Raw genomic sequence first — 112,996 nt, 5'->3', positions numbered from 1 at the left:
CACAGCGAAGATTTGAAGTCGATCGGACTAAATCCCTAGGAGGAGTTTGTTAAAGTACGCGTGTAAATCGGCAAAAATTAATTTAATCCAAAATGGCAGACTTCCTGTTGGGTGTTGGGCAATGGCTCCAAGAGGCTTTTTTGTACATCTACCACAGAAATTTCGTACACATAGGTGAAACTTTGTCCGGGGGCTGCTCTGTAGGGGGCGCTAGTGAGCCATTTTGCCACGCCCATGCGCGAAACCCATAGAATACAAATTTTTTCACCGCGACTGAATTATGCTTGGTGAGTTTTCAAGCATGTTTTGGCCCCCAAAGTTGAGGTTACTTTGCAGGGGAAAAAATCCCTTCAGTTCAATTTGTTAACTTACTGATGGCCAAGCATGACAAGGAAGGAAGTCACAAGTAGAATTATGCAAAAATGAAATGATATTAATAAAAGATGATGGAATTAACAAGAGGGAGAAGAACAGGAAGACTGAACACATTTGAGATATGTATCAGTGAGTTTGTATGGATATCGGAGTTTTTACAAAAGTACTTAAGTAATTAAGTCAAAAGAACATGTGAACTGTTGTTCTTTGCAGGTCTGGGTCATGACAATGCCTGGATCGGACTGAATGACCGTACAGTGGAGGAAGACTTTCAGTGGACTGACAGCAACGATCTGGTCAGTGATCAGTTTTGAATTGTGCCGCTGACTCCAGTTTTAAAGCCCCTAAAAAACTTCAAATCTTCAGTTCTAAGCTTTAGTAACAATGCTAAAGCTTCCAGCTAACATTGAAAAACATTCTAAGCTACTGATTAAAAGTTTCACACTGAAAAACTCAGATAATCTGTGTTGGTCTGGTTTGATCAGATTTGATATAGAGCGGCCTTTCAACATCAGCAGACAACCCCACAACTGGCATCAGATTTGGATTAAAATGCTGCTAAATTCTGATTGATGGGCATAAATACGTGACTTCAGATGAGCCCCGCCCACTTCAAATAGTGAGAAGAGTAAAATACAATTAAAGAACTCCATTGTGAAATAGCCAAAACCTTTGTATCTTTGGCAGAAAATGTTACATTCATATTGCTCTTAGTAAGAAACTGAATGAGAAAATTTTAAAGTTGCTAATTTTTAAAAATCATTTTAATTAAAAATGTGTCTCCCGTGTGTGTGTGTGTGTGTGTGCGTGCGTGTGTGTGTGTGCGTGCGTGCGTGCGCAAAATCTCATGTGGAATGTTACAAATGGCATCTTTCTGAAAGCAACAGTGTTCATCTTTTGGAGAGAAGATTGGAGATTCGGTTACAAATGAAGGCAAATGCAGCTCAACTCTGTTGTTTGCTGTTTTGCAGGTATATGAGAACTGGAGGGAGAGCCAGCCAGATAACTTCTTTGCAGGAGGTGAGGACTGTGTGGTGACCATTGCCCATGAGGATGGCAAGTGGAACGACGTGCCCTGCAACTACAACCTGCCCTACATCTGCAAAAAAGGCACAGGTACTGTCATGCTGCTGGACTGAATGGAACCAAAAGAAGTGTGAACAAACGATGACCTGCTGTCCCTCCCTGTTTGACACGCTCAACAAATCAAAGCTTAATAAAATCACGACGAGCGGTTTTTGCTTTCTTCATACAATTTGGTTGCTTGTGTGTTATCGCTGACCAGCTGGCCACCTGTTAGTCATCAATGCTCATCATCAGTCCTCGTGCCCTTTATGTAGAACAAAGCGTCAGTAGTTAGTCAGACTTCAATAGCTGTTTCACATCACTTTCTCTACAATAAAGGTCACAGCTACAGCAGATGCTCGGAAAAATTGCAGACAAACACAAACTTAAGTGAAGATTGTGATTCAGTCTCAATCCTGTATTGATTTTTGAGAGCAATATCAATCTCAGTCTTCCTCTTATTGCCATCTCTCTCTCCTCGGGGATCACTTACACTTGTCCAGAAAGCAGAACTGCAGTTATTGCCAATTACTGCCTTGTTCACAAATATGATCTGAAATTCCTCTGATCCTTCTCCGAACACTCACCCACACCTTCCCTCTGTGGCCTGACTCAGACGACCTGAATGTGAACTCAGTAGTGAGATCTTGTGGGATGCAACGAAAACTAAAGAAGGGGGGTGGGGGATGGGTGGCTGGTGGTCAGGAGGAGTTAGAAAAGGATGGAGAAGGATGGAGGAGGACAGGGAGAAAAGGGATTAAGTAGTTTGAGAGTGTTTGTTTGTCTGGCTGTGGTCTCATGACTCTGTGGTTTGGCTGTGCTCCCTGTCTGCGCAAATACCCATTACCTCCTTCTGGCCTCACAGCTCTTCTCAACACTGCCATCTAGAGGCAAAATACACATGCTATGTTGTGCCTTGAACATTTAATTTAGTGAAACAGTATGTATCTGTTTTGCTGTATTAGTATTTGTGCTTAACAAATAGTAAGTGGAAAGTGAGACTTTACTATACTATACTAGGTCATCATGGGAGGTCCTACATGATGTACTGTTGGTAGAACTTGGACTATGGCACCATATACGACTGTGATTTTAGATACTGGATTTATACCAACCTTTATCAGTATGTTTTATATGGTTTGATTTAATTTTTTTCCGGCAGTATTGTGCGGGACCCCGCCTGCAGTGGAGAACGCCCATTTGATAGGTCGGCGGAGGTCACACTATGACATCCACGCAGTTGTACGCTACCAGTGCTCTGAAGGCTTCTTCCAGCGTCACATCCCCACCGCTCGCTGCCGAGCCGATGGCACCTGGGAGAGACCCAGGATCATCTGCACAAAGTGTGAGTGTTCAGTCTATTTTTATACCTGCGTCATGTGTCCTGTATGTAAAGGAAAAAAGCTTTCCTCTTTTTTTACCAACTGATTTGAGGTTAAAGGAAAATTCATATATTTACACTTCATTTGAATTATTTAACTAACAGTATTGTTTATTGATGAAATTATTTTTTGTAATCAATTTCTGACTCATCTGATAACCTTTTACTGCCTTGGAGGCTCCATAATTATGTTCCTGACCTGTCCTCTGCCAGACTGTGTTGTAAATAATGATTTGTTTTTAGTTGGCTTTCCTGGTTACATATAGCCTAATGGCCTCTTTTTCTGCTCTTTGTGTCTTTTGATGCTCACATCCAGAGTGCAGCAGTGAAATACATTAATTTCTTTTAATCAATGAAATTATAATCAACTCAAAGAAAGGAGTGCAAACTAATAGCCCACCGGTGGCCTAGGAGTTAGGGCACCAATCACGAGCCGCAGCGTAGCTGGCTAGAGTGTCATCTTTCTATCAAGTAGAGTTTGCAAATAATTCCTCAACACCAATACACTGGCTCACATTATGTTATTGTAGATATGTTAGTGTTTATGTCGGCTGGTTATCAACAAAAAATTAAACAGAAATATGATTATTGAAGATATGTTTAAGGTAATTTAGAAAACAGCTTGTCACTACAAACAAATTTAATGGATTCTTATCAAACATGTTTTTATTCACGTGTTTATGTAAAAAAAAAAAAAGAGTATCGGATTGGATGAGTATTGGAATTCAAGACTCTTTCATGTCAGCATCATCCTCAAATCCCAGTTTCAGTTGAGCTGTAGCACAACCTTGTGGTCTCTTAAAATACTAAATTAACAGAATGAATATGTCAAAATGATATGCAAACAAAGAACCAGATGACATTTGTGATGTGCAGTACATGATCTACTGCAATATATGTACAACATCAAACCCTTTTTCCCCCCTCCACTTTTAGCCCGGCGATCACACCGGTACCGACGCCACCACCACAATCAGCACCATGAGCGCCGCAGCCACAGGAGGCACGGAGGAGATGGACATAAGGCCAGAGAGGACACACACAGCTACTACTGAACCAAATAATACCATATCTGCAATGCCTAGGTGCTAACCATGGCCCATAAAGACAGACAGTAGTTCACATCACTCCCATTTCCATTTCCTGCTTCTAACCATGCTCTGTTTAGCTTTATTCCTCCTGATTAATTAGGTTTTCTTACAGTTTATCTCCATAAACCCCTGTCCCTGAGTTAGGATGTTTTGATGCTTCTCTTTGTTTTCACCCTGCTTCCTTTAACCGAGGTCCCTGCGAACACTAACTATAACACTAACTCACTGTTATTACACTAACTCCCTCTCTAAGATCTCTGTACACTAAATCCTCCTCCTGTCTATGAACTCAAACAGCAGTGTGCGAGTGTGTGTGAGCGTATGCATGTAAGAGAAAAACTTGAAAAGTGCTGAGTCACTTTGTGAAGGTTTGCTTGTTCTACATGATAAATGACCCATCCTAGTATTCTGTTTACAAAGCACAGATGTAATTGATGCAAGATAGCATTCAGTCCCTGGTAACCCTGAGCTTTTTGTATGTGTACTGTAGCTGTTACTTTTTCCATAGAGCACCTGACTAGCGTTGTCTATTTTATTCTACTGACATGCCTTTTTCTAATATTTGCTGTGTTTTGGTGTTATGTTACTATTTATTATAAATCACTTGCTAGTGAATGTGCTTTCTTTTCTTACTTATACTTCAGAGAGCCGATGTAACATAATTTTTCTATACCAGTATAAGTCCAATACTTAACAATAAACAAAATTAATCATTAGAATACCCCTAATCTCTGTATTGTAAATATTGTGGTGTTTGTTATTGGCTGATCCTTGATCAATAGCTGGACCTTGTCCAATGAAATAGATGCCCCCATAAGCCCTCTCAGCTAATGATTATTTCCCATTGACATAGATAGTGTGGATGGGATTACATACAATACTTTCTCAAGATAACTACTTGATTGTATCTGAATTGCTAAATACTTTAAATCTTTGCACGGCTATATTTACATTTACATGATGGGTAGAATGTCACTATTTTTTGTCCTTTGGTCCCTTTGATATTTGATCAGTCATCAGTTTTTTTGGTGTTCTTATGACTTTTTGTCCTGCTGTTGTATTCCATTCTTAATAAAGTAAAAAAAAACAACAACTACATTTCTGTTTGTTTTTTTATTCAAACCAATGAACCATCAAGTGGTTTTCAGCTTCAATCATGTACTTTTTTATTAGCCACATTGAAGGTAACTGTTAGTCTGTCAGTTGATCAAACACTTTGGTCCACACTGAAGTACATTATTTCAACAATTGGATGGATTGCCATGACATTTTTAAAGAGACATTTATGCTGGATAAAGCCGACTGACTTTTACTCCTACGCCTCCATGAGGTTGAGATTTGTGTTTTGAGTGAAATGTTTCAACAGTTATTACATGGATTGCTATTAAATTAGCAAATGTTAGCATAACATGCTAGTGAGCATTGTAAACATCGCCTGCTAAACATCAGCATGGCAACATTGTCATTGTGAACATGTAAGTATTTAGCTCAAAGCACCACTGTGTCTAAGCATGGCAGTAAAGTTTTTTTTTTTTTTTTTTACTAGTGTAGAGATCCTATAATCCATTACTTTTTGACAGGAAAGTGCTGTTGTGCTGAGAGATAGTTTCCGCCATGTCACCTTGGTACCCCAGCAGATGAAAGTCTTTGTTTTTGGCTTAACCTTTCTGAGCTTTGCCACTCACTTTACATTGCACGGCACAGTGAGCATTAGTTTCATCCTGTTTGGTTCACAAGGTAATTTTTACACATCTCTGTTGTGTCTGTGAGTATTTAAAAAAAAAGAGAAGTCATAAATGAATGTGCTTGCCAGAACAGTGTAAAATAAATAACAAATCAATTAAGTCCAACACTCAACAATAATGAATTTTCTTGAGATGAATTACAGTATGGTCTTAATTTGATACCAAAGTTTGATCAGAAAAATTAAGATAAATCTTAAAAGCAGTTGACTTAAGTTGTGCATAGTATATCATAACTACTGACCACTGAACATGTAGTCTCTGCAGTGCCAGGCATATATTCTAAAATTACTTTTTCACATTTCAAAACACTGCATCTAAAACACTTAACTTGAAAACTTACTGTGTGTAACTGAAATGTGAACTGCGTTCCACGTTCACACCCCCTCTCACATAAAATATTAAATTAATGATCTATGCATCATATACAGTCCTGGACAATATTGATTCATGTGAAAACTACACTTTATTTAAAAAATAACATACCCAGGAGAAAAAACTGTTTGGGCCATGGACAGCTGGCCGACGTGTCATGTGATCATTTGTGTGGCTGTTGTGGCTGACAGCTCACCTAAATCCAGGGTTCAGCTCTTATCAATTTGACAGGAGAGTTCACCGCACACAAGGCACAATGACATCACCAACTGGAGGCAGTATTGACATCTGAAGAGATCGTTCCGTTAAACCAGCAAACTGCTCCATTTGCAGATAACTTCAGAATCCAACATTAGATTCATGATCAACTTTGGTTTTCTTATTTAAGTGCACATGCACATCAACCAATAGAGATAATGCCAAAACAGAAAAGGTTGATGCAAATGTAATTTAATCAAATGCTATTACAACTGGTCGGCTCAAATCATCTTAATCCCATTTTTTATACAAAAACAAGCCCGATTCAGTTGATTTGTTTATTGTACAAAATAAAGAGGAAGATGAAACATGGAAAACCACACTGAGATGCAGTCACAACTATTTTGGTACTCAATTAATTTATCAAGGAAATACACCAAATATTCTCTGATTTAAGCTTCTACAGTGTGAGGATTTGACGCTTTTCTTTGTTATATAATTGCAGATTGAATATCTTTGGATTTTTAACAGTTGGTCAGATGTCACCTTGGGCTTTAGGAAATGCTGGAAATTTTTCATTATTTTTTGATATTTGTAGAACCAAATGATTAATCAGTTAATCAGAAAATAGTCATTAGTTGAGGCCCCAGTGACAACAAGTAGGATCAAAAATATGTTACATAAAGGCACCAGGTGGACTTTTTCTGGTTAACTGAGTAATAATATCTGCGAGTGTCTCCTTTATCAGCAACTCTTTGTTATTCAGCAGCATTATTTACTGAATCCTATGAACACTTCTTATATTCACATTTATTTTAAACCTTGAAAGCTGTGATAGTTTTTACTGACAATTTTGGATCAGTAAAAATTAACTTCAAGCTCAAGTGGTGAGGATTTCTGCATAGAAAGATGTATAATGATGACTGTCACTCTCCAGTATTGTGTTGCCGACCTGTATGATCCAGGTTAGTCTTAGTTTGGGAAGATACCAAATGGGTATCTGCATGAGTCACCTGAAAGCCGTACAAACTGATCACAGTCCTCACCTCAATGAACAGCCTTCTTATCAGGGTCCAATAGTTCATGCAGGGAGTGCTGCTGCGCGAGGTGACTGATTTTGAACAGTTGAGTCTGACAGCAGCATTTTTACATTTCCTCTCGGTTTTAGGTTGAAATATTTTGTGTTTAATGAAGTTTGTGCGGCAACGAGAGTCCCCAGAAAACATTAGCCTTGTCACAGCATGAAGTATTCCTCGACAGTCAATAGCTGGTGTGTGGTCTAGTTTTTCTTCTTCTCATTGTTGGCCTGTCCCTTGGGAACAGGTTTCATAAAATAAGCGGGGTTGGTGTGGCAGCGCAGGGCCAACAGAGCCGGTGCAGCAGCGAGCAGCACATTGAGGGTGATAACAGGCCACCACTTGTCTGCTGGGACTCGGTACGTGAAGGGAGTGCGGGAGTGCAGAGATGCTCCGAGATGGCACCACTGGGTCTGAGAGAACAGCAGGAAGAAGTCAACTTTAATACTGTATTTTGCTTTTTCAGGGAATTTTAATAACACCAAAGACATAATAACCATAGTTACCTGAGCCATGGCCCCAACCAAGAAGATGGTCCAGTCCAACATCCAGCTGCATCCAGGTGTTTTCAGGCCATAGATGAAGACAGTGAGCAGGGGCAGAGTATAGAACAAATACACCAGCATCTGTAGTAATGGTGCACAGAAGGATCAGCTATGATTTTCGACAAGAACACACAGTATATTTGATTCAATCCAGTGTCTTTCTCCAGACTGACCATAACCCTGGGAAAGCCAACTGGGTCTTTGAGGTAGGGCTCGTACTGGTAGATGTAGGTGAAGCAGGCGTCTAGAGGACAGTCCAGCACTACCTAGAGCAGAGCAGGACTAGTGAGTTATAGTTTCCATACTATACATGTGACCTCACGTCTCAGTGAGTTCATTTAGAAGCAGTAATGCCGAACAGATGCAGAAAAGCTTCCACGTCGTTATACTTACAAAGCCTCTGAAAACAGAGAAGGCCATTGCTCCGAGTAACACAAGTGACAGAAGCAGGTCAATAGGTCGAGACAGCAGACTTTTCTTTTGCTCCACTGAGATCTAGTCAACACAGAACAAATCTCAGAAAATGTACTGTATATTTAATCACTTCAAATGCTCATTTAGGCCTGGTGTCTGTGTATAAAAAAATATATGCAACATTTCAGCAAGTGAGGAAACAGCTTCACAAAATGCTGTTTTTTTTCATCCTTTTCTTAAATTTTTGCTTTTACTTTGCTCTACAGATACACAGAATATCATAAATGTCTTCACTGCTGAAACTGACTTTGTCTGCTGTGATGACTGGCATCTCTCTGGGTCTGCTGAAGAGCAGGGACGCCGCCCAGAAAGGCACCAAAAAGAAGGGGATGTTCCTCCAGAATGCTGGTTGGATGTTAGACCCATATTTACCTGCGCAAATGAGAACATCATCAATAGGAGACATGCACAAACAACAAACACCGATGTGATGAATAAAAACTCTCAGTATGCAGCTCTTACCAATGAACACTCCCGGGATGAGGACGATCTGATGGGCGATTGAGGAGCCAGCCCACAGCAGCCCCAGGCTGCGATACGGCTTCCTGCGTGGACAGAAAATCAACAGGTTTCATTTGAGGACTCAAAGAAGACTTTGCAGATGGGTGATGGTGACGCCACAGCTTACCCCTTGAACATGCGGTGGATGATAGTGAGGAAGAGGAGGAAGTGAACGACCCCTTCCCAGTAAGACATCATCACAGCATAGGCGGTACTTAGATGAGGCTCACCCTGAAGATACAGCATGGCATGATGAATTTAAACTTTTACTTTGGACTTATAAACTTCTGAAATATATAGGAAGTAGTTTAGAGTGGGAAACGGTTTAGCTCTGTGTAGCTTCTCTTACCATCTTTAGGTAGAAGCCTATGAAGCCAGAGATGAACCCATCCTGCTCTAAAGCATTCGTCAGGCCCACCATGCAGGCGAATGAAAACTCTGCAAATACTGGGCAGACACAAAGAGGCACAATGAAAAAAACAACACTCTACCCCGTCTTCACTGACAGATGTTTGAAGGTGTGTGTTTTTATGGTTGTACCATAGAATAAGGGGTCCACTTTCTGCTTGTTTCCCACAGTGAAGACGAGGAGAAGAAGAACCAATCCCAGGATGACCATTCCCATTCCCAGGATAGGAAGAGGTCTGAGGAGTAACAGTTACAGGGAGAGTTCATACATTAGTTAATGTGCAAGTCTACACCCCAGCCAATATTTTAACTTGAAATGAAACACTGACTCAATTCAATCATGGACAGCAAATTAAATCAGCAAAGCAACTGTTTTGATAATTGACTAACATTTAAGTATTTTTTTTCTAGCAAAGATGCTAAACATGATTTGGTTCCAGCCTCTCAGTTGTGAGGATTTGCTGGTTTTATGCATCTTTTATGCATCTTTTGTGATAAAGAGTATCTTTGACTGTTGGCCAGACAAAACAAGCAATTTGTGGAGGTCACCTTGTGCTTTAGAAACATTAATAGATATTTTCTGACATTTTATAAATCAAAGACTACTCGATTAATTTAGATTGATAATTGATGATAATAATATTTGTCCTTGTAACCATAAAAGGAGAAAGGAGGTTAGAATCAAAGGCTTTTGATTGTCAACAACCCTAGAAACCATTCATTTAACTCCTGTTGGTTCCTCCATTTTGTTTTCAGAAAAATGATGCAGCACTCTTTCATTAGACTCAAAATTGTCCACACTCATCTACTCCCTTAAAAGCGTCTCCCCACTCTCAGTTAGATTTCAAATTCAACAACTCATTGACTTAATGAATAGAAAGGTTTTCTTTGGTGTAATTCAAAAGCTCAGGTTTGCTTAGGAGTATGCCAACACTGGTCAAGATTTGTACACAGCTATCAAAGTCACGTGATCTAATGAAGTAAAGAATTTATAATTAAATCATAAAAGTGCATCTCTAAGGATCAATTGCACAGATCTTAGGAGCAACAAGGAACACTGATGAATTTGAATGATTTGTTTTATATTTATTGTACACTTAAGGTAAAACATGAATTTACTAGTCTCCATTTTACTTTTTACGAGTTAATAAAATTTTCCCTAAATCCACTTATTTCCATATTTAAGGCTTAAGTTTTGTGTGTCGGCTTTAAGCACCTCGACAGCAACTTTAAACAAGGTTACCTCATGATAAACACGCCCTAGCCAAACCTCCTTTTATATCAGTGCCTTTACTGTGCGGTGCCTCCACAGCGCGAAGATGAGAGTGTAATTATCCAAAGAGCCAGTGCATGCACACTTACTGCTGAAGCAAAGGGATGTTGTTCATGGTGTACAAAACTCCAGGAGCCAAGAGAGAAATAAGAAACACGCAGACTTCCACCGGCAGCCTCATTGTTGAAAACTTCTTGTTTGACCGCTTTTAGAAAAGAAATGTCCAGATAGAAATAATCCCTGTTAAACACGCGTGGTTGCGAAGTGAGGCATGTTAGAAGCCAGTGTCCTCTCCGCTGACGCCGAGGGAAGGAGATCATTAAAAGGAGTGTCACCCGTTGCCTTTTGATCTGTGATAAAAACAAGGCCGCTGCTCCAATACGTGTAGCCTACTATCTGGTAGCCTAGGTCTCAAAGTTCACCTCAGGGGTCTAATGAGTGAAAATTTAAAGGGAGACAGATGCAAAGTTCAGATTCAGACTGCTGAATCACGCGTAATGCGTAAAATACGAACGTGTTTTATTGAAGTATGTGCTATATTTGGCTGCAGTTATTTTGTTACGCAATTAGCCTACAAGTGAATTCTGCAATGCGTTTCTACATGCTACTAGGAAACCATTTCGGTTACAGTCTATGGGTCATTCGCCATTCAGCGAACACGTGTACAGCCTGCCATCTAGTGGAGAGTCGGGGTTAGTTTTCTCACGTTTCCTTGATGACTTTTCCCAGACACTTAATTACACTTTTGTGGTTTTGCTTTCTAATTTCAACCAATTTATGGCTTTTAGGTACACGAGATGATTATGTAATGACAGAAGTAAAAAAAAAAAGTGTTGTCAGGCCTCCTGTAGCTCCTGGGGTTTGATTAAGGAGCCATCTGTCCTGTTTGATTTAAGATTAAGAACTCCTCCATCTGATGTCTTCAGTCTTGATTAGATTCTGGATTATATCTGAGACGGAACATGAAGTTCACAACAAAGATTATGTGTTTTTCTTTCCCAGTCAGGGGGGTTGTTTAACAATAATCATACAATAATTACATTTCTTAAAAAATTTCTTTACAAAATACTGACTCATAACACTCTTTTTTTCTGCATACTGTAAATAAATGTGAATTATGCACATTGCATGGGTGAACAACGTTTGTAAAGCCTACATCTAAATCAACTTTATCTTCTGTAACAAAGCGGCTGAAGAGGATTATGCTACTGTTGCCACAGAAACTTAGTGACCAGTGGAAAGAGAGAGTGTGTGAGTGGGGGGTGTCCATGAAGAGGGTAGAAGCAGACGGAGAGGCGATTCAATCAGACGTACAGACAACCCTTCGCCCCCACACAGCAGACGGGTTTTATTGAGGTGACACAGATTCCTAAAGAGTCCAACAAGTCTGCCACCATGCTGCACCCTTTAATCATCGGCATTGTGACCGCAAACACCTCTCTGACCGTATTCTATTGGATTTTCATCCTGGGCGATGCCTACTTCAGGTGGCTGGACGAGCCAGAAGACAAACCCCAGAAGGTGGTCACCGCAGCCTGAGGGAGACACAGTCAATATGGACTGACTGAATGACTGTGTGTCATTCCTTTTTGCTTAGATCTAGTCAGAAACAGCGGTTCATCTGGTAGTGCTTTCTGTTGAGTCTGCTTTTGCATTCAATCTGCTTTTTGTATTGCATGGAGAAGATTTGGAAACCCCTTTTGGTTAACTTACCTTTTTTTTTACTTAACTGAATTGATCCTGCAAGTGAATGAGGAGGGAGTCATTCTTACAGGTAATGCCATTTGTGTTATTTATCTAAAACAGGAAAATGTGTTTAATTTTACTTTTTATTATCTGTTTTGTCTTCTAGTAGTATTTGTGGCTTACAGTGTGAATTAGTTGTTCAAACCGCACTACACTTCAATGTCAACATGCGCTTCAGGTGATGCTTAATTAACTCTATCTTCTGTTTTGCCATCTGCTGACTCAGCCAAAAGGTGTTGCTGATGACAGTGGCATGTGTCGACCAAATCCTGTCAAGGATTACCTTGAACACCTTGATAATGACACAGACAGCCTTACTCCCCAGACGACCTCTCCTAAGACACATTCAGAGACCTCACACTGCGCTTTCGTTATATCACTTCTTCAGTTTTTTGTTCTTTTTTACTTCTTTACATCTTCTACTGCACAACATGACACACGTCTTCTACTACGGCCTGCACCCGGTCTCTTGGTTCATTCTCTTGGCAAATATTGCCGTTACCGTCTATGAATGGCAGTTTCTCATTACTCAGTATATCAAACTATCCAAGACAAAAAAAGAAGATGAAGCAACTCCCTAAAGAAGCAATCTACATCTACAATGTTCCAGCAAGAAGACCTGGGAGGATGAAAACTTATTTTTGGATCACTCTATACCTGCCCACTTGTAGAGAAAAATCATTGATGGTGGGGTGTTTTCATTGTTGTTGTTTTGTGTTTTTTGTTTTTTTGTGTTTTTTGTTTTTTTTGCTCTCACTACAGTAAGCAATTTGTTTGCATGATCTTAACTTTCTGCCTTGTCTTTGTGGTTATTTCCAGAGCCGACTGAGCACTGCACGCACCCATTTGGAAGTCCTTTCATTCACAAGTCACAGAAAAGAGCTGAGGAGTTTCAAGTCTTGATTACAAGGTAAGGAGTATTCCTTACGCCCTAAAACCCTGCGGTAACATCTAACAAATTCCTTACTTCATCAACATTTGTTGCTTTTCATCTGTTAAATTTTGTCATGAGTCTCTCATAAGTCACATTTCATGATACAGTTTTCCTACCCACAGGTATTTTTAGTGGCCAATTCAACCAGGAAAATTTCATTTTGATTGCATTTTGAAATATCAGTGGGATTATGTGACATGTGTGAAGAAGTGGACCTGCTGTGCTCAAAATTGATTTGAAGCATGGAATATTCATAAAGTGATGTCAGTTTAAACCCAAGTGAAAGTGGGGTTTACTGTAATATTTGCTTCTCATACACACACACACACACTCACACACACACACACACACACTCACACACACACACACACATACATACATATATATATATGCAACAGGACCATAAGCCTCTTTGGCGTATTACTGTCCACCTCTCCTCGCTTATATCTTTAATCCCAACAGATGGAACGCTGATATTGCTTTGTGACAGACTCAATCCTATTAACTCTGTCTGTCCTACATTCACCTCTCCTCCGTCTCACGCTCCTCGCTCCCCTGGATATTTGACCGAGGACCCCTCTCCAAAAGACTAGAAGGAGGAATGCTGGGATTTAAGTCTAGACAAAAGATTAGGAGACTTGGCACACTTATGGCATCACATTTTTGTTGTCTGGTGAACTACATTTTTGAAGCACTACTTTGTGACAGAGAGCTGTCACTCATAAAAGACCGCATTCTTATTTTTGAACCATCTTGACATTTCCACCTGTCATCAATCCTGCTATTCTTCCAAGCTTTAGAAAATATGAAAATGCTCAGTTACTCTTCTTCCTTGGCTCTGATGCACCCATATCACCTGTTTCCCAAGTTTTCAGAGTGCCATGACGGAGCTCGGATGACCCAAGGAAACAGCCCTGAAGCGTCATCACATTCTTTGAGCAGGCTATACCCTTGTCAAAACCATGAACCAACAGCCAGTTGGGTCTCTGCTTTTGAACCTCACACAGCTGGTGTTTGAGCACCGAGAGCTCCTCCAGCTGTCCAGAAGGAAGGAGGAGGAGGCCTATTTCGTGGACTACGTACCGCCGGCTAGAGATGCGATAACTCTGCCGCGCAATGTAGTCTATGTCCTAGTTGGGGTGGTGTTGGTTATAGTTGCCACTTATGCCATAGTGGGACATCTGATTAAAGATCTGATGCATGACCTGGCAGGTAACCCCTGACTGGTGTCCTCTCCCTCCTGTCACTCTTTCCACTCTCATGTCCATGTTTGCCGTGTCTTTGAGTCCTTTTCTCTCCCTGAGTTATTGGTCCAAGGCCGTATCAGTGTTTTGTCTTCTCCCTTTTTCCCCTTATGGGTGACCATGTTGCTTGATGACCCTCCTTCACGTTCACCCTGATGTTTGTGAGCAGAGGTCAACGTTTTTCAACAGCTTCCTTGTTCTACCATTAAGGTTAATGCCTGATGATTCAAATTTGACTAAATGACTGCTGCTGAAAGGTTTAAAGGTGTGCTCTGCAGATTTTCTGTTTTTCTTCCACGAATATCCAGACATTTAGTCCCAAAAACACTAGATCCTACAGTTCACATAATGCAACTCAATAGTATCTCTAATGAGATGACAAGTAAACTGAACTTCATGTGTAAAATCGGTAGAGTACCCCTTTGAAACACACAGGTTTTATTTCATTTCATTCTCACATTTTTTGTTCTCTCCTCACAGACTGGATTCTTGGGCCCAAACCAGTGGAAGATGATTCAGAGGAAGGGAGAACAGAAATAGAAGAAGAGCGGCGACAGAGCGTTTCCAGTAAGCTGATGGAGAAAGACAAGCTGGAGATAGAGAAGGAAAAGGCTGGGCCGCTGCCTGGTTTCAACCGGGAAAGCGGAGGCTGCCGCCGTCCATCCACCCCTCCCCCACTGAAAAGCGCCATCGCTTCATCATACCCTGGAGAAAAAAGAACATCTATTCATAGTGTGACATTCGCCTGCCCCATGACCCCTTATGCCACTTCACTTTGATTTTTGCAACATTGCTTTTTTTTTTACAGCAGTGGTTCAGATTAGTTTTTGTCCTCTATGTCATTTCAGTGCAGTGATCAGTGTTGTCGCTTTGCTGTAGTGATGCATAAGCTAAGGCAATTTTGTTTTATTTACAACACACTTGTAGTTTGTAGTGATTTTGCTAAGAAACAAATGCTTACTTTGGTTGCTTATTAAAATTGTATATAAACGTGGTCCATATTGTCACTCATTCAAAATACATTGCACTACATTATTGTTTGCTGCCCAAACAATTTCTCATGCTAAAAACATAAATGATGTACAATGTGAACAAAGATATTAATGTGGGCCGTCAAAAATTACATCCTATTTTAATAGCTGACATTTATATCTGAAAGTATACAACTTTAAAACACGTTTCAATGAAAATGTCAGATTTGCCAAGAAAGTTTTGTAAAACTGCATATAAGTTGCCATTTCTGTACATTTTCCTCACTGACCAGGCAAACTGTCATACTGTTAACATGCTGTAATTAACCCACTATGTGACACATGTTGCTGAAATGTATCGCTGAAGAAAAAAATCATGTCATTTTCCCTGTTCCCTGTTCTTGTGTTGGACTAAGCTTCTCTCCAGTAAACAAATGGATAATACAAGAGTTGTTGTTATGTCTTGTCTCTGTTAATCCATCTTACCTTCTTATAATACCTGGTTGTATAAGGGGCACTGACCTTATTTGTGAGGACCAAAGATTATTAGCCATATTAAGTACAGTTTGATATGCAAGTAGAAGAACATTATGACAGATTAAGACAGACCGATACCTACATTATTGATCTGCATGATTTTCTGTATGTGTCAGGTAAAAACTCTCTGCCTAATTAGGAAACTGCTCGCAGCATCATTCCTCTGACCTTGAGTACCTCAAGCCGCTGCAGCTAATCTAGTTTCCATCTGCGTAGCTCCAGCAGACAGATCAAGAGTTTGTACAGGGAAACAAAATGAAGAATTTGTCCGGGTGACAGATGAATAGGCCTAGCTGTACTTTTTAGGTAAGTCTTACTTGCTCTGTGTAGTGTTTAACCTGGAGTGTAAAGACACCAAGTGAATTGGAGGATCATTGCCTGCTTCCTTGCTTGTTGAAAGTATAATGTATGTTCATTGTCTTAAATTATGTGAAGCAATGAGGTTAATTCTGTAGAAATACTGTAGACACATCTTTGATTTTAAAGTTGGAGAATGTAGTATTTCCTCCTGATCTTGTTGTGACTTGCATCGAAAGACCTGTGAGATGAAACTTTTGTGCTGGCTTCTTTACAGCGATGATACCGAGGTATTAAGTGGATTCCCTAGCTGACAGCAGTTTTGAAGACGCCCAGACAGCAATGGACGCGCTGGGGGAGAGCTTAAACGTTCGTTACAAGGAAGAAGATGGGACGGTCCTCTTTGAGAACTATGTGCCCCCCTCTCGGGATGCTGTCCACCTGCCTACCTATGTTTTCTACCTGCTCATAGCCATCACTGTCGTGCTGGGTGTTCTTTATGCCATCATTGGTCACCTCATCAAAGACCTCATCCATGACTTTGCAGGTTTGTTGCTGTACAGTACTCCTTAAGCCAGAAGATACTAAAAGTGTTCTGTGTTTTATACAAAAACACATTTCCACTCTCTTTTGGATTTCCAGACTTGCTGTGTGGGGAGCAGCCTGAGGAAGTGGTGGTGAACTATTGTGAGGCCAAGGATAAGTTCATGGCAGATTGGTGTCCAGAAACCTCCCCTGAACTACAGGCAATGGCCCTTGCTGAAGAGGAAAAGATGGTCGACAGGGACTTCATAAAAGCCCCTGCCATCTGGATCATCTCTTCAGAACCTCGGGGGAGCAAGACAGGACCCCGTGTGGTCTTTGGGAAGAGGACATAGATGCTCGGAGAATGAGGGAAAAGATGACATCATATTAGAGACTTAGTTGATGCAGACCTGATGTGTCTGGTGTGATTGTATGCATACTGAGATCGCTGAGAAGTAAAGCGAATGGCTGTAATTAAACATTACTCTGTAAGGCTGAAAATGTGTTGTGATTTTGTAGATAAAGCGGTTATCGCTTGCTGGAAGTGCTAAATGCTTGAGCGCACAGTGGTCTTATGAGGACATCTAGTGGTTATTGTGGTCACTGCAGCTGATTTTCATAAATAGACAGGGACCACATTACACACAGGAATGTCAGCAGAAATTGGTGGTCAGAGATAAAAAACAAAACAAAGCAAAATAATAATCCTTAAATCATCTCATCAATGATAAAGATTGCTTAAATATTGCTTAAAAGTTTCTTTTTCTGTGAATGACTGATCTTTATGTTTCCTCTGTAGCGCATCTATGACAGATCAATCTGTCAGGTGTATCTTATAACTTTTTTGTCACATATACAATACAGTCACAGTACAACGTATGCAAAATTTGTTCTCTGCATTTAACCAATCTTTATTAGGAGCCGTGGGCAGCGACAATGCAGCTCCTGGGGACCAATACCAGATCTAAACCAGTGCCTTGGCCAAGGGAAATTGGAGCAAACAGAAGAAACCCTCGCAAACATGGGGAGAAGATACAAACTCCACAAGTATCCCCTAATCCAAACCTAGCCAGGAAACAAACGGTGGACCTTCTAGCAGTGATGCAAAGGGCTAACCACAGAGCCACTGTTCTGCAGATTGATGTTAGATAAAGTTGCAGAATGGCCTAATTTTAATAAACACAAGTGGGAAAATTCTAAATTTTTAATGTTTCAATTCCATTTATATCTTATATGTGGAGCTCTATTCACTCACAAGCCAGATCTTAGTCTACAAAACTAGAAATATATATACAAAACAAATGTCAACACTAGGATGTTTAAAATTGATTGATCATATTGGAAATTGTGGGGGGATGTAATCTCTAGGGAGAAATATATATTTTTGGATGCACAAAATAACAACCCAACTTACTGTTGCATGGAAATGAATGATTTTCATAATAATCATAATCTGAAAGTATGTCAAAATGACAAAAAAAAGTTGTATGAGTATGTAAACAGAGTCAACGTTTGTTAAAATGACTATATACACAAATTACGTTTGTAAAAATGACAATATACGCAAATTGTATAAATAAACTATAGTACATGAACAGAAAAACACAATTTACACCACCTTTATGCCACACAAATGTGTACATCTGTCATCTTGGGTTACAAAGTCAATAGTTGACTAGACTATGTGCCTATTGCCACTGTGTAGTATTCGAATCATAAGCAAAAGTAGCAATTTCATCAAAGTTTCACTTAAAGTACACAAGTATCAGCAAGAAAATGTATTCATAATGCCGGTGTTATACTGTTATATTATTGGATCATTAAATTGATGTATTAATATGTAAGTGTTACTTTAATGTTGTTTGTCAAAGTGGAGCTAATTTGAAGTACTTGGTAGTTTTATCTGTAAAAATGGATCATATTTTGTTTGTAACATCTTAATTTGAAAAGTAATTACTACTAACTCTTAAATAAATGTGGTGGAGTGAAAAGTACAGAAGTAGCTACAAGAAGTACCTCAAAATGGTATTTCCTTCCTTCTCCCCTGATCTGGCAAAATCTAACATCATTTCCCAATTACACCTGTGTGTACCTACATATAGACACAAACAGAAAGTCAGCAGTTTGTCCTATCTTTAATTATAGCACTTTTAGTAAAATTTTAGACTTTTGGACTAAAAGGCAACCACAGCCCCAGAAGAGGGTGCCAATGTAAGAATGTCCCCTTAATCTACTTGCCAGCACACCTGATACTGTCAAGGAAGCACAGGAACCTTTTCAAGCTGATATGAATGTGATGGTTTTAGAAGTGACAACCAACTAGGCCAGTAAATAACAGTTTACAGTAAACAACAGTAAAGACGTAAAATAGAATTATTCTTCAACCTTCATGCTCATGTGTGTTGCCAGAGGCTCAGCTAAGCTCTGCTCCTCCACAGCTGTTTCTGTTGGTAAGGGAAAGTTACACATTGATTCTGTTGCTTCTAACAAGATCACCAAAGCTGTGTCCCTCTTCACATCATCTTGCTGTTACTGACTGCTAAAGCAAACAATGACATAATCTCATTAACTTTGTCCCCCTAATCTCCCTTCTCTTCCAGAGCAGGACCCCGAGTCAATGTCATATCTTTAAATAGATGAAGTAATCAGAAGCCTCTGTTATAGCCTCTGTCTCTTATAAATAACAGCTAAGAGCGGTTTTAAAGGCCTATGTGATAGCCTAACTGATGTTTGGTCTCAGTAAAATGTGCCCTGAAAATATGGTTGGGTTCTTTTATTTTGAAAAGATAAACTGTCTTTAGGTAAATCATGGGTAGAGCATTTGTTTGAAGGTTGTATATATCAATTTTAGAGATGAAGGCAAGTGTAACATTTTTAATGTTTCAACTAGAGGCACAATGAAAATTGTTAAAATGATTTAAATGTTTCTGTTTGCAGTTAGACTAAATGTTAATGCTTTAATGTCATTGATTGGCCTATCCATGTATTTACTGTGTACTTCTACTTATGATAAGTAAAATTTTGTGTACTGCTTTACTTGGGGTATCTCCATTTCCCATTTTCTGCTACTTTATATTGCACTTCATTTCTAATGAAAATATTGCATTGTATTGTTGGAACTAAAGATAGTTTTCTGATAATACTTACCTACTTCTACTTACGTAAAATATCAAATTAGCCTACTTCTTCCACCACTGGTGTTTACTATTTATTATTTGCTTATATCTGAATATTGTATGAAGCTACTGGTAATTTGCATTTTGATAAACTCCCATGATGCACCCCCAGAAAATGGACATGAAGGGCACTATAATAAGACACTCAGTGTATGTGCTATAGAGCAGTAGCCTACTACATGATAAGTGTGTACTATCCTGTCTCAGTGAAAACTGGAATAGTATACTACATTTTGCATTGACAACATGGCTGTGGTGCTTTTATTTTGGAGAAAAAAAAAAAGATCTATCTTTAGTTAAACCAGTGAGTACAGATCATTATTTTGAATGATGTAACCTCAGAAAGCGATTTGAAACAGCATCTTCTACCTCAGCTGGTGGTGGGCTGCTTGAACAGCAGGGGCTCCACTCTGAGGGATGGGGGCTCTGTAACGTCCTTGCTTTCATTTCACAGGGCGCGCATCCTCACACACCCCCTCCAATCCAAACCCGAGCAGTGTGCGGTGCGTCAACCTCGTACATTAACATGTTCCTGTGTGGCTGTATTTTCTCCTAAAAATGAACAATGGACGGGTGAGGCTGGCTGGCATGGATGCCCATTGACTAAAGGAAAAGCCTATATGGATTGGAGCTCATCGTCACCGGAGCAAATCTGGGGAGAGTCTGAGAGGTGAGGCAGCATTTAGCCGATTGTGTGCGCTGAGGGACACCGCAGCGGAAGACTATAGCGCTCAGTGGGTATTTTAACTAAACATGACCCGGCCATATTGATCATGGTTTGGGCAAATTAAACCCTCCTATCGGTTACAATGTCGTTAATTTCAATCTTATGTCATAAAGCAGTCGTACACCCTCCGGTGTAATAAGGCCTTTTCCCCAGACAAGACGTGTCTGTATCACAGTAGAAATCTGCATGCTTCATGGATCAGTGGATAAAGGTAGCTTATTGAGGCCAGTGGCGATAAACATTTTGACTTTGATCTCTCATATTGCACTAGATGTCTGTATTTCCCCCCAAATACATTTATAAAGATTTTCTGATGATATGGATATGGTTTCAGGATGCAAATTTTGACCTACTTTGCACAAATTGCCTTATAGTAGCAACTATTTTAAGGGAACGCTTGTGCGTTTGGGCAATAGGGCCCAGGAGACACTTTGTGTGACAGGCTCAGAAGTAAAAGATACAATTCCTTCACACACTCATGTGCTGAAAGAAAAAAAAGACTGAAAGCATGACTTTAAATATTCCTAAACGTTTTGACAGTCACTCATCACAACCCACATTATGTATTAAACTGTTACTTAATGGCACTCCCCTACAGTTGAAATTCTCCATGCAGTGTGTCATATTGTATGTAGGTTACTGCATCATCAGATCCCTCCCACATAACCAGAAATGGACCATTCCACTGTTATTTGCCCAGTCCACAAGAAAACAGCAGTGCACTGATTTTGCCCACCACAAAGATGCAGCATGTGAACTATTTATCCACCTGGTGAACTTTTAAACCCCTGGCACACACCAACTGTATTCACATTTTCTGTAAAGCCAGCACCTGTCAAGAGAATTTACGAGGCAGAGACTGCAAAGGGGGCCTAATGCAGCTTGTCAGGAAGAGAAAGTCAAATTAGTGCTTAGTAATGCTACTGTTATGTGTCTGTGAATCACTGAATGTGTGTACATGTGCTCAAACCATTTTTTATCACAAGATTAAAAGAAGGAATTATTCCAGATTGCAACTGTCTGTAAGCACCCCCAATTCTGGTTAGACAGCAGATAGGCCTGAGAGGCTCTTTTAAACTCAGTGGCTCATCTTATCCCTCCAAGTATCTCCTTTCCCCTGCTGGGACTTCCTGATGACCCCCAATTCCCTGTAGAGGTGCAAATGAGATCATGCTGCTATAGTGAAAAGATTTAAGTGGCTTTTTCATTTCTAGAGGAGCTTCATGCTATTCAGGAATACAAAGATTATTTTGTTTGATAGTTATTATTTCAGCAACCAGGACAGCCAGTAGGTGATTTTTAATGTTCACATCCAGTAGAAGAATATGCCTACGCAAAATATGTAATTAGCACAATAGCAGTTCTATTAAATTTAAATTACTATCGCAATTATAATATCACAAATTTGGCTAGGCCTATATGATATCCTACTGTCCTAATATAATGTTGCCAAATGCAGGTTTGGGTGGATGTGTGTCTCTCTTACTCTCCCTCTTATAAAGGAGCACAACAGCAGACAAAGGGAAAGAGAAAGTGCGTTAGCAGAATTAAACAGAATAAACAGAGATGTTTCCTGTTCACACTTATTTGTTAAATAAAGCAGTTCTCTGTGCTGCAAATTGAGTGTTTATTTTACAATATAATGTAACAATTATACATTATTTCAGAGTTTAGTAAATGCCCCTAAAATCAGTTCAGTGGGCAAACAAATAAAAAAAAACCTCATTCTCGTACTCAAGCCTACAGGTCCTCTTTCTGTCAATAAGGTGAACAACAGATCATATGTTTGTTTTCATTCTCAGTTTATATGAATTTCTTTCTAAACACAAATGTAGTGTTTTAAACAGGAACAGTGTGATTCTGTTCATGAACAGACAAAAGTTCAATTAGATTTATTAAATATGTCTAGTATGACATATAATACAAGCTAATTTTTTCTCAGTAAGTAACCATAACAATATTTATTCATTAAACAATGTTATTTCTTAAGCCCACTTCAATCAATATTACTTCTTAAGCTCATTTCATACAAGGTGGGTTGAGTGGGGAATTATTTTCTTTCTTGCAATTATTGTATTTAGGGTTTCCCCTCATTGGACCGGTTAACAGGGTGTTTTACGTTTTATGTCGTCTTAAGACATTGAAATTTGACATGTTAACAGGGTGTTTTATGTTGTCAGACGAGCACCCCCTGCTCCCAGGTGGAAAAACTTACTCCAAATTCGCTTCTTTTTCTCTACTAACCAGCCAAAAAACTGTTTTTATTCAAATTCAAGGGTGTAGAATTTAGTAGGGATGGTAGAAACATGTTCCTACCAGTATCCAGCAAAACAGTTAACGCTGTTACAACCACTGTTGTCTATAAGCGTCTAGTCAATGTATTTGGTAGACAAACAGTTAACAGCTCTTGTTCTCTACTAGAGTCTCATGTGTTTCTAAGTTTTGAAAAATTATGTACTCCCCCCTCATAAGCCAACAGTGGTTTAGTGCACTACCTTATTGACCATTTTCAGACCCTCTGCAGCTTTATTTCTAAAAATCTCCCACTTTGAGATGTTTTTATTGTCCTCACCAACAGAGTCATGAAATAGCCACCCTTGTTGCTATAGGTTTTTGATTTCACAGATTTATTTGTCACTCACTCTTGCGTGTTATGTGCACTGTGTTACACCATGCTGACAATGCTGTTTTTTTTTTTGTTTCTCTGGACAGCGCTGTGAAAGAGGAGACTTCATCCAAGATCACAGGTCACATGACAGGTACAAAGCTCATTTAAAAAAACTATTTGGCTTGTGTAAAAATATAAACTGCTCATATGGCTTGATAATGATTGTTTTTTTCTCCTTAGATTTGTGTAGCGATGAAACAGACAACTCTCCTCCTCTTCAGCTTCACACTCTCAAGGAGTTTGAACAGGTGAGAGATTATATTTTGAATTATCAACAAGCCTGATGTGAGTGCCACTTCCTTATCCTTCAGCATAATACTGTAGTGAGTAGTGATATTCCCATCGATAATATGATCTGCGGTGACATCTTGTGGCTCCATTTCTTCCTACAAGAAGTAATGAGCTGTGGTGCAGTAAACAGTAGATGAGATCACTCACTGTTTAGAAAATCCATGCTCATATCCAAACTCTCTGGAATATATGATTTTAAACTACTGTACAGAAACGGAGAACATCTGCAGCTGATGATATCAGATGGAAAATACCCTGAACCCTCCTGGTGGTGAAAGTCTGCCTCAGGCTACAGGATGGTCCACTTTAAGATTTCTCATCAGTCTCTGCTGCAGTGTTATTGGGCATTGTACAGGTTGCATTTTATAAAAAGACTAGGCCTATGTTAAATATCCCTTTCAGCAGAGTGTTGAACAATACTGACCCAAATTCAAACCAATATATGACAGTAATCATTCATCCTGCTTTTTAACAAGGCACAGATTCTCCACAAACACACACACATACCAGATCAGAAGTTAAGACAAGCACTACAACTTTCACTGAAAACTCTCCATCAGTGATCTTCCTTTAATGTTATTCTGGAGGTGCTGCTGAGCCTTGGTAAAACGGGAGGTGTCACCAACTAGTCACGAAAGCTGAAGTTCCTTTCTGAAAGGCGGCACCCTACTCCAAGCTGGAGTCACTTACATGGCTGCCAGCTCTTGGATGTGTCACTTTTGCACTGAAATAAACACATTCCAGCACACACGCTACACACATATTTACACACATTCGCTCCTATGTATTTGTTTTGAAGAAAAGTGAATGTGTATGAGTTGTGTCGTGTGTGGAGTTGTTTAAAAACACACTATGTAAATCATGTCAGTTATGTTTGTGTGATGTCAGTTAACTTTTTTAGCCTGGCGCCTGTGCTATCTTCCCACAGAATTATTTAGCAGCAGCGTGTAATGTGACACTTTAACGGGGACACTCACTGAATGCATAAAGAACTAGTAATGACGTAACTGCACGAGTTGGTAACATGTCTCCGTCACTTCATTATTGATGCTCTTTGCACCAGACTTTTGTCATGAAACTTGATTTCTGCCGAGGTTGTTGCTTTTATTATGAAATCATAAAGACTTAGTGGAAGCCTGTCTGCCTTTCTGTTTTTTTTGTCCTGTTCACTGTCTCAAGGAACATGAGGGATTCACTGCTTCACTGTGTGAGATTCAGGACACCTCCCTATTAATAGCACTGTGGCTCCCGGCTCTCAGGTCTCCTGTTTCATCCAACTTCTTTCCACTTACCTATCTGTCTTCCCAGCCCCTCTGCCTTCCCATACTGGTTCACCTTTGCCAGGGGAGTTTCTGAATTTTAGCTTAATTGTAGGCTAACTATTGTAGGCATATGATAAATTCCGGGTCAGCCGTGGGACTGGGTAGATAGAAACCTTCACTTTCTTATATATTGACTAATTCCCTTTATTAACAAGAGTAACAGCAGACAAAGAAGTGCAAATGCTTAAAAACTACATTAGCTGGGTTTTGGCCAATATGGGTCACAAAAACTCCAAAACAAGCTGTCAGCACTAACATGTTTTTTATACAGTCTATAGTTATCACCCATTAAGTTGTTATGGCAAACACACTAGCTAGCAGTTTGACATCCAGCAGGCACAACTGTATTATCAATTATTTGGACTCCTGTTTCTTGCTACTAAAAGACTGTAAGTCCAATATTTTCTCTCCTTTTAGCTTTGTTTCATCTCCACCAACTTCTGAGAAAAATATCTTGGCATTTAGCTCACTAACGTTAACTTTCTCCAATAGCTAAATTTAAGTTAGCTAGTTAGCAACTTTGTCTGTCTGTCATGGTGCTGGGCAGGTAGCATGTCTGAAATTAATGAATTGCCTGCTACTGCTAGAATTTAGTGAGGCCAATGAGACTGAACCACACAGTAAATAACCTTACTTTACCAATTAGCCTAACTAAAAGAGACAAAAACTTGAAAACTGCTTAGTTGTATGATAATTCTCTGCTGTTTGTCATTAGATTTTGTCATTTAACTCGGTGTTAACATTCATTTAAAAAACATTAAGTCATGTAAGTAGACTGTAATATTAATAATCCATCCATCGTCAACCGCTTATCCTGCGTACAGGGTCGCGGGGGGCTGGAGCCAATTCCCGCTGACAAAAGGTGGGGCACACCCTGGACAGGTCACCAGTCCATTGCAGGGCCACACATAGACAATTTTGGAGACACCAATTAACCTAGCCTGCATGTCTTTGGATGGTGGGAGGAAGCCGAAGCACCCGGAGAGAACATGCAAACTCCACACAGAAAGGCCGGGGTAACCGGGGTTTGAACCCCCAACCTTCTTGCTGTGAGTTGACAGTGCTAACCACTGCACCACCCTGTAACATTAATAATTTAATTTTAAATGACTCTAATGCTGTGGGTCTGACTGAGGCCTTTCTCCTAAACCTTATCCCCTTTATTCGAAGGCATTGTCACTACTCTCAGCCAGACATGCAACATATTGTGATTTTATGGAGGGACAAGGCTGAGTTCAGAGGGTTGAAGCAGCAAGAATGTGCATTTATTAAAAGAAAAGAGACAGCGGTTTGCCTCTTAGTGAAAACTTGTGTGTATAAGTTGCTTACCCTGAGTGTGTTCAAAGAAATACAGGTGCAAAATACCAAAATAATATTGAGATTTTCATGTCCCTGGAGACTTGATAAAGGTGAGTAATTGCTGTGATTATATAACATGCAGTCTAGTGTGGAAAGAGTTTCAGCTGTTCTCTCAATGGGGATCAACCTCCACACTCAAAAATATATTCAAAATGGATAGAAGTGGCTAGACTGGAGAAATGACATTTAGCAAGCAGACAAAATGAACAGAAAGGCACTCACATATAATCCCCTACCTTTCTCTTCATGTCCCTGTTTGTTACCGCTGATGTTTTGCAGAGGGGTGAGATTTCCCCTCATATCACAACTGCCTGTTACCCGCCCCCCACAAACACACTCACACACCCCCTCTCCCTCCTCCCCTCTTCTCACCCTGCACCCATCTCCCCTGGCAGTCTGGGATTCCAGGGATGTCTCCTCCAGTAAAATAAGCTCCTGCCCCGTCCTCCTAGCACACCAGAACACACCATGGAGCTGACATGGCTACATCTCTGACCACCCAGGCTGCAGAGTCGCTCACGGCACTGCAAACATCCTTATAGACTCTGAGTGTGTGTGTGTGTGTGTGTGTGTGTGTGTGTGAATGTGTTAGTTTTAGTGTGTGTGCTTTTGTAGATAGCCTGATGGCCTGTTAGAGTCAAGGATGCCACTTTGTAAATAATTTGTTTATTTTGACATCATGCTCTTTTGGAGAAGGAGCTAGCATGTCTAACGGTTACCAGACTCTAACACAAGGACATGCCTTCACAGTCCTTTAAAGTGGACTCCGTATTACCCCATGATACGGAAATGTTGAAGACGACTTTTCATTTTTGACCTATAACGGACATGTCAAGCAGTGTTGGTGCTCTTTGACGGTCATGTCTAACGGTTACCGTACTTTGTCACAGCACCTGAATGACCTGAAGAAGGAAAACTTCAGCCTCAAGCTCCGCATCTACTTCCTGGAGGAGAGGATACAGCAGAAGTATGAGGAGAGCAGTGAAGATGTCTACCGTACGGTGAGTGGGGCATCTCCCATTGATCATGAGAAAATGAATGATGACGAATGATGAATGCTGGATGGGATTATAAGTGGTGTGGCTCTTCAGGAGCCAAGTGTTGTTTCACTAATAACAAAATTATCCATAAAAATTTTTTTTCTTGTTGTTGAGGGATTTAGCACTGAGTTGGTAACATAGTTCATTTGGGCCTTAATCAATCGTAATTGGCGGTTGTTATCCTGAAGAGCTGCTTTACTGAGCCACTTCCACTGTTTGTTGACCCAGCTGTCGTGCTGATCTTGTTGAGGTGATGTGACCTGCTATGTGTTTGTTTTACCAAGTGCCTGTTTTTAGATATGGCTACACATTAACTAGCTCTTTGCTCAGGAAATTTGATGCAGTTTGTGTGTAACTAGCTGATGTGTGTCCTGCAGGACCATTGTTTTGCTGTTCATTGTTTTCTCCTTCTGGGATTTGTGAAGATTTTATACCCTTAAGTTAGACAGTGTAGCCTACATTTTGTCTTACCCCTCAGCCAGAGACACTAAACTAGGTGACATTACAACTCCGGATATACAGAGACTCATTTGCCATGCACATGTGGGCCTGTTATGGAATCTTACCAACAGGCCCTTGATAAGAAGTTTTTTAAGAGTTTGTCACGACTGGATGGACTGGCAACCTGTCCAGGGTGTACCCCGCCTTTCGCCCGATGTCAGCTGGGATTGGCTCCAGCCCCCCTGTATGCAGAATAAGTGGTTGACGATGGATGGTCATGACAGCGTGTGTGTGTGTGTGTGTGAGCCATTAGCAGGACTGGGAATTGAACCGTATTACTTTTTTTTGGGTACAGACCGAAATGTGTCTGTAGCACCAAGTATCAAAAAGTAGTGAAGGTTGACATGAAGTCCGTCAGATTGGTATTCTTGTTTACTTTTACTGAAACTTTACTTAGGAGATTGTGTAACAGGCATGACATGTCCGATCCACATTTAATGCAGCTTCTTTGTCAATGCCAGTTATGTGTTTTCATTATCAGGTGCATTCATTCAGATCCAAGATTATTATCATTAAGGAAAAAAAGAAAACTAGGTGTGAAAAAGCATTTTCATTAACTGAAAAAAAATAATATATAAAAACCAGGCTTTACAAAAAACAATAACTAACTGAAACTGTATTGTCTGTTTTCAAAACTAACTAAAATAAACTTAAATTATAGAGCAAACGTTAGTTTTGTCTTTGTCTTTGTTTTGTCATTTATTTCATAGGGCCTACATTAGCTTAGTATTTTGGCTGGATGTGATCTATCTTCCAATTTCTTAGCTGTGCCAGTTTTAGTCCTAAGAGAATACATTTTTTAGGATTGTATGATGTTGTTGTTTTGACTTTTTCCTGACCTTTTTGAATCTTGCCCCTGACAAATACCCCATATTACAAAAAAGACTAAAACTAACACCGAAACTTAGACAAACTAAACTAAAACTAAGAATTTTCACAAAAAAATAACTAAACTAAACTAGTAAATCCACTTTAAAAACTAATTCAAACTAAACTGAACTTGAAAACAAAGTCAAAACTAAAAAACTAATTTAAAAAAGTACCTTAGCAGCCTCTGGCCTCATTTTATCTTATTTAACCATTTAAAAAAGTGAGGTATGGATTTGTATTTGGAACAAAGAGATCATTGGTATTGGATCAGTACTTGGCAACAGTATTAGAAGAGAAAAGGTTGATTTCATGCTGATTGTATTTCATCTACGTAAAGTTATTGTATGGCTGCTTGTGCAGCTTCAAATGTATTTTTGTGATCCGACAGATGTCAGATTTTATTATAATAAATATACTAACAAAGTTTTTGTCTGGGGCGAAACCAGTGCCGTGACCCTGTGCTCTTATTCTTTGCTGCACTAGCTATGACAGGCCAAGGCAATGAAAATGTTGGCTTTGATTGTTGAGATCTCCCAGAAGTTTGATCGTTTCAGGCAGACAGTTGACATCTATGAGACCACAACAATACAACCCATTGCTTTATCACAGGTGCAAAATAACGTTTTGAATATTTCCCTCACGGTTTGAGTAGAGAACGTTATCTGACTGAATATTGAGTGCTGAGGTCACAAGTAGTCGCTGAGTATTGAAAAAAGTATTGTTTTGTTATTGGCAATGAAACTCATTGATACGATGTTCTAGTTAAGCGTTGTTGTTGCTGTTCTGCCTGGCTTTAGAGAATTTGTGCTGAATAATTAATGAATCAATCTATTGACAGACAACAATTGTGAATATTTATTATTTGTCATTTATCAGGCAAAAATGCCAAAATCATCTTAACGTCTTCTTTCAGCCATCATTATCTCATTCGCTCTTTTCAAATGTGAGGATTTGCTGCTTATCTCTGCTTTTTATCTTTATTAATTACATAACGTTTTGGACTTTTCCAGAAAATCACGGAATATGACGATGTCACTTCACCCCTGGAAATTTGTTACCATTTAACATTTTTCACAATTTTATCAATTTAACAATTGACGATTAATATAAGATACAGTAGAAAAATGGATAATGAAAATGTGTGTCATGTCCATGCATGTGTTTGTATCTGTAGGCTTTTACACTGTGTGTGCGTAAATCTGCGTCCCTCTGTGTGTGTGCGTGTAAAGTGTGCACATTCAATAAGGTGGCCCAGTTCAGCTGTAGTTAAACACGAGCCAGCCGGCATTTAAAACTTGTCTCTTTATTACTTTCTTCATTCTAAATCCCTTCTGATCACCAACAACTCTTTGATATAAGAAAAACTAAATGGCTGTTTGATCCAGCTGTACAAGACCTGAGTGTCCTGCCACTAATTACTGAATACCGGCAGTGATTGAGTAAACTGATCCCACGGCGTACAGGCATTCAACTGGATTTTAATCCCTGTGCATCACAATCTCTCACTCTGTGTGGATAAAGTTTAATCGGTCTCATCACTTTTTTATTGGAGACTAAATCTTTGTTCCCTAGTTACCTGACCTGACCTGAGCTTCTTCTTGCTCTTTTGGTTGAGTATCATGACAGGCAGTGTTCCTGATCCCTCTCCAAAGTATTTCAGTGTAATACAGTACAGACTAGGTGTGTTGGTCCCGGGTACATAGTGATCTCTGTCAGGGCTCAAGAGACTCTATTTATAGAGTAGGCTTGATTACACTGATTTATTTATCACATGTAGTCATATTAATGTCCATATGACACGACTCATACATAATAACCCGCCTGTATTTTTCTCTTCACCATATGGGTTGTTACATTGGTGTATATTTTTTAACGCATTTAGTTTCAGTCATGTTATGTTCATGAATACATATAGACATAATATATATATATGTAGTAATTAAATATAAACTGAAACGATTAGTAAATTAGACAATCCCCAGTTCCAGCCAGGTTCCAGATTATAAATTGATAAGATTTTCTGCTTATCTTCATTTTATGGGATAGTAAACTAAATATTTTTGGGTTCTGGACATACATACTGATGAAACAAACAATTTTGTAGCTGTCATCATGGTCTTTAAGGAATCTGATTGTGAAAATGGTGTTTTTTGTTTGCATTTTATTAATTAGTTAATAAATAAAATAATCTGCAGAATTCTCAAATAATGAAAATAATCTTTAGTTACATATTTAGCAGCTTGCATTGAACAACATTTTTAACTGTTTCCACTCATGTAGTCTAAATGAAGTGATGCCAATAGAGCATGGAAATAGTTGTATGTAAATAGTATGGAATATGGCAAAATGAGCAGCGTAGATGAATTTAGAGTAAATGATAATACCTGTCGGTAGGTGATCAGTCACAGTGTTGCAGGTGTGTTGGGTTTATGACACTCCTGTCAGTGTCCCTCCTCTTTCACAGCCTGGTTATTAGGGGCTCTGTTGCTGAGGGCTGACGGGCCATGAGGGCCAGAATAGCAGGTGCACTGTGTCTATATATAGAGCAGTTTTCAAGATGGGAAAATGACTCTCTTACTGTAAGTTGTTGACACACAGGAATACACGTTCCTCTTACTTGTGTGTTTCATTATTTATTATTAGAGCATTTAGGTGAATCATTTATCATCCAGTTGCTGCTGCATTACTTCACTGTAAAGTACAGTTGAGTTCTCAAGAGATTAATTGGTTTTAATAAGATTAATTATCAATAGCTTTGTATCTGTGTCCTAAAAGAGCCTGAAAAAAGTGTAAATAAAAATATAAATTCAACACCGTAGAACATTTTAAACATTGATACAGAATCAGGTTATTAATAAAGTATCTTCCTTTTCAGCTTTAATGAACACAACCTCATGTCCCATTTTTTCTTATTACACAACAACTTTGATTAACGATTAACTATGTTCATAAGAAGCAACGTATTTTTTTTTCCATTCCATGAGCAGTGGAAATATGAGCAAGTAATATTAAATTGCCTTTCTGAAGCCTCCAGATAACTTGATAGCCAAATTGAATATTGTGTCACTGTGGTGACTGATAAGTCGATTAACAGATAAGGTGAATCACAGAAACTTAAAGAAGGTTAAGTGTGTAAGTTTCAGTGACATCTAGCACGTAAGATAGCTACAATGGCCGACACAGGACAAAAGAGATTAGCGAGTCAAGAAATGAGGTTTCTTTAGATAGATATATTAAGAAATTCTATTTTACTTAATTATTCAGTAAAACAAAATGATTTTGTGAATACTATTGTTAATTGTTCATCAATAACAAGAATATCAATAAATGAAGTGCTACATGATGTGGCATACTCCTGTAATACATTATTTTACTGTACTGTTATCGTGCATTTTGTTACATCTTGGGAGGGTTGGCTCATCTGCACTAACATACCAAAGAAAACATCTAAAAAACATCTCTCACATCTAGTGAAAGTATGACCACTGACAGATAACAGGAAAATGTAAGCCTCACTGTTTAAAGGCTAAAGTGTTTTCCACCAGGGCAGTAAAATGTGAAGTTTAGCCGGCCGATCGGAACTTCCAGCTGCTTATTTCCAATAATAATCAGCTGATTGTCTCAAAAAGGTAACCAACACATTTATCACACTGTTAAAAATTACAATCCAAATAAATATTTTTTCTAGGGAAGTAAAAGTTTAGCTGGCTTGTCTGAGCTTCCAGTTGTAGCGTTCCGGTTTTATTGTAAATTAATGAACTGATTGTTTCACGAAGGTAACCAACATATTTATGTCCAGCCAAAGCCTTGAGAATAACTAACATTACATGACATTACAATCCAACCACATAGTGTTTCTACCAGGGCAGTCAAATGTGAAGTTTAGCTGTCTGATAGGAGCTTCTATGCTGTAAGTTACATTACCGTTTTATTGCCAATTAATCAGCTGATTGTCTCACAAATGTAAGCGGCACATTTTTGTCAACAGCAAAGCCAAAACACACACTGAAGAATAATGTTAATGAAATTACAATCCAACTATCTATTTCACAACACTGAGAGGGGAAACACATCACATCACTAAAGTTGCTCTAAATTAATTACCTGTCCAGGAGAAAACAAGGCAACTTCAGCCCTGCTTTGAAAACATTTGTCCTGCATCAGCTCTTTCAATCAGGGAAAATCCACAACGATTATATCCTTTATTTCTGCAGTCATCTGTCTGCATCTGTCCCGACATGTCTGGCTTCATCATGCTATCGCTTCTTTGATGACAAAAATAATAGGTGTAGTCCTTCATTTATCCAAATTTCACTTGGACCTTTAACAATTTAGATTTTGTGCCTTGTTTATGTAGTCTATCAATCAATAGCACCACAGATTTGCTACTTTATATATACAACATCTTGGGCTCTGGGAAATGTGATGGGCACATATTTCACTATGTATATTTTATATTCTAAGTGATCACTTGTTTAATCGAAAAAAATTAACTAACCTGTTGAAAGAAGAACTTAGATTATATCATTATTATTTTACATGTCATTTGTGCAGAATGAATGTGTGCATGTGTAGTTACCAGCAGTATGCGTGTGTTGAGCCCTCATGGTGCCATTCAGGAATATATTTAGGATTAGCTTTCAGGCTGCAAGCGTTGGTGCACGTGTGGCCCGGCTCTTTGTGAGTGTTTGGAACACAAAGCTCTCTGGTAAGGACAGTGGAAGGTCAACAGTCTTGGACACTGCATGAAGAGGCACTAAAATATTTCATTTTAAGGAAGAGTAAGGAAGAGGGAAGAGAGGAGAGACAAGAGAGAGACACAGGGACAGAGAAGCAGCTAAACCAAGATGATGGATGAGAGAAAGTGGACAATCTGCTGAGATGAACATGAGCTGTAGTGATAAAGGTGATGAAACCAGTGAGATTAGCATTCCAGCATTAGTCCAGCAGACAGACAGACAGACAGATAAACTGTTCTGTCTCTCTTCTCTAAGGTCAGAATGGAAAGAATGAGCCCCTCCATTACCACTGTTTAAGTCCTCTGTGCCCTTGCCCAATGTAAGAGCCTTGATTGGCCCTAAAATGTCCCCTGTGGACCCCAGCAGGTAAACAAACGGTGGAGAATTCCCCAGCTCTAAATATACCAGCCATGACAGCACAGTCAAATGTTCCGCACTGATGTTATACAACACCCATTCAATCAGCAGACACAGAGTGTTTCGCGTGTGATGATGAGAAGAAGGAAACTGAACAGGGAACAAGACAGAAAGGCCAGAAACCCACTGAACATATAAGCAATGAAATACTTTTAAAAACCATCAGAGTCTGTCAACGTTTTTGATATAGAATCTTTATTAGATATTTTTATTACCTGATTTACATACAATATGATCCTAAAATTAGTGGTCAACCAATATTTTATTTATGATTTATTTAACAGGTCAGCCAATGGCTGATATATAAGGCTGATATCAAAACAAAGAAAAGTCATGTATAATCCTGTTATTCAATGCAGATATACAATCAAATATAGATGTTATCTTAGTCAGTAACCTGTTATTTTAGATGGAATTTTTATTTATTAATGAAGTAGAAAAATACATGTGGTTATGCTTTAGATTTCAGAACGTGACTGACTGGAGAGCTGGGTACAGTTTGTCAAGTGACGTCATTCAACTGCATTATTCTCTACAGCAGTGGTTCTCAAATTTTTTCTGTCAGGCGCCCTTTAGAAACCATAAAAAGTTCAAGCTAAAGTGGATTTAATTTTTATCAATCATTAACAACATGGGCGATGGAAATAAAATAAACAAAGATTCAGGTTAGGAAAACAGCCTTGCTAGCATCAGAACCCTTTTCTTTTGTTCATGCCATCACATGAATCACATTTATTCAATTTAGGTCCGCTCAACATCCATTCCCCCCATACGCTAACATCATTCCACAGCAGCGACACTGACAAGACTGCCTGCAGATCCATGGATATTTTTTGTTTATTGACCTTGTGTGTGCAGGCATTGGCCAATGCCAATTATATCAAAATGCCAGATAACCGATTAAACAGTCTATCACTACCTGAAATAGATTCAGTAGTCCCTTGTCTCTGCAATAAGTGATGAATTTTGCTTTTCATCACATATTTGTAAGGCAAGATATCCCAATTTGTTTTAAACTTTTTATCCCATCATAATGAAACTTTTCATGATTTAAAAGGTCATAAACTTCATAATAGTTAACACTTTAGTATTAGGACTTGATTCATTAAGTTATTTCAATTGCAAAAATAGGCCTGTTTCACAGCAGACATTTTGACTTGCCATAACAGGAAAAGCAAAGGTGAAACAAATTTCATTAACAATGGCTCACTTCCATCAAGTCGTGCCAATGAGCTGGCATGTGCAATACCAGGACCCTTTAATGTTATCAATTTCACCTGTGCTTTTCCAGCTCTGACAAGCCAAAATATCCATCCATCGTCAACCACTTATCCTGCATACAGGGTCCAATCCCAGCTGACATTGGGCGAAAGGCAGGGTACACCCTGGACAGGTCACCAGTCCATCTCAGGGCCACACATAGACAGACAACCACTCACACCTAAGGACAATTTGGGAGACACCAATTAACCTAGCCTGCATGTCTTTGGAGGGTGGGAGGAAGCTAGAGCACCCAGAGAAACAGTCTGCAGAGAACATGCAGAAAGGCCGGGGAAACTGGGGTTTGAACCCACAACCTTCTTGCTGTGAGGCGACAGCGCTAACCACTATACAAACGCACCACCTGTGGAAAATGTCTATATTTATTAAATATTTTCATTAGAGGCTGTACAAACACAGGTGTTTTCAGTTATTCTGGTAATACTCCTCACACAGGTTGAAGTTGTTGGCTCACACAGTCTTATGGAGATCTAATCAGCCAATTAAGTGACAACACCTGTGTGGGTGAACCGCAGGTGTGTAGCAGCTTTAATAGTCACACATTTTCTGTTGCCTAGACAATTAACAACTGTAATGTAACTACTGGACATCCCATCCTTGTCAACTGTTTCAGTCGTGTTGGTAATTTACAGAAATTTAAATTGCTATCCTTTTTATCATATAGAAGACCCTATGAAAATGAAATTGTACAAGACATAAAAAACTTTGTATAAATTATCAACTTTTTGTGATTGTCTGTTTGGACAACTAAATAAAAATGCCTTATTTACAGATAAAATATTCCATTTCAAAAGTGACCTGTTTTGCCAATATTAGCACTTTTTAACAGGTCCCCTATAACAGGCCCATTATTAATTGTCCACTGATTCTGCAGTATAGTTACAAATGGTTAGTTATCTGTTGCAGGATTTTTTTGCTGATGGTGGAGGAGGTGACGTGTGATGATGATGATGTAAACTGACAGATGACCGATTTACCTTTCTGCTTTCATCTGTTGCAGAACATCGAGCTGAAGGTGGAAGTAGAGAGCTTGAAGCAGGAGCTCCATGAGAAACAGCAGCTTCTGGACAAAGCCCTGTGAGTCTGCAAAATATGAATCATAATTATTTTTTAATGTGTAATTCAAACCCTTAGCTTAAATAAAAGTTGTTTTTTAAAGTTTGTTAGTGTGAATATTGGTGTCAAAATAGTCTCTGTCTGTAATTATATAGATATATCACACCAATATTTTACTTGCTGAAAAGTCAAAAGCAATGTCTACCTTTTTAAGTGTTCACACTGTTCAAAGGTCCCTTCTGCTCTTTAACATCAGTAAAGAATCGCAGAGTAGACAGGTAGTTATTGACTGCCTGGCTTTATTAAAGTACCTCTCATTAACAGCACGTGTAAAATTATAAGATCACAAATACTTTGATTAATACATAGTGTGTACCAGAGGGCAGATGTATCCATCTATGGTTGCTGGCTGGCAAGGATTAAGTGTGTTCCTACTAAAGCTTAGTTTCAATCCCTTCTTAACTGTGGTAACACCTCATATCTCTTAACAGCTCATATGTCACGCAGCAGCATGATAGCAAGTATCCACCCTGCTGAAGTGCCCCTGGGCAAAACAACGTGCTCCTGACATTTTTGCAGAGGAGAGCAAATGAAAGCAGATTTTCGGAGCTTCACAAAAAAAGCTTCAAAATGGTGAAGATATTACTGCAAGTTGGGGGTTTCAATAGTCATGTGAGAGAAACACAGTTGGTGTTGCCTTTGTGGCATTTGAAGAGTTGTCTCGGGTGATTTGATAGAGATTGTGTATAGTTTAAGACAGGGTAAACCAGTTAATGGTATTTGTTTCCCTGTTTGATACTGTTGATTCAGGTTTCTTCCTCTACTTGCTGGGCTTTTCCTGCTCCAGAATTTAACTTGTAAACGGCTGCAGCAGTTTAATAGATTGCATGGGTAATGTAGGCAAGTGTGGAGCTCTTACTGGGTTGTTAATATGATTGGCTCACACTTCCTAACAGTTGCGTGAAGTGAAACTGCTGAAACAGACAGAGATGCTGCTTAAAGGTCTTTGACCTTTAATAGTTCATCATTGGCCAGCTGTTGGCCCTCTTGGAAAGGATAAATTGGCTCTTATTACTGTTGTCTATTTTTATTGCTGCTCTGTGCCAGCAGAGATGATTTTGACAGGTTATTGTTGTACCACTTTGATTCTGCTATCCTCCTGGTCAACAGTTAGGCTGCATTGTCATTTCTGCAGTACATATTCTTCTAGTTGTTGCTACAGAATTGCATAACAGCAATGGTTAATGGCAAATGTTAATCTAACTACCAGTGCTCTAGAACATAAAAGTGACCATTTCTGTTGGACTGTAAATCAACAAAGGGGGTTCTTTGCTGTACTTGCATATTCTGTGGTTTGGACAGCTCAGTCCCTGGAGCTGTTGACACACAAACAACACACAAATCATCATAACCCTCCATGTAACAACAATACATGCAAAATACTAACAAACAACTAATGATCACATTTTAAACCACAGAACAGCAAACCAACACTTGTTCTTGCCTGCATTTGTCACATTTTTAATCATAGTCTTATTGGACAGTGTTAATTACAGTGGGCAGACCAAAATTACTGAATTGTCTTTCTGACATTCTTGCAGAAGGGCTGGCGCTTAGGATGAAGTTCTTTTCCACTAAACATAAAGGATCTTTGTACACGAGACAGACATTTGCATTACTCAGACTGGTTCAAAATATCCCAGTTACTTGAGCTGTTGCATGTGGCGGACAGAGTTAAAAATGTATGTAGAGAGGGTCCAGAACAGCATTCACGGCGACAGAGTGGCGTGTGCCATTCTAGGAGCAGTTATTCTGGCTGAGCGTTGTTGACTGACCAAGTGATAAAGACAGATGCTTGCACAGTTGGAGTACGAAGGAATGGAGCAAAATACTTACGTCATGAAGACACATAATGTGTTTGTCGGAGAAAGCAAAGAAACAGGATGTGTGGGAGAAAATTTCAGATTAGAGAAGTGTAAAATGTTCATGTTTCTTGCACATATAAAGCTTGTATGAAATTAGTGTGATTCTACAAACTCATCTAGCAGTAAACCTTTTACCTCTAAAACATAAGCCTCTGGTTGAGCTCCAGGTTACCTGCCATAGGAAAAAACAAATTGCATCCACTACATCAAACTTTTTACCACTTTCATACTGTATCAACATCATTTCTGCAAGAATATATGTTAGCAATAACCATGACAATAAAAGTCTACAGCATAGGCGGGGCAGCATACTTATCTCTGCTATAATTGGATGGGTGTTGGGTATCCCATGAGTACAGTAGCAGACAGGAAAGTGATGACATCATATTTTGGCTCTCACTGATGTCTCCATTATGTTGTAATGCTGACCCCTCTGACTATATTTGCGCGTGTGCATAAACTGACATGGCTGATTCAGTGTGATACATGACTGATGTGGTAATGAACTCGGCGTTTTTCCCAGCACAACAGCGGAGAGCTTAACCAATCACAATGAGGCAGAGCTGCAGAGACGGTGTCAGGAGAGACAGCAGGAAATCGACCACATGCAGCAAGTGCTTGAGACCAAGATTCAGCTCCTGCAGGAGGTCCGTCCACTCACACCTTCAGCTAGTTGAAACTGACGCGCAGGTGCCTCAGATTTACGAATCAAAACTGTTTCTATATGTGTGTATTTCCAGGAGGCCCAGCTAGCACGCAGCGAGGCTGAGCGGATGGCCTCACTGGCTGGATCGCACTCCCACGCCTCCCTCCTCTCCCTAGACACCCCCATGGAGGACATCCCAGAAGACGAGAGGCCTCTGAGCATCCTGTCCACTTCCAACACCAACAAAGACAGGTACACAACATAAGAAATCTCCTCGACCACCACCAGTACCAAACAAACCAAATCCACCACCCTGACTAACTTATAATATCTCTGTCTGTGTTCAGGTTAATAGAAGAGCTGGCTAAAGAGCTTCGCTCCAAGGAGGCCCTCATCACCGAGCTGAGTGGGGAGAAGACGACTCTCACACTCAGGGTGGGAGAGCTGGAGGGACAGGTTCAGGAGCTGTCTTCATCTCTGCTGCAGAAGGACAAGGATGTGGAGGTATATACACGTTTGTTCCCATTTTAAATGACATCTTACATCTAAACTCTTACCTAAGTCTTAGCAAATGGATGCCCAAACTTTGCCACATTCTTTCTCTAACAAGAGTGTTGGAACCATTCAGCAAATGCGTTTGCATCAGCTAGTTATTCCTTGTAATATTGCTGCATTCCTCTACTGGTCAGACCTCTCTTCTGGAAAGAGGTTTCCGAAGCAGCATATGTGACATTCCTAAACCTAATTTTAACAGCCATTCATGAAGGTCACAAGGCACAAACTAGTACTTAAACAAACACACAGTGTAGGTCGACATGTATGCATGATGTCATCCAAAGAAAACAATAATTTGATATTTCTGTTAAGGTCCATCTGTTCACTTTCCTGTGTCTGTGTTTTTTACTCCCATCATAAATCTTGAAATTGTATTTAATTTTTTTTATTAGTACATACAGTAGGGTTATAGTCTGTCTTCTTTATTATAGTATTATCAGGAGGAACTTGGTCAAGAGAGGCTGCGCATCGAGGAGGAGATGCAGGTATGTGGAACTCCGTATTTTTATGTATGTAAGAAGACTAAGGCATAGTTAACAAATTTGGTTCAATAGCCTTCACATGTTATTATAGAGTTCTCCACTAAGTGTCAGAACAGCATCACGTTTCTCTTTGTATAATGTCAGACAGACCTTAATGGTCCTTAATGGAGAAGGGACAGGTAGCATTTTCACATGAGCTGAAAACTGTAGATAAAACATGACACATATTAGATCATTTGAAGAATACTAGTTGATTTACAGAGCATACCTACAGTATTTAAAATAGAGGAAGATTTTGCAATATAACCATTCACTGTTATGGAAGAGGTTGTTGTACAGAACTAAAAAACTGTATCAAAGTTTTGACCCATTTTTTTCTCATTTTGCCACTGAAAAAAGCAGAATGTTGTGTGCAGAAATCATCATCATAGAATCAATACAACTGCTTACTTGATGTAATACAAGAACAGAAGCACCATTGTGCTGTAGCTGAAGGAACTAACTGTTGCCAATGTCAGGGCAAAATGTAAGTAAACACCCAGTGAAACATCCTGTGGTGAGCTCAAGCTTTGTGCAGTCTGACCCCGGATGTTTCATGAGTTGTCGATAGTGGCTTATTCCAGGCTGATTGGCCAACGATACAAATATGTGTTGATGAACTCTCCTCTAAAGCGAACAGAGGCAAGGAACACAACAAAAAGAAAGCACTTATTCCTTTAATGCTGCAATGGATAGATTATCATGTGAGGCTTCCAGTGAAAGTACACACCATCTTACAGGGTTAATCTCATCACACAAAGTGCCAGAATGTCATTACATTTACAGGCTTTAGCTGCACTGACATCCCCAAGGACACATTTCTCTCCTGATATATAATTAAACCACAAATGCCGGGAGTGCGGCATTACCTTGATGACAGCTCCCTCTACCCAGGAGAATCTTTACCATTTGAAGTTCAATTTGTAGTCCTACAAATGAATAATGAAAACTATAGTTAGCTTTATTATTCATCTTGTTTTGTCTTGTGGTGCTGTGCAGTGTTACTTCTTGTTATTTGACTGTAGCCTGAATGCGTCACAATATTTGTTGCAAACATATTTAGTTGTTTGGAGACTTTCCCATGCACATCTTTGTTTTCAAGGCGCATGTGCAGGTGTTTTAACTTTTAAATCACTTGTGGATGAAGAATGCAAATGTAGTCTGCTCAGATTTCACACTGTATGCCTGTGTGTATAAAAGTGTGTAAGCTGAGAAGTATGTTCAATGATGGATAACTACACTTTATGTGCAAAACATTTAGTCACTAACAGAACAGTGGACTGGGATCTTAGTGTGACAAGTATAACTTACATATAGTGCAATTTTTGCAGGTAAGAAACACTATTGCGGGTAAAATATGGCTAAACCAGAAATGGTTTGCCATATTATTTAGTTTTAAATGACACAGCTGCATTTGCATCTGCTCACAGACATCAAAAGAGATCATGTGAAGGCCAGTATAACTGCAGTCTTGTTTGTATTTGTTTGTGTGTGTGTGTGTGCGTGTGTATACATTCCCTTGAGGTGCCTTCTTTCATATGTGCTTGTGTGCAATGCAGGCATCTCGCTGGTTAGCAGTTTGGTGGGTCTGGTTCCAGCCGGGTGGTCGTTAGGTCAGGTTGACCTTTGAGTGCTCAGCGACCCCAGCGCTGATATCAAGTTGTGTTGTTTCAGACAGACAACCGCCAAAAGAGCTCTTAATTAATTCCCCAGACACCACAGCCATTTAGATCAAATCTATGTTGGGAGAGAGAGGTGGAGGCAGGAAAGAAATATGATCCAAAACCTCTTCACACAATTATTTGCAGGGTTTCCTTTTCAAGAATAATTTGTAATCTGTAAACAACTACATTGTTTATGTGTTTTGACATTGGTTTGTCTTTGTGAATATTACATTCACAAAAATTGCTGATCAAAAAGAAGAAATACCATATGTCCAGACTCATTTTTCAGCTGCATCCCACATGTGTTGTTGGTTGTCTGCGGCCTCCTTAAGGCAAATTCTAATAAATAATAAATATCTGATTAGTTGAAAATGACTCTCAAATGATTATTAACCCTCAAATAATCAGACATCAAGGACCTTGATGCATGGACCATAATGCAGACACGAGGATAAACAGGATATGCTCTCTGTCCTGAAGCAATAGAATTGCTTTAAGGATGAAAGTATACCGACGGTCGACAGTGGATTTTAAGCTGCATATCTGCTTGAAAGTCACAGTGTGACAGCATGACCATCTGTTTGTGTGCCCTCGGGAAAACAAAAATTGTAGTCACTGCGGAGATTAACTTGCATAGTCAAATGCATGAGAACAGCCTGGTTGTTTGAACATCACAGTAAAATCATTGTTGAAATATCTGCACCACAGCAACAGGGAATACAATTAATACTATCCTTGAGGCAATAGCATGTTTTGACACAGGGTACACTGGTCTAATGAGGGCGCGATTAAAGGACCAAAACCACCACACCAGTATGATTACACTACAGTATTTAATATGTTCAGTAATATGATAGCAAGTCAACTCACTGATCAACAACTATGATTATCAAAACAACAATGCGCCAGTATGATAGTGACCTCTATTCAAAGTTTATCTATGTAACCTTAGGCAAACTTGCACTGCATGCAGCCATCTTCTACAGCTGTACATATGTGTTGTCTTGGTAACTGGTTTTATTGCTCACTGATCCTCATCCTTCTATCTTTCTCACTGCAGAGCCTCTCACCTGATAAAGTACTAATAATGGTGACCTGGCCTGGATACATTATTAGATATTGAATAAAACATTAAAATGATTAATCTCAGTGGTCTGTTATGTAGTTTAGAACTATACATAGTAGTCTAATGAACTTACATGCAACATCCCCTGTATAATCTTTGATTTTATTATGGCAGAAATACAAATTAGGCAATGTTTTATACTAACAAATGATACAGTTATACTCACAAACATTCAAAGGACAGTTTAAAGTAAAATACTGCAAAGTCGAAACACCCTTAGGCATTGTGTGTGTGTGTGTGTGTGTGTGTGTGTGTGTGTGTGTTTGATACACAGAGAGAGACTGTAGCAGAATTTGTACTGAAGATCTGATATATGACACCATTTGATCTTCTTTATAATAGAATGGGATATTAGAAAAAATAGAATATCGTCACAGATAGTAGGCTACTTCTGTAAAGTGCATATAGTGTACTAACATGTAAACAAAATAATCTTATATTGTAATATAAGATATATGGTCATAAGAAAGATTATAACCTACATATACTTGCATTGTAAACCTTACGTTTACCATGCTGTGGCAATACTGTCATGCCAAAAAAATAAAATGGAATAGAATCTGTCTCGCTGTCAATTTTGTGCGATTTTACAGACCGTCACTAATGTTGCATGCTACTGAGCATTTCACCTGTTTAGTCAGGCGAACAGAGCTTAGTAAACCGGCCAGGAGGAAGTAACAGACTCCCAGGGGAAGACGACTCTGTCTCTTTACCAATAAACCCAAAATAAAGCTGATATTCTCTGTGTTTACATAATTTTCTTGTGTTTTATAGTAAAAACTGTCGTTTTGAATCGGAATCATGGTGGATGTTAAACCGTGAGCCTCCCTGTAAGACTGCACCGTGCTTCTCCACCCCCTGATGTATTCTATAATGGTGCGCTCCGCCGCTGCAGGTCTGATTCAGGCAGCCAAATCATTATCAGCCCGGAGGATCTCCGACCGCACGAAGAACGTACACCGGTGAGCGCGTGTCTGTCTCTGGCTGTCGGCGAAGGCTCTGAAATGAACCACGAGTCCCTTCTTCGGACACAGACACCGGGGAGATACTCAGAGGACAGTCCCGGGACGCCTGTCACGGCTCTGTGTCCGTGGAAAGGGTAGCCAATTATTACCGACCCCCGGATATGAAATAGCCTACCTGACGGCGCGTGGTGCGGCTCTTCTGTCCGTGACAGCCGATGGTGCAGAGGCGCTGTTGGGAAATGCTAAACAGCGGCTTGATGACAGCGCGAGGACGACATACAGATAAAGACTACATCTGATTGATGATATATTAACATGACTTTGCTGGGAGTCTGTGGGAGTGTGCGCCATATTCCCGATGCACCTGCACCTCCAGCAAATGAATGTTGATCCTTGGCTGATGGATCGGCTGTCTTTTAATAATGCTTAATAATTATCTATTAATCTATTTTTACCTCGTGGGTAAAGAACCACACCTGCAACCATTCTCTACAAGTATGGGCTTCTCCTTGTGATCTATTTTATTTTGAAGCCATTTAGTTTAATGCCACTGATGTCATGAAGCTGTCCACTATTGCAGATGAAAAAGGCCTTTATGTGCTCTGAAGGCATGTGTTTACTCTGATGCAGCTTGCAGCTTTGTGTTTACATGGGCTCATGTTCACCATCAATGATTCAGGTGTCCTCGTGTTAGAGTAAATAGAATATTCTGCCACTCCTTCATAATTGCAAACCTGTGGAATGCTTGATCTCAAGATGAAGGAGACGTGTCGTATCTGTGGACGGGAGCTCTGCGGTAACCAGCGCCGATGGATCTTCCACCCCACCGCCAAGCTCAACCTGCAGGTGCTGCTGTCTCACGCTCTCGGGCGAGAGCTGGCCCGGGATGGCAGAGGAGAGTTTGCCTGCTCCAAGTGCACCTTCATGCTGGACCGCATGTACCGCTTCGACACAGTGATCGCCCGTGTGGAGGCCCTGTCCATCGAAAGGTTGCAGCGGCTCCTGCAGGAGAAACATCGGCTGAGGCAGTGCATCGGTGGGCTCTACCGGAAGACTAATTCAGAGGAGGGTGCTGTAACATTAACTGAAGGTGATGAAAGACCAGGAGATGGGATGGTGGACATTTCAGGTCTCACTCACGCAAAGTACTGTGCCCTCCTTCAAGACGACCTGGTCTACTCTTTGTATGAATCCTGGGCCGACGACAGCCTGTACTGTCACCACCAGGGTCCAGGGTCAGAGGTTACAATTGCAGGCTCACATCGTTGTGTTCCCAGCACTCCCAGGAGGTGCCGGGGTTGTTCGTACTGGCGGGTGGCGGATTCTGACTATGAAGCTGTCTGTAAGGTGCCCAGGAAACTGGCACGGAGTATTTCCTGTGGTCCATCAACAAGATATTCAGCCAGTGGTATTGCAGGGAGTGTGACTGGAGGAGTAGGAGGTGGTGGAGAAGGAGCAGGAGAAAGACAAAATGTGGAGGACACAGAAGAAGCCCCCTCCTCTCTAACTCTGGTCCCTGGTTCTCAGGAGCCCTCGAAGACATCAGACAGCGATCGCACCCTGGCTGGACGAGCTAGCTCCAGCCCCTCTATAGCGTCCTTAGAGACAACCGAGGACTATATTCAGCCTGGAGCCATAACAGATGGGCCACTGAGCTCCCCCAGGGAACCAATAGATGACCGGATATCTGACTCCCTCTCTGAGGAGCACATGGGAGCCCCACATGGCCAAGCCTCACCTAGACCCAGCCTCTCTCTGTCCCTCTGTTTGCTGCAGAGCTATACTGTCTACCGGCCAGTCCAAAGCGCTAAGGGGAGCAAGCTGCCAGTGCTGCTCCGACGGAGCTCCAGTAATGGAGGTACGAGGCTGGGTTTCCCTTATCCTGCTCTGGGAATGTCTTTTGGAACTCCAGATGGAGAAAGAGACAACCACATGCCAACACCTGAGCTGGAGACCCCTCTGATCAGGCTGGATGCCAGAGTTGATCAGGATCTGAACCTGGCTGCCATGGAAGATTTAATGGAAGATTTGTACAAAGAGTATCCTCCACCACCTCCCCACCAGGTATAAAACGATGAGAGAGATGAATTCAAGGATCTGACTGTTGCAGGATGATGACACTGAGCTGAGCACTGAATTTTGCCTATGCTCTGCAAATGTACAGTATCTGCTGCCCTGGGTGAACCAACCCAACAGGCTTTGATGTTTGACTGACAAACAGTGCAGCCTATCCACAAATCAATTATTCTCACCACTTTTTTAGCGTAATTAGCCTCATAATCTAGCTGTCAGTCACTTAAATCCTTCTTCTCCAGCAAGCTTTTACCCAGGAGGATGTGAGCTGTTGGGCCGTTGTGCTTTTTCGTGTGCGTGCGTGCTTGGTTGTCTATGTTACATGAGCAATCATGTGTGGGTAGTCTGTGACACACATGTCCTAATGTGTGTGACCATGTGCATGTACAAAGATGTTATTAGCCATGTCAATAAAACAGAGAGCAGCATATACAAGCATCTTTGACAATTTAGTGAGTGTAAATATCTAAAGATTTATGTAATAATTGCTTATATAATTGAATGGTTTTGAATTCAATTTAATTAAGAAGCTGAGGATCTACAGTGACTTCCGTCATAGCCGCTAAATGCTAAGTATGAACACAGCCTGCAGATAAATTAGAGTCTCACAGTTTCCCCTTATAACTTAGTGTGTTGTAGCACAGGGTTTCTGCTCAAGTATGCAAGGACAAGTGTGAATCTGTATTTTTGTTTACGCACAATATAGAAAATCAGTCTTCTTCAAGATAATAGCGATAATAAGATAATGAGCCTCTGCAACAGTTTAGGGTGTGTGTTTGTCTCTGAATTAGATGCTCTTCCTTAATAAGATGATCTTCAAGCCGGGGCTGCTGACTTAAGTAGGTTATATGTGGGGAGTGACTCCACTCCTGGCCTATTTTCACCAGAGCCCTTGAGGCAAAGTGATCTACGCAATGTCAGACCACACTGTCATCTCAACAGTGGTTGGCTAGTACAATAAGCCTATTTTAATGATATGTTAACTTAATCATTTCTATTAAAAAAATACAGTAAAAATCTAAATGTATTTAATTGAATCTCAGCTACATTATACCTCAAACTAATCTTGGTGCATGAATGTAGAAGTGACATCCTTCCTCTAGTAAGCGAATGTTGGAAGCATTCACACACTGTTTATGTAAAGATAATAGTGGCACATTCTGAGCACGCTCACTCATGCAAACTCATGCATACACTCTCAAACCACGAGGCTCTGTCGCCGTCATAGCTTTTTACAAAGCATGCACATGAGTGAGCACAGTTTCTAAAAGTTGCACCAATATTACACAATCCACTGTGAAAGTTCTGCAGCCTCTGTATTTTTCATGAATTTGAAACAAACAAAACATCTTCCTCACAAATAATTCAGCTGCAGGAGTTGATTAGAAGAGTAAGCAAGTTAACATAAGTAGTCAGTGTTTTTTTAAATAACTCAAACTCTTGACGTCTTACTTTATTCTCTTCATCACAGAGCCTTGTTGAGGAACAGCAGAGTCAACTGAACCAGTATGAGTGTGCGGCTGGTCAGTGTGTCAACGAGCTGCAGAAGGCCCAGCTCCAGGTCCAGTCCCTGCAGGCCAAGATCCACGAGAGTGAAGCCAACAATATGGTATGGCACATTTAGAACGCCTCATTGAGGTTGGATATGTTTGATAAATCCATGTCTGAGGACTGATGAGTGATACTGATCTCCATCTGTAGAAGCTGCAGGAGAAGCTGAATGAGATGGGGTGTGAGCTGCGTTCAATCCGTCAGGCTGCTCAGAGTCAGGAAAGAACCATTCAGGGTCTCACAGAGACCATCACCACCAAAGACAGTGAGGTTAGTGTCTTCGTAGTAGATGAATAGATGTCAACCAGTGCGAGATGATTCCTGTATTTGAGAAGGTGCTCATACCCAAGATTTATTGTGCTTAAAGGCCCAGGAGCTGTACCAGCTGATTGAAGGGCAGAACACCACACTGTGTAAGCTGAGAGAAATAGCCCACCGCAACCAGCTTGATCAACGCAAGGTGAGACCTGGTGCACATATAGCGGTGCAAACCCTCATCCAGGATCATTCCTTATTGATGGTGAAAAATCTTGTCTCTGGGGCTGATGGCATGCTGAACTTGGTCTATGGTTGTTCTTTCTCCAGGCTCCAGAGGGGGTCAGCGAGTCCGTGACACTCGCCCAGCTGCAGGGCGAGCTGGTGGGTGTGCAGAGCTCCCTGTTCTCCCTTGGTCTGGAGCTTGAGGCCAGCCAGAGGAGTCTGAGACAGAGCCAGAGGCAAGGAGATGACCTGGTGAGATTCAAGGACAGACTCAACTCTGATCTACAGGAGGTACTGCAGCACAGGGAGGTTACTGAAAAACACAACCAGGTTAGTGTGTTTGTGAACGCGTGAGCAGACCAAGCATTTGAAAGAAGTCTTGAAGTGATGCCGCATTTGTAACCTATTGCGTCCGTGCTGCAGGACCTGCGGTGTGCCCTTAAGAAAACTCGCTCCGAGCTTCAGACTAAAGAAGCTGCTCTGAAGGAGAGCGAAGCAGAGAGACACAATGTGGTGCAGGAAAAAGACAGAACCATTGCACAGCTCCAGTGTTCTCTGCAGGACAAAGAGCGACAGTTACAGGTAACACACACAATCACGCACACTTTCAATTCATACAGTATGTAGTCATGTAGATACACACAATTCTAATCTGGTCTAAAAATCATTATATCTGTAGGAGTACTCGGAGATGTTGGAGTCAGCAGGAAGCTCCAAACCTAGAGATGCCCTGCTGGAGAAACTAAAAGAGCGTATCAAAGATAGAGACAGAGCTCTGGAGGTAAAACACACACACACACACACACACACACACACACACACACACACACACAGACACCAGGGACAAAAATGAATGACAGCTTGGCAGAAATAGCGAGAGGATCCCAAAATGCTTTTGATACTAAGGACTACCCTTCTCAACTAGTGTTATATACCAGGGGTCGGCAAAAAAATCTGGCATCAGGCCAAAATCTTTTTCAACCCGTTACATTGTGGTCCAGAACAAAGTAAATTTATCATTGCATAGGCTACTCGTGTGCACTATTCGCTCAGTCGGTACAGTGCGGGACTCCCGTTAGGAAGGTTGTAAGATCGATTCAGGGGAATCCAATCACACATTTACTGACTGATTTTTCAGAGGTGTGTCAAGCAAGCCAGAGTCTCTTTTGAATGTCCTTCAGAAATCTTCAAAGTAAAAGCTCTCAAACTCTACATAAAGCATTGCTGCAAAAAAAATTTCTTGCGCTTTTATTTTGGAGGCACAATCACTTTAGAAGAAGTCAATGTGTGAATAACTGTAGCTGTTATGACTGAGATCTATTTCAGCACCAGCCAGTATCAATTTATTTATTTATTTATTTTTTCTGCTATCAAAGCAATCTGGCGCCTGTTGTCAACCACTGCCATATACTGTGGGGCATGCAGCAGTTTTTCCTGTACGCTCAGTGCAGGGGAAATGGAGTGGCTTTTCATCAGAGCTTAGTATGCATCTCACAGCAGTCGAAAGTGCCAGTGGTAGGCAGTATGATAAAACTCCTGCTTAACTAGTCAGCATAAAATTTCAAAACAAGTTTATTAAGAAAGCTGGGGAGGAAAAAGACCATTACTATCTTATTTTAATTCCTGTCGCAACCATACAGCAGAGAGAAAGAAGTGCCTAGTTGCCATTATGAACTGAAGTTTGGTTTTATGATAAACTTTAGCATAAAAAAGGTCTAAATTGTCCTAAAAAAATTAGTTCGTATGAAACAGGATGTTTGAATACTACACATCTCCTCATTTTTGCTGAGCAGTGTATAGGACATGATGAATATCAGCGTGAGGATGAATATCACAGTCAAGGATACCTTGAATGTGATTTATTTTCGTCTCCCCCTCTGCTGTCTGCAGCGCTCCATCGATGACAAGTTCCGCTGTGTGGAGGAGCGCGAAGACCAGGTGAGGAGGCTGCAGCTGGCGGTCAGGGAGAAGGAACGAGACCTGGAGAGACTCCGCTGCATCCTGTCGAACAACGAGGAGACCATCACGGTATGTGTAAATGTACATTAGGGTAAAAAGGAGTTGGTTGCAGGCTATCCTTGTAAAAGTAGCTTTTTACAATCAAAACATTGGCCTCCCAGGTAGCTTTTGATAAAAAAAAAATTAATATGCATTTCTTTTATTCCTCCATAATGTATTACAGTGTTTAAACATTTTCAAACAAGCTAGACACACCCTGATTTGGGTGGCAGTTGGCAGAGTTTGTGTATCTTCGTGAACATTTCAGACATATATGAGGTATTATATTTTTCTTTTTGTGTGGTTACACCTCTGAATGTGATCAGCAGAGTCTGGACACCTTGGTGCGTGGTAAAGAGCTGGAGCTAGAGCAGGCGGCAGAGGCCTACAGGAACCTCCAGTGGCTGAAGCAGCAGAGCGAAGAGAAGGAGAGAAACACGCTAAGAGAGAGAGACATCATCATCAGCCAGCTTCAGGCAGCTCTACAGGCACGTAGCCAGGAAACGCAGGTAACAAACACACACACAAACATTCATTTATGTCTTTTGTTGTTGTGACTTCTAATTGACTGCTGGGTAATTTTCAAAGCTTCGGAAAACCAGCCCATGTAGACAAACCTGTGCTACTTGTTTTCCCTTTCACAAATACAACTGGTGTGCTGACATAGTCTTTTCTCTGTGTGTGCGTGTGTGTGTGCGTGCGTGCGGGCGTATACAGGATCTGACAGCTGCCCTCGTTGCCAGAGTTCAGGCTGGTCCCACCGAGGTTGTAGAGGAGTTGAAGGCTCGGCTCGTGCTGAAAGAAAGGCTCTTCCAGGAATTGCTGTCAGACCGTAGCCGCCAGTCTAATGAACACCAAGCACAGGTCCAGGACATGCTGAACACTCTCAGCTCCAAAGACCAGTATCTGCAGGTAGGCCATATACGATAAAGGTTATGGAAATGCAACTTGATTTCCAGATTGTGCACAACATAAAGATGCTTAAAAAGCCTTTAACCTCTTCACTCTTTGTCTCTCAGGACTACTCTTACAGGCTCTCCCTTGTGATCAGTGAGCAGACCAGCCAGCTGCAGGAGCTGCGCAGACAGCTGTCATTAAGAGAGCAGGAGCTGTGCGAGCTGAAACGGGACAAGGAGAGAGAGATGGGAGGAGAGACGGAGCGTCTGCGGAGTCTGCTCACAGAGAAAGAGGACTTTATCAAGGTGCCTGTTTGTGCACTTGCTTTGGCTTTCTCCCTTGCTGTATGTCCTGTACGCCTGGTCTTCACAGTATGCTTTATTCATTAGGAACTGATGCAGGCGCAGGAGGAGGAGGCAATGCAGCCATCCTCTAAAGACAGTGAAGCAGAGATGAGGGCTCTCCAGGAGGAGTTGCAGCTGGTACTGAAGAAAGAGAGAGAGGCTCAGGTATCTGTCTGGACCCTGTGATGATGTAGAAACAATCCTTGTTTATTTTTACAACTTTAGTAACAGAGTTTATAAACCTACAGATTTTACAGTGTGCTTCATGTTTGTGTCCTCTCCCTGCAGAAGGAGCTCTCTGCTCTACGCTTGTCTTTGGCTCACCAGCAGACCACGCAAGTGGACACTAAGGACAGTGCTGATCATAAAGTAGGATTTTGCTTCATTCTTAGCCAATTAGACAGTATTTGGCTGTTTGTACTGCTAAATAATTATGTATTTATTATGTACTGGCTTCCTCCTCAAACCTGCCTGCTGCTCTGATCTAGTGTGTACTGGAGCACCTTGTGTCAGAGTATAACAAGCTGAACGATGCCCTGAGAGTGGAGAAGAGATTATACCAAAATCTCAAGCACGTTCACACCAAGAGTGACAGGTAAGCAAGCTGCACCAAGGTCTTGTGACAGGCCAGTGTCCTGTGAATAAAATTTTCTTCTTTTGTTTTAAAAACACCTTTTCCTTTTCTTCAGCTCAGAGAAGATCCAGGCCCTTCACACTGAGCTAGACTCGGTTCAGGCACTCCGCAGACAGCTGGAGGAGGTCCTGGGCAGGACCCGTAACATGGCCCTGGTGCTGGAAAGGGCAGCTAAAAGGCAGCCTGTGTTTGGAGGTGGGGATGGGCAGGGTCCAGCCACCAGGGCTGCTGGGGGCACTGTCACTAACGCTCGGTGATGTTCTGTCTGACCACAGCGCTGTTGAGTGACACTGGCACTCTTTATGTGAGATGGAGCTGTCTGTAGCCACTGATGGTCAGTTTTATGAAAAAGATGGGGCCCCAAAGTGAATATTCTAAATCTCTGCTAAAATCAAGTTCTGACTGTCAGCCTTCAGGCAGCTTCATCCAGATAGCACAAGCACTACTCACAGTAGCAAAAGCCTGTTCAGATTAACCTCAACCTCTGAAGTGGAACCCAGAGTCTTATTTATTAATATATTTTGTGTGGTTGAATATGTTTTTATATTGTTTTTGAAAACTGCCTGCGTATTGCTTTGCTGTGCGATTGTTCTGTATTGCCATTTCTGTGTACTGTCTCTCACCGGTGTCACTTTTCCAGCCTTACCACAGTGAAGTTACGTCTTGTGGAGAAACTCCAACTCATGCCTTACAGTGAAACGTCTCACCATCCATCATTTTTTTACATCATCTGTTTGTGAACAGGATGTGCACACTTAACAAGGCCCAATGTTGAAAAAAGATCATGAAAGGAAAAAAAAGATGGCCAAGTAGCTTCCTTCAGTTCAACCTAACCGTGGATCGCTGTCCGACACAGTTTTATAACGTAAACCTGCTCTGCACTAGTTTTAGTCTGACAGATATGCATGACACATAAGGTCAGTCACATCAGATATAAGATGGTAGGTGTGCACTGATTACTTTAAAGTAACGTTATGGTAATTTAAGAATATGTATGTATTTTTAGTTTATCTGCTTGTTGAACTTGATTTCATCTTTGTAGCAAGAAAGCAGGAAATTATAATATCGAGTAATTTTACTGTCTGCACTGTGCTCTCTATAAATCACATGAGATGTGAATGCCAGAAATAATACTTGCCCATTAAATATTTATATTAGGTAGAGTACATTTTCCTGGAATTTGTGCCCTGATCTCTCATCTACCTTCAGAGATGGACTCCTTGTCAACACTTCTTTTTGTATTTTAAATGCAACAAAAATAAAAATGTGCTCGCTTTTTGTCAAAAGCACTTCTGTTTGGTGTGTATAATTGGGAATTTATCTTAAGAATATCCCAAACCTGAAACCCCTCCCTTGATATATACCTTCCTTCTTTCCGCAGAGATCAACCCACAGTGTGGTTTAGTTATCTGAACCATTCCTCAGAGTAGAAATACTATGTCATCCCCAGCCTCCTCCTGTTTGCCCCCTAGTTCGTCCTACTTTGCAATTTTATAACCATAAGACCACACATTATAAATGTGTTGAAATAGTATGACAAATTCAAATATGATAAAAATTTTAAAAATCTGAATTTGTTAACAGATTTCTGTACTAATTCAGTTTTAACATTTATATTAATACATGCAAATGAAACTGAGTATTACCAGACATTTCCTTCATGTCCTCGCTCCCTCATGCATGATTGTGGCATGGTTTTCATGTTCGCATGGCTGTTCTGTTGTAATGCCCAGTTAGATATTCATAACACTAATATGCAAAGTTCACCAAGTAAGGGAAGCTCATGTGAACCTTTTTACTCTATCACTGATATTTAAACATTTTATATCAGAATAACATGAAATTCAACTAGTTTAAGTGACAAACACACTCAACAACATACACGGTGTCTACATGTTCCCATTATGAGATGGTGACAATATGTAGTGCCACAGTGTGTAAACAGGGCCCCACATTCAGTCAGGTCAGCTTACAGAGCACATTGTTCAATCAATAATAATCCAGCGGTTTCCCTCCATGAATTTCCTGCCCTGTCACTAGCAGCACAAAGGCAACACTTAATTTTCATACTTGTTTTAGGGTGGAGACATCTGTAGTGGTAAACTGCCTTTGAACTTTCACTGATTATGAAGTAGTCCCATAATAAATCCCTATAATGCAATGAACAACTGTAGATAACCACTCATACACCCATGATTCACATTTAGCACTACACACTGTATGTTATGTCATTCATTTTTGTCCCTGGTGTGTGTGTGTGTGTGTGTGTGTGTGTGTGTGTGTGTGTCATTAGGACCTAAAACAAATTTCCTTTGAAATTCCAGTCAGTGACTTTCCACTGAGCCTCTGCTTCCTGGCAACAAACAAATATCCATGTATGTGTTCCTTGTATGCTGCATACATATTGAGTTTTGGCACACAGCCACCACGAAACAACTATAAATGAGCCCAAGTTCCAAGTCTTCCCTCTCCTTCTCATGAGCGCACACATACACCCTCTCATACTGGGTTGCAGTGTGCCACTGCCTTGAGTGTGTTTTTGGCTGGCTGCTGCCCCAGCGTATGACATAACATTTCCCCTTTAGTCCCATGACTTCCAAAGTGGTGATTCAGTGTTCTGGAAATAATGGGATAGAGAGTGGACGCTACAGAGGGAGAGGCGTAAAAATGGCAAGAATAAGAAGAATAACAGGATAAAAGAATTAACAAAGGGAGAAAAAGCAAGTGGATATTGTCCTTACATAGTTGTTGTGTTTGCAGAGCTCAGCACAGAGGAGGAGGAGGAGGAGGAGGGAGACGATGAAGATGGCAGCAGTGATGAGTTCACGGACAGCATAGAGGAGGAGGATGATAAAGTGACGGCCAGAAGTTTGGCCTCCATTCAGGTAAAATACTTCCATTTCAATGTTGCATTTGTAACCACAGAGTTATGTATCTCTTACTGATTTAAATCTTGGAGAAAGCCCTTTATCTAATCACAGGATTCAAAAAGTAAGTACAATAACAAATGTCATCATTTGTCTGACTTTATAGACTTGTGGACCTGAAAGTGTGACCAGAGCGCTGGTTAGGGGGTTAGTGACCCAGAAAGATGATGTAAAGCAGCTTGAGGAAGCAAAGAAGACACTTGAAGGCCAGCTTGAAGAAATAAGGTTACACCTGGAGAGGGATGGATTCACCTCCGTGGCTCACATGAGGTGCATATTTGTCTCAGCGATACTCAAGAAATTATTTTAGTTATTTAGTTCTTTTTTGTTTTTCTAAGAGGACGTCAATGCCTGTATGGAGTGAGAATTTCAACTGTTGTACTGCTGATGTTGCCTTCTGAGCTGTTGGAGAGGTTTGAACCCAACAGCATTGTTATGTGTAATGTCTATTTGACTTTACACCGTCTTCTGCCAGGACTGCACTGCAGAGGTTGCAGCAGGAGAACCAGGCCCTGAAAGAAAGCCAAGGTTGCGCTGGAGCTGTGGGACTGAGGACAAACGCAGAGAAGAATCGCAGGGGTCTGCACCAGGAAGAGGAAAAGGAGGAGAAAGAGGAAGAAGAAGAAGAGGAGGAAGAAGATATTGAGGAAGAAGATGAAGTGGAGGAAACATCTCCAGTGCCAGTGGGGAAGCGGTGTCTTTCGAGTGTTAGTCTGAGTGACGAGCGAGGGAAGAGGCAGTGCACGAGGCCACGCTCTCTGACGCTGCATCAACACATACACCAGCCTGAGACGGTAAACATTTAAATCATCAATCATGTAGAGAACACTGCCCAGTCAGTAGAAAAGTGAATATAAAAAGCCTTAAATAGGTTTATAGTTGGGTTAATGTGTAGAATTGTACACAAGATGTAGTGTTATGCGTTTAGCCACTACATGGCCATTTTACTGTGAAAAACAGACACAGAAGTAATTTTATTTACACCTGAACACATGTGACACTGTCTTAAAGAGAATAAAATGACAAACAATTGAATACGTGTTGGTGGGAAAAGTGCTCAAATTATTATTTTTATTATTTAAGTAAAAGTTATACATACCAGTTGGATGTAAAAAAAAAACCCATTAAAAGTTCTATTTAATTTCCTAATTAAAGACAGTTAAAAGGGTAAATGAAATATTACAAGTAAAAGTTCATTCTGAAGGTTATGCATCAAGGCCTTGACTTCCTTTTCTCCATGACTTCACCTCACTGGTGCCTCCATTTACAGTCTCCATGTATGGTTGTTTTGTTCTTTCAGTCCCATGGTTGTTTATATGAGTAATGGAGTCCCTACTTTGCTGTTGCAGGAGGTGAAGCCTGCTGGGGACAGCAGTGAGGTGGGACCGCTCTGGCAGGATACAGAGGACCGTCTGCGCTCCGATCTGGCTCTGAGCCACCAGGAGAACAGAGAGCTGCAGGAAAGGCTGATGGTGTCTGAGGCCACAGTCCACGCTCAGGCTGAACAACTGAAGGACTACAGAGACCTGCTCAGTGAGTCCCTCCCAGGAACATGTATGAAGGAGTGCAGACATGCTATTAGATACATATGAGAACTAAAAAGTGTACAAAAACCATGATCAAACACTTATTTGATAAGATTCAAGTCATTTCCTTCTCATGTCTCATGTGCAGCGGAGACATCGGTCCAGCAGGCCAGTAAGCAGGTGCAGGTGGATCTCCAGGATCTGGGTTATGAGACTTGTGGTCGCAGTGAGAACGAAGCTGAGAGAGAAGACGCCAGCAGCCCAGGTGACAAAAATGAGACCATGTTTATCTTAAACTATAATGTCCGATATTTTTTCCTCTCCTGTAAAAAAAAACACTCATTTATCCTCCATTAATATGTCTCTTCATCTCTCCCTCCCTCAGAGTTTGATGACCTGGAGATGTGCACGTCACTGTCCCATCAACAGGACTATGAGGGTGTAGGTGGGAGCTGGTACCCTGGTAACTGCAGCAGTAACAAAGGTAGTTATGAAATGGAGGATGAGTCATCTTCTCTCCAGCATCTGGTCCAGGACCTCCGCTCACAGCTTACCCGCTGCCACAAGGTGATCCGTGGGCTGCAGCTGCGTGTCCGCTCCCTGTCTACCACCAGCGACTACGCCTCCAGCCTGGAGCGTACCCCACGCAAGGTACTGTAACACTAACCAGCTACTCTACATTACTGACTGGTCTTTGAGGTTCATTTTAGTCTCATTGATGCCCTTCTTAACGTATTTTTGTGCAATTTTATCTTCACCTTCTAGGTAAACTGGGCCTTCGAGACATCACCAGCCCCCAGCGGTGTGGAAGAGGATGAAGGCTGGATGTCTGACACCCAAGGGGTTCGCTCAGGGTCCAAGCCCAGCAGGGAACTGCAAGAACTGATGGCACGAGTTGCATCACTGGAGGCGCAACTGAAGAGCTCCAGACTGGACGGCAAAGGTCAAACAGAAGAAGAGAAATGTGCCACGTGGCCCGGGTGAGTGGACTGAGACAACGGTAAAAGATAGAGGGGGAAGGGAGGCCTAGTAAGTGTTAGCTGTTATTCCTGTCTCTATTGTCCCTGTACCCTAAAGCACTTTTATATTATCTAGAATCAGTTAACAGATGCACATGAGAATGATTTGTCATATGACTTAAAGACACAAAAACATCTCTGTTAATACTGTGTTTCCTTGTCTCTCTCTGGCCATTGCTGTTCCTCCCTTTACAGGAAGTACAACTCTCTGATCCAGACACAGGCTCGTGAGCTGTCCCACCTGAGGCAGAGAATGAGAGAGGGGCAAGGAGTCTGCCATATCCTCACCCAGCACCTGGGCGATACCACCAAGGTACCGCAAACCCTTCTGCACTTCAGAAGATCAATTTTCTACATATTAAATGAACCAGAGGAGTGTTGCCTTTTCTAAGTAGAAGTTCTTACATCTGCTCAAATTCTCAACAACCTACAGGCCTTTGAGGAGCTGCTGCGGGCCAACGATATCGATTACTACATGGGCCAGAGCTTTAGAGAGCAGTTGGCACAGAACACCGCCCTGGCACAAAGAGTAGTCACCAAGATCAGTGGACGTAAGAAAAATATTCTCATCTCTTCCATCACACAGAAAGACCATTTGTGTTTTATGGTTTTGCGTTCTTGTGGTCTTGTTTTATGTCCAAATTATCCTTTTTAACAATGCCTCCCCCCCTCCTGTGCTCTGTCTTTGCTGTTTTAATTCCACAGGCGACCGTTCAGAGAGCCACAATGACAAGACAGGCCATGAGTTGCTTGCGCTGCGGTGAGTCAGCTTGATTATTTTCATGCGCGCGTGAGTGTGTGCATAACATGCAACATTTTTACCATGTCACAACTTAAAGTGGCAGCAAGGTAAGACAAGTCCATCCAGTGAGAGCTCAAATGAACATGGACCTCACTGTGTACATATATGCACCTTTAATCACCTTTATTTATTTAAGACATTAGATGTGCATATGCACTGTAGCTGGCTGCTTGGGAATAAAGAGCCACGTGAGAGTAGCCATATACTGTTTAATAATTGCTCTCATAAAAATTATTAAATCTTAAACTCCTCTATAATATCCACTCTATAATAACACCTGCAGCACTGAGATCTGTGGACCTCCCTTGAAGTTATTAGCTTACTTTGTAGAGCGCTTACTCTGTCCAAGTGATTAGTTTACTGTGTCATGTGACACAGTGCGGCACACGAGGACCCGTCCACATGGCTCCTTATGGTGGAGAGGAGACAGAAGGTTGCTGTTAATCCACACACAGACCACAGCATGGATCCTTCACTCTTAGGTTGCTTTAGTTGAATGGATTTACAGGTGTAAGAGGCTCAGTGTGACTGCGTGACTGATTCTTTACTGGTGTTGCCTCATTCAGTCATACCCTGCTTAGTGGAATCTGTAGGATCTGTACAAAGTCAAAACAAATTTATGGATTTTTGATATTTTGACATATGCAACAGTGTCTACTCCTGCTGCTTACTAACTAGAATCAGAAGACACCAAAGAGTCTCCTCAGTATTTTTAGCTGGATCTTCAGCTCAGACAGTAGTGCATCAAGGACTTTGTATTTTCTGGACTGGACTAATGGTGTGATGGCTCCTCTGTGGAAATCTATGATTTCTAAGAACAGCCCTATATACAGGGAATCTCTGTGGTCTTTTTCTACGGGTCGAGGCCAAGTAGGAGAGAGAGCCTTTTTAAGGATTCTGTTGGAGAGAGAACTGAAACAGTAAGAAGAAATATGCACATAGTTACTTCACATAGGCATGTTTACTTCAGCTCCACTGTAAAAAAAAACAAAAAGAAAAAAAGAAAAGAAGCTGAAACAAAGCAAGTACTTGTAAATGGTTGCAGATTGGTCCACCTACAGCAGATAGTTAGGTTGATGTCATCAAAAAGATTCATGAATTGGAATGACTGTCTTCATTACTAAGACTAGGATGTACTCAATTAATTTAAATATTGCAATATTGATGAAATGGTTAATTTATTTGTTTGAATAACAAAAATAGCAGCTGGTTTTCCTCTTCCCCCTTTGCTGAACTTTCCACTGTTTTAAGGCTGCAACAATGATTATTTTCATCATCAATTAAACTTCTCATTGTCTCGATTCATTGTTTTGTCCATAAAATGTAAAAAAAAACCCAACTGCCCTGTATAGTTTCCAAGGTGACGTCTTCAAATGTCTTGTTTTGTCTGACCACTGGTCAACGTTCTGCCCGTAATTTTCAGTGATATGGATGTAATGGTGCCAGGCAACAGTGCCTACTAAATACACACTTATTTTTCCATTAATAGCTATAAATTCAGAATGTAATGGTTGATTATCTTGTCTACACACATAGGCTGAGTAAGGAGCTACAGCAGAAAGATAAAATTATTGAGTCCCTCCACACCAAACTGCAACAGCGTCCAGAGACCCCGTCCAGCTGCCATGCTCTCTCTGAGACCACTGACCAATCAGACAGAACCTCCTTGGTGTCCGATGAGTACAGAACCAATGAAGACTTGGAGCTGTGCTCCGATTTAGATGCCAGAGAATATCAGGAGGAGCACCGGCTGCGGCAGCCCGGACATGGATCAGATCAAGATGGTATTGTTGAAGTTTACTCGTATGTTCACCTCCCCTGTCTGTGAAATGCCTCTTCTATCCTTTCACTTTCCATTCCCCTCCTTTAGTCCGTCCATCTATCCCTCCTCCTCATGGCCTCCTCAAGTCCTCCAGCAGCTGTCCCAACATGCTTTGCTCAGCCCCTGTGGGTATGACCAGCCAGTCCTTCAGAGGTATGGGACTCACAGCTGGCTTTGACTTCTAAAGTACCCAAAAACCTCCTTCATATTCTGTACATGTCACTTCCTGTCATTCTCCTCCAGCCCTTTTCAGTGAGCCTGTCTCCTACTCCCTCTCTGTCCCCTCTGGCCCTGATGTCTGGGGTAAGGAAGTCACTTCTGACCCCCGGCCCAGGGCCCTGTCTGTGATCGCTATTCGCCCAGAGCTGGACACGCTGTACAAACAGATGAATGAGCAGAACAGGGGTGAGGGGCCGGTGGGCGGGCGGACATGCGTGAAAGCAATTTATAAAGTTTAACTTAAAGATATAACTTTCTTGAAATCTGTTTATAACTTCTTCACTCTGTGTGTGTGTGTGTGTGTGTGTGTGTGTGTGTGTGTGTGTGTGTGTGTGTGTGTGTGTGTGTGTGGTCGGTCACAGGCTTTGCAGTACCCCATGACAAGGCTCTGTTCACTCTCTCACCTGGTGCCCACAACCAGCACGACCCATCCAGCTACAGCCAGCTATCCCATCATGCCTTTCAACAGTATCAGCTAGGTGGCATTCCTGAAGGCCTCTCACTGAAGTCAGACTCCGGTCTAGTTACGGGAGGGACTTTGTGGGACATGGAGAGCATGGTTCAGCCTTTCGGAAGCTATTCTGGATCACTGGGACAACAGCAAGGAAGCAGCCATGGAGGTGTGATAAACTCAAAAGGCTGCCTTTCAACCTGCCTTCTTGTTGGCAAGATCATTACAATCTTATTGTTGTGCTGTTTGTCTTTAGGAGTAAATTTGATGGAGGAGCACCTGCAGGAGGTGAGGTTTCTCCGTCAGCGTCTCGAGGAGTCCATTAGGACCAACGAGAGGCTCCGACAGCAGCTGGAAGAGAGGCTGGCCAAGACTGGGCGGGATGGAGGTACTGCAGCCCTCACACAATTAAGTAACACCAACACTGCATCCACTCAACAAGCAATTTATTTATGTATACATAAATCGACTCCTGTTTTTTGTCCAGGGGCGCCAACAAACATCTTCATTCAAGGACTGGACACAGTCACTCAACTGTCCAATGAGATCAGAGCCCTGAAAGAAGAGAACTTGGGTCTGCAGTCACGCCTGCAAGCCAGCACAAGTACTTCATCTGAAAGCCAACTTAAGTTTAAATGATATTGATTTGATTTTTATATTTTTTTTGATTTGTCAACCCATCTGGACTCTCCTCTTCCCTCAGACACATGTGAGGAGGTGGTGCAGTTGCGGGAGGCGGTGTTTACGGCTCGCGCCCGTCTGAAACAAGCAGAGCTGGAGGCTGAGCAGTGGAAGGAGGAGCTAAGACGTCTTCAGGCTCACAGCCAGGAACAGGAACAGCAGATACATGTATTAAGGCAGGAGCGACTGGCCAGTCAGGAGAAAACCAACAGGTTGGTGTGTTTGCTTGAAGTGTGTGTATACAGTTTGAATCAAAGAGTGACAGATATCAAAATGTGCTTGTGTTTACATATCTGTTCTCTGACTGTAATGCACTGTAATGTATCCTCAGGCTCCAGCATGAGGTGTCTCTACTGCAGCAGCAGCTGTGTGAGAGCAGAGAGCTCAGCCACTCCCTGCAGAGTGAACTACAAGTGTATGATCGAGTGTGTTCCAGCACAAAATCTAACAAAGGTCTGTCTATTCATGGTACACACTCTATGTTTAATATACACCTCTTTTTAAATGAAAAACTGCGCCAAAGGTGCAAGATTCCCTATGAATTTCCCTACTTTGGCGCCATCTGGTGACAGTACATGTATTGCTCAAATTTTCCAAATGGTTGTTACATAATTCTACAAACAATTTATGGCATCAAAACAATAAACAGTTATGATATAATTACAATATTTTGACAATATAATCAAAGTTTTATTGTATTGTTGTGCTGGAATGAAATCCTCTGATCCTCAAAGAGTACTTAAGCAGTTGTCAGACTCTGCAGTGATGTGCATTCTGTCTTCAGGCTACCTGTGTGAGCTATCAGGTCTACCAGTAGAACTGGGGGAGCTACTCGGGGAGGTGAGGAGTCTGCGAGCCCAGCTGCAAAACAGTGTCCAGGAGAACAGTGCCCTCAAACAACTGGAGCTCCACAAGCAGCTGGAGCAGAAGCTGGGCGTCGGCTCTCCTCGGACACCATCCCTCTCCGCCCTGACTGCCAGCCCTCAGAGGGAAAACTTCTACAGACGGCAGCTGCTGCATGGTGAGACAGAGGCCTCAAGATGTAACACCAACATATTACTACACAAAATGTCTGAGAGGCTTAGTGTGCTGTGGTGTGGTTTGCTGTGTGTCCAAGCCTGGTTTGGTATCTGTGTGCTCCACAGACCCAGCTCCATCCCCGCCAGTCAGGGACATTGGTCTCTTTAACTGTGGATCTCCCGGTCCTCCCTACTCAGACATGGACGACAGCCATAGTACAGCCAATGGTGTGACTTAAACTGCACTGCATGCCTGTCTTTATTGTGGACTGTAATGAGATTGCATTGGTCTGTAACAACAAATGTGCCAAAATATTGTTTTAATCAATTCCGAAAATTCTCTCTTGCAATACAAAAAATACAGTAATGTCACTCAGAGTCCTTCCAAAATACATTTTAGCTCTTTTATCCCCAGCTGACCCTCTTGACCCTCACTCTGAGTTGGAGGGGGAGGCCCCTGACGGATCATTTGCAAACCGTAACGGCCGTCACGCCATCGGTCACGTGGATGACTTCAGTGCTCTTCAGCAGCAAGTCCTAGAGGGCCGTAGCCTCGTCCAGCGCATGGAGGCAACCCTGCAGGCCTGCCTCAGCCCACCACTGCTGGAGGGCAACCAGAAACAGAGCAGTGAGCTGGTGAGAAATATTTTTATTTTACAAAACAATGATGACTATTCATTAACGTCATGACTGTAATGCACAAGTACCTAACTGAGCTCTGCATGCAGATCCTGGACTATGGATGTGTGAAGAGTCTGCTGTCCAACACCAAGACTCTGAGGCAGATCCTAGAGGAGGCGATGTCTCTGCTGAAGATGTTCTGGAGAGCAGCTCTGCCCAGCAGTGATCCCTCCATCCAAAACCTTAAGAAGGTTTGGGACACATTATTACATTTTATGACTGGTCCGATCTTTCGAATTGTAAGGCTGGTGATATACTATGTTTGTGTTACTGACAGAAATTCCCATGAAAAGACTATGTATTGTTCTCTCAGTATGTTCCAACGTCCCCAGGATGTCTGTGGCACTCAGGTGACAAATATATAATTAAATTTTTTCAAACAAGGTTAAATAATTTCCTATAAAAAATTCACTATTCACTGTTTTATACATAAAACACCAGTGTGGCTCAGTGTTTAAGGACAATAATGGAGTTCTATGAAAAAGAGGAATAAGTTATATTAGGCTACACAGAAAATACATGTTAGAAGAATCAGTTAATTGTGGGTTTTGGTCTTTAGAAGACAAGATACATATAGAATATCACCAGACTCGTCCCTTAAAGAGCTATGCAACCCAAACATGGTAAGAAAGTAGAAAGCTGAGCTTTGATAACAAATGTCACTTTGTGTGTGTGTGTGTAGGAGCAGTGTATGCAGGAGGAGATCTTATCCCTGAAACTGCGTATATCAGAGCAGGAAGAGGTTCTTAAGGGGACCATTCAAAGACTGAGGAGCACCAGCCGCACCAAGGAGAGCATGGAGCACTTCATAGTCAACCAGTGTAAGTGTTTCTGTGTATCTGTGTGTGAAAGAGAGATCATAATGAGAAAGTCTCTGGGCCCTGTTTGAATGGTGCGAGCGACAAAGTGGTAGGTCTTGGTCTTGTTAGGGCGTCTCCCAGCGCACCTGCACCTGTTTTTTTATGTGCAACAGCACATAGTGCAAAAGGGCTGGGTGAAGATGATTCTTGTGATTATTAAAATGTTCATAAAAGTCAAATCACTGGTCTCATTGCTCTGAAACAGCTGAGCCAATCACAGTGAGGTATGACAACAACAACTCAACAAATGAAGAATCTGCTTCTTCAGGAAATCATAGTGTGGTCGGGATGGTGCAGAGCGAATCAGCAGCCAGAGGCAGATATGGGTTATTAACAATTAATTACTACAAAGATGAAACAAATTGTTTGGTGAAACTGTTTATATGATCACAACAATCTGACGCTATTTCACTCATAATTCAACTATATTTAACATTGGAAATGGCGGCGTTTGCTTCACAATGCATTTCAAGAATAAAAAATGGTGTGGTTTAAAAAAAAATTAAGTAGGAAAGGAGGCTGTGACGCACAGGATTAATGAGCTCCAGTAATCTGCTGTGGCACGCATAAATGAGCACCAGCCTGGTGTCATTTGCATGTGATTTAATGAAGGTAAATACAGTGGACGGTTGTGCATAATGGCGCTGAGGTCTGGTTTGGCACATCAGATGCTGCAGATTGATCAAATAAATATGTGTCCTGCTGCCTTCAGATGGCTGCAGGTGTTTCATGAACTGAAGGAGAAGCTTTTCAGTATAAAGCAGCTATAAGAATCACTCATATTAATTTATAGATAACTGCAGAATGCTATATCAGTGTTCCTGCTTAAACCACAGTAAAAGTTCTGTTCTTGGACGTGCAGAGAAATTCCAGGTTGGAGCTTGGAAACAATAAACAAGGCGAGTTATTGTCCACAGGTCTGTAATACACAGGCCTCTGCAGGTTTCACATAAAAATACAGGATTGCTCTTCGGGCAAAAAAATTAAAGGTGTTATTTTAACCTCTGTGACTTGCTTGGTATTTGCACATAAAGTATTGATATGGATGTATGATCTGTGTGTTCTTGTAGTTTAGTAATAACAACATAGAAATATCTTGTTTTTTCTTGTGTTTTGCAGTGTCAAGGACTCGTGATGTGCTGAAGAAAGCAAGGACAAATTTAGAGGTAAAAATAACTTCATATGGAGCCTCATCATACATAATGTGGATTATCTGTCTGTATACTTCATAGGTCACAGTATTATGTGTATCAGTATTGTATGTTGTGATTTCCTTTCCCTTTCTTTGGTATTTATGATGTAAATTCATCACTTCTGTCTCACTTTTTCCTTCGTCCTGCATTTGTTTCTCCTCTCCTCCTTTAACCCCCCTCCAGAAGAATGAGCTGAGACTTTCCTCTCTAAGCTCCTCCTCTTCCTCTCCTTATGCTGGTAATCGTCTGACATGTCGTGATCTTGCAAATAGGTAGACGTTGTCCCAGACACTGTATTTCAATGATATGACTGTTGCAGTTCATGCCTACTGGGTAATCTGTAGGTTTAAAAGTAAATGTGATGGTGACTCTGTGGTCTGGGGCAGCATCTACCTCCGTATAGATTTGCTTTTTCTAACCACGCCGACGTCACTGCTTTACCATCACGTCTGACAGCAAAACCCATCCTTTTATTTTTAGCATTTTGTGAGTGAAAACATGGGAGATGATGGTGTTGAAGCTGTGCCAAAATCCTTGGTAAAAAACAAGCTGACCACACACAGAGCTGCATGAATGACTTTATTATTCCACTCTTGAGGTTTCTCAGTGTAGCTTAAGTGATAACTTGAGGTCGGAAAATTGATTTAATCAAGTATTTCATTGGACACTTGACTATGTGGTCACCTTGTTTTCGACATGGGACGCTACCATGACCTATGTATTTGGTGTGTATTCTTATAATCCCACTTCAACTACTATAATACAGTCTATAGTAAATAACTGTGTTTTTAGGTAAAGCTAAAAGTTCATGAGTTGTTCCTGAACCCACAGCATTGACACCAAATAGCATACACACACACCCATTCACTAACCGCCACTGCACTAAAGTGTTGTTTACTTCTACATGTCCCCTTTATTAAGGTTGAGTCTATTTATAGCTTCAGACGCCCCCCACGGTTAGCGCCAAAATAAACACACACTGCATAGTTTCCATTCCGTGTGTATGCTGTCACAGTATTGCCAAAGCATATACACACAAAAACATGTGTGACAGTTTACTGCTGCCCTTCAGTCTTAGGATGGAGTTGTGTCATAAACACTTAGATTCATTCACACCACCAGGCACTCAGCACACCAGAAAAACACAGCAAGTGTGTGTGTGAGTAAGAGACAGAGGATCGGAGTGACAGCATTGCTTATTCTCGAATCACTCACTCTGCTTTTCATCGGCAAACAGATGGTTTTCGGAATTTTATTACCACTAACATTACACACAGCAAACAACTTCTTGCCGTGCTGTTACTTGTTTTTGAAGGAGTAGTTTGACATTTTGGGAAATACGCATATTCTCTTCTCGCTTTTAAGCAAGAAAGCAAATAAGCATAAATACCAAAATGTTTAATTGTTCCTTAAACATTTCGACTCACAAGCAGTTTGTCAGTTTTATCAGCCTGTATAGGGAGTGTTGAACAGTAACTTACATCTTGTTTTCCTTTTCTCCTTTTGTCCCGAAATCCAGCTGAGGACCCAGGAGGTGCTGCCAGAGAGCAGCCTGCTGATCGCAGTTTCCTGAAGACCAGCGGTGTTTCCGGAGCTGCAGCCAATCAACGTCCAGCAGCGCGGAAGCGCAGCAGCCAATGCCTACTTTAGACTTATAAAGAACCAGCCTCAACACCACCACCTCTGACCTCTATGCTGAAACAGCCAAGACCCACCACCCCCACCTTCTATCTAGCCTTCCACACCAGCCTTTCCTATCCCACCCAACCTCCGCCTTTACCTCCGTCCAGCCACGAGAGTGCTTCCATCTTTCCCTCCTCCTGGCAATATGTGCACAGTATAATCTGCACCTTGAGCCTTACCAACCTCCCCTCACCCCCTCGCTAAATTTCCTGTCACTCTTTACGCCCTCCCACCACATGCATTATTGTCTTTGAGTGATGCAGTCAGCAGTTTGCCTTGTCGTGTGTGTGACAGGAGATGGTGTTTGAAATGTGCCTCTGGTGGTTTCAGTGACGTGTGTCCTACTGATGGAGCTGGTTGAAGATGCTCCTATACAGTGATCTCACACCAGGTGTATGTTTTCATGAAGGCACTTTGGTTTCAGGGGTTGTGTTACTGAACCTTTCAGAATTACTGTACCTGATTTAGAAATTTGGAAAAAGAATCTACAATGGAGAATTTTGTAATTTTGAAAAATCAAGCTTAAACTGAAAAAAATGGGAAAATTCTATAATACAGAACCCCAGATCTGTATTTAAGAGCATCCTCTCTTAAGAGCCAGACAGCCTGTGGACGGAATAGATGATCATGCATGTTTAATCGTGGCTTGTGAGAGGAATTTTGCACACACGTACACATACGTAAAACTACATATGTGGTCGAAAACTGCTCACTCAAAGACAATACATCCTCAACTTTGACTGCCACAGAAATGCAAGTTTACTTCTCGTGGCACTTTTATTAACGAGGACATCTTTTTGCAAATGCAATGCAAAGAACAGTGACACCCATAATGTATCACTACACACAGTGGAGGAATGTAGAGGAGATAGGTAGTCACATACTAGCTATATCTGTGTTTGTGGAGGAAGCTTATGAATAGTATGTCCGCCATCAGCCAAGGGTTATGAACAGCAGAACAAAAGATAGAAAAAGGTTCCATTTTAGTCACAAGCCTCCTCTTTTAGGCCTTAACTGTGCTTTTTTGGCATCTACCTACAGAATTGGAAGTACTAAATAAGTAAAATGCAGGGGAGTAGGGTAAATTGAATACTCGAGGCCTTGATCTTGTTTGTGATTTTTTTAAGCAGGATGTAACTAGAATATGTAAAATAATAAAATAAAAAAGAGGTTGAAGTGCTCAAATGGAACCAGGCTAAACACACGTATTCAAGCTCCTCTGTAGGAGTTCTCATACGAGCATGTGCAATAATGATGTTGTTTCTTGAATGATCATGCTGCACCGGGTTATTTTTATTATTTCTATGCTTGACACTGGATTATTAGTCACACTTAAAGTTAGGACACAATCAGTGTTACGATTGTACTTGTTTCTGGAGTGTTGATGCATGACAGAGATTGTAAATGGTGAAATGTAAGCTATGGAACAGGAAATTGCCAATACTTGCCAAAGTTTGAACTTTGAACTCTTTACTTTGACTTGCCTTATCCATGCGAATGACAAACCCAGGTCTGCTCAGACCGCGGGGATACTGAGGTGTCTTTTTTTCAAAGGGCCTCCAGAACCATAGAGATGGTAACCGTTAGATAGCTAGTTCACTTTATTTCGAATTGTGTGACGGAAATGAGCTCCTTTTTTGGACCAAAACTCTACAGAGTGGATTTTTTCCCCACAAGGCCATATGCTATTGTCTTGATGTTATTTCTCTTGGTTCAGGCCATCTTAGCATTCCCATGGCAATGGCAATATAGGTTATCAAGTTCTTAAAGATAATGCAAACTTTGGCAGGCTACTGGTGGGATCATTGTTCTTTAATTCACTCACATATAACAGTTGAGCTTCATGTTTAATTTGATGTGTTTTCTTGCTGTACATTTGCCATTTTATGCTGTAAATAACCTGCTTTTTCTGTATGAAACTACTTTTGTTTGAGTGTGTTCGTGCATGCGTGTGTGTGTGTGTGAGAGAGAGTGTGTGAAAAAAACATCCAACATTTGCTTTTTGCAAAGTTGATTTTCTGGGTAGCTGTGCAATAGCTTTATATAAATCTTATTTTGATGTTAAACATCATTGTATTATGAGTATGTTTGCTGCATTCACTTGTATGTTAGAGGATTATGTCACTTTGAATCAATTAGTCAGGCAGTGTCTGATAAGAAATCTATGCCTTCATTATATCTAAGTCACAGATCACAATATCGTCCACCTATAACAAAGCTCTGATTATTGTTGCTTCGCTTGCCTTTAAATTTTGCTTGAGAGCTTCTTCAATCTGCTCTCAATGGTAGAAATGGCCTTGAACTAGCGCTTGTATTTCTGACATCTGCCAAATTAGGTTTTGTTTGCGCTCGAGCTCAGAAAAAGACAAAAGTTGCCAAGTATTTCAATAGAGGTAAAAAGTTTGATATGTCCTTTTAACACGAAAAAAGTTAAATGGAAACATTTTGAAGAATTGTCCACTGCAAAAAAAAGCCCAAAAAAAGCCAGTGACTGGAAAGATTGACATGTTGGATCCTCAAAGCACCTTGTTAGAGCGTAAACAAAGCCTTTTTGCTATGTTATTAAGATGGAATCAAACAGCAGTTTGAAACAATGGTTTGGTGGTCCTGAGTTTCGTATGTATATAGTGCTATTTGATTGGTGCAGCTTTTATGTGATTGGAAAGCAGCTTTTTTTCTGAGTTTGTGCATAATGAACTAGAAAGCCGATGCAGGACTCATATGGATCCTGTCTCTGATGACAGTGTGCCGTGTTGGAAAAAGTACTATCAACGAAAGATTTGGGAAAGAATGAATAAAACACTTAAAAAGCTGGTGTGGTTTACTTTTGTTTCAAGCTTTATATTTAGATCCATGTTTGCTTTTGCCTGAGCTGTTGCTAGTGGATAACAGTTTGTATCGTGTTTCATTAAGAGTAACTTAACACCAGACTGTTGCACCTCTGCTCACACCAAGAGTGATGTCAATGTAATGATGACTTTTTTAAAAAACTAGATTGTTAAAGGAGTAAGAAGCGTGTCTTCAGCCCAGAATAGAGATTGTCAACTACACTAGAACATTTCAAATTTTATTCAATTTTTTCTTATAGCTATTGAAAACAGTTCAAGTGAAATATGTTTTCTGCAGGACCAGGGTATAGACACTGATAAAATATACTAACATCAAGACAAAAACAATCAATATCTATATAGTGTACGGGTTTAAAAATCCAAACTAAACTGAACATACAAATGTGTCTTAAACCTGGAATACAGAATACCATCTTGTTACACCAGAGAGAAAGAAAAGACAAAGACAGGTATTAGGACCGTGTCCTCTCTTTATTTGCAAACAAGCAAAACCTTGTACAGTGACAGTCCATCATCACACTGGTTCTGCAAAGCACTTTAAAACATTCATGAAATGGTTGTAAAATTCAAGTTTTGGTTTGACACCTTTAAACATGTCCATGGCGCTTGTCTATACTCCCTTATCATATGTGTAAGTCCTAAAAACCCTTTGGACAAAACTTCGTGGCTAGGCTCGACATTTACAAAATACTTTCAGCGCGTCTGGTTGATTTATGAAAGCTCCTTTTATAAATCAACTGTGGGTATACATTGTACTGTAAGTGCAGCTGATTAAACAGTGGGACTTACATGTGAGAATAAAAATTTATTTCATTGCCACCTTACCTCAAAATACAGATTTGCTTAAATGGTTACATTGTAAAGAACACACATGAACAAACTATGTACAACCTTTAAATCCACGGCAACTATAGCCCTGTAAATTGGTGTGTGTGCGGCCAGCCTGCCTTTGGATGTGTACCACACTCTGTCAATGTGTCATGGCCTCGCATGTTGCACACATTCAATACATGCAAAGCAGCAATGTTGAAACTGTTTGAGTGTATGACTATACATGTAACAGATACAGTACATTCCTATTACATAAACAGAACTCAATACAGATGCACACACATTTTAAAGCACTGCAAGTTCATCATATCTAAAACAATAGGGGTTTTATAGTTCAGAGAAGCCACAGTACAAGAGTTGTCTGCTGCATAGTTAAAAGCTTATATTAACATTCCTGCTCACAGGATGGTAAAGTGCTCACAAAATTATGTCAAGATAAAGGCAACAGCAGAACTAAACATCGACCTTTGACCACCATTCCTCATTGGGAAGTGGGCTCATCCTGTTGACACAGAAAAGTATTCCATCTTTAGTGACCATAACATTATCAAAACTGGAATCTTGAGCTTGTTGGTAGTTTAGTCCATGCTGTAGATTCCACTGATTGATGGCTGAACTGTGAGAAATTCAAGCCAACATGTACTTACTGACAAAAGAAGATGTTGATCACTGCTGCCTCACTACTGTTTTGTCTATCTTGAGTTAAAATGCAGTTCTCTTTTACGGCAGGTTATTGCACTTCATGTTCAATCAAAGCCAGGTCTGCTTCTCTCTTCAGCCCCTAGACCCTGACTTTGCATGCACACACCATAAAATGCCACCTGCTCAGTTAGATCAAAACTTAATTCAACACGTTCAGGGAGGATATGACAACACAACATAAAATCAAACTGTCCGCATCAATTACACGCAAAAGCCTTCTCTTAAAGAGAATGTCCTTAAATCACCACTGAAGAAACGGACATGCGTGAACTCACATGTTGCTGCAAACACTCAAATACACACAGTGATTTAGCCAGTCTCTCAACTGTCTGTACATGTCACAGGTATGTCATCTCTCTCTGACAACCCCCAAACACACACACACACACACACACACACACACACACACACACACACACACACACACACACACACACACACACTTTGCAAATTTTAATTCGGAGCCCTGTGAAGTGCAGCCTTTTAAAAACCAAGCCACAGTCTGAGCCACTGGCCTTCAGCTCGTCTGTAAACTTGTTTCAGTGCAAGATTTGGCTAAATGTGACGACACAAACAAAAAAAACAGCAGAATACAAACACGCTGCTCTCTGAAAGCACAGTGGAGGTTTAGATGGGCTTGTAAAGCAGAGATGTGACGTATTTCTTCTTGTATCTGTGAGTCGCACTCAGCACCATCACTCCATCCTAAGTAACAAGCAATAAACAGAAATGCTTACATCTGTGAAATGCATCCACTCAGTATGACAGAGAATAAAATGATGGTTTTAAATAATCACAGAAATATGTATTTCCTTAGCACTAAAAGAGTCTTCCTGTATTATTAGCATATTTAGCACGAATGTGTTTGCTTTAAGAATATGTGAAGTTACGCTAGCTGGCAGTTCTGTGTGTGTGCTGAAGAAATATCCGGTTTGTCCACAGCCCTGGCTGTGTAAATGGGAAAAAAAACAAAGTGGCCCGCACCCCACCACACAACAATATTCCAGCTGTTCCAGCCATGATTTGTGTGTCATGTAACGCTAAATGACTTGCCCACGGACATTCAGCTTATTTTTCAGTTGGCCAAGACATGCTGTTTTATTGTGATGTTAGCTTTAGTAGCAAGAGAACTGAGAGTATCACTGTTTAGAGCTGGTGTGCTAGCTCTGAGGCCGTCTTATCCTCTCTGAATGTTAGCTTCGCAGCAACAACTGTAACACATGCAGCAGCTAACCCACAAATTAGCTAACCTTAGTTATATTACTTGCTGTGTCATTGTTCAGTCTATATACACTGACATTTGTCAAGGTGGTGGAATTCTCCAGAATCGCTTACTCCACCATTAAAAGGTTTGTTGTAGTAGTACATATTTGCTGTGTAAATTTTTTAAAGCACTTGTTCACTTCTGCTGGAAAAAATAACAAAAAGGAAATAATTTAAATGGTGGGAAAGTATATGCACATTTACTCCATGTTGAGAAAAGAATTCTGAGATAAATTAAGCCTTGATAGCAGAGCTTGGGAGGTAATAGCAATTATGTTATGTTAGTTTTCATAGCCCAGCCCGATTCAGTAGTTCAGTGTTGAGGGAGATTCAAACTCCTTCAAAGTTAAAAGAGTTGCCACGATGATATTTCATATGGTGCTAGTCACAAGTGGGAAAGTCTGAGACGTATTTCAATGGTTTCCACTGAACCTACCTTTATCGAAAGAGCGTAAAGGTGGTTTAGCATGACATGGTTGGGTTCAGGCAGCAGGGCAGGGTCACACTGTGAACAAAGAGTAAGAGGAAAACTTACAAACCAGAGACACAGCAAAGGAAAATATAGCATTCATACTGACATAGAGGTGCGGCAGGAAAGGTGGAGACACTGACTGATATATTGGTGTCCTTGTTGAGAATAACTTGAAGGAGGTGAGGGGGGAGTATAGGTGGGGCTTTGAAATGCTCCTCAGGTCTGAAGATGTACTGCTCCTGCCCATATGGACCTGTAGGGGAGCTGGAAAGATCTGCAAACAGGCAACAATCATGATTACACTACTGACAGGAAGTCAAGGCTTCCTGGAAAAAAATTCCTATTAGTAAAATACCTTTGTTTAACTTTTATTAATGTTTACTGTATATGAGTTGATAACTACTGGCCAATCTGTAACTGAATCAACCATAAAAAGATGACTTCTTGCGTATTATATGTATATATCTGGACGAAACCACAAGAATTTTGCACAGTTTCTGCCCAGAAATTATTCAAATAAACTTTCCATTTCCACACTATCCTTGTCTGTCTGTTAGATACACTGTGGCTGTCAATGCTCTGTCATGCAAATCATGGTATAGTATTGTTAACTGTTTATTTGGGTGGCTAAATAAAATAACAGTATAAACAGACCTGATGTGTCTGAGCACTCCAGAGAGTCAACCTGCAGGGCGTCAAACACCTCAAAGTCTGACTTCTTCACCTGGATCAAGTTGTTGATTGTGCCAAGCTGGCTGGTTACAACTGGCTGCAAAAGAGACCAATACCAAAAGGTAATGATCAAGCATTTTTATAATTATTATTTACAACCCTCCACATTGCCCTGGCTTTTAGCTTTGATGGCAATGCTGTGAGTGTAGTTAGATTTACGCAGCCCCTCCCGATACAAAATTATCGGGAGGGGCTGAGGGAAGACTTTCAAACAGCATATAGCAAAGTCTGTATGGTCATTCTGTTGTTTTGGTGACGAAACTCCATGCCAATAAAGAGCCACAGTCCCTCACCTTATAGTGGACCACCATGGGACCTTATTCAGGAAAAAATATCTACGGTAGTCAATGGCTCCCGTCTTGTGCCGCGAATTACACATATGATGTTTGTCAATTTAAAATTTAAATATTGCAAGTCAAGAAAGTCTCAGTTTGTCGTAAAACTGTGTAAGTATAAAACTGAAAATACGGAATTACAAAGACACAAACCCAAAAGTGACATCATAACTTCTTCTCTCAGTCAAAGAACTTCCATGTGTAAATGATGTGATGAAAGGACCATGTGTCGTTGGATTAAACACATCAGGTGAGAGACATTTGTGCGTGGAACATCGCTAAACTACCTAGCTAGCAGCAACCAAGCAGTGAACATTAGCATTACAGCATTAACATGTTGGTGAAGTACATTGTGCAAGACCAGAGATGTAGTTCATTGAGCTGTTTTCACACAAAACTAAATGTTTCTTTACTGTTTTATGACAAACTACAACTTTCTTGACGTATAATAATTATCTTTTAAATTGAGAAACATTATGTGTGTAATTCAGGGCACAACTGAAATGGGATAAAAAAAAATAGCTGTCTCGTCGTTGACTACCATATATATTCTTTCCCAAATAAGGTCCCATAGGGCGGAAGCAAGGAACTTAGGCCCTCTTAAGCAACACTGAAAATATCAGTCAGCATGTTGGGGTTGGGAATGAATGTGTCTTAATTTCCTTGGCGGTTCCTGTCCTTTCGTGTTTATAGCATCACAGATCTTTCTAACAAAGTCTGGAACTGAACGGTTTGAGATTTATGTGCAAAAGAACATAAACACAAAATTTAAAGTTGTTTTTTTCTAAATTTCAAACTTTATGAACAGGTAAATTGGTAACATGGAAATGACAATAAAATAAAAATGACAGTGGTGTACCTCTGAGGGATCGTGGACCCACTGTCCATCAACAAAAAACTTGTACTGGTGCTCTCCTTCTGGTAGGTCCAAGATCGCTACAAAGTCATTATGGCTTTAGAGAAAGGAAAAGAAAGAGCATTATTAACACAATATTGTGCTTTCCTGTCAGTTAAAACTCTACAACTGTCTCACACGGTTGTAGAGATAATTTGCATGGCATCCCTATGAGGCCGTGAGAGTTGCGAGTGCAGTGACAACAACAAAATAAATGTGTTTACCTCTTATTTAGTGGTATCTTTGTGTTCCAGTTATTAAAAGAACCAGCTATGTAGACCTCCTTTCCCCCTCCGGCCCAGCGGATGACCGTGGGCCGAGCCTGAGGAGTAGTTTTCACCAGGTCATCCAGGTCTGGGGTGAATTCTTTCTCTCCTAATGTCTAAAAGCAATTAATTGATCTATTAACTACAAGCTGATTTTTTTTTAATCTAACAAATGGCATAGACATTTGACAGCTATTCCTGCAGGACAAACAAGGTTTTGTACAACAATCTGTGTTTTCCAACAGTACCTTGGAATCTGGCCCATGGGTGTTGAAGATGTTGGGATCATCTGTGCTGTCCACCATCTTACAGCTGGGTTCTTGGTCTTTGTGACTGCCGCTGCTGTCTGAGCGGTGGGCCTTGGCTCCATGGCGATCTCCAGCCACCCTGTCACTTGTGTTGCCCATAATTCCTCACTACGTATGGCGCTACTAGAAAGAAAAGACTGCTAACTTATGATCGGGCACAAACTATAAGTTTAACATATCGATTATCATGGATGGCCAAAGCTAAGACCCAGTTTATAATATTATTATTACATTGTAATGATAACACATGACAGGCACAAAATGGGAGTAGCCACAACCTACTGTGACAGACGAAAATGATAAGCGGGACAATTTGACAGTAAACACCATCGTCACACATTTTCCAGATATACCCACAAAAAACACAGATGCTTCAGTGCACCAAGGCTCAATGAATGGTTTTGTGAGTATGAAAATCATGTGAATAAAATGCTACGGCCTTCACTGTCACCACGTCTCAACCCGGTTTCACAACTATTCAATTAAATTTTTCTATTTTATTTATATTTATTGCATTGCACTTTCCATAGAGCAAGTATAGACCCTACACATTGTACTATCATCTGCAATTCCCACCATTAGCAAGCACTTGGCGACATGGGCAAGGGAAAACTCCCTTATGGACCTACAGAAGATTTTGGATCAATGTGTAAGACAATGCTCTCCCTCACCAAAACACCAATATAAATACATCTCTCTCTCATATATATATATATATATACACATCTCTCTCTCATATATATATATTTTTTAGATAGATATATAGATAGATAGAAATAATAATAAATCTGTATAAAATATAATAATATAAAGTAAAATTTTAATATAAAATAATCTGAGTGGTGAATGCAACATGTCCTTTTGTTTGTCAGGACTATCCTGCAACAGAGATCTTGAACTCAATGATATAACTTGATTAAATAAAGGTTGTATATATAAATGAGGAATATCTTGTGGAGAAAGGAAAGGTGATCATCACTGAAGCTCTTCTGGAGGCTCGTGGTGGCCACTGACTCCATAATTAGACACTTAATGTTGGTTTTTCCTTTCATCAGTCACCATATTAAATATACATAACGAGCAGCAGTCTGTTTTTTCAGACGAAACGGCTGACGGGGACACCTGGCTAAAAGGCTTATCGATAGACTAGACAGCCTCAGATGGAAGTAACTGGCAGTACTGTGAACCACAACAGATCAGACTTAAAACAACCGCTTAACGTTAATACAATCATCCGGTCAGATCAACACAGTCCGCTAACGCCCAAACGTTAGCCCCTAAAAAAAGAAGTAAGTTGTAACTTCCAATCTAGCTAACGTTACCTAATAGAAACAAGTAACATTATGCCATTTATTAAAAGTAGTGAGTACTTATATCTTGCTAGCTGTAACCTAACATTTACCAAAGTCTCGGCGCTGCAGTTCAGCTGTGCTCACTGTCCACCTCAGATCATTTCGGCAGAATATTTTTAGCTTCTGCTTACAGTTAGCTAGCTAGCTGTCACTTTCTAACAATTAGCAAGCCGTTTGCCTTATTTAGGACGTCACTTTCGATTTCGACTCGAGAAAAAACTTCACCATGTAGTAACATAACGACACGGAAAAGGAACTCACCGATAACTTAATGTTGTTATGTAGTTTGTTTTCCGCTGAGGGCTCACCTTTCTCCAACAGCAGCGCGGTGGTGCCCCAACTACGGTATGTGGCAAGGACAAACTTTATGGGACAATTTAAAGCAGCAAAGAACACTTGTGTTCTTGACTTTGGGGTATTATGTGGTACCCTGTATTGATATGTTGATGGTCTCTTGGTCTATCTAAACTTTTTGTTATTAATATGTATGTTCTTGGTATCCATAATCAATAAGCAAATTATTAATTGACAGATTAATGGTCTATGATGGGTTAATATTTGCAGGCAACGTCTGAAGCCCTGCTTAAGGAACACCGATTGTTAGACATCCGTGGACTGGCCTTAACATCCTTCTTCTTGGAGAATAGTGAACCTCCGTAGTAAGTAGTATGATACTGCACACTCTTTAGCAGCCATATCAGTTAGCCCAGAGAGGGTTGTTATACAGCCTTTTTGTTTTGGTTTTATGTCTGCATTCTGTTCAGACAGAACAAGAATCATTTCCAGGATCATAAAAAATAAACCACGTGTGTGTTCCTCTTAATCTTGAGGAGAGTGCTTATTATTTTATCTTTAAAGAATATTCAAATATTTCTAGACCCCTCTGTATTATCAGTAAAGCTAATTTAACTAATTGTGAGAACTTGAGATTGACATGATGAAGCTGACAGAATATTATTCTCGGTGTTAGTTCTTATACTGGGGCTGTATTTTGTGCTTTGTCACAGCAGTTTCTCTGTCGTCTTACTGCTGTCCCTTTAACTAACCAACTTTCTCCTTTTTTTCAGGCCAGCTAGGATCTGTTTTGTTGACCTAGATTATAGAAATGAATTAATAAATCTAATACCCCCAAACTGATATGATTAAGGAACACTTCTTAAATACTACTATGATCTCATTAACTTGTGTTCTACCGACACACACCAATACATCAAGTTCCAGTTTCGCATGGAAACGTGTCCCATGTTATGTCTTTATTAACCACTAGGTGGTGCTGTTAACACATCTCAGTAATCTTCAAACTACTGATCCCCACTCCGAATAGCTGGACTTTGCACCACCAAACCATTGTTCTGGAGTGAGCCTTCCAGGAACGACCATGTTAATCTTCTATATGAAGTTTCCACGTGTTCATGTTCAGTGGCCATTAGTTTCTTAACATCCACATTAATGTAACTTATTATAAAGACAAAGGCCTAGTGTCATCTTACATGGTAGACAAAGATTTCCCACAACTGGGCTATATGGAAAACCAAGTAACAAAAGGGTAAATGTCACACTATTCAGTTGTGGGTGTGTATTTCTGTTTGGGTGGAGGTCATTTAGTCTGTTGAAATGAGAAGTAACACAAGACAAAAAAAAACACGCTACTTGCAAGAATCACTGAATCAATGACCAGTTATTACTGTTGTCTTACAAATGTTACCATGTAAGGTGGTAGTAACCATCATTGCAACCCATATATCATCAAAACACACACACACACACACACACACACACATATATATGGGCTATAGTTCCCATCGAGTAGCTGTAAGGCACATGTAGATGATAATCAAATAACACAATGGTGACACAATTAGTGATTAGTTTTCACATTGCACAAGATGCATGTTATGTGTACACAGTATTCCAGTGTTAACAAGATATTGATTTTCGGGGGCCAGTTATTTTTAGTTAACAGCTGCTGACTTGAGCTGATGTCACTCTAGAGCAGGTTACAACTTAGAAGTGTGTTAAATTACCTCTAAAGGGTGTGGGCTTAAACATTTAAACCGGCATAGTGTCATTTTTCCTCATTCGAATATGAAATAAGACAAAGAACTCTGCTGTGTGTCTTTTTTGGATAAACTCCACCTGTATTTAGACAACATATGTCTTTTGTTACCAAAAAGCACAACAGTGTTTCCCATTGAGCTACCGCTTTGCTTTGATCACAGTTTTAAAAGACTAACCATAGGATCAACAGAACAACCTACTATGTATTATATATTCTAATATGTCTGTGTTATGTACAGTAATATCTTTGTGTCAAATATTGTTTTTGACCGTTTTTGGGAGTGTGTTATGTGTAACACCAGGATAAAACTTGAAGCATGCTCACAATAAATGATAAATACTTTAGCTAATGACAGACAACCCTTAGCGGGATACATACCATTTCCATCTACTGAACTCCTGTGCCAGCTGGTGGAAGTCATGCTCTGTATGTTTGATGTCTGTCTGTTTTCTTGGAGTTATTTCAGGCATTTTCAAGTCTGACAAACACAGTAAATGTTCTTTTTTTCCATTTGCTTGCAGCATCATTTGGAGATTCCTAAGCCAGTCTTCATGTACTCGTAAACCACATAGCTAATGCTGACAGCAGGAATGACTTTCATGAAGTTTGGCAGGATGCCCCGGTAGAGTCCGAAAAAGCCATCTTTGGCTACGATTGTCTTCATCAGACTACTCATGGAGGACCGGTCTGACGCATCCAGAGACGCTAGAGAGAAAAGGTCTGTTAGAGAGGCAAGGTTGAAACTGAAAGCAAGCTTTTTATTCTTGTTTTGTATGGCAGCTATACTGGGTTATACTGCGCATACAGTATAAGAGGTAACTACTGAAAACAGTATTTCAATACCCAGAATTACCTAAATTAAATGTCAAATTATGGTTTTATTATCCAGATTCCTCTGGATACAGATTGTTCATTTGTTAGAGACAGTAACTGTATTTATGTAATTTTGATTAGTCAGTTTGTACATACATTTTGCTGTCCATACCTTACACCAGATGGCACCTTAAATCTCAATTTCATATAAAATATATAATTAAAGTGAGACAGGGATGCCCTTCTCCACTGTAGCACACATACATTATGTTTCCTCTAACTCAAGTGTATTTTACAGAGAAAGTTGGGTACCTTTACAGAGCGTATCATGAAAAATACTATGCACTATATGAATACATGCCATGTAAATTTTGTCATCACTGTTAATCAAATGTTAGACTGAGTTTACCTTGTGCCTGCATCCGTGTGCGTACAAGTGCGAGTGGATAGCTGGCCAGCTGGCCGCAGGTACTGGAGATGGTCCCGCAGCCCACCAACACCAGAACTCCAGGGTTAGCTGAGTCTTTGGCGTGGTATGACAACCAGGCGTTCTTTAGACTCTGACATATGGGAGAAAGGTGACAAGGGACTTCATTTCTCTAATTAAATGTGATGTAGCTCTGCAATCCAGCATAAACTGGTTTATCACGCATGCAAATGACTTAATTTGATTAAGTATACTATGCAGTGAAATATCACTAGAGGGTCAGAGTACTTCACAAAGCCTGCATACCTCATAAACAGCGAGGTCTATCCCAGCGTAGGGAATGATGCCCACTAAGTTTGGAATGTAGCCCTTGTAGAAAGCCATGACGCCCTCGTTCCTCAGGATCTTTTTGGCACAATCAAACATTCCTGAATACTGACCAGTTTTCCTGAGGGTCAGTCTAGTTTTCAGTACCTTAAAGAGAGAACAAAAATGTTCAAAATCTGACTTTCATCTAACAGCTGGAGAGAGACAGGAAAGGCAGGGGTGAGAGAGACGGCATGACATGCAGCAACGGGCCCGTGCTCGAATCAAACCTGGGCCACTGCAGTGAGGACTCAGCCTTGATGCATGGTGCACGCTCTACCAGGAGAGCTACCCAGGGTGCCCCGTCCCTGACTGCATTTTATGTGAATACAGCCCATGAGTGAGACGGTGTGAACAAACAGTGGTGCAACAGTTGTCTTACCTCCATTGGGTAGATGGCTGTCTGTGCTGTGGCCCCAGCCAGAGAGCCAGCCATAAACCTCTTGTGCGTCTCAATCATCTTGCCCTCTGATGATAACAACCTCTTATACTACAGAAAACATACAAATGGCAAGAAAATAAATAATAAGTATTCCAAATATTTGTAATGTTATAAATCTGTGAGAAATTCCTTCATATATATTATATATATATATATGAAATGTGCATTTTACATTTTAGAGTTTACTTACTTGTTCATATGACATGAATTTGATTGCAGTCTCAGGTGCGATCTTTAAAACATTGATCCCATTTCCCCTCCACAGTGAAGTTAGACCTCCCTCTGAGATCATCTGCTTGAAGCCGCCTACCAGGCTTATCCGGTTGGTCTTAGAAGAATGAACCTGCAGTACAAATATATAAGTTTTCCAGGACTGTTTTGAACACATCTATTTCTTAATCTATCCTCCGAGGGAAAGAATATATTAATCCAAATTCTTTTAAATATTTCACCTGCATGAAGACTTTAATTCTGTCCAAGGGGGCGGTACCAGTGCGAGAGATGGCCCCCGCCACTGCACCTGCACTAAGGTGCTTCCACCAGCCTCCTGAGCTCTTCTCCTCCTCTGTGAATTCATCTGGGATGGCAAGACTTTCACCTATGTCCAGCACCTAGTGATTACATGAAACACATTTACTCAAATCACTTTAATTTATGGACAGACACTGGTCAAATTGGAGACATGTCTGTCAGCATAATTGTTCTTGCAAGCGTTATAAACATACACTCAGTGGTGTTTCAGTTTATGGCCATGATACATACTGTCTTATCTTACACTTATTTTGCCTTTGAAACTGTATTTCTCTCAGGAAGCTACGTGTCTCAAGCACTTCTCCTTTTGAGGTTTATTTTTATTTCTATTTTTCGCAGTGATGCGGCGACCACGTTTTTTCAATCTTGCCAAATTACCAGTTGTAAACTGAGGGCGAGAGGGCAAACATTTACAAAACCTTGAAAATAAGGTTTCAGCCAGGAAGTAAACACATTAGAAGCATAACATGCTCCTTTTTCTTGCTCCTCATGCTCCTTTTATATTTGGTCAAACTTGTGCAAAGAAAAGGCCACACTAAGAGGAAAAGGTTAAAAACTACAGGAGTTGTTCATTGAGCTCCTTATCCTTTAGTTAGAACTGCTTGTGAGACCATAATCACTGAGCAGTGACTTTCTCCTCTTGCACACTTTAGCTAGCTCTGATAAACACGTCCAGTGTTTCTACAAAAGCATAAAGGCACCTGTGAAAAACATGGCACAGTGGCAATTTAATGCAACTCTGCAGGGAAACACAAAGGCTGAGTGTGTCCTGCGGTCACTGCTATTTACACATTTATGGTATGAGAATGTAGTTAAAGCATAAATGTGCACTGAAGATTTAGATACATTTAGATACAAAAGAGAGGCAGTGTTTTGCTCATGATGGAGAAAAACATCTTGTGCAGTTTAAGTATCACACCAGTCAAACAAATCTTTTTGCACTGAGACGAGGTGGAGGAGCAACTGAGGGAAACACATTGTAGTGCTGTGACCTAATTATGTTGGGACTTTCAAAGCTGCTGCCAAAATGTGGACTGCAGAGAAAATCCATAATATCTAACACAAGAGGACTAGTCGACATGCGATGTACCCAGCTGCCGTTGCATCTGCATTTGTCTACCGAATGTATTTGGGGGTGTTGTGTGTATATGTTCCATACCGAGGAGTGTTTCCAGTAGCGTATGATCTCTTTCAGGTTCTGAGCAGGGTTTAACAGGAAGTGTTCTCTCCACTCGTTCCAGTCCACCGTCATTGTCCCATCATGGTCCATACTAAGTAAATGCAGAGAAACCTCTTTACCTATGAACTAATGAGTATGTTGCTTTTTATGTACATATTGCTAAGCATATCAAGCTTTCAAATAACACACTGCTGCTGTCAGCATTATGTGGTTCACACATTTTTGGGCACATTGTAAATAGAAACTTGTTACAGTGGCTAGAAGTGGAGGTCAAACCTCTGTAGTATTTTCAGGGCATCCTCTCTGCTGACATCCATGCCCAGCTCTGAAAGAGACTGCTGGATCTCTGAAGCATCAATGCAACCTGCCACAAAATAAGAAATTCTACTCAACCACGCTGCAGAACATGTGCTTCTGTAAACATTCACTGGCGTGCATCATCATGTGACAACAGCTCGTGCCGAGAATTTTTTTTTAAAGTGAGGCAGCTCATTAAACACGCTTCCTTTATCTCCTACCATCGTTGTTTCTGTCCAGACTCTTGAATGTCAGCCGCAACTTCTTCTCGTGCTCTTTCAGGTATTTGGAAAACTCGTTGAAGTCGAGGCTCCCGTCTTTGTTTTTGTCACCAGAAAAGACAATTTTCTGCAGAGATAAAAACAAATCTAGTGGTGCATTAGCCTTCTCTAGTAGGATAGTGTCAGGGTGAGTCACGTGCACAGCCAGCCACACAGTCAAACCACTAACGAAATTATATACAAAACGAGCATGCCACGACTTGAAACTCCTGTCTATACAGGATCCCCATGGCCCCTGAGGTTTTACCTGTGCATCACCCTGGTGGAATATGCCCATTGCCTTAAGGCCCGCTCGTAATTCAGCAACATCCACCTTTCCATCTTTATTGGTATCAATCCTATCGAACAGGTCCTGGTATGACCTCTTACTGTCGGCATCCCAGCACCGGGCATTTGATAGTAAAAGCTCCCTTAACGTCTGATCCATTGTAGCGATGTAATGTGGAAGCAGCGCCCAGGCGAGGCTTCCTGCAGTCAGGATCTGATTATGAATCCATGTTGAAGATCATTTATAAACCCTGCTAAAATCCAGTTACGAGATTGTCGTTCGCGATTAAAAAAGGGGTGTCCAGTGACTTTATTTTACAGACTGTCCCATGCTAAGGTGGACGTCGTAGCCTAGCGTTTCAGGGAGAACTGCTGCAGTAATCGAGGGCGGAGCTACGTTGCTACTAGATGTTTTCAACGGAAAAGCAGGAAACATGGTAAAATAGAAAAGTGGTGAAAATAAATCAGCCTAGATTAACCATGTGCATAATCCGGTTTATGCTTCTAATAGTGGACTCCCCCATCTGTTTTTATTCCTGTTCCGTGTGATTTGTGATGGCGCATTATAGATAAAATACAAGTTCTTTCCCCGCAGTTCTTCAATTTATTGCCGTCGTTTGATAACGTGAGAGCCCCGGTCAAACCAGCCGCCGCTAGGTTTTTGATGCGCGTCTATGTATTATATTACGGTACGGGTACTTGATGCGGCCAAAAAAGCCAAAAGCAGGTGATTCTCACATTTGATATACCAAGGACAAATTACATTATATTACACATCATATATCAAAAGTTGAAGTTGTTTTAACTTTAAAGTTTTTGAAAGTGTGTTACATTGTAACATAGGCTATTCATAGTTTGTTCATATTAAAATTAAAAACTTAAAACTTAAAAATACAACGTCCCCATTATTAAGATTTTTTGCTGAAACTTTCAATGGAATCCTGTTCAGGATTAGGGATAGCAGTCAACGGATATTACTATTGTTTGATTTTGGTTTGCTGGAAAAACATTAACAAAATAATTCGACTCAAACATTTGAGTTCAGAAGAACTCTGACCATGTATACACTAAAAATGAAGCATTTTTACTGTATCACTTTAGAAAAAGTAAAAGTCCCACATTTTTTGTCATGAAATGGCTTCCTTGTGAAATTTGAGATGCTGTTAAAATAAAACAAATCAATATACAAATTGCTCCATGACGTTCAAGACACTTGACACTACTTTTACTGTGTAGTTTTTCTAGTAATGTCAAAGTCACTTGATATGCTACGCAGCTGTGCTCTGCTCCCTTCTCCCTTTTCTTACCTTCACTCCACTCCTTTACCATTCTCTGCTCCCAGGAGTAACAATAATAACTCAAAATTCGCTCTTTTTTTTCTGCTAATCAGCCAAAAAAACTTTAGTGTTTTCAATCATCACTGTCTGTGATGCTGAAGTAGCAGTCAGATATGTTGGTGATGGAGCATGTTGAGGACAGAACATGTTTTAGTTTATCACAACTAAATGCATTTTTGGACAACAAACTGTTGACAAATTATAAATGGGGGGAAAATGTTTTTATTGAAATCCACAAACTAAATCGGAGTGGAGAGTTGTTGCAGAGTGGTGCATAGAGAACCGCTCAACATCAATCTAAGGAGCAGATCGGTGATTTTAGGAAAAAGGAGATAAAGACACACACTCCTGTCTAAATCAGTCTAGCTGAAGTGGAGTAGGTGCACAGTTTTAGGTTTCTGGAAATTAGCATTGACATGATCATCTCACATCTCCATGCTGGTGTACTTAAGAAGGCAAAATTCCCATGCCAAGTTCTTGTTAACTTTTACAGAGGACCCATTTACCGAGCATCAGTGATATCGTTGATGTGAGGTGCATGCACAGAGTCCAAAAGACACCCCACCCCTGTTCACCCTGCTGCCGTCTGGCAAGAGATACAGAAGTATCTGATATCACACCACCAGACTACAGAGCAGCTTCTTCCCCCAGGCTGCGAGACTTTTAAATTCATTTTCAGCACTGCACCATGCATGTTTTTTTTTCCTGTATATAATTTGAAAACTTTGAAGATAACGTTCCTTTTGTGAGTACCATAAATTTACCTTGTACCTTGTTTGAGCCAGTTCCGCTTATCAGGCTCCACTGACTTGCAGTTGAGCTAGATGTAAATTCCAGTATAACAAAAACTCAGGAGCAGCTCTCTTTTTTTTATATCATATGGTGTCACAATGACACAGCTGTCTGATAAGCCACGTGTCCCAGTTTACAGTCAAACAACGTATATGGTAAGTTCAGAAATATGTAAAAAGTTGTATTTGAGTTGGTAGGCCAACAATTTGACCCAACTTAAGGCTTGGTCCAAAAGTGTCATTGAGGATTGTAGGTGTATTGTGTGACATATCCATTTCAGTCCGTCATTCACAATGTAAGCAGGATAGCTGTACCTTTTGATATGGGTAAAAATTTAGTACACTTAATATATATTGTGCCCATAGCTTTTCTGTGGTGCTACAATGATTGCTGAAGGTAAATTAATGCTGCGTGACCCTATGAGACAAGAAGGGGGCGATGATGTAGCACTGGTGGCTGTGTGTGTGTGTCTAGTCAACAGCTGAACACAAAGAAGAGAACCAGCATGTTTGACGAGGCAGACCAAGACTGTTTTTAACAGCTGCTTTCAAATCTTTTACTTCTAAATGTAATTATTCATCAGAAAACAAAAAGGACATGGCAATAAGGAGAGCCTAGTCATTCTCTGCTTGTAGAAAGAGAGGGAGCCACAATTAAAACACCATATCAAAGCATTCTGGATGAACAAACCCGTGACAAATGTTTTAATTATTTATTTGAGTGATATCAGGGGTTATTTTGTATTTTTCTGACCTTTTTTTTTTTTTGTTATTTGTAATCTTTAGGACATGCAGTCTACTTTCTTTTCATAAAGTTAGTAAGGAAATGCCCTCAGCAGTAAAAGATGGTCACTGTATTTCTACTCTGTTCCAACCCATCATGGTGTCTGTTTTCTTTATAGAGCGCTCAGTCTTTCTTCTTTGTATTCTACCATGTCGGACCTTGCCTTGGATGAAACATTTCAAGAGTACAGGTCAATCGTACAGCGGCCAGAAGGTCTTACAGTGTAGCTGGTCCAAACTCTAGATAAGATAAATGGTTTAACCTCCAGACCAGCAGGAACTCTTAGTTGAGAAAGTTAATGAATTACAATCTTCCACCCTCAACAGCTAGAAATGAAGTGTCCTTCAGCAAGGCGTAGAACCAATAACTGTTGTGTGTGTGTGTGTGTGTGTGTGGGGGGGGGGGCTATGTTTGTAAATGTATTGTTGCCAGGGTATATTTTTTACACAGCACATGCCTATTTCCCTATTTCACTCCTGCAATCACACCTTGGAGATGCCCCATACAACTGCATCTTTTCTGTTGGCTTAGCTGGAGTAATTTGGAGAATATGCCTTGCTCAAGGGCACTTAAAACGCTGTGAGTTGTAGTGCTCAATATAAATGTTAGCCCAGTTGCTCTTGGTATTGGCAACTAAATTTGGGCAATTAAAAACCATTATGTGGCTTCTGGTTGTCCCGCATGGCAGCTACATTTTTCCTACATTTTCTTATATACATATCACTCTATCATAACACATGATTCTGAATTATGTGAAGGATAGTCATGTGAAGGATGCTGTGGCAAAATACGGAGTAACTTTTAGGGTCAGGATGGACCATGGGGGAGAAAACAATGAGGTATGTTCGTTCAGAGATCTTTTCTGAGACTCACAAAGAGTCAGTGCTTTCCGAGGAGGGAGCACACACAACCAGCACGTTGAGAGACTATGGGGAGACCTGTGGCGTGGTTATGATCTCTTAAATTTCCTAAAGAGTGAGGGTGTTCTGGACACACAACAACGTGCACATCTTGGCACTGCATTATGTATACTTGCCCAGAATAAATAGAGACTTGGCAGGAAGTCTTTGGTGCCAGGCTCTCTGGAGTTGAAAGTGCACACAGCACTGCACCAACAGGAGGAACAGGAGGATCCCAAGCCGCTGTAGCAATACAAGACAATGCTGCTGGGACAGGAAGCTGGTTTTGCAGCTGAAGAAGCACCTGAAATAGAGCAATTAGAGAGAATACCTCATTATTAATTCACTTTGGACCGTGTTCAACACATTTATCCTCTCAGATCCTCTAGAACCAGTTTAGCAGTTGATATCCTCCAAGATATTCTGAATTCTTTTGGAGTCATTAAATCCAGCATAAATTTCCAGCTCTGGGGCTGGGCCACTGGGCATTAGCGCCATCCTTCCCTTCACATCCCATCTTGTCATTGTTATTTTGGTTATAGTAGTTCCTTTTTACAAATCTATACAAAATGGCTAGTTGTTGTAGGACAGGTTGTTCACATCTGCCTCATTTTGCTATTCACACAGATGCTGATATGTTTGTGTGTGTATATGGGGGGGAGGTATGTAACACTGGCCTCCACCAGGCCCTGTATCAGGTGGAGGTCAAATGCATGGACTAGTTTTCATAATTGGTTATCATCTGCCTAACAATTAACTTTTTTATGGAGTGGTTCCTAATAATATTGCGTAAAGGAAGCATATATAAGGTGAGTAGGATTGGTCCAAGCACAAAACCTTGTGGAACTCCAAGACTAACTTTAACCTACATGAAGGATTCCTCATTAGCATATACAAACTGAGACTGATCTGATAAATAGGACTTATAACAGCTTACAGCGGTTATTTTCATGCAAATTAAATGTTCATGTCTCTGTATTAGGATGTTATGGTCAATGGTGTCGAATGCAGCACTAAGATCTAACTGGACAAGTACAAAGGCAAGATCTTTGTCTGACGCAATTAGTAAGTTATTTTCACCAGTGCCGTCTCTATGGTATATGATGCACTCTAAATCCTGACTGAAAACCCTCAAATAAACTATTGTTATGTAGAAAGTCACACATCTGATTGGCAACTACTCTCTCAAAGATCTTGGAGAAAATGGGGAGCTTAGATGTAGGTCTATAATTGGCTAAAACCCCTGGATCAAGAGCGGTCTTTTTAAGAAGAGGTTAAATTACAGCCACATTAAGGGATTATGGTACATATTCTGCTAGTAAAGACTGATTGATCATGTGTAGTAAAGATGTGCTAACTGAGGATAAAACATTTTAGGCAGCCTAGTTGGGATGGGGTCTAAGAGACAGGTTGATGGCTTATATGAAGAAATCAGTTAGTTGGTGAAGCTCAATGGGTAAAAAGCAGTCTAAATATATATCAGGTTTTACAGCTGTGTCTTAGGTTCCTGTGTTTGTTTTAAAAAAAAGAATGTTATCATTAAAGATGTGCATGAAGTCATTACTAGTGAGGGCTATAACATGGGTCAGTCAGCCTGGCTACAGTTCTGAAAAGAAAAAAAAATTTATTAATTAAAACAGACAGGTTTTCATCAAAGGTTAACAGCATTCTTAAGTAAATTAAGTTGTTAAATTATAAGTTTTGAACTATTGTCTATTGAACACAATGATTTCCAACAGCTTACAGTGCAAGAAAAACAAAATGAATTCAAAGAATTAATACTTTTTTGCCATTTTTATAGAGTAAATTGATTTAAAATTGATCTGCACACCATTAAAAGTACCAGAATAGTGTTGATTGAGTGAAAAAACTAATTTGTCTAAAGAAAAGCCTTGAACCAGGTACCATTTTTATATAGAACACAAGACTTCACTGAGCTACTAAGTTTATCATATCAGTAAAGTGCATTTCAAGGCCACACAACCTATCATAATACATAATACTGGGGAGAGAGAGTCCCCTGCTGGATATATGTGGTTATAATTCCCTGTTCCATTGCAGTCAGAGTTTTGCACATTTATTTTACAAAGGATTTTCCTTGCAGGTTAACAGCATTCTGAGAACTTAAGTCGTTCTTCTAAAGATAAATTATAAGTTTTGAACGCAGTGAGTTTTATTTACAGTTTATAGAACAACTAAATCCAAACTTTAATATTGTTTGTTTTTTATTGTATAAATTGATTTCAAATTTGCAGTAAATTTAACACTGATTTATCTCTCAACTGAGTGACAGTATCACTTGCTCTTCGCAGGCCTTGAACCAGTGCCCATAAAGGCAATTGCCTTATCCATTATACTACTGAGGCAGCCTGGTGGTGCGTCTTTAGATGACACTAAATAGCATGTTAACTCATCCATTTTGAACGTCTTAAGACGTGCTACCACTTCATCAGTGTCTGAGGAGAAACCCTACATACAATCATTGTAGGACAGAACCTACTGCAGGCAGCACTGTGTCAATATGATGATGAATATCACTGGTGAACTGGTATTACTGGCTGTCAGAGGTGTTTATTCAGCTCAGAGGCCATCTTTGAGACTGTGTATTGTTGTTCAGCAAAACATATTTAGGCCTTTAGATGCACTGGTTGAAAGTAACAATACATTTAGGCTACTCATGTCCTCTGCTTCAGTAAATTTTAAGGCACCTCTGATTTAGCTGGTGTATTTTAATAATGCACTTATTTATAGAGGGCTGTTTCTTTTCTGGATTTTTATACCACACCCCATGGGCATTAGGTGTAGTTCCATTTTTTGGTACTTTCTTCTTCCACTCAATGACATTTCAGAAGGGAATGTGTTTTTAACTTCACTACATTTGTCTACATTTAATTAGCTGGAGACACTTTTCAGATTAAGAATTCTACATTCATACAAAACATATTTGGACAGTTTATAAAAAGCTGCATTATGCATTGTTATAGATTAAACTACCCAACAGACTCATTAAAATGTTCCTTGCCTCAACCACAACATTAAAATGCTGATTACTGGTGCTTGGTAAAGAGATCAGTAATAATAATCAAATAATATAATGTGTATATGACACTATGGTAGGGACCATTGTGTTGGTATTTTAGGCACATTTAGGAAAGACTTTCACGTGTAATAGTGTGTTCATGATGGGTGCTATTGATCCTTAAGGAAATGATCTGAATACTTCTTCTTTTTTACAAATATAACACATTCAGCAACAAAAACTGTATACAAATTCTGAGTATGCTCTTGCAGAATAGAGCAATAGAACAGCATTTATGGTCTATTAGCTTTGGCCGTGGAAATTGCTTCCACATACAGATTAGCCTACAAGTTTCAAGTTTTAAGTTTTATTTAGAGCCATGAAAATTAAACATCTTTTCAAATTGATAATGTATATTATTATTATCATTATTTCAGATTGTTCAGTGTTGCCATATGGCAGTTGAATGATAGACATTATCCCTTTTTCCCCACTTCTCTTTACACACAGTAATTTGTGGCCACAGGAACATTACAGTGGGCGTTTTGAATGAGTTTCAGCCAGTAAAAAGTGAAGTGTACGTCCATTATAGTAATGACCTCAGTATTTAGTCTTTTTTTCATGCTGCTGCAGTGTCCAATCAAACGATGGAATTTCCCTCACGTCATGAAGGATAACTTTCAGTGGGTGGGAAGGAGGAGATTTGAACTTTGAATCGTGTCTCCAAACTTCATCAACACAGCAACCAGCAGCAGCAGCTGAGTGACAGCTCAGGGCAGGGAAAGTGTTCAGCTGTCTGTCAGCTTTACCACTTCAGTTAGGGCTTGTTGTGCCCCAGTCTCTCACATTGAGATTCACACCATGTCGTTCATTCTAATGAAGAAAAAGAGATTTAAATTTAAAGTAGACTTCCACTTGGAGGAACTGTCATCGGTTCCCTTCGTAAATGGAGTTTTATTCTGTAAAGTTAGACTCCTAGATGGAGGCTTTGCCGAAGAGTCGTCTCGGTAAGATTTTTGCTATTTATAGCAACACTTCACTGGTTGTACGAACAAGCTAAAATTCACTTTGTTAAGCGATCCTTTTTGACAGTTTTTAAGTCACTGTTTAGTTTTCGTTGGACACCTGTTAAATACTTTGTTGTCTCGGGTTTGCTTCTTTATCTGCAACGACGGCATTCCGTTGCATTTAACGTTAACGTGTAGTTAGTATTTAACATTAGGTACACCTCAATAGCTAGTATTTAACTAACGTTAACGTTACATATTCTACTAACGTTAACTAAAGCTAAACAGGGAGCTGGATATAAACTTACCTAGCCCAAAGTTGAAGACTTGTCGCTGTGTGTAAACGAGTCAGTGACGCTAACGTTAATTAGTTCAATGAAATATTGATTTATGTTTTGTCAGACGGAAATAATAGTTTTTTTTACCCTTATCTTATGTTTGCACAGTTGATCACAGCAGTTGCTAAGCAACGCGTACTGTTGGTTAACGTAGATTTCGGCTGGAGTATTTTAGTCAACAGTTTGGTATAAATAATAAATATTATGGTAATAATAATAACTAATAATTTGGAGAGTTCAATCGAACAGAGATTCCTTATGATGACGAATATGTTTTCATTTGTACGTTTATGTTTGTAATGTTATGTTTTCAAAGTTTCTATGTATTACTGTGACCAAAACTGAATTTTCTTCCATTGCAAAGGAGTAAGGTTATACAAGGTCAACTAATCTCCTCGAGCCTGTGATTATAACTGCTTGTAGCATTTAAATGAGTCATTCTGGAAAAACAGACACAGGCTGCACATTGCCAACTGCTAACCCTCACTGCTTTGCTATGGTAACTGTCTGTTCTTAAAAACTATAGTGTAAACACTGTATTCTGAGTAATCCTTCTCCAACCACTACATTTTGCATATTGAAAATCTTGTTTATCATGTATGGGTATGAATATTCTTGTTTTTATATTATTCCCAAATGTGCCACTATTGTTGTTTAAGTAATTCCTTAAATATCCTGATTTTAACCACCCCTGTGGCAAAAACGTGCTATGAAGCTACACCACCTTATAGCTGCTGCCAGTGATCAGCATCATCTAATCTGTTTATTCTACATTTACCCCCTGAAGTCAAATTTACTAACTAATCACGAATCATTAATTCACCTCAAAGGCTTCCACAGAATAATATGTATAACATGAGTACAGTGAGTATTCCATCTTAGAAGTTAGGTCACCATTCATACACAGTAATACATTAGCAATGTTTGCAAAGGGGGAGTGAATACTAAATACATAATCTAATTGAACTTTGTAGCAGACAGCTCAAAGCCTAAAGGAAGATCATTTCACAGTCTGGGACACATCTGCCTCACGCTCTGTGGGTAATCCATGCATAGATCTGGCAAAGTTGTGATTAATATCTGCTCTTTCAGTGTGCAGTATGCGTGTGTGTTTTACTTTCTGTATGGAGCAGTGTTTCTAAATGTGCTCCTCTCACAGGGAGCCTGTCCAAGCCAACTGTGTTCACTGGAAGAAAAGATTCTCTTTCATGTGTAAGATGAGTGCCAATGCTGGGACAGGTGTACTAGACCCCTGCTTGTGTCGGGTGTCTGTGCGCAAGGTACAGGACATTTTTTCTGCAATCAGGCTCTACTTTGTTGACACTACAAAAGTAGCAGTTTTTTTAACTGAGCCCAGACAGTTAGCTGAATGAAGAAAATGTTGTACATAAAATCAGAAGCAATGTTAATTTGTAACCAAAACAAGTATTTTGTGCAGACAATGGTCATACTGCAAGGAGTCACAAATGTCTGAATGTAAATAGCATGTGAGATAGTAATGTAACAGGCAAATGTAACCTCACTACTGTTTGTGTTTTGTTTTGTTTTGTTTTCATTTCAGGAACTGAAAGGTGGAAAAACATTTGCAAAGGTAATACTTTTGTTCTAAAATTTGCAGACTGGTATTTTTGTAAACATAGCAGCTTAAGTACCAGAGATCTATTAGAACAGTCTTATCATAAAATGTAATGTGATAACAATCGGCTTCCTTAGAGGACCTTTCGGTAAGTCTATGTACTAAGAATTTTTTTATTTCTTGTTTCCGGCTTTGGTTATTGATTGAAAAAAATCTGTAAATCAAAACCTACGCTATGTTAACCAGTAACTTAAATTATGAGTTAAAAAATTAGCTTATCTGATTTCTCAAGGATTGAAGGTCCCATCTCAGACACATGAGATGTGTTTCCAAAAACCTGAGCCGGGCTTGATTACTTCAAGTTTAGATTACTGTATGTTTTATAACATCACATTATCACAGGATGATGCTTTAGGTACAAAGAGATTGTTAATGCTGACACTTTATCAGATAAAATGGCACTGTTCAGTAAAATTTATATTCAATAAAATCCTATGTTTAACACAAGCTGATCTCTTACATCCCTGTGCAGCTGGGCTTTGCTGACTTAAACCTGTCTGAGTTTGCTGGTTCTGGCAGCACTACACGACGGTGTCTCCTAGAGGGATATGACACCAAGAACACCAGACAGGACAACTCAATTCTGAAGGTGTGTAAATGGTAGTGTTTTAACGTAAAACTCCACACTCTACCTTTAAAAACTGTTGGAAATGACCTTAGGAGTCTCTACCCCACTGGCAATGTTTTGGTACAGTCCAAGGAGTTATTCTTACATGTCTATTAAAAACATTACATTTTAGCAAAGCACAGGTATGTCTACAACCTGTTCCTGTGAAATGGTGTTGCTCCACAGCAGGTCACCATGTTCTTGAGTTCATTAGCAGAAGTAGACACTCTTCTGTTGACAAAGCGGGATTTATGGCATGAATGTAAAAGTTGAATGCCCTGACAGTTGATGCAGCACATGTCTGAGCCTGTGATCTATGAAGTGCTTGAGTCATGGGAAAGAATTTTAAATATGCTGATTCTTCCTGGGGCACAGATCTACAATATGCTTACATTTCACAAAATGTTATTCTAAAATTTAGTTAACCCTATTAAACCACACCATAAAGGCAAAGTGCATCTTTTTCACCCTCACAGGTGCAGTCAGATGCCAGTCAGCCTAAAACTTACATTTCTATTCTTCTTTTTCCTTTTACAGGTTGTCATCACCACACAACTTATGTCTGGGGACCCGTGTTTTAAAACGTAAGAGCTCTTTTTTAAAAATGCATTTGTTCGTTTGTATTACTCATCCTCAAAATCTATATGTCATTTCAATTTGAAATGTGCACCTAAGGAAATGTTGACTTGTCTGTTATGTTTAACTTTATTCAACTACAAGTCATTGTTAGTCATGATTGCAAAGAATGTACCCACATAAAAAAGCCTGCATCTAACCACAGAGGAGAGGTTTCACATCACATCCTGTCTGTCACCAAAACACACACTCTTGTCTGCTATTACTGACAGACTTTGAAGTTATGAAGTATTATTTTGTAGCTGAGATCTTATCACAGTCTTATCTGAGAGCTAATAACACCTCACCCAGACATTGAACTGCCCAACCTCATTCGTGACCAACAGCTGATATGTGATCAGCCCAGAGGTTTTATTTTGTCTTTTGTTAAGAGCTGTAAGTATCGCAGTTTGTCACAAAGGACGTGATGTAACATCACACTGCTGACAATGCTCATACCATGTGCAAATAGTTAGCTTCTTCTAGTCTTTCATGTTCCATCTGCCTCTTGGTGTAATAATACACACTCTGCTGCCTAGGAGATGTGTAAAGTGTAAACTCAAAGATATCCTATTCATTCATCCCACGCAGGGTTACTTATTGTCATCAGTCACTCTTTGTGTGCCTGTCCGCCCTCATTCCTGAGTTTAACACAACATTTCAGTAGCAGAGAAGTGGGGTTTCCTGTATTAATGTGTGCTAAACCTAAAGTTCCTAAAAAGTAGTTTCTGTTTCTCCTCAACTTATAAATAATATATGGCTTGATCAAATAGACTGTGGCTTTGATGTTTGCTTGCTGATGTGTTTAAATATATGCAGTGTAGCAATTACACATTACAGTATTTTTACATTTAAAGGTAGATGACGGCATCAGCATAAAACAATATTTCCCAGTCCAACTATATGTGTATATATATATATAATTCAATTTGACTTTATTGACATTTAGTCTGAAACAAACAAAAAAAACAGCCCAGTGTTACAGCAGTTCTAGGCTGTTCACCTGATTGACTGTGAAGCAGAGTATTAATATTAATATTGAAATAACCAATATTTTGTGATTTGGCTGGCATAAGTTGTTGTGTTCAGAAAAATTTGTCAGTCTCAGGGTAGCAATGTGCATTGCTGTGTGCTACCGTCTCTTTTTGTATCCGACCACCAAGAGTAGCCAAAGTTTGCAAATGTCAATTCTACACATAGGGACTTTCATCAGGTTAAAGTCACATTTGCAGTGTCTATGTAAACAGACCTGCTGCTGATAAACCACTTGAAGGAGCCCTTTTCCAACAACACTTAAGACACCACCCTGCTTCTCAGTAACATCGCTCTGTTCTGTGTTCCCTTTAGGCCCCCATCTACAGCTATGACTCTGGGAATCCCACAGGCGGAAGCAGAATGTCTCCTTGAGGACAGAAAGGGAGGGGACATGCACATATCTCATTCACTCACTGGTATGTCTATGCAGACTCTATAAGGCTTCAACAAGTTTGCTGTTCCTTACAACAGCAACATTTTAATTTCTCAGTTCTTAACAAGAGTTTCTTGTTGTAGACAAGGTAGTTTTGACAAGGTTGACGTACCATGATTATTCAGGAGACAATGGTTACATACAAGTGAATCATCTAGGGGTTTACTGTAAATAACAAACTCTTCCTTTGAATAGAAGTTTTAGCTTTGTGTACATATTTACTTAATGTTTTGCTAACGTGTGTTTTCGTTCAGAGACTCCAGGAAAGTCAGTATCAGTCCCAGAGGAGCTGATAGCGTACGGTCACTCAAGAACACCCAGCTATACAAGTCAGCAGTCAAAAATCTCAGGTACCAAACACAGAAACATACAGTACCAGCCAAAAGTTTGAATGGTCAGGTCTGTCCAAAGTTTTGACTGGTACTGTATTTATTCCCTTTAAACGAAAGCAAAATCACTACCCACCAATTACACAAAACATAAGCATAGCCTCAGTGTTTGTTTTCTCTCCCGTACTGTAGGTTACAGCTCAAATCACTCCAGTTTAACAGATCTAAGCCATCGGAGGAGCGCATCAGGAGGTTCTGCCTCCACAGGCATCGGCAGCATCCTGGAGCCCAGTGATCAGCACGGCGAGAGAGGAGAGCGGGAGAGCCGGACCACTCCCCCCGTCTCTGCAACCTGTCACCATGCACCTGAACAACCCTCTACCCCTGCTAAAGTTCCACGGTAATACAAATAGTATAACCAGGGTATGAAATTGACACCGCAATTTTAGGTCTTTGCCTGTTTTCTGACTATTAAACATTTCAAAAGAAAAACAAATTTGATCCACTCTAAGAGACATTCACTGCCCGTACACGCATACATGATTCATCTGTCATGGACAAGCTGTGTGTTGCAGCATTTCTATATTCTAATTCTGTTAGATGCACAACAGCAAATAAAAGAAAGGTTGTGGATTATGAATTTGTTTTGGCTTTTGCCCTCATGTATATATTAATAATTTGACTTTATATTTGGTATTCTTTGTTTATAGGCTAGCTATGATCTGATGATCTGCACTATATTATAATGACGAAAATGATAAACATTGCTATTTAGTTATATCAAAATGTGTTTATTGTTTTTTAATTTCTCCACTTCTTCCTTTTGACACATTTCTATGTTGGCTTTGACCTTTGTGTATAATGACCTTGGTATTAACACACCAGGGGGTCAGACTGTAATGTTTCCCTGGTCCACTAAATATATTGTCTGATGTCTTTTGTTTTTGTGTCTTTTCCATTTGTGTGGTATTCCACCCTCTTTATATCCATTAGACATCCAGTAAAGCAGAACTCAATGGAGAATCAGCTGAAGAGAGTTAATGCCACAAGGGTGGATGCTGATGACATAATAGAGAAAATCCTGCAGAGCCAGGATTTCAGCCATGGCTTCTTGGACTCCAGTGCAGAGGGTATGTACACCTAATCCGTAACTTAGTGGACTTGTGAAGGCTGGCTTGGAAAGTTGCCTACCATCCTGCTGATGGGATCAAATTACTTTGTGGTGTTGCAATTCAACAACGCAACGTTTTTAAGTGCTTCCGTCAAATGTCGAACAATGACAATGATGGAAAATCATTAATTGGATGTCAATTTGGACCATACCTACCAGGCTAAATATTAAAATTTATTAGATTTAGGATTACAGAGGTTGTGTTGTATTTTATATCTATGAATACCACAAGGGCGGTTTAACCTCACTGATAGCTGAGCACACAATGTGGCTGCCATGTTACAAACCCTTGTCCTTAACCAAACACTTATTGTAGAGGGAAGTCATTTATTGTATTACGGAATGGCGACTCCCTATTTAGTGAGACTTATGTTGCACACATTTTTAGTGTGGAAGTGCATCTTTTGATGGTGTTTCTCAACTACCTCCCTTGTCAGCTGTCTCACCAGCTTCCGCTACAATATCCCCCCATCAATTGTCATTTATATTTAATGTGAGCCATTTTCAAACCAAGACTAGACACTGATGGCAATATTATTATTTTTTATGTGTGTGTATGTATGTGTCTGCAGAGGAGGGTCTCAGCCTGTTTGTTGGTCCTGGTGGGAGTACAGCCTTGGGAAGCCAACACAGTAGGTGGGTGTGATTATGTAACAGTGGATTGTGGGTGCCACGCAGCAGGCATTTACAACAAGTATAAATTCATTACAAATAAGCTAAATAGGGATTCCAAACAGGACTTTTCATCATGGCGTTTGTTTCATAACATATACATTTTTATGTTAAGATACTTTTGATTTCATTCTATGATAACCACCCTTGTTTCCTGTCATGTAACACATTGTGGCATTCTCTTTCAGGGTCGCAGCTGGAGCCTTTGAGCAGGTGGTGATCAAGCGCTAAGCTTTGGGAAGCATGTGTCTGTCATAAAGGGTGCCATATTACACTGATGTGGGGGACACAAGACTGAGTAATGGAGGTGCCATCAGAATTTGCTCTCGCCTCCCTCCAGGAGATTTAATTTCTCTTATGCAATCCCTCTGCATCTGACCTACAGAGTCTGTAGACCACGAGAGCCCCCTAGTGTTCAAGAAGTGGATGTGAAGGCCACATTAATGGGACTTATTGGTGACTGAATTGGTGTACTGATTGAAAACTGTCAAGGGGTTAGTACTGTAGTTGTACACACATTGTTCAACCATGTTCGTGACATTTGAGCTGTTAAGGGGGGGTCCCTGTTATTTAAAAAACTATGTTAAAGTATCAAACATGTTTTTACTTTGGTATGGTTTATTTTGTTTCACCATTTTACATGTACCGTAAGTAGCTGGGGGGGGTGATTGTGTCTGTTCCTTGAAGTCTCATATATTTAAAGTAATAAAAAACTACTTACAGTGGTTGTAAAACCATTGTGTGTCAGTAGGTCAAGCCTGTTCCACATAACCACCTCTGTTCACCTGGTTGTGAGGGAGGATGACTGCATTTAAAGTACCATTCAGTGTGTATGTTTTGTGTGCATGCATGTTTATGTCTGTTTTCTGAAAAGTCAAAAGAAATGAATATATTTTTACCACCTATTTTGTAAATGTGCAAAACGGTATATTTTATATGTATATTTTCAGCATATAAAAAGTCTTATCAGTAGTATGTAAACTATGTATGTACTGAAAGTAAACTGTGTAAAGCACATAATGTTTTTAAGTATTTAAGGCCTAATAAAATGTACATTTTAAAAAACGTGTACTCTGTGTAACTCCCAACCAAGAATTTAAATGAAAGGGCAAATTAAATTAGAAAGGGGCAAATAAACTGTTATAAATATATCATGATTACACATTTAGAAGCATTAGATATATTTGTTTGCACAGTTATCAAACACGAGTGTGGTGTGTGAGTACATGCTTTTAATTTCTAAATGAAAGGTTCACCGTACAGGCGTATCTACGGTTACAGCAGCAGCGGTTTACTGCAACACTAACGATACAGTTCCGGTTCCACCTCGCAACAGCACTTTAGCTACAACGACGGCGGGAAGTTGTTATCACCAATTTAACCACAAGCCAGCTGCAACTAAAAGGACGAAATTGTTAACGATTGACCTTTCACTATTTAATATTGATGGATCTGTAATCGGAAATACGCTAACTGTAAATTAAACTTAGCGGCGTGGGATTCAGCTAACATGGCTAATGTCGGAAACCAGCTACCAACACAGGCCGTTAGCAAAACTGCCCCAGGAAAACATGGAAATGTATTGCCCCTGTGGGGCAACGAAAAGACTATGAACCTCAACCCAATGATTCTTACAAATGTGTTGTCTTCGCCATATTTCAAAGTTCAGCTCTACGAACTAAAGACATACCATGAAGTTGTGGACGAAATCTACTTCAAGGTAACGTAACGTTAGCAATTGCTAAACCGCATGCTAGTTAGATAACCACTGTCCAGTCAAGCTAACGTTGCCATGTACCGCAGTCTTCAAATAACAAGTAGAACGGATCAGACATGTAACACATTAATATTTAGGACTCGGAAAAATGTCTGCTTAATTCTTATTATGTCGCTCAAATATGTTTCACGTGGTGTTCTTATTAATAACGTTAAGTTGTAAGTTAGCTAACCTAGCGACTAACGTTAAGTTAAATCCGATACGGTGGCGTAAGTTGGCAGGCGATATAAACACAGTCTATTTTAACGTTACGAATGTTTAACGTTATTAAGAAGATGTTACAGTACCATTCTGGTGCTTAGTAAAGTGCTAACGTTAGGTCAAAACTTAAGAGGGATTTGGACACTTCGGCATTGTTACGGATAACGTTACAGGTTAACGTTACACTGTATAGATAATTTGGAGCATTTATAATGTAGCTAACGTTAATGTGACAGGATCTTTCTGATGCGTGGTGTGTATAATGGCAGCTCAACTAAGGTGTCGCAGACAGGTGAGGGTATAAAGTAGCTAATGTTGTTCTCTGTGTGTCTACAGGTAACTCACGCTGAGCCCTGGGAGAAGGGAAGCAGAAAGACTGCAGGCCAGACTGGAATGTGCGGAGGGGTAAGTGAGAAGTACGTGCTTTTTATATTCCCCATCTCCCCCCATCTGTATTTCCCTTACCGGCCTGGATGATATTGTAAAGCATTCTGTTGAAATCACTTAATGTGATTTACAAGTAGGATAGACTTGACTGAATCATTATTGTACTTAACCACTTGAGTACTGTTCTCAAAGGGTCAGTTGTGAAAAGGTTAGCTGTGAATAATGTGCAATGTTGCGCTTCTGTAAATATGTCTTCATCCTTGTTAGGTGCGTGGAGTTGGGACTGGTGGTATTGTGTCGACTGCTTTCTGTCTCCTATACAAACTGTTTACACTCAAGTTGACTCGCAAACAGCTGATGGGTTTGATCACTCACACAGACTCCCCATACATCAGAGCCCTTGGCTTCATGTACATAAGGTATGTAAGGTATTTTTTGTGCGAGATTACATAATTTGATTGCTATAATTCTTCTGTGTAGAACGTTAAGACCTTTATTAGAAGAAAGAAGCTATATTCTTAATCAACATTTTTATTTAAAATATAACGTACCAATGTAAAATTACAAAAATATCAGTTAAATGGTAGCATCTTTCTACTCTTCCGCCCACTCAAAGCACTTATATATTTGACACTACAAGACAACATTCACACGCATTCATACACCACGCAAGGTGCCAACTGCTTATCAGAAACAGAAACTAATACATTCACACTCACACAGATGGCTATGAGCAATATGACATTCGGTATCTTGCCCAAGAACACTTCGACATGCAGACTGGAGGAGCCGTGGATCAAACCACCAACCTTCTGATTAGTGCACAACCCGCTCTACCTCTAAGCCACGGCCACCCCAGAGTTTATAGATGATCATAGAAATTGTAATTATAAGTGAAATATGTGCAACATTGCATGATTCGCTGACGCAGATGCTCATGTTGTGCTCTCTGTTTTGTTCTGCTTCAGATATACTCAGCCCCCAGCAGATTTGATAGAATGGTACGACAGCTTCCTGGATGATGAGGAGGTATGTCACCTCGGGTAATAATTTGATGTTTCTTTCTCTCTATTAAATACACAGTGACACAACACACGTTAAAAGCTGTCCCGTTTCCTCCCCTTGTGATGCTCATAGCTGATTTTTCACCTTTGCCTTCATTTGGCTTAATTGTTCCCGGTTTGTGTCCTCTAAACCTGAGTAGCTAGGTTACTTTCTCACTGCACTGCTGCTGATTTTTATCAGGGTAAGTACCATATGTGATGCTGAGTAAATCTTTTAGGCAATGTAATAATAAGGCATGCCCTTTGTTTTTGTTTTTTTTACAAGATTTTATCAGGACTTGTTGCACAAAACTAAATTTGGGATAAATAGCAATTGGAGCATTCATATAGATATACACTCAGACACATATTGAGGGTAAATCTATTTTGTTTTCTCCATATTCAGTTAAAATATTTTATCCCAGGCTGTGCAACTAGGCCTTCTTTGATGTTCTGTTGTATTATATTTGAATTGATCATATGAAATCCTACCCAACTGGTTAATTCCCCTGTTTTTTTCTTTAGATGCCCATTGTGCAGCAGGTGAATTGGATATTGTATCTCAGCACTGTTGGTTTGCGTGTGTGAGTGCAAAGCGGCTGTTCTCTACCATATAAAGTTGATAACTCTTCAACTGGTGTGCACTTAGCTACCTGCTCCGATCTGTGCTTACACTGTGGGCAATGTTTATGCTCCTACAACCCTTCAAGAGTTCATTGTGCTTTTGGGAAACTAGAGAAAGAAGCCAAGGCTTCTTTTTTTTTTTTTTATTGTCCCTTTGGCTCAATGTGGATGTGTCTCAGTGTTTTCAGATACTGCTTTCCCTTCCATTCATTTCTCGTCTGTAAACAGTGGATGCAACCTCTTTTTGTAGATGCTGTTTTTAACAGATGATGTGAAGGAAAGAGGTGTGGCACTGAGAAATATACAACATTTGCTTGATTATTAAAGCTCACATTGTAAATACAGACTACAGGAACTGCCAGACAGTTAAGATGAGGCAACCTTTTTGTGATATTTATATATTATATATTTCTTCTATTTAAAAATATCAAAGTAAAGCCAGGCACATTTGATTGATATGAGAGATTAAGCTAGATGAACAGAGGTGAAGGTTCAGTACTTGGTCATCACAAATAACTTTGATTTGAGGCAAGATTGAAAAAGGATTCAGATTTACCTGTGTCCTGCATGTGTGCACTAATTTAATTTTACTATGGTTCTTTCCCACCGTTTGATTCTAGGAGCTTGACGTGAAGGCAGGAGGCGGCTGTGTGATGACCATCGGAGAGATGCTGCGCTCCTTCTTGACCAAACTGGAGTGGTTCTCCACACTGTTCCCCCGTATCCCAGTGCCTGTGCAGAAAATGATTGACCAGCAGATGAAGGCTAGGCCTCGTAAGGTTGCTCAGAAGGAGACGCAGGAGGACGAAGCCGCGTTCACAGAATCAGGGAAGCAAGGGGAACGACGCCGCTCCAGGTAAGTAAATGATTCAAACTATGAAGTGACACATGGCTCACATTGAGATGTGTGAGCTATGTGTTGTAATCAGTGGTAGGCTGGGTTTGTGTTAGATTTAGTTTTAACTGTTGGCTGGCCCTGAGACAATGGGCAGCCTTTATGGTGTAATTCTAATTATTGTAATGTATAAAATATTCTGAAGCTAATGATACCTTTCTTGCCAGGACGCCCAGACGGACACCAAGCCCCAGAAGGTCACCCAAACGGTCAAGGAGCAGGAGCCACCACCGCGAGAAAGAACGCCACGGCCCCAGCTTTGACCGAGAACTGGAGAGGGAGCGTGACCGCCAGAGGAAGGAGAGGGAGGGCAGGGATAGGGATAGAGGGGACCGGGGGGAAAGGGAGCGACGGCGGTCTCGCAGCGCAGACAGGAACCAAGACCGACGAGAACGCAGAAGAAGCCGCAGTGGCAGCCGGGACCGCAGGAGCGAACGTAGAGACAAAGAAAGAGACGGCGGGGATGACAAGAGCAGGAGGAAGGACAGGGAACACCATAAAGATAGAGGCGTGGAGAGGGAGAAGTCCAGGGATAAGAAGAACAGGGGAGAGACCGATGACAGGAGGCATAAAGACGACAGGGAGAGGCACAGAGAAGAGAGGAAGGCCAAAAGGTCGAGCCGGAGTCGAAGCAGGGAGAAGAGACACAAAAGTGGTGGAGAGGAGAAGAGCAGGAAGAGAGAGCTTAGCCACAGCAGAGATAAAGACAGGGAGAGAGACGGAGCACAGCGTCCTCACAAACGTAGTCGTAGCAAAGAGAGGAGCCATCATCCCCGAGAGTCCAGTAATGACCATAGTAAACATAGTGAACGCAGACGGAGTCAGAGCACTGAGTAAATGTCGCCTCGCAGCAATATTACTTCTTCTACTCCTGTGTTTGTTTTCCTCCTTTCTGCCCAGTTATCTGATTTGCCACTTGTGCTAAAGAAGAGGGAATGTCAGTATGTCGGACATCTGGAGTTGTTGTCTTTGGCCAATGTAATGTTGCTTTACGTATTGTTTTTCTGCCTTTTTCACTCCTTGTTAGACCATTGTTCTTCACTTGAATATGAAAAGTGGCATTTTAATTTTGTATGGTTCCTTCTTTTGCCCCAAGAAGATGTGGGTTTGTACATAATGTTTCAGAGGCTGTCTACACACGATAAATGGTCAGAGTTGCGTTCCTTGCTTGGTTGGATGTTGCCATTGCTGAAATCTCAGCTCAACACTATGGTCGTGTAATTTATAAAGAATAACCGTTATTTTCTGGCTATAGAAAAGCCTAAACAAGTCTGAATTGGACTAATATTACAGTGCGTATGTCTGGAATGTCTTTATATTTAAACTTCTTGGTCAACAGTATTCTGATTAAACATGCTTTGAAAAGGGTTACAAGTGAACAGGTTTAAGTTTTTGTTTTTTTTTCTAATTTCAGTATAGCGACGATATGGATAACTAATTGCTCACATTGGCACAAAGCAATTCTGCCCATGATCGCGTGTAGACAGCCAGAGAATGTTTTAATCCTCTAAAGGGCAGTCTGCAAAGTGTAATTTTTATCACACACACTGAGCCCTGCTTATGCTGTGTCTGGATTACTGCTCTGATGCATTTTGTTTTCTAATAAAACACTTTTACAAACAACACGTACTGTTCTTGTTTTGACAGAAAAGGGCATGCAAATGTCATACAAGCACAGATAACTATAAAAAAAGGATATCACAATCACTGAGTTGAAAGAGGCTGAATGCAAACAGTATTTTTGATAGATCAGTCAATGCCATTTTTATGTGTTGCTATAATGTTTACTTTGGTTGTTCCTCACCTAGTTGTCTCCCTCCTATGCCCAGTGCACACTAGAAGATTTTGAAATCTTAACTGAGCCACAGATGTAACTACAGAAATAACTGATTTTTAATATTTTAGTCTTAAGAACATACACCAAACGATTCAGTTGTGACGCAGGACCACGCATTTTGTGTTCATATGGAACAATTTCGAATGGTGGTTCTGGGCACTTGAGATCTTACAGAATCTTGGTGATCAAACGTGATTTCAGCTATAAACATGGAGGCAGACTGTCATCAGCTAGTTGCCCTACTGTGTCCTATGTTTTGTGCAGAAAAACAAACACACTAGTGTGTGGCCAGCACTACATAGCTGTTTCTGTTTCCGGTCATGATTGTGTTTTAACCTACATATTAAATTGTACATAGAATTGTTTAATCAGATACCTGACGATATGCCTACACTTTGTGTAGGTGTACCTTGAAGGATTTATGCTGTTTTGAATGCAAAGAGTGGCCACACCAAATAGTAATTTGATTTAGATTGTTCTTCTGTTCACTCACGTTACATTTTGCTAATTGATAAATATCTATTAACATTTATTTTTAAAAGCATTCTTAACTATACAGCATATTTTCCCAAGTTTTTAAGGGAATAATAGCCATTTTCTATATTTCTGAGGCATAAGCAATTATGAAGTAACACTACCCAGGAACAGTAGTTTTCTTCATATTTACTGCCAGGGCCCAGTTCTGCTATGATCAGCTGTTGCTGTTGTCCGTGTTCAGTAGGAGACAGCAGAACAAGCTCATCAGCATAAAACAGAGACTTTACCTCGGTCTAGGAGCAGCACAGTGGACATAGTGGACCAAGTTCTCGGTGGGGAGGAACAACGTGAAGTGCTGTATTGTAGTGAAGTATGGGGTCCACTCAGTCATAGCTGTACCCATCGGGACAAACATTCAAATGAATCTTTACATGCAGAATTCTGCAGACATATTTTACACATATAAGACACCAACAAATACACGTAGAGCAGAGTAAGTCAGATACTCTTTCATAATTAACATTCAAAAGATAGCACTCGCATGTTTTAATCACCTTATATCCAGCCCCCTAGATGCACTCCATCCTAAAGTCCTCCACAACCAAGAGTTGAGCCCAGAAAGTATGTTCTGAGACTAAGTGGACCGTCTTGGACACACTGACCAGTCTCACAACAACTCTGCTTTCCAAACACCAATCAGATTAAATAAGGAAGTATTTACATTCATAAAAATATGTTGCAGTGTTAACTGCAAGTCTACATTTTTTGTTATTATTTTAAGTTCTTACTTTACTTATCTGTATATATATCTTTTTAATAGCGCAGTTTATGTACGTGTTTAATGTACTATTCCTCATCCTTGATATAATGTCCTCCTGCTTTCTATTTCTAGTGCTTCCTCTAATTTCTCCTACTTTCCTTTGCATGCTGTAGTAGTATTAACCCTTATTTCCTCTAACCCACTCTTCCTGCCATTTCTTTTTTGTTTCTGATTTGATTATATTTTTAACCTCAGCCTTGCTATATTTTACAACCATGCTTATTTCTCTTTTCGTGTTCCCTCTTTTGCATATTTATCTGCCAGCTCATTTCCATACAAACCAATATGTGTAGGAAACCACACACTACAATTTACTGTAATTTCTATTCCTGCCCTCTTCATTCTGATTACTGTTTGAGTTATGTCAAGTACTATGTCACACCTTGCATCTGACTGCATGAATTTAATACTTGTTAGTGCACCACTGGAATCAGTGGAAACTTCCTCTTTTCCAGCATAGTGCAAGAAGAAATAGCTAACAGTTCCCCTGTATATAATGCTAGATCATCACTAACCCTTTTATTTTACGTTACATTTTATTCTGGAACAATAAACGCTATTCCTATTCTATTGCCCAGTATTTTAGAAGCATCTGTATATTAATGTACTTACTGACTTAATTTTTTCCTATATTTTTCCCTTTTAAATAGACCCTTGCTCTCACACAGAATAGCACAGTGGGGCTTCACATTTTATCAGCAATTTCTATCTCATTGACCCCATTCTTTATTGTCCAAAAACTCTTTGTCTGTGCATTTCCGTCTCCTGACATGATTTTAATATATTCTGAGCCAGATGACTCTTGTTATGTCCCTTTCACCCAATTCCAGCTGTAAAGCTGGTATTGGAGTTGTTCTTATGGCCCCTTAGCACAGTCTCAAAACTTGGTACTGGATTGTGTCCAACTTTTTTTAATAATCTTGATGTTGATTCATAAATGATACATCAATAATCAAGAAGTGACCTGATTAGACCCACATTTTTCAAAGCAGACGTATTTACTCCCCTCGCTACCCCTCAAATATCTACTAACATTTAGTATTTTCTTACATTTTCCTACTCTACTTACAATATGTGTTTTCCATGTAAGCTTCCTGTCAAACCAAATTCCCAAATACTATATAAACTATAATCTACTCTCCATATAGATTGAGATTGATTTGATTATCTATTTTATTTTTTTAATAACTATGTTCCCTGTATGCATATAACCTCCGGTTTTGTTTTTAATGTATTGACATATCCGTTTGAATTTTTGTCCATTTGAGATCAGACTTCTAGCATTCCACCCAAGTATAAACATTATAGCATAATTTGATGACTTCCCTCTGAGGTCCCTTCTCATTGTCTCAAACTTTGCTGCTGCCGTCACTTTTCTGTTTTAGTTTTTAAACAGAAATAATATGTCCGTAAATTTTTTAATGCAATTATTCAAGTTGAGCAATTCAAATTCAGTTACCAGTAGTGACACATAAAATATATAACCTCAACCAAAAACAGACAAAAGATCAGTGAGTACATCAGTGAGGGTTGTGAAATGTCAGAGCAACCTACGTTAATTCTTCCAGATCTAAAGTTGTGTATTATGTATATATTTGTCTTTCTTAAATGTCAAAAGCCCTGCCATTTTGACAGCTAAGACCATCACATTTTAAGCGGTAGATGTATGCATCTACATCTACAGAAGTGTTTTCCTACTGGGGAAACCCCTGTCCTGTATGCACACACACAGGCTCCGACCCTGGTCCACGAGCGGCCGAGTTCCTGGCCGACACAGAGAAACAGTAGGTCGAGTCTGGGCTCAGATCAGTGAGAATGATGCTCTCGCCATACACCGTTAGCTCCTGAGGCTCACTGAAGTTGCCTTGTTTGCTGATAACCAAGCTATAATGGGAAGCAACATCCACTTGAGACCACTCAATGGAAATAACTGTTGGCATTGCTTGGGTGACATCCAGCACGGGAGCTGAGAGGCCTCCTGTTGGGGGAAAAAACAAAACACAGGTCCTGGCTGAGACTTGTTTGTCATGTAAATGAGGAATGAATGAGACTGCATGCTGAAGCTAATAGGCTATATTAAATACCCCTCTCATTTAGCTTTAAAATAGCTGCTAATAAAGGCACCATTAAAGATTTGGAATCATAAAATGGGTCTGACAAAAGTCCTCAGATCGCTCACCCTTCAAAAAACATGTATGAAAATGTAATTACGAATCGTTTAATATCATACTGTTGTCATTTTTAATGATATCTGTTGTTACAAATACAAACTTACGATTCCCCTTCATTTGTTTACTGAGATCTCTCTTCCTGCGTCCTTGTGTTACCACTAAAGAGAAAAAGCTAAGATCAATTACTTTGTTTTTAAAATGCAGCAAAACGTAGCTTTTAAATGTACAATACAGTTTACTCTTTAAATGAATACACCAAATTTCTATCAAATCTCTATACATCATCCTCTCCACACACGCACACACGCACGCGCGCACACACACACACACACACACACACACACACATCAATTCCTACCATTCGTGACACTCGTTTCTTCACTTTCTCCGGCTGCGTTGCTGGCTGTGACCACCAGGTTAGTGGAGGCAGTGGTGGATAGAGAGCAGGACAGCCCTGCAGTGCTGCATAGTTGGACCTTTGGTGTAACACTGTTGTTGTACACGGTGTACGTGGTGGCAAACACAGAAGCGCTCCACGAAACTGTGGCAAAGGAGCTGTTACCACTGTACACCACTCCTGATGGTGGACAAGGAGCTGGGAGAAGAGCATGTGGAGTTAGTCAAAAAATCTAAAACAAATAAACTTTAAATGTCATGCTTTTTTCACTACAGTCTTGATATTCATGATTAAATGAGCAACAACGGCTTAGGTTTTACTAAAGTTATTAAAGATGACTCTGTTCTCTTCAAGTATCCCAGTAAGAGATGATAGAAAACCAAGCCCAGACCAAAACTGCTCTAAATGTGTCAGAAAAAACTGTATTCCCATAGGAACCCAATGCTTACGGTAAGAAAATGTTATCATGGCCTTTAAAGAACAGATAGAAGCATACTTTTATATACTTTTATACTCCAATTGATATACTGTTTTATACTCCATATAGACCTGATATATTGGCCTGACACATTAGGAGTAACAGTACAGTCTATGGGAATAACATAGGTCTAAGTAATAAAATTAATAATACCACTGTCCAGTTTGACATTTTGGGAAATACACTTATTATACTCCTGCAAGAAATCCTCTATAAAATCACATATTTTTACACTTTAAGTGTGCAAGTCTTGTACTTAAGTACACATTTGAGGTACTTGTGCTTTGCTTGAGTATTTCCATTTACTTCTACACCACTCCAACTGAGTGACCTCTACTGATTTACTTAACACGGTGCTGTGTAGCAGCTTGGGACAAAATGTTGATGCAGCTTTGTCAGGGTTAGGGTAAATGTGATTTTGAACCTGTGATTGTCCTGCGGTGTGATGTTAAAATGCCACTTTTAAAAAGGTCCATTTTGAAGGGAGGGATGTGACACATACACATATACCTTCTGAATTGTCTTTCCTTACCTACAGCAACGCCTCTGAATCATCAGATTTGTAAAATTAGGGTCATTTTTGACATGTGAATGCAGCCAAGAGCACATGTGTAATTGAAGATGTTGATGATGGATTGAATTAACACATTATTAACTGGCTCTGCGGACACCTTTACTTAGTTTACTGTAAATGCTGTAAGTTCTATGCCGTGACAAAGACATTTACACTGGCTCCATTGGAGTTGTTAGCCAAAGACCTGAAGTGCAAAATGTAAAATGTCTTTGACCAGAGTGTAGTCTACCTGTTGTTCCACTGAGAGGAACAGATGGGCCACTGGCACCAGCAGCATTCCTGCTCTGCACTGTAGCAATGTAGGATGAACCACAGGGGAGAGGAATCTCAAAGAACGTCATGCTTGTCCAATAGGAAGAGACCTCAAACTGGGCCTGGCTGTCTCCCAGCAGACTTCCTGTTGACTTCAGCAAGTACTCTGTGCCAATGCAGGTGATCAGTGTCCAGCTGAAGTGCAATATCTGGATCTTTGTGTTCATGGGCATCAGCTGAATCTCAACACCGTCTGGGGGACAGGGAGCTATGAGAGAGGGAGTATTTAATGTATTATTCCATTTAAGTGCAAACACTGCAAAGCTATTGAGTCACTGAGAAGTAACATGTGGCTCCTATACCTGCTCCACTCTGGATTGGGTCACTGAAGGAGCTGTTGCATGCCCCATCTGAGGCCTGGACAGAGAAATTGTAAACTGTTCCACAATGAAGCCCCTGGATAGTACATGTGGGATTTGTGCTGTGACAGTACAACATGTCACCATTTCCAGCCTGGGCACAGCCATAGTAGTCTACAGCGTTATCTCTGGGCATCCAGGACAGCAATGCAGACTGATTGATACAGTAGAATGTCACAGAGAGGCCATTGGGCTGGCAAGGACCTGGAAAGAAAGAAACCAAACTTCTGTAACTAATAGTGGGTAAATGTATGTGCATGCAATGGTATCCTCCATGTCTTTTGTATGTAAAGACAAATACCTGCGTTGAGTGTGACATTTTGACTGGCTTTGCTGGAGCAGTTCTTGTTGCTGGCAGTAACAAATACTGTGTACTGCTGCTCACACTTGACCTCTGATATGCTGTCTGATACTCCATTATGTTAATAGGAGTGGCGAACTTCAAACTCAGTTGTCATTTCACCTCTTACAAAACAAATGTTGACATATACTGAAATATAATAATACCATACTTTGGAGTAGAATATATGCAAGATATATTTAGTTATTTAATTTGATACATGTAGTTTCCTTTCACACCCTTAAAAAGTAAAACATGTCCCTCAAACTAAGTTAAATCTAATTGGTTGGCACAAGGAAGTTAGAATTTAATTTGATAGATAATTATGAAAGCTATCCTGGCTATATGTCATTTCTTTTAGGGGCTCTGTGCTGTGTCCTCTGAAGTCAAAAAAAATACTGTAGGAATGAAAAATAGGAGACAAGGAAAATTAATTGATTGATTAATTAATTAAAAATTGGAACCAATTAAACACTATATTTCCCCTGTGATTGGCACCAAATTGCATTGTTTTCCCTAGGAAACCTTCTTGAAATACCTGAAAGATTAAAGTTTATTTTTACAGCACTTGTCTTAACAAACTTTACATAACACACCCATATGGATGAAAGAGCTGTTGCTTGGGGAGCTGGTGCAGTTGTCATCCCTTGCTCTCACTACAACAGTGTACGTCTCTCCACAGTGCAGATCGTTCCAGGTGCAGGAGGTGTTGTTGGTGAAGCACTGGTGGGTGTGGCCATCGAGCCCAGTTGCTACAGCAACATATGTTTCAGCCCCGTCACTTGGACCCCAGCTAACAGAGCCCGAGTTAAACTCACACTCTACATAGTTTGTGACATCGTGGGGGACACATGGGGCTGGGGGAGAGAGAAAGGAGAGGAGTCAAATATACACATGGAGCGAAAACAAAAGTGTGTGACAGAAATGTGTATCGTGGTGTAAGATCGTAAGACAGTATACTAGTTTTGAAGAAGGCAGGTCTGCTGGGGATGCTGTCACGCTGTTTGCCTTGCCCTAGCACAGTGACATTGTAGTCCTGTCCACACGGTAAAGCAACTGACAGAAGTGTCTGGGTTGTATTGTAAATCTGCAAGTATCCAAGGCTCCCTTTCACTGTTACTAAGTAATTCAAGACACCACTTGCTTGTTGCCAGGAGATCTGGACCTCCTTACTCGTACAGAGCACTTGAGCAGACACATTCACAGGCTGGCAAGGCTCTGAGAGGACCAAGAGAGAAACAGATAAGATGATTACAAGTCTACCAGAGACAAATAGGGCAAGTAGTTGTTGAAGTACTCAGATCTTTTTCTTAAATACAAATACTACAAGAGTTGAAATGATTAGTTAATTAATTGATTTGCAGATGGATAAAAAACTATTTTGAAAATCCAAGTATGAGTGGGAAGATACTTGATTGAGCCCATCTGGTTCTTATCCACCAAGAGATGCACAACAAAATAACACACAGAATTACTCCAGAGAAACAAAATGTGTTTAACACTGTAATACTGTAAGAAATGCTAGTTTTCTAGAAGTTCATATTTTCATTGTATATTTGAATGTCCTTTTATTAGACATTTTTGGGGAAAGGTTTGAAAAAGCTGTCTGGTATATGATGTATACCATTGGCCTGTGTGTGTGTAGAGAAATAAGCTTGTCCTTATATCTTACCCGAGTCAAAATTAATGTCAACATGCTTGCTGCTGTTGCAGCTTTCTGTGGAAGCCACCAGTGTAGCGGAGTATGACTGGCCACAGTGAAGGTTAACAGCGCAGGTGGTGTCACTGGAGGAACAGGATGTTAAGTGGCCGTGCTCTCCTGTCACCTCAACAGTATAGAAACGTGCTCCACTAGTCTCAGCCCAGGTGAAATTTCCTTTGTGTGTGCCACAGTCCACACGAGCAGTCAAGTTGGCTGGCTGACAAAGGGCTAAAGGAGGAGGAACAGTTATTTGGATTTTAGATTATGATTTTTTACTCTACTGCAGCAGGTAAAACTCTTAAAGCTGTTGCCATAGAAACACATCCTACCTGTGCTTATTTCTATGGCTGGACTGTAGCTGCTGCTGCAGTTACCATCCTGTGCTGCGATGCGTAAATCATATCTCTGTCCACACAACAGGTCGGTCAACACGTATGAGGTATTAGAAGTGGTGTTCACTGAAGGAGGGAGTGTGCTGCCTTTCCTCTCAGTTTGTAATGTGTAGCTGGCTCCGGACACTGAACTCTGGTCCCACGTGAGGGTCACTGTGTTGGTGTCACAAGTGACTTGACCCCTCAAGTTAGTAGGCAGACACAAAGCTAGAATAATATAGAGGGAATATTTGAAGAAAAGGTGTCTTTCTGCACAGTTACTACATTTATGTTTTCATATGTCTGGCATGCTTTGTGATTAAATCCAGTTAAAGACCCAAATTGTACTCAATACAGTTTTTTCTCACCTGTCCTCAGCTCCACAGCTGAGCTCGGCTTACTCCTGCAGCCCCTGTCCACAGT

General features: G+C 40.4%; 8 protein-coding genes and 2 long non-coding RNA genes across 20 annotated transcripts in view; 6 read left to right on the top strand and 4 right to left on the bottom strand.

Moving 5' to 3' along the window:
- The window catches only part of LOC123972808 (neurocan core protein-like), a 46,630-nt gene extending 41,634 nt beyond the window's left edge, over positions 1-4,996 (top strand). The window contains exons 18-20 of the mRNA XM_046052497.1: positions 1,347-1,491; positions 2,603-2,785; positions 3,758-4,996. Of these exons, the coding sequence (XP_045908453.1) occupies positions 1,347-1,491; positions 2,603-2,785; positions 3,758-3,876 (447 nt within the window). The 3' untranslated portion in view covers positions 3,877-4,996. The remainder of the gene's footprint in view (positions 1-1,346; positions 1,492-2,602; positions 2,786-3,757) is intronic.
- A 1,457-nt stretch (positions 4,997-6,453) lies between these two features.
- Positions 6,454-11,143, bottom strand: tm6sf2a (transmembrane 6 superfamily member 2a). The gene is made up of 10 exons (XM_046052969.1): positions 10,594-11,143; positions 9,364-9,467; positions 9,173-9,270; positions 8,951-9,054; positions 8,785-8,867; positions 8,570-8,694; positions 8,242-8,343; positions 8,022-8,114; positions 7,810-7,929; positions 6,454-7,716 (listed from the first exon to the last, which is right to left on the bottom strand). The coding sequence occupies exons 1-10, from the start codon at positions 10,683-10,685 to the stop codon at positions 7,507-7,509; spliced, it is 1,131 nt and encodes a 376-aa protein (XP_045908925.1). The 5' UTR covers positions 10,686-11,143; the 3' UTR covers positions 6,454-7,506.
- A 62-nt stretch (positions 11,144-11,205) lies between these two features.
- LOC123973096 lies at positions 11,206-15,846 on the top strand. Of its 2 annotated transcripts, XR_006825531.1 has the most exons (4): positions 11,206-11,860; positions 11,992-12,278; positions 13,070-13,160; positions 14,909-15,846. It is a non-coding gene; the product is annotated as an uncharacterized LOC123973096 (long non-coding RNA). The 2 variants fall into 2 exon arrangements; XR_006825530.1 differs by having other exon boundaries at positions 11,206-12,278.
- Positions 15,847-23,396: 7,550 nt separating this feature from the next.
- On the top strand, positions 23,397-41,869 carry LOC123972248 (CDK5 regulatory subunit-associated protein 2-like). The gene is made up of 9 exons (XM_046051590.1): positions 23,397-23,420; positions 23,510-23,577; positions 27,192-27,302; positions 36,150-36,226; positions 38,654-38,777; positions 38,871-39,028; positions 39,124-39,280; positions 39,763-39,816; positions 41,412-41,869. The coding sequence occupies exons 1-9, from the start codon at positions 23,414-23,416 to the stop codon at positions 41,463-41,465; spliced, it is 810 nt and encodes a 269-aa protein (XP_045907546.1). The 5' UTR covers positions 23,397-23,413; the 3' UTR covers positions 41,466-41,869.
- Positions 41,870-43,589: 1,720 nt separating this feature from the next.
- LOC123972249 (myomegalin-like) lies at positions 43,590-69,279 on the top strand. Its single transcript, XM_046051591.1, has 41 exons — positions 43,590-45,671; positions 47,152-47,289; positions 47,382-47,501; positions 47,599-47,691; positions 47,817-48,041; positions 48,135-48,293; positions 48,391-48,492; positions 49,602-49,739; positions 50,039-50,218; positions 50,427-50,621; positions 50,729-50,911; positions 50,996-51,115; positions 51,239-51,319; positions 51,439-51,545; positions 51,640-51,779; positions 54,345-54,457; positions 54,618-54,781; positions 54,987-55,305; positions 55,861-56,044; positions 56,186-56,302; positions 56,423-56,688; positions 56,803-57,017; positions 57,252-57,369; positions 57,490-57,607; positions 57,762-57,816; positions 59,395-59,642; positions 59,729-59,833; positions 59,924-60,085; positions 60,262-60,519; positions 60,607-60,738; positions 60,838-60,954; positions 61,054-61,243; positions 61,363-61,484; positions 61,816-62,052; positions 62,177-62,278; positions 62,466-62,686; positions 62,779-62,922; positions 63,414-63,552; positions 64,711-64,757; positions 64,968-65,022; positions 66,304-69,279. The coding sequence occupies exons 1-41, from the start codon at positions 44,349-44,351 to the stop codon at positions 66,432-66,434; spliced, it is 7,383 nt and encodes a 2,460-aa protein (XP_045907547.1). The 5' UTR covers positions 43,590-44,348; the 3' UTR covers positions 66,435-69,279.
- LOC123972250 lies at positions 62,053-66,328 on the bottom strand. Its single transcript, XR_006825390.1, has 3 exons — positions 66,266-66,328; positions 62,758-62,913; positions 62,053-62,653 (listed from the first exon to the last, which is right to left on the bottom strand). It is a non-coding gene; the product is annotated as an uncharacterized LOC123972250 (long non-coding RNA).
- Positions 69,280-69,768: 489 nt separating the features above from the next.
- prkab2 (protein kinase, AMP-activated, beta 2 non-catalytic subunit) lies at positions 69,769-79,048 on the bottom strand. 7 transcript variants are annotated; one of them, XM_046052776.1, is made up of 8 exons: positions 76,734-76,881; positions 75,061-75,243; positions 74,771-74,928; positions 74,511-74,604; positions 73,239-73,353; positions 72,725-72,858; positions 72,549-72,617; positions 69,769-70,649 (listed from the first exon to the last, which is right to left on the bottom strand). In XM_046052776.1, exons 2-8 carry the CDS (start codon positions 75,217-75,219, stop codon positions 70,629-70,631), a joined length of 750 nt encoding a protein of 249 aa, XP_045908732.1. In that variant the 5' UTR covers positions 75,220-75,243; positions 76,734-76,881; the 3' UTR covers positions 69,769-70,628. The 7 variants fall into 7 exon arrangements, with proteins under 7 accessions (XP_045908732.1, XP_045908728.1, XP_045908730.1 ...); XM_046052772.1 differs by lacking the exons at positions 69,769-70,649; positions 76,734-76,881 and adding exons at positions 71,263-71,554; positions 78,910-79,048; XM_046052774.1 differs by lacking the exons at positions 69,769-70,649; positions 76,734-76,881 and adding exons at positions 71,263-71,554; positions 78,910-79,046 and having other exon boundaries at positions 75,061-75,240.
- On the bottom strand, positions 77,688-83,827 carry LOC123972977 (calcium-binding mitochondrial carrier protein SCaMC-1-like). Its single transcript, XM_046052765.1, has 10 exons — positions 83,116-83,827; positions 82,809-82,935; positions 82,567-82,654; positions 82,270-82,381; positions 81,032-81,190; positions 80,770-80,922; positions 80,520-80,627; positions 80,078-80,245; positions 79,754-79,904; positions 77,688-79,236 (listed from the first exon to the last, which is right to left on the bottom strand). The coding sequence occupies exons 1-10, from the start codon at positions 83,293-83,295 to the stop codon at positions 79,055-79,057; spliced, it is 1,428 nt and encodes a 475-aa protein (XP_045908721.1). The 5' UTR covers positions 83,296-83,827; the 3' UTR covers positions 77,688-79,054.
- On the top strand, positions 79,044-98,870 carry LOC123972978 (protein FAM102B-like). 3 transcript variants are annotated; one of them, XM_046052767.1, is made up of 11 exons: positions 79,044-79,249; positions 92,470-92,590; positions 92,872-92,901; positions 93,419-93,535; positions 94,091-94,137; positions 95,516-95,619; positions 95,891-95,986; positions 96,158-96,365; positions 96,959-97,095; positions 97,709-97,772; positions 97,997-98,870. In XM_046052767.1, the coding sequence occupies exons 1-11, from the start codon at positions 79,206-79,208 to the stop codon at positions 98,037-98,039; spliced, it is 1,011 nt and encodes a 336-aa protein (XP_045908723.1). In that variant the 5' UTR covers positions 79,044-79,205; the 3' UTR covers positions 98,040-98,870. The 3 variants fall into 3 exon arrangements, with proteins under 3 accessions (XP_045908723.1, XP_045908722.1, XP_045908724.1); XM_046052766.1 differs by lacking the exon at positions 79,044-79,249 and adding an exon at positions 90,682-90,972; XM_046052768.1 differs by lacking the exon at positions 79,044-79,249 and adding an exon at positions 91,622-91,809.
- Positions 98,871-99,087: 217 nt separating this feature from the next.
- On the top strand, positions 99,088-104,358 carry prpf38b (pre-mRNA processing factor 38B). 2 transcript variants are annotated; one of them, XM_046052763.1, is made up of 7 exons: positions 99,088-99,528; positions 100,123-100,191; positions 100,441-100,592; positions 101,142-101,202; positions 101,742-101,759; positions 102,461-102,696; positions 102,903-104,358. In XM_046052763.1, the coding sequence occupies exons 1-7, from the start codon at positions 99,319-99,321 to the stop codon at positions 103,570-103,572; spliced, it is 1,416 nt and encodes a 471-aa protein (XP_045908719.1). In that variant the 5' UTR covers positions 99,088-99,318; the 3' UTR covers positions 103,573-104,358. The 2 variants fall into 2 exon arrangements, with proteins under 2 accessions (XP_045908719.1, XP_045908720.1); XM_046052764.1 differs by lacking the exon at positions 101,742-101,759 and having other exon boundaries at positions 99,089-99,528.
- Positions 104,359-112,996: the final 8,638 nt, after the last annotated feature.

Source organism: Micropterus dolomieu, linkage group LG06, assembly GCF_021292245.1.
Source record: "Micropterus dolomieu isolate WLL.071019.BEF.003 ecotype Adirondacks linkage group LG06, ASM2129224v1, whole genome shotgun sequence".
Lineage (NCBI taxonomy): Eukaryota > Metazoa > Chordata > Actinopteri > Centrarchiformes > Centrarchidae > Micropterus > Micropterus dolomieu.
The sequence above is the reverse complement of the archived record's forward strand: the minus strand, read 5'-3'. Positions and strand labels throughout refer to the sequence as shown.

Excerpts from the sequence above, each read along its gene's own strand:
- tm6sf2a (XM_046052969.1), bottom strand. The coding sequence starts at position 10,685 with ATGAGGCTGCCGGTGGAAGTCTGCGTGTTTCTTATTTCTCTCTTGGCT. Across the intron at positions 8,868-8,950 it reads ATCCACCGCATGTTCAAGGG|GAAGCCGTATCGCAGCCTGG; the intron begins GTAAGCTGTGGC and ends CTGTCCACGCAG. Across the intron at positions 8,115-8,241 it reads TCTCTGTTTTCAGAGGCTTT|GTAGTGCTGGACTGTCCTCT; the intron begins GTAAGTATAACG and ends GCTCTGCTCTAG.
- LOC123972248 (XM_046051590.1), top strand. Across the intron at positions 36,227-38,653 it reads CAGCTTCTGGACAAAGCCCT|CACAACAGCGGAGAGCTTAA; the intron begins GTGAGTCTGCAA and ends CGTTTTTCCCAG. Across the intron at positions 38,778-38,870 it reads AGATTCAGCTCCTGCAGGAG|GAGGCCCAGCTAGCACGCAG; the intron begins GTCCGTCCACTC and ends GTGTATTTCCAG.
- LOC123972249 (XM_046051591.1), top strand. The coding sequence starts at position 44,349 with ATGCTTGATCTCAAGATGAAGGAGACGTGTCGTATCTGTGGACGGGAG. Across the intron at positions 59,643-59,728 it reads ACATGGATCAGATCAAGATG|TCCGTCCATCTATCCCTCCT; the intron begins GTATTGTTGAAG and ends CCCCTCCTTTAG. Across the intron at positions 62,923-63,413 it reads CCATCCAAAACCTTAAGAAG|GAGCAGTGTATGCAGGAGGA; the intron begins GTTTGGGACACA and ends GTGTGTGTGTAG.
- prkab2 (XM_046052772.1), bottom strand. The coding sequence starts at position 75,219 with ATGGGCAACACAAGTGACAGGGTGGCTGGAGATCGCCATGGAGCCAAG. Across the intron at positions 74,605-74,770 it reads AAGATACCACTAAATAAGAG|CCATAATGACTTTGTAGCGA; the intron begins GTAAACACATTT and ends CTTTCTCTAAAG. Across the intron at positions 72,859-73,238 it reads GGAGTGCTCAGACACATCAG|ATCTTTCCAGCTCCCCTACA; the intron begins GTCTGTTTATAC and ends GCCTGTTTGCAG.
- LOC123972977 (XM_046052765.1), bottom strand. The coding sequence starts at position 83,295 with ATGGATCAGACGTTAAGGGAGCTTTTACTATCAAATGCCCGGTGCTGG. Across the intron at positions 80,923-81,031 it reads GAATTAAAGTCTTCATGCAG|GTTCATTCTTCTAAGACCAA; the intron begins GTGAAATATTTA and ends TTTGTACTGCAG. Across the intron at positions 79,905-80,077 it reads TAGACCTCGCTGTTTATGAG|AGTCTAAAGAACGCCTGGTT; the intron begins GTATGCAGGCTT and ends CCCATATGTCAG.
- LOC123972978 (XM_046052766.1), top strand. The coding sequence starts at position 90,827 with ATGTCGTTCATTCTAATGAAGAAAAAGAGATTTAAATTTAAAGTAGAC. Across the intron at positions 92,591-92,871 it reads GTCGGGTGTCTGTGCGCAAG|GAACTGAAAGGTGGAAAAAC; the intron begins GTACAGGACATT and ends TTTTCATTTCAG. Across the intron at positions 93,536-94,090 it reads AGGACAACTCAATTCTGAAG|GTTGTCATCACCACACAACT; the intron begins GTGTGTAAATGG and ends TTCCTTTTACAG.
- prpf38b (XM_046052763.1), top strand. The coding sequence starts at position 99,319 with ATGGCTAATGTCGGAAACCAGCTACCAACACAGGCCGTTAGCAAAACT. Across the intron at positions 100,593-101,141 it reads CTTGGCTTCATGTACATAAG|ATATACTCAGCCCCCAGCAG; the intron begins GTATGTAAGGTA and ends GTTCTGCTTCAG. Across the intron at positions 102,697-102,902 it reads GGGGAACGACGCCGCTCCAG|GACGCCCAGACGGACACCAA; the intron begins GTAAGTAAATGA and ends CTTTCTTGCCAG.